The sequence below is a fragment of the Salvelinus sp. IW2-2015 genome, unplaced genomic scaffold (assembly GCF_002910315.2).
Source record: "Salvelinus sp. IW2-2015 unplaced genomic scaffold, ASM291031v2 Un_scaffold16469, whole genome shotgun sequence".
Taxonomy (NCBI): domain Eukaryota; kingdom Metazoa; phylum Chordata; class Actinopteri; order Salmoniformes; family Salmonidae; genus Salvelinus; species Salvelinus sp. IW2-2015.
This window is the reverse complement of record NW_019957601.1, coordinates 71222-215400: the sequence shown is the minus strand read 5'-3', so window position 1 is coordinate 215400 and position 144179 is coordinate 71222. Positions and strand designations below refer to the sequence as shown.

At 43.3% G+C, this 144179-nt stretch overlaps 8 protein-coding genes and 1 long non-coding RNA gene across 27 annotated transcripts in view; 7 read left to right on the top strand and 2 right to left on the bottom strand.

The window, feature by feature from the left end:
- The window catches only part of rptor (regulatory associated protein of MTOR, complex 1), a 21079-nt gene extending 2950 nt beyond the window's left edge, over positions 1–18129 (top strand). Inside the window, exons 2-11 of one of the 4 annotated variants that reach the window (XM_024146652.2) lie at positions 147–261; positions 764–888; positions 2635–2760; positions 5707–5757; positions 10873–10979; positions 12287–12414; positions 14352–14438; positions 14644–14760; positions 15046–15175; positions 15454–18129. In XM_024146652.2, the coding sequence (XP_024002420.1) occupies positions 840–888; positions 2635–2760; positions 5707–5757; positions 10873–10979; positions 12287–12414; positions 14352–14438; positions 14644–14760; positions 15046–15175; positions 15454–15522 (864 nt within the window). In that variant the 5' untranslated portion in view covers positions 147–261; positions 764–839 and the 3' untranslated portion in view covers positions 15523–18129. The remainder of the gene's footprint in view (positions 1–146; positions 262–763; positions 889–2634; positions 2761–5706; positions 5758–10872; positions 10980–12286; positions 12415–14351; positions 14439–14643; positions 14761–15045; positions 15176–15453) is intronic. The other 3 variants (XM_024146653.2, XM_024146654.2, XM_024146655.2) reach the window with 3 other exon arrangements.
- A 1817-nt stretch (positions 18130–19946) lies between these two features.
- pecam1b (platelet and endothelial cell adhesion molecule 1b) lies at positions 19947–33487 on the top strand. 12 transcript variants are annotated; one of them, XM_024146651.2, is made up of 17 exons: positions 19947–20182; positions 20306–20329; positions 21661–21945; positions 22150–22307; positions 22460–22583; positions 22856–23128; positions 23503–23784; positions 24515–24796; positions 24942–25217; positions 26664–26765; positions 26868–26898; positions 27339–27421; positions 30172–30222; positions 30354–30446; positions 31323–31379; positions 32190–32215; positions 33176–33487. In XM_024146651.2, the coding sequence occupies exons 1-17, from the start codon at positions 20107–20109 to the stop codon at positions 33284–33286; spliced, it is 2334 nt and encodes a 777-aa protein (XP_024002419.1). In that variant the 5' UTR covers positions 19947–20106; the 3' UTR covers positions 33287–33487. The 12 variants fall into 12 exon arrangements, 10 of the variants coding, with proteins under 10 accessions (XP_024002419.1, XP_024002409.1, XP_070298800.1 ...); XM_024146641.2 differs by having other exon boundaries at positions 20009–20182; positions 33179–33487; XR_011479557.1 differs by having other exon boundaries at positions 20011–20182; positions 27343–27421.
- Positions 33488–45298: 11811 nt separating this feature from the next.
- Positions 45299–60064, top strand: p4hb (prolyl 4-hydroxylase, beta polypeptide). The gene is made up of 11 exons (XM_024146640.2): positions 45299–45612; positions 47603–47809; positions 49653–49786; positions 50111–50248; positions 52078–52182; positions 52441–52566; positions 52829–53029; positions 53970–54090; positions 54997–55178; positions 56820–56936; positions 59469–60064. The coding sequence occupies exons 1-11, from the start codon at positions 45474–45476 to the stop codon at positions 59535–59537; spliced, it is 1539 nt and encodes a 512-aa protein (XP_024002408.1). The 5' UTR covers positions 45299–45473; the 3' UTR covers positions 59538–60064.
- A 1631-nt stretch (positions 60065–61695) lies between these two features.
- On the top strand, positions 61696–64118 carry ppp1r27b (protein phosphatase 1, regulatory subunit 27b). Its single transcript, XM_024146637.2, has 3 exons — positions 61696–62369; positions 62659–62809; positions 63309–64118. Exons 1-3 carry the CDS (start codon positions 62138–62140, stop codon positions 63436–63438), a joined length of 513 nt encoding a protein of 170 aa, XP_024002405.1. The 5' UTR covers positions 61696–62137; the 3' UTR covers positions 63439–64118.
- On the bottom strand, positions 63749–68436 carry anapc11 (APC11 anaphase promoting complex subunit 11 homolog (yeast)). Its single transcript, XM_024146638.2, has 3 exons — positions 68353–68436; positions 67579–67698; positions 63749–65857 (listed from the first exon to the last, which is right to left on the bottom strand). The coding sequence occupies exons 2-3, from the start codon at positions 67685–67687 to the stop codon at positions 65712–65714; spliced, it is 255 nt and encodes an 84-aa protein (XP_024002406.1). The 5' UTR covers positions 67688–67698; positions 68353–68436; the 3' UTR covers positions 63749–65711.
- A 30-nt stretch (positions 68437–68466) lies between these two features.
- LOC112080743 (THO complex subunit 4) lies at positions 68467–71398 on the top strand. The gene is made up of 6 exons (XM_024146636.2): positions 68467–68856; positions 70007–70171; positions 70288–70435; positions 70556–70625; positions 70751–70946; positions 71110–71398. The coding sequence occupies exons 1-6, from the start codon at positions 68623–68625 to the stop codon at positions 71122–71124; spliced, it is 828 nt and encodes a 275-aa protein (XP_024002404.1). The 5' UTR covers positions 68467–68622; the 3' UTR covers positions 71125–71398.
- Positions 71399–91608: 20210 nt separating this feature from the next.
- LOC112080742 (protein phosphatase 1 regulatory subunit 12C) lies at positions 91609–102905 on the bottom strand. Its single transcript, XM_070442698.1, is given in 21 exon segments — positions 91609–92875; positions 93334–93384; positions 93602–93652; positions 94022–94126; positions 94349–94388; positions 94482–94546; positions 95049–95158; positions 96592–96709; positions 96838–96925; positions 97916–98049; positions 98294–98358; positions 98455–98564; positions 99383–99396; positions 99398–99463; positions 99771–99845; positions 100222–100366; positions 100568–100727; positions 101022–101140; positions 101425–101555; positions 101666–101840; positions 102383–102905. Coding segments are annotated over 21 exon segments (2133 nt in total). The 5' UTR covers positions 102607–102905; the 3' UTR covers positions 91609–92788.
- A 319-nt stretch (positions 102906–103224) lies between these two features.
- On the top strand, positions 103225–130864 carry LOC112080741 (nicotinate-nucleotide pyrophosphorylase [carboxylating]). Of its 5 annotated transcripts, none has more exons than XM_024146631.2 (5): positions 103225–103356; positions 129075–129366; positions 129638–129948; positions 130223–130354; positions 130595–130864. In XM_024146631.2, the coding sequence occupies exons 2-5, from the start codon at positions 129114–129116 to the stop codon at positions 130808–130810; spliced, it is 912 nt and encodes a 303-aa protein (XP_024002399.1). In that variant the 5' UTR covers positions 103225–103356; positions 129075–129113; the 3' UTR covers positions 130811–130864. The 5 variants fall into 5 exon arrangements, with proteins under 5 accessions (XP_024002399.1, XP_024002398.1, XP_024002400.1 ...); XM_024146630.2 differs by lacking the exon at positions 103225–103356 and adding an exon at positions 112182–112370; XM_024146632.2 differs by lacking the exon at positions 103225–103356 and adding an exon at positions 118414–118645.
- Positions 130865–134938: 4074 nt separating this feature from the next.
- Positions 134939–136840, top strand: LOC112080740 (uncharacterized). The gene is made up of 3 exons (XR_002896221.1): positions 134939–135020; positions 135808–136497; positions 136795–136840. It is a non-coding gene; the product is annotated as an uncharacterized lncRNA (long non-coding RNA).
- Positions 136841–144179: the final 7339 nt, after the last annotated feature.

Sequence of the window (144179 nt, the reverse complement as noted above, 5' to 3'; positions counted from 1 at the left end):
CATGAATTGATGAAGCCAAATAATATATATAGATTGTATTGTTTGACCGTTTACGTTTGGTACATTTTTATTTATCTAAGACTGACTGTTTGATTCTTGTTTGGTGTCAGGTGACTGATAGTGCTCGGTGTCTCCTCCCCCTCTAGGCGTGACCCGTCTGGACGACCAGATCTTCATCAACCGTAACCCTGGCGTTCCCTCCGTGGTCAAGTTCCACCCCTTCAACCCCTGCATCGCCGTGGCAGACAAAGACAGCATCTGGTGAGAGACTGCCGTCTTGTTCGCAACGCCTCAGCTATATTTTGAAGCGTGTTATTGACTGTCTCATATGAGTCTGTCCCTGCACGTAATGCTCTACTTTGGCCAGAGACAAACAGCGCCTTCAGAAACTATTCACACAAGGAGCACTGCAGTATATGAGATATCGGAAGCCATTCGAGATGTGTCCATTGACTGTGTTTGTTTGCTGATCTGAGAGGACTGGATATGTGGGAACAAGCCATATGGTGTGGGGTATTTGTGTTCATCTCTGTGAAAAGAGTTTGAAAGTCATCAGAACCAGGTCATTCAGACACATGCTGTAGTGGCAGCCCTGAGAAAAGTCTGTCCCCTATCAGGGCCATGACACAGACCAGTGACGCACAAAGYGACATAGCTGGCAGTGCTACAGACACTTGGTTTGATGTATAGTGTTGGAAGGGACTGAAGTGCTGGAAGGGACTGAAGTGCTGGAAGGGACTGAAGTGTATGTGTTTTTCTGTAGTTTCTGGGACTGGGAGAAGGCGGAGAGGTTGGACTATTTCTACAACGGGAACCCTCGCTACACCCGCATCACAGCTATGGAGTACCTCAACGGACATGACTACTCCCTGCTGCTCACTGCTACAGGTCAGACACACACACACACACCTATTCACTGTACACACCTATTCACTGTACACACCTATTCACTGTACACACCTATTCACTGTACACACCTATTCACTGTACACACCTATTCACTGTACACACAGGCAGGTAGCCTAGCGGTTAAAGAGCGTTGGGCCAGTAACCGAAAAAGTTGCTGGTTCGAATCACCAAGCCGACTAGGTGAAGAATTTGCCGCCGTGTCCTTGAGCAAGGCACTTAACCCGAATTGCTCCTTTAAGTTGCTGTGGATAAAGTAGAATACAAATTCTCCCCCCTTCGATCATCTCACGAACACGCACATACACTCAGACTCAATCATCTTGTGCGTCACACAGACATATGCAAGACACACACACACACACACACGTAAAATAAAAACATTTTGAACAAACTCCCAGTCAGTCAATCACTTCAGCGTCACCCAATCGAACTAAATGCAGAAACTAAATGGACCCAAGTTGCCTCAATTCAAGGACACCATCAATTTGCAGTAAATAAATGTGCATGTTTTCTCTCTCCTAGACCTTGAAGCCTTAATAAGCCAGCCTCAAACGCCTACCTCACATCCTCAGACAGGAACGCGCACGCACACATTGTTCCCTGGGTGAAAAATGCACTCTTAAATAATTATAAAAGGAATTAAGTCGGCAGCATTATGTTGAATTGCTGTTCACTTTATTTCTCATGTGAAACCAYTTATCGCAGGGCTGTYTTAACATGCTTTGCGGCTCCAAAGTCATATACAGTCATGTGGTTTTGTCTGTCATTTTAAACATGGCCATTCATTCACCCTGGTTTGCGATCCTGTCTGAATACTTTCAAAATACATCCGTATTTGAAGTTCTTCCCTACCTTGACGTGAAGGATTGAGCACGATGAGTCATTACTTCTAGGAAGAACAGAGTGTACATTGAAACATGGCTACCTAGGCTAAGTGMCTCAAAACTGAACACTCTGGGATTCTTTCGCAATCTGTTCAGGAGGACTAGAGAAACAAGACCCTGTTAACACGGCCTTGAACTTAGTTTCAGTTTAGTCTGCGGTGCCTTTGTACAATGGGTGGCAGGGAGCATGGTATTTGTGAATGTGTGTGTGTAGGRTTGAAAGCAGTGGGAAGGTGCCAGGCTTGAAGGGGAGGCACAAGCGCATTGTATTGTACATATGAGTTTGTTAAGTTGAAGGAGGCTAGAGGCTGAAGAGACGAAGTCAAATTGCTTGAAAGTTGCTTTGTGTAGACCSAATGTAAGAACTTTTGTTCAGAGATTTGTTAAGAGATGCATGTTAAGYGATAGGATGCCTCCCGAACAGCAACCTATTCCCTATATAGTGCACCCATAGGGCTCTGGTCAAAAGTAGTGCACTATCTAGGGAATAAGGTGCCATTTGGGATACAGCCATAGACTGTGCTTCTGTTGTGTTCTTTCGGCACTCTTAGGTCACGGACGCGCTCGAGGCCATAGTGGTTAATGCAAATCCATGTGCACATGCTTCGTCTCTCATGGGCACAAAGGGAGGAAGTGTTTGCAAGTGTAAATATGGTGGTTGTTAGCGACCTCTAACCTTGTATGATAAAATCTAACATTTTTTTCTCTTTACTTTTCTTTCTCTGTCACCCCCCCTTCCTCTCTTTCTCCAACCATCCTCTCTCTCTCTTGCTCTCTCTCTTTCTCTCGCTCTTTTTTCTCTTTTTTTCTCTCTCTCTCTCTCTCTCCCCTCCTCCTCTAGATGACGGGGCGTTGCGTATCTGGAAGAACTTTGCGGACCAACGGAACCCCGAGATGGTGACGGCGTGGCAGGGCCTGTCCGACATGCTCCCCACCACCCGAGGTCAGCCCTCCTCCAGCGCCCACAGTAAAGACCACGTTATTTACCCCCCCTAGACCCCCTCCGTTTATCAGCCTAGACCCTCAGTGTACCGCCACATCCACCTCAGTTTTACCCCCCGTCCCACCACCACTGCCACACAATACAACCTTTACCCATTCCCATCCACCCCACTACCCCAAACCCTCAATCCACCTAGTCCTCGTGTCCACAATCATTCAAGTCCCCCCTCCTCCCCACCCGCTCAGAATTCAGACCCGCATCTCCCCACATCCCCTTTCCACTAATTCTCCAACCCCCTCATATTTCCCACTCTACATCTGCCAATCGCTTGTCTATGTTCCTCTCTGTATTTCTCTGACATGTGGCCATTCAGAYAATTATAGGRTATGCTTATGGATGGCAGGTGCAGGAAATTGGCTGCTTCATTCTGKATTCATTCATTTGTCAGGGACGATGTGCAATGTTTCATACTAATCTAGGAATTTATTTTGATGCAGATCACCAGTTTTGGTGCAGTATAGGCTTGAGTTAGAATTGCGTCAAATCAAAACAACGTTTATTGGTCACGTACACAGTTTAGCAGATGTCATAGCGGGTGCTGTGAAATGCTTATGGTTACTAGCTCCTAACAATGCAGCAAACTGTAAAGAAATGAAGCGCGTCGGTATGAATCTAATTAACAACCCCAAAAAGCGCTGTAACAGTAATCCAAACGCAATCTATACGTATGTACACCAGATGAATTTKCACCAGATATACGAAGAATGCTATGTACAGCAGTAGATATATTAAGAGTTGTCAGGAATCCAGTATATGAATAAGTATGCGGTGAGTATAAACAGTGTAACTAAAATGTACGGTAGTAGAAATATATAAGTGTGTGAGTACATACAGGTCAAGGATGAGCTGTTGTATGACATTCAATACATAGCTGAATCACATTCAATTATTATCTGTGGTGGGCGTGTAGGAGGAGGGCAGGCGAGCGCGCTAGCTGGTAGGACGTTAGCTCTGACAGCTCTGTGTAGAGTCATAGAATGAGACACGCTCCGGGGCGGCAGGTAGMCTAGTGGTTAGAGTGTTGGACTAGTAAGCGAAAGGTTGCYAGATCGAATCCCCGAGCTGACAAYGTAAAAATCTGTCGTTCTGCCCCTGAACAAGGCAGTTAACCCACTGTTCCTAGGCCGTCATTGAAAATAAGAATTTGTTCTTAACTGACTTGCCTAGTTAAATAAAGGTAAAATAAAAAATGAATTATATTCTTATGAGTGTATGTGTGTTCTGTGTGTCCCCCTTAACAAAGATGAGCAGCGTCCCTGCTCAGGCTACCTTCTGAGAGGCGACACACTTAACTAGCGTCACAGGGAGAGCTGTCAGGTATTCCGCAATCAGGATTTAGCAGGGTAACCGTCACTTTACCTTGGAGGTAGAGAAGGCTAGAGAAGGGTAGAGACGGGTAGAGACGGGTAGAGAGGGGTAGGGAGGGTCTGCACAGCTCAAGCTTGCGTTGATACAGCTAGCGCCGTTCAAATGAACAGATGCCATCGTGAGATCATCGTTGGCACCGATTTGTAACTGCTTCAGAAGCACAAACACAGACCTTCCAAATCTCCCCCATCTCCATAACACAGGCTCTCCCCTCCATCCAGTAACTTGTGTCGGGTGCTATTCCTCGTCATTTTGCCTCCTTCCATTAAGATCTTCTAACTCTGGCTTGCTACTTTCCTGCTACGTTGACTTTATGTTGGTTTTATGTTTCATCTTCCTCTAGCAGAACAAGGCTGCCAGCTCCRCCACAATGTAATAGTTGTATTGGTGTTAATTGTCACTATGCTATATGCAGTTAGTCCTGTTGTATCGCAGTACACCCAGGGACACACACACATTCATGTGCGAAACATGCTCTTTCCATGATATAGACTGACCAGGTGAATCCAGGTGACAGCTATGATCCCTTATTGATGTCATTTGTTAAATCCACTTCAACCAGTGTAGATGAAGGGGAGGAGACCGGTTAAAGGATTTTTAAGCCTTGAGACAAATGAGACATGGATTGTGTATGTGCGCCATTCAGAGGGTGAATGGGCAAGACAAAAAATGTAAGTGCTTTTGAATGGGGTAGTAGGTGGCAGGCGCACTGGTTTGTGTGTCAAGAACTGCAACGCTGCCGGGTTTTTCATGCTTAACAGTTTCCCGTGTGTTTCAAGAAGGGTCCACCACCCAAAGGACATCCAGCCAACTTGACACAACTGTAGGAAGCATTGGAGTCAACATGGGCCAGCATCCCTGTGGAACGCTTTTGACACCTTGTAGAGTCCATGCCGCTACGAATTGAGGCAGTTCTGAGGGCAAAAGGGAGTGAAACTCAATATTATGAGGCTGTTCTTAACGTTTTGTACACTCAGTGTACATACATACACACTCATTCACACTCGCATACGTGAACACCAACCACACGTGCATTCAACAAGGTACACACACACACACTCATCTTCCCTGTGGTACAGGGGATTTAGACTCTTCTGCCCTCCAGGCTTTTGGATAAGATATGATCTGCATCCCAAATGGCACCCTATTCCCTATATAGTGCACTACTTTTGGCCAAGGCCGTAGGGTGCATATATGATTTAAGATGGAGTGTAACTATCTGGAGCCTGTTTTAAATGCACAGCCAGTAGTTGAGTAGTGGAATATCTCTGTTTTTGATCCGGGCGTGTCAGTGGTGTTCATTTGGAAGATGTCATGCTGGGGAAACTGTGGCCTTGTTCTTCCGCTGCTCATTGTGTCTGTCGGTCTCCGTCTGTCAGACTCGCACAAACTAATACACAGAGAGTGAGTGTGTGTGTGTCTGTGCATGTGGGGGTCCTTGCTAACGGTGTGACGTGCTGGGGCTGATGTGCTTCTGACTCTCCTTCCCCCCTCCCTGGCGCCTCCCCATCTACCTCCTCCTTTCTGCTCCTCCCCTTGCAGGTCTGGCCAGGCGGGTCTCCATCTATCTTGACAGGAGTAAGGGACAGGGAGGTGAGTGCTGCCGTCGTCTTTCCCTCTCGCCTGACTCAGTGTGCTGTACAAACTCCAGCAGTCTGCCCCTGCACTACTTCTTCCTCCTGTAACCTGACCCGTCCATCCCTCCATTCGACGAGCCCCCCCCCCCCAGGCCTCCCTTTCTTCAGTATCCCTCTCTCCACTGGCCAAAGCTGGTATCGTGTATTCCTACCAGTGGTCATGTACAAAACAGACATGAAGGGTGACAAACTCTGCCCAGACGACTGTCTAGTTTGAACTGTAATCTTTCACACACAGATATAGCGTGATTGTCATTTTAGTTTTCAGGAATTGTTTACATTTTTTTTTACCCTTATGAATAATAATCACAAAAAACGTTCGTGTAGACGTAGTTAGAGCAATGCTTCAACTCCAGCGTGAACGTCCCTTTTCTGGTTCTATCGGCTCAGTATCGTTGCAGGGTTGGAATTGCAGGAGTTCCAGTGGGAGTCGTGTACTAATCGGGGAACCCCCATTAGTCTTACAACTGTCAACACGGCACCCCCATATGGGTTATAACATATTATATTTAGGGCATCCTCAATCATCTAATTAGAGGATCATGTGTATAATTAGAGGCCTGCTGGTAATGTGGGATGTTGATAGTAGAACTAATGGACCTCCTTCCTCTAGCCCTGAGGCCAGTACCCATGATTAGTTCATGGGTACTGGCCTCAGTATCCATGATTAGTTCCTTACAGTACCCATGATTAGTTCCCTCCACAGCCAAGCAAGGGGCCTTAAAACTGTCTTCATCCAGACTTGGGTTTTTCCCCTGCAGCTGAATTGGCATGCAAAGTGTGTCGGAGTGAAGACTATAGAGATTGGGAAGGAGGGTAGAGAGATGGATGGGACAGGGAGAGAAAGAGAGGAGAGAAAGTGAGGGGTTGACCGAGAGCGGAGGAAAGTGAGAGAGGGGGAAAGCGATGGGTGAGAGATGGGAGAGCCTGCCTGCCTGTTTGGGTGCTGTTTATTTTCTATCTGTTGTGGAGCAGCGCCGTCTCCCTCTCAGCCCTCATTATACCCTATGGAGTTATCATTAGTGTTTGTTTAGCATTCCGGAGAGGGAGACCCACATTGACTTCCCGTCCACACAGACAGAGCGCAGACCTAATTAAGTTCTCATGCAGATGTCGTTTATAACATCTTGCGCTCTCCCCCCTTTCTCATTCTCTRTCTCGTCTATCTCTCCTCTCATTCTACTGCAGCTTGAGGAAGTTTTTCATTTCTTTTGACGAGACTGGGGAAGTTTGAGTGAAAGTAGGGCAGTCCTACTCCACATACACTGGATGGCTGGAGGCTTGTTAAAAAGGCCTCTGGGAGGTAGTGGCTGGGAGATGCAGGACTAAAAGAGGATAAGTACACAGAGAGTGGAACAGAGGGGGGCGGACAGACAGACGAAGAGAGGGACAAACAGAGACTGAATATGAGAGAAGGCTCAGATGTCTCAGCGACTCTGAACCCAACCCAAATATCTGTGCCAAAGTTTTTAGTAATCACTGATCTAACACTCAGAGTCCCTTAGCCTGTAATACAGGTTAAATACAGGCTCCACTCTAGAGCTTTTTTCTCTCGTCTGCTCACAGGTTAACTAGCCTAGCGTCATAAACTACCGGTGTCAGTGTCCATCAAATCAACCCCATCCATGGTGACGGCCTCATCGTTAGTTACAGGCTTGTGCAGCGTAGTCCTAGTTAATTCCATCACCTGGGTCCTGGAGGACACTTTCAAAGCAAACACGATTAAGGGAATAAAAGAGAGAGAGGAGGGAAGTTGAAGTCGGCGCGCAGTCTTTAATAACCTGCGGCGTGTGAGAGCCAGTCCATCAACAGGTGATTAATGGTGTGGAATGAGAATGCAGAGGCAGTGCTYGTCCCCTAGAGAGAAATAACAAGTGATGGAAATATAACGTGACACTGAGGGATATATAAGGAGAGAGAAGGGGGTTAGGGATGAGAGCCAGGGGCAGAGGTGAGTAGTGGAATGGGGCTATCGTAGCCACTGGAGACCGCTAACGCTAGCTTATGCAAARGCTAGCTATAGGGCTAACCTCAACTAGCACATATATGCACCAGCAACACCCACGCACAGGCAGCCCCGAATATCCATTCAGTTATACATTATGCTAATGCTAACTAAATCATTAGCCGCTTTTGTAGTCGTTATTAAGGAGAACAATGGGCCTCCAGATGGGAGGGAATTTGAGATGGAGGGAGAGAGGGATAGTGTGAGAATGAGGGAGAGAGGTAGAGTATATATTCGAGGAGGTATTCCCCTGTGTATAAGAAGAACCCTGAGAATCCGATTGTGACGAGGCAGCAATGCCTAGGCTGCACTCCTTCATCCACTCCCTCAGTCACACATCTCCATACATAATGTCGCTATTGATTTCTGTGTGGACTTCTCAAATRCCTGCCTCACTGGTTAGGCTGCCATAGGGAACTGGGATTGATTCTCTCATTTTAGYGAAGTTGACTAGTAGCATATAGAGTCTGTGTATGAARTCAATGCGTTGACCCTGATGTGACCTAAAGCAAGGGAAATCTTTCAACGCCTGAGAAATGTTTTTGAGTGGAGTTGGTTARGGTTGAACTGTATGGAGGGAGTGAAGAAAAGAGAGGTGATGGAGTGAGTGGAGGAAAACCTGAGGTGGTGAAGGAGTGGGAGTATAAAAAAGATGGGATGGAAAGAGAGAAAGCAAGCGAGATGGGGTGGACCGTTTTGTTCTCTTATTCTCCTGGCATTGGGTTCAGTCAGTGTGTTGACTTGTAAGCAGGGGTTGGAACCGGTTCAGAGAACAAAACCGAAAACTGGAAAGAATTATGTTTTTTGAGGAACGTAAACAGAACCGGTAATGAAAGTTATCTCTAGTGTTCGGGAACATAACTATTATTTTAAAAGCATGAGAGCCGGTTATTAACGTTCTCTTTTTTTTGTCCCACAAAAAGCGACATTCAAAGCACTCACTCTGTCACACAGACACTTCTCCTTCCAGTGTCTGCCTGCCAGCTATTTTTCTAGGTTAGGTTGCGAGGCTGGTTGGATGTACTACAAAATTCTCTGAAATTACGTTTGGAGGTGGCTTATGGTAGAGGAATTAACATTAAATTATCTGGCAACAGCTCTGGTGGACATTCCTGCAGTCAGCATGCCAATTGCGCGCTCCCTCAAAACTGCACATTTTAAAGTGGCCTTTTATTGTCCCCAGGACAAGGTGCACCTGTGTAATGATCATGCTGTTTAATCAGCTTCTTGATATGCCACACCTGTCAGGTAGATGGATTATCTTGGCAAAAGAGAAATGCTCATTAACAGGGAGGTAAATAAATTTGTGCACAAAATMTGAGAYAAATAAGCTTTTTGTGCATATGGAAAATMAATGGGATCGTTTATTTCAGCTCATGAAACATGGGACCAACACTACACGTTTAGTTTATATTTTTATTCAGTGTATATATAAACCGGTACTGGTTCGAACCGGTTCAGAACTTTATTATGCTGGTCGGAACATTGGAATGGAACTAAAACAAAATTGTGCTTCTGTRCAGAACAAAATGTTTGGGGTTTCCAACCCTTGCTTGTATTCATTGACTTTAGTACTATCTGCCTGGAATAGTAAGAATAAACAAGGTCAGGGTTTCTCTGCTGCACTCTCTTCCTCTCTCTTCATCAACCAGAGATTTCTCACTAACACAGAGCTCCGGACTTCAAAGGAATGCCTCCTCTTCCTCTGTCTCTGAATGGGGCCAGTCGTTCTGTGTGTGTGCTTGTGTGTGAGTGTGTGCACGCGTGTGTTTGTGTGTGTGTGTGTGTACGCACACGTGTGCTTAACGGGGGACTCACAGAAGTTTGTGAGGGTCCCAGCTCTGTGGGTGACTGAGTACACTCTGTGAAGTGTTCCCCCACGCGTCTGCATGTGAGCCTGAGCTAGCTAACAGCCCACGTAGCTGTGACGCCAGAGCTAGCCACACTGGGGCTTTGAGGGATCTGGACCAGACTGATAGAACAGGGTTGGGATTGTTGATGATGGGGAAGAGGAAAGGAGATCATATGTAGGAGGTGGAAAAGTAGGAAGAGAAGCTGTGTGCGATTCACTTAGAGAAAGTGTGTGTGTTTACAGTGTGTGTTGCAAAGCCTGTAGCCGCTTTTTCAGAGTTATCCCTTGTTCCTCTCCACAACTGTCTATCACACAGCACAAGTACAACACTCTGGGAAGCAGTCTCCCTCTGCCAGTCTTTGCCTGTTTGTCAAGGTTAGGCTACGCCCCCGGCCCTCTGCCGGGTGTCACACACTCAGTAGCAGCATATGGAGGTGCTGAGGGCTCCTCTCGTCCTCCTCTCTCTCTCTGGGTGTGAGAACCTGTCACTGCTGCCTGCCAGTAGCAACATCTGGTGGAGGAGTTGGTCCTATTTGATTTATTTTGACCCCCTTTATTTCCCCCTACCCAATTTCCATCTTGTCTCATCACTGCAAGTCCCCAACGGGCTCGGGAGGCYAAGGTGGAGTCACGCGTCCTCRGAAACCTGACCTGCCAACCCGCGCTTCTTAAAACCCGCCCGCTTGACCCCGAAAGCCAGCCGCACCAGTGTGTCGGAGGAAACACCGTTCACCTGATGACCAGGCACCCGGCCCGCCACAAGGAGACAGTAGAGTGCGATGAGCAAAGTAAAGCCCGCCCCTAATCCGGCGCTGGGCCAATTGTGCACCGCCCTAGAGGAGTGGGTCTTAACCCCAGCCTGTTGTGAATCACAGGGTTGGCAACCGTCTGAAAGGCTTTTTTGTCCACTTCCAAATCGACCCCTAGCCCCCTAATCTTAGGGTTGGATAGGTATTAGTGATATCCTGATGGCTGGTGTCAGACAGTGACCTTTCATTTGACCCACAGTTGACTCAGATGGTGTGTTTCCTGTTTACATCCGCCAGTCTGAGAACTCTTGGCAGATGCCATCAGAACCCGTGCTCAGCTGGTAGATCATGCGTCAAACTCCCAGGCATTAACAGCTGGGTCGTTGTCAATGGTAACCATTGGTTTCCGCCTGTGTGTGCTCCCTTGTATCTTTCTGTCTGTGTTACTAACCAGTGTCCTCTTAGGTGCAGGCATGGTGGTGGACTGGGAGCAGGAGACGGGGCTGCTGATGACGTCTGGAGACGTGAGGGTCATCAGGATCTGGGACACGGAGAGGGAGATGAAGGTRCAGGTGGAGAGAAACACACTGAACATAAATAACCTGTTTATTTATTTATGACGTTGTTTTGAAATGTCACAGTTGCCTATTGCACATCCATGATTTCTCAGGTGACAAATCTCAAATCCAATAGGTACATTAAGAGCGTTATGACACTCTGGAACTGTGGATACTTCCCCCTGCTTTCTTGCATATCGYTTTACAGTGGCTTCAGAAAGTATTCACACCCCTTGACTTTTTCCACATTTTGTTGTGTTACAGCCTGAATTTAAAATGTATTAAATTGAGATTTTGTGTCACTGGCCAATCTCAAAGTGGAATTTTGTTTTTATACAAATGTATAAAAAATGAAAAGTTGAAATGTCTTGAGTAATTATTTAACCCCTTTCTTATGGCAAGCCTAAATACGCTCAGGAGGAAAAATGTGCTTAAAAAATCACATAATAAGTTGCATGGACTCACTCTGTGCGCAATGATAGTGTTTTACATGATTTTTMAATGACTACCTWATCTCTATACCCCACACATACAATTATCAGTCTAGCAGTGAATTTCAAACACAGATTCAACCACAAAGACCAGGGAAGTTTTCCAATGCCTCGCAAAGGGCACCTATTGGTCGATGGGTAAAAAATWGAAAGCAGACATCGAGTATCCTACTTTGGATGGTGTATCAATACACCCAGTCACTGCAAAGATACATGTGTCCTTCCAAACTGGAGAGGAAGGAAACCACTCGGGGATTTCACCATGAGTCCAATGGTGACTTTAAAACAGTTACAGGGTTTAATGGCTCTGATAGGAGAAAACTGAGGATTGATCAGTAACATTGTAGTTACTCCKCAATACTAACCTAAATGACAGCGTGAAAAGAAGGAAGCCTGTACAGAATAATGGGTGAGGAAAAAAATCTATTTAATCAATTTTGAATTCAGGCTGTAACATAACAAAATGTGGAATAAGTGCAGGATTATGAATACTTTCTGAAGGCACTGTATGCATCCTGGTATTCAGCACCTGGCTCAACATTATCGGTTGTATTTCCATTCAACCTGTTAACCCTTTATTTGACAGACAGTAGTATGGGAAGTATGCGAGCCCTACCCTGTCTCTGGCTGTATTGACGGCAGAACCCAGACGACATTCTCCATCAGTCAGCTGTAGACGTGATTGATCGAGTTGTTAGCCAGTTACTCAAAGTTTAATGAGCGCCGTGACAACCACAACGTTCGTTATGTCACGGCAACGATTATGTAATTAAAAAACATTTTTAATTCTTCCAACATTGCTTGAACTAATTGTGTGTGTGTGTCTACCAGGACATCCCAACGGGGGCAGACAGCTGTGTGACTAGCCTATCATGTGACTCACAGCGGTCCCTCATCGCAGCGGGGCTGGGCGACGGCTCGGTCCGCCTCTATGACAGGAGGATGGGCGCCAACGAGTGGTGAGTGGTCGAGCGCACTCACACAAACGCAGACACAAACTTTTAATGCTGCCTCCARACCTTGATTTTCATAAGGCTTCAACAATGAGAATCATCCCTGCACGCACATGGACCTCATCACATTATTCTGTCTAAAATGTGACTGGAGGTAAACGTGAATGGGCTTCTAATCTTCCTAATTCATTACTAATCATAGGGTTGCTTATTCCCAGTYGCACAAAGAGAAGCTGTGTGTCTTAATGTTTTATGAAGGCCTCATTAGCATCGGATATATTTTATGCAGGAGTGCTTTTTTAAATTCCCTTAGTTATCATCAGACACACTAAAATCGTATGAGCAAAGCAAAATAGGTAAAGTTGTTAATAATTTTTTTCTTAGTCATCTCAWWMACACTTACTGGACAGTTTTAGGTACATCAATCTAGTACCGGGTCGGACTCCACTTTGCCTCCAAAACAACCTAAATTCTTCGGGGCATTCTCCAAGGTGTCGGAAAAGCTCCACACGCAGATTGAGTTGTGCATTCCGAGATGCCGTTCTGCACACCACTGTTGTACTGCGCCATTATTTGTCTTTGTGGTCTGCCTGTTAGCTTGTCATTCTCCTTCGACCTCTCTCATCGACAAGCTGTTTTTGCCCATAGGACTGCCTCTGACTGGATGTTTTTTGTTTGTCGCCCATTGTCGATAAACCCTAGACACTGTCGTGGGTGCAAAACCCAGTGTGGTTGTGGTTGTTCTGAGATACTGAATCCGGCGCGCCTGGCACCAAGATCATGCCACGCTCAAAGTTGCTTAGGTCACTCGTTTTGCCCATTCGAACAGTAACTGAATGTCTCGATGTCTGTCTGCCTGCTTTATATAGCAAGCCAAGGCCACGTGACTGACTGTCTGTAGGAGCGATCCATTTTTGTGAACGGGGTGTTGTACCTATTAAACTGGCTGTTTATTTTATGACTCATATCACTGTACATCATTTCATTGATGAGTTGTTCATAAAGTGAGTTTTGCTGTATTCTCACCTGTGGAGCTCCCAGCTCTCCTGCCACATCCTGTGTACACACGGTCATGTGCATGTTCAAATGCACCCCCCCCCCCCCCCCCCACAGCCAAACATTATTTTAGTTCCCCCCAAAAAAGAAAACAGGGCAATTAAMGCATAGTGTCCCATAAATCTTTAATGTTAATTTAAGAGCTTCCCCTCAGGCACTGAGACTGTAGCACCCGTTCCATATGTGCTCTCCTTTTAAACCAGTAGGGGGCTAAGCAAACACACGCATTGCATACACACTCAGGCGCACACACACAATCATGCACACTCTTACACAGAGTTTGTCACTATTTTTGCCAAGGGAACAGGGATAGGTTTTGGTCCTCACTTTGGCGTTCTGTTTGCTTCTTACTGCTGGCCCAGGGTCAGATTTTGTTTTCTACTTCTTAAAGCTAAGATTTGGGGTTAGGTCATCTGGAYCATAGATCTGTGCTTAGGTGCAACTTTCCTCCTCAGTCTTCAATCACAGTGCCTCAGTCACTCAAGGATGCTGTTACCATGGAGATGGGCTGTCCAATAGTGCTTATACCCATGTACTGAGGGCGACACCCAATGGCCATATACACACACTACAGCCTTGCTTACTGTTTGGGGTTTTAGGCTGGGTTTCTGTATAGTACTTTGTGTGACATCTGATGTAAAAAGGGCTTCATAAATATATTTGATTGATTGATAACATAGACTCCGTTCAACACCAAGACACTGCTTTAAATTCTCAAACACCGGCCACTTTTACACTGTGCGGCGTCTTGCATGTTGATTACTGTGTGGGAGTCCATCCACCCACGCCGCATACTTTTCACATCTGCCTCTGTCTCTCCCGTGAACAGCAACGTGGTTGTAGGTGGACTAAAGTTGATGACGCTTTTCTTCTGTGTCTCCCCACAGTCGTGTGATGACGTACCGGGAACACTCGTCCTGGGTGGTCAAGGCCCACCTGCAGAAGCAGACGGACGGCAAAATCATTAGTGTCAGGTAGTGATTTGAACGGTTGATTGATTGGATTATTTCTGTGACGGTCAGGTGTCCAGATATGGTGGTACTACTATTCTTGACTCTCTCACACGCTCTAGTTCCCTCGCTGTCTGTGGCTCGGTCCAAGACCAGCGGCCCTACTTCCTGTAGATCTAAATGGATGTGATGTCATGTAATGTTTGGACTCCTTCGTCCTCCTCCCCAGTGTCGATGGAGACGTGCGGTTCTTCGAGCTGCGGTCGCCGGACTCTGTGAACGTGCTGCAGACGGTGAAGGGGTTAACGGCGCTGGACATCCATCCGCAGGCCAACCTGTTCGCCTGGTGAGTTCACAGGTTTTACGGCACGCGGCAGGAAGGGCCTTTATAATTGGTCTAAACCATAGAGTTCGATAGAGGACTCTAGGTGGATYTAAACCGTTTTAGCCCTCTATCAAACTCTATGGTCTAAACTCACTTTGAGGAATTAAATGTGGTCAATATTATATCAACGGGTGAAAGGTCGGGGACAGTCTGACGATTTCAACGTTTGCTACATTTGGTATAGCAGCTATGAAACTAATTTCTCACTCTTTCCTTCATTCTCTCGTTCTCTCCATCCTCTCCCAGTGGATCGATGAACCAGTTCATAGCAGTGTACAACTCCAACGGTGACGTGATCAGCAACATCAAGTATTATGACGGTTTCATGGGCCAAAGGATCGGGGCTATCAGCTGTTTGGCCTTCCATCCCTACTGGGTACTATGGCATTCTTACTCTCTTCATTCATAGTCTGAATCCCAACTGGATAACGTAACATGGGAACTACAGTTTGGGTGAATAATGCATTAAAGTGAATAAGTTGGAATTGCGTGGGTACAAGGAGTTATCCCTATGTCTCTTAAACTATACTCTGCAGAGCCTACTAAACTGTACATGTAGTTTCATCACACCTAATTACACGGAATGGTTTGGAAAAGGAATGTTTTTACACCTTTCTTTATGAGTATTCTTTCTCTCTCCCTATTTCCTAACAGCCTCACCTGGCGGTGGGCAGCAACGACTACTACATGTCCATCTACTCAGCGGAGAAGAGGCTCAGATAACCCCCCCCCCCCCCCCGAACTTTACCTTTGACCACTGACCTCTCTCCCCTCGGAGCCAGGATGTAAATGACTTCTAATGTACATATGCAATTGTTACCACCCCTGAATGTTCTATAGTGATGGCTGCTGACAAACTCATGTTTATGATGTTGACTTATATTATTATTCTTGATCGTTTCATTCATATTCTTTATTATGAAGCTATTGATTGTAGACTTGGCAGTGCTGAGGAGCGTGTATATTTAATTGCGTGTATACAGAGATGAATATTAGGTCTATTTTAAAGGTTCCAGCCTTGTCTGGGGGGAGACGGGCGGTGTCGCTACCTGAATGAACTCGGAATGACCTCTATGCATCGGGGTCAAGAGGTTATCGAGAGATAGACAATTCCCTCTCTCACACACGACTCTGGACCTGAAGGCGTGGCTCACGGACACCCGCACGACCCTTATTGAAGCCCCTCCCCCCTGCTGTAGCTAGTAGACTTTCTCTCACAAGATGGTGGACTACGGGGCACATCTGGTGTGTGAGAAAGTGAAATGTAGAACACAGAGCACAGATGAGCCCAAAGTTGGCCCACAGCCTTGGACACAAACCGATGCCCACTAGAATTTTTATTTTACCTTTATTTAACTAGGCAAGTCAGTTAAGAACAAATTCTTATTTTCAATGACGGCCTAGGAACAGTGGGTTAACTGCCTGTTCAGGGGCAGAACGACAGATTTGTACCTTGTCAGCTCAGGGATTTGAACTTGCAACCTTTCGGTTACTAGTCCAACGCTCTACCCACTAGGCTACCCTGCCGCCCCATGCTATACATGTACATACTAACCAGACCTCCTTGCATCCATGCACCCTCACCCCGTTGTGCTAAACTCACCAACCTTTGCCATTCATCTCCATTATCCTATGCCCAAGGGCTGACCCCATGTCCTTAGCGCAATGGTTGACTACTGCTCAGCTCTAATCCCAAGACTGATGCTACCTGTCTGCCCTACCTGCAAAGCAATAATGAATTAGCTTGGAGCTCTCTACAGCCTCCAAGCTTCTGCTGCTCCAGACCCCCCGTCCCCCCCACTCATCGGCTGAACCATAACCCGCCTGAGGAGCCCCAGCACTGGGAGACATGGAGCAGTTTGCTGGGGTCCTGAAGTATCAGTTCCAGAGTTCTGGCTGAGGCCCGCTTGGCCCATGCCCATCCCCAGTCTTTCCTACAGACCCCAGCCAGAAGCACTCCGAGGCTGGACAAGAAGAAACAGTGCCCACTGCATCCCCAGGGGTGGGGTTCTGCTGCTACTTTTCTGCATCCTCGCACACAGGCTTATGGGGACTGTATGAACTGTGTATGGACTGTCCCCAGAATCACACACACCAGCCCTAGGCAGCCCTTTCCCCTGTGTGCCAACTACCAACCTCCACCCTGCTATCTGCTACACATTTTGGAGAACAGTCTGTGGCAATTTTCTTCTATCTTTGTTTGTTTTTTTCTTTTAACCTTGATTTTATTTGCCAGCCGTGTTTGGTTTCTTTAGCAGAAAGGGAGTTTCAAGAAGATTGGGATAGAGAAGTTGGGTCAAAAAACAGGAGTGACTTCAGACCTCACTTTGTGTAATACAGTGCACTGGTAAATACACAGTAACGCTCCATAGCACTTCTTCAGTTCAGTGTCCTTGTTGTCAAAAGCCACAGCTCTCCTGTCAACCTCCAACACTAGCTCAGGTACCTCATGAGCCACGATATACCACATAATACCGCGGCGTCTCTGCATGGTAGACTCACAGAGGTCTGACGTTACTCTTGATATGACGAACTAAGATGGTCAAAATAAGTTCTGTGAGTCCTGAGGTGCCTTTTTTTTAAAACAAGGGTTACCCCTCTGGTCAACACTGGCTCCAAGTGCGGTATCGCCATTAATGTGCCTCCATTAGGGGTCACTTTTTTGGTTTGCTCTGTATTACCTTCCTGTTTTTCTTTGAAACATTTTTTATTTTTTGCATACTTTTGTAATTTTATATTTTTTAATTTGCTGGTATTTGTTTGCCTTGGCCCTCAGTGAGATGGAGAGATGGGAGAGGACTGTTTCTCCCCCTTTCACAGATTCTCTTACCCACACGGTGTCTCCTCATACAGTACTCCCCCCATGGACGCTACCCTCACCTTTTTGCCTCTAAAGTCCTCAGCTTGGCTATCACCCTAGAAAGGAATGGACAATAATGCTTTGCCTGTGGACTGAACCGGTCACAGTAACCGGTAACACATGCCATGCATTCAGTATAAGTGGCTGCACTCGCGGTCATAACCAAGCCCCCCACTACGCTCAGTTGCTCCCCCTCTAGGGTACGGAGGAGGTACTGCAGCCTTCACTGCTATCACTGACACCTACAGCAAAACCCCACAACGCTGTCTGTCAGCCATGCTCAGAATCACATCTCTAGTTACCCTGCTTTGAGTTTTAACATTTTAGATATGGAAACAAATGAAACTTTGAAGATGTAAAAGGAGAAATGAAGGCAATCAGGTGTTTCTCTGTGACGGTAGACTGCTTTGCTGACTGGTTTATAAGACAGGAGTTGAAGTCAGTCAAATAAACCAAATACACAACACAAATCCTGGTGATTTTTATTATTTGGTTTGTATATTCATGTTTGTGTTAATGTTCATGCTCTCATTCTACATGTATTGTGTAAAACAAATGTGTCTGCTATTGCGTCACAATATTCATGTCGTCATTACCATATCGGTTGAGCTGGAATGTTTTATTTAAATAAATATAACACTATCAGGCATATTATCCTTCTCACCAGACCGCTTCAAAYAAATCCCCTGAGGAGTGAGTGTCTGTGATGTGAAAATCAGTCCTGATATGAATTTCATAGCAAAGAGATGATTCAAACATTTTTCATAGACTTAATTAAGCCTGAGATTTGAGGTGCTGCTTGCTACATTTTGTTTTAGTTTTTCATTCTGAATCTTTGTTCTTTGTTTGGTATTTCATGAATATTCTGGATAAAATACGATCCGGGGCTGTATTCAATCCGTATCGCCGAAGTTCAGTGTTACAGCGTGATTGAAATGATATGGCAGTGTTTCTACTCACCATAAATGCTGCATATCCTCGGCTCAATGGGAAATGACCTTTTACAATTCTATTGTGCAWTCTGTAACACTTCAGCGAGACWGATTGAATAGAGGTCTTAACTTTGTTAACTGTTMCTCTGTTTGCCGTGACATTGGTTTGTCTATGGTTAAAGGTCAAGAAAGCCTTGGTATAAAGAGAGACCGTTTAATTGATAACAACCAATGATACTTGCCAACTAGCAGTCCCTTATCGGAGTTTAGACATGCAATAGAATCCTACTCGTCTGGAAGTAGAGATAAGTGTGCCTTAGCTCCTGCCCTGGCTCCAGTTAAGATAAGTCCAGTCTCTCACAGTCTTGTGCAATTGGATCTCAGGCCAAAAAAATTAAGTGAATTTAAAAGTAATCCAAGAAGAAATCTAGTTTTTCTAAAGTATCTGTAATCTGATTACAATATTTTTGCTGGTAGTGTAACAGGTTAGTTTGTTTTGTAATCAGATTAAATGTAAGTGATTACGTGTAATCAGTTAGTCCCCAAKCCTGCTTAAGGGGGTATAAAGAGGTTGCTGGTTCTTGAGCGAAAAAATACATGGACACCTTTCTGTTTTCTCKATGACATTCAAGTCAGCATTGAAAAAAGTGCAAGTTTGAGTCTGACCACAAGTCAGAGACCACTATGATGACACCAAATGCGTTTGATGTATCTTTTTTGTCTTCTAATGCCTCTTAAGGGGACATGAATCCAAAGTAATCAGATTACGTTACTGAGTTATTGTAATCCAAAAGTTAACAGATTACATTTAGAAAGTAACTTACCCTGCCCTTAAGAAATTTACCAGATGCTCTTAACCAGAGTGCATACATTTTCATATTTATAATTTTTTATTTCATATTGGTACAGAGGTAAGAGTGGTATATCATAGTAAAACTGTTTTATTTTGTTCTAGTAAATTCATCCAATAAGGTATATGTCCGGCGGTAGGTAGCTCAGTAGTAGTTAAAACAAACAAAATCATAACTAGGAGCTTAAGTTAACAGTAGTTTGACAGCTTTGAAGSGCATGCTGTGATTTACGACAGTGTAAACCCTCAAGAAACAGGGTCTCCTAAGCACAGAAGCAAGGGTGCCCCTCTCCATGTTGCCCCATAGTACCTGCAGAGGCCCAGACACTGGGGGGGGGGGGGGCAGGCAAAGGTTAGCTCCTGCTTACTGCACCCTAAGCATGCTGAACAGTGTCTATGACTACGCACACGGCCCAGAAAGAGAACATTCCAAAACAGCAAAACGCCAGCAGCTCACATCCTGAGGAAACAACAGTCACTTCCTGGCAAATTAAGCCAAGTCGAGGGCTCTGCTCGCTGTGATAACCAGCGGCCAGGCGTCCCACTCTGTGGCCAAGGTAGAGCACCTCCCATGTCCTCTCCCTCCTCCCCTCCCACCTCTGCCCCCCAGTCAATCCTCAGCCTCCAGTCACTCCAGTCGCATCAGCCCAGGACAGCCACCACCAATGTGGGAGCTCCAGCAGCCCTCAGTCAGGATGGTCACCCGACTACTACTGCTAACCTCCGTACTCCTCTCCACCTGTAAGGAAGCTTGATAATAATCTACCTCTGGGAGGGTTTTGGGTTGGGTGGGGAAATAAGGAAGTATGGATTTTCTTTACATTGATGTACTGTTTGTTTTTTTCCCCCTCCTGTTCCGTCCAGGCCAAGTGGCGGAATCGCAGGCATGTAAGTATTAAAGGGTTCTTTAGGAGATTCTTAAAATAGGATAGTCAAGAGTGCAGTGAATGCAGTTTTCAAAAAAGGGGAACTCTTGAGTGTGTTTCAGGTTTTTCTTTTGGAGTGGTATGTTATTCAGCTGTTGTTTTGTTTCTCCTATCAGTGAAAATGTGTGTATTTGTAGATAGTGTGCTTTGGGACTGGACATTCTTGCTTCTATACTTCTTTCTAACGCTATGGACCTGTTTTACTAAGACATATCTTATACTGAGAGGTGACCGATATACCCTAATCGTAGTATTAACACAGGTACAACTCTATTGACACACTGGAAATACCATAACTGGGAGTCCTATGAGAATGGTGCCTGGATCTTGTCTTATCAGTGTTTTCACTCTTTTAGAGTCCGAGGTTGTGGAAGGCTTTGGGAACTCACTTGTTAGCAGTGTCACACGCCTCCTCCTGTTAGGATAAGGGAAAAAGCCAAGCACTGGGCAGAGAAATGAGTTCAGCTAGCCATTGGTAGAGATGGACGCCTTATCCTGACCATGCCGAGATTAGCKATTCTGGGCTTGGAATAGCAGAATACCTCTATTCTAAGCAGGGACGTTGACTCAATGGCTTTACCAAGACTAGTCAATGGTCACACAGCCTTTCCATGGGGTTCCGCTATGGCTCGTGCCCTGGTTGGAACTGCCCACTACCCTCTGCCCTCCTATCAGTGGTTTTCCCCTCGGTCGCGCCGGGCCCTGCTGAGTGACATTGGGTGGGGACGGCGGTGTCTKAAATAACGATGGGTCCCCTGAGAGGGTGTCTGTTTGCCTGTTTGTTTAACAAAATGCCTTTCCTTCCTCTGGTTGGCGGGGGCCTGTTTACTGGGACGTCCCCCTCGGGACAGGAGCCACCCGGACTGTGGGTCTCAACCTGACAGACTGTCTGCACTAGACCCCACTGGGAGGCCCCTTATCTAGAGAATCACTCTGTGGAGGACAAATGTGGGAAAACAGTTTGCTATCAGCATGCTCTGAATCAAAAGACTTCTTGTGGTGTTTTTGTTGAGGGTCTGTGTTTATGTCCAATTCATTGGTGTGGGTGATTTKATCTCCTGAGTATCTTGGAGCTGGAAGATGACTAGCTATATAGCACTCTGATTTATTGCACTGTTCTCTTACTATGGAGATATATTTTTTTGCCTTATTGAACAGATTCATGCCACTACAAGGTTGTGAATTCACTAAATAATGTGCTTTGGTACAAGATCACACAGGCTTGTTTTCTAGGACTTTTGTTACACAGAACGTTTGATCAGTCAGAGCATTGACCTTGAGTTCTTTCTCCAGTGTTCACAGGTGTCACCCTGACTCTCGAGCCCAGCAACGACGTCTCCCAGGGTACCAACGTGACGGTACGCTGCCAGGCCGTGGTCAGCAGCTCTGGGTTCCTGAACCGTAAATACACCATCTACAAGGACAACGCCGAGGTGCACACGGAGAGCATCACCACCGCAGAGGACCTAATCTACTCTCTGCGCATGGCCAGAGTGGCCAACACTGGGAAGTACAAATGCAAGGTGAACATACAGGACAAGGAGCTAAGCAGCAAGTCTGAGAAACTGACTGTGACAGGTTAGTACTCTGTCAACTCCTCTCTGTTGTGGACTGAAAAACTTGCAAGTTAAGCATTTCACTCTACTGTTTTACACCTGCCGCATGTGACAAAGCYACTTTGTATCCTGCATGAATGTAGTCTCTTGTAACTCTGTCTACGGCATGTGATTTTTATCTGTGTGTGTTTCCTGCGTGCTTTCACTCGTACTCGTGTCCGTCCAGGCCTGCAGACGCCAGTCCTCAGCGTCGACAAGCGTGTGTTCAGCGAGGGAGAGGAGGTGACCGTTAGGTGTAAGGCCCCTGAGGAGTCCGGCACTATCGTCTTCTACTTCTACAAGGATTCCAAAGAGCTCTATGAGGAGATGGGCAACGCCAACCAGGTGCGTTAATATTGAGTGTGCTTTGCTTATTTAAAAAAAAAAAAAAAAAAAATGTTTCACAAACATCAATACTTCAAGTAGCAAGCACACACGTTTACTTTTAGGAAATGTCCTTTTCTAGTTAACGTTGTTGTATTATTATGACCAACCAGGTGGAGACTAGGCTGCGATTCAACAACGCTGGCGACCACAGGCTACACTGTGACTACAGGGTCATACTGCTGCCAGACTCGGTCCCGTCCACTGCCAGCAACAATGTGGTGGTCACTGTAAAAGGTGAGTGGAGCATAAAAACAGACCACGACGGTGAACATCTCGGGTCGGTTTCCAAGACACAGGTTAGACCTAGTCTTSGACTGAAGCGCACATTCAGTGGAGATTTTCAGTTGAAATACCTTTTTAGTCAAGGACCCTACTGTTGTTCTCAATCTCAATGAATCTCTAATCATTTTAACCATGTCTGAAAACTTCATAGAAATTGCCTGGGGAAAAGTCTCTTAGTTTCAACCTTCAGCTTCCAGACCAATTTTCCTCGTTTTGTTCTCCAGAGCTGTTCATCACACCTGTAATCTCTGTCCGACCACACGGATCAATGATCATCGAAGGGGACATTCTGGACATCTCCTGCAGTGTCAGTGGTAACCTCCAGAACAGCTCCGGGCTCAAAGTCTACCTGAACAAGGGACAGAATCTGCTGAGTACTGGTCAAAGTAAAGCCAACCACAGCATAAGAGCCCTGGCCGAGCACTCTGGGGAGTTTCAGTGCACTTTGGAGATGGGAAATGTAGTCAAGCAAGTGACGGAAAACGTGACGATTACAGGTGAGTGAATGGGTTTACAAGGAATTTGAAATGTAGAATGTGGTGTTAGCTGTTGAAAAAAGCTGATTTAAAAAAAAAGCTATTATCTGTTCTATCAGTTTATAACCAAGTCGCAGCTAGGGTTAAAAAATTCTGGTGAATTTTTCTTAAATTCCTAGGTTTTTCAGAAATCCTGGTTGGAAGACTCCTGGAATCAGGAGCGAATAAACAGGAAATCCAGAATCCTCCAACCAGGATTTCTGAAAAACCTGGCAACCCTATTCACATCTATTACCTTATCAATGTTCATCACAACATTCCTCGTGAATGTTCTTACATGTACTCAGCCATCCAAGAGTGTTGATTAATCCATGTTTTTTTAATCCACCCAACAGAACTGTTTTCCCAGCCAGTTCTGACCATGTATCCGACAGAGGTCTTTGAAAGGGAGAAATTCACGTTAACCTGCAGGAGTACCAACTACTCCTCTGACAGAATCAGAGCTTCGGATGTGAAGTACTCCATTTACAAGGACAATTACACACTGACGCCGGGCAGCTTCAATGGGATATATGTTGTCCCCGGGGTGGTACGGAACTCGAGTGGGATTTATTCATGTAAAGCAGATGCCAGGATGATCTCCAAGTACAGTGCAAAGCTGCCTGTCCATGCAAAAGGTACTACTACAGCCTATAAGGCTTTAATGTGTGACCCAAAGMAAGTCAATCTCACTTGTCTTTGGTCGGTCCCTGGATGGGAGACCAGATGCTGCTGGAAGTGGTTTTGGAAGGCCAGTAGGAGGCACCCTTTCCTCTGGTCTAAAAAAAATACTATTCCAATGCCCCAGGGCAGTGATTGGGGACATTGCCCTGTGTAGGATGCGATCTTTTGGATGGAATGTTAAACGGGTGTCCTGACTCTCTGTGGTCACTAAAGATCCCATGGCACTTATCGTAAGAGTTGGGGTGTTAACCCCGGTGTCCTGGCTAAAATCCCAATCTGGCCCTCATACCATCATGGACACCTAATCACCTAATCACCCCCCTCCTCTCCCCTGTAACTATTCCCCAGGTCGTTGCTGTAAATGAGAATGTGTGCTCAGTCAACTTACCTGGTAAAATAAGGATATGCATAAGGATATACTGATAATATGTATGGATGCAGTATCTGTCACAACAATATGATATTAAAGGGGAACTCCAATCAAAAATGATAATGTGGGAAATTGTTCTTTAGGTGAAATTTCAATTTTTCAATCTTGACTCAACCTTTACAACCTTTGAGTCGAAGTTTAGTCYTACGTGTAGCTGCTAAGRAATGTTGGTGATGTCATTGGAAGGTAACCTCTCCACATTAACAGTCCATTTTMTAATTTCCGRCACTTTCCTTGTTCTATTCATTCCCCAGTTCTTGTCAGTAAACCGACGTTAACGGCCATTGGCAGAGTGGTTGTGGGAAAGCCCTTCCAGGTYCGCTGTCACTCAGACCGAGGCAGCCTACCCATCGASTACACCTTGTGGAAGAAGTATTCTGAGGTTAACTCGACCACCGTGCAGCAGCCGCACCATCAGGCCATCTTCCCRATCACCGTCCAGCACTACAGCGACATGCAGGACTATAAATGCGAGGCGCGGAACAACCCCAAAATTGACACGGTGGTCAGCAACAAACTCAACACCACAGTCATAGGTGAGCCTGTTGAAGTGTAGAATGGTATACAACATAATGCACGTCCATGCTTCATTGGATTGTAGCATTATTGGACCTTTATTATTTAATCATCAGAAATACCTTTGTGTCGTTACACCACCTAACACTATTCACCCTCTCCCAGTGCCTCTGTRCAATCCAGGACTCAGCGTCGTCCCAGATCTGTTGGAGGTCACAGAGGGAAATGAGATGTACCTGATCTGTGGGGTGGAAGGTTCCCCGCCCGTCACCTTTAAGTGGTACCYACGTGGGAACGTCCAGCCGCTTTTCATCGCCAACTCAACCCAATCCAGCGAGTCCCTCCAGATCAAAGGAGTGGGGAATGAGCACAGTGGCACCTACTACTGCGAGGCTATCAACTACGCTAACATGGTCCGGAGTCAGCCAGTCACCGTAGATGGTGAGAGTTATGCATACACACACACACACACTCTCTGAGAAGATAGACACACACACACATCTACAGTGATGTGCAAGGCCCTGCTGTACTTATCACAATAGGTTGAGAGACAGACAAACACCACACTCCACCATAGAGTCCACACACTCCACCATAGAGTCCACACACTCCACCAATAGAGTCCACACACTCCACCATAGAGTCACACACATCCACATAGTCCACCACACTATAGAGTCCCACACACACTCCACCATAGAGTCCACACACTCCACCATAGAGTCCACACACTTCCACCACTCACACGTCCACACACTCCACCCTAGAGTCCACACACTCCACCATAGAGTCCCCCACACACTACCACCAATAGAGTCCACACACTCCACCCACAGAGTCCACACACTCCACCACAGAGTCCACACACTCCACCACAGAGTTCACACACATGTATTTACTGCTCTTACTGGATGAAGAAGTCTAGATTAATTTGCGTTCACAGTACCACTTGTGTAAAATCTAAAGACCCTCTTTGGACCAGCAGCGCACAGTTTTGCTCTTCTCACAACTGTTCAGGGGCTGCTTCAGTGAAGCTGACAAGTTTACTTTACTTATTTATTATTTACTTATTTACTTATTTTACTTATCACAATAGGTTGAGAGACAGACAAACACCACTCCACCATAGAGTCCACACACACCATCCACACTAGAGTCCACACACTCCACCATAGAGTCCACACACTCCACCATAGAGTCCACAACACTCCACATAGAGTCCACAACGTAGTCTGATCTGATCCCTCCACCCCCAGTGCCTGCCAGCAAGGTTATCTGACCTCACTATTAACGAACCCCAACGAGCTCCTTTGCTGTGGCTGTTGATGATCATGAGCCACACTAAATACCCCGCCGCTAAGCTAACCTTGGCTAACCGTAGCCACTCTGCCCTCTATGTCCTGTGGTGTGGTTAGCGCCGACGGCTAACGCGATAGCACAGTCAATCCGGATGCTAGTGGCGACGCACTAGGCTCCCATGGGTTGTGACTCCTCAGCAAGACGTGGCTAGCACTCATTAGCCAGAGCAATTAGACCCGGCCTGCTTCCCCCCATAGTGGCACTACGGCAGCTACAGTGGCAAGGCAGAGGATGGGGAGGAGAGGGGAAATGAAGGGAACACTTAAGTTCAGACCCCAAGAGGAGGAAGCAGATGACTCTGAACTTTAAGATTGACTTTCTCTCTCTCTTTCAACCATCCTTCTCTGTCCCCTCCACTCTGTCCTCATCTCCACCCACCCTAACTTTCTTTTAACCTTTACCCTTTTCCTCTCACAAACACCCTGCCTACCTCCCCCCTCTCCCTTCATCTCTCTTCCCTCTCCCTGCATCTCTCTCCCTACCTCCCACTCTTGCTCCCTTCCTCTCTCTCCCTCTCTCTCTCTACAGTGAAGATGGCAATGTGGAAGAAAGGTTTGATCGTGGCCTGCTGTCTGCTAGTGGTGGCTGTCCTAGTCCTCGCCTGCGTGCTGCGCTACAATTCCAAGAGAGGTAGAGAGACCTACAGTCCCCCAGCAACACAGGCCTTTGCTGGTGTCTGACTATGTATGAACAGCCTCTTCTCTCTCTCATCCCCTTCTCTTTATTGTATAGGTAAAAGAGAGAACGCAGCTGAACTGTCAGTGTGAGTTGGCTTGCCTATTTCCTAAGTCGTTTTCTGTGATAGTGGCTATCTAGGATGATAGCATTAGCTGGCGCCAATGGTTTTTGGTCAGTGCTTAGCACCATGCTGCCACGTACAGCACGGCCAATGGGCCTTAAAGGGATAGTTCACTCCAAAATGAAAYGTTTGTCAGATGTTTTCAGATCTTGAAAGTGGTCTATTGACAAGATTTATCCATGTCCTGTGGTATCTGTTATGTAGATCCTGCCGTATGCCTCAATCCCAAATAAATGTGAACGAGAAGCACTATTTAATTTTAGGTGTGAGCTGAAAACATTTAACAAACTTTGATTTCATAATGAATTAACTCTCCCTTTAATAAGCTTTAAGGGTCCTAGAATTATGAAATMATCTCTTGTTGTGTCACTGCCAACGTTGACTTTATGTTCACCATTTCTCAGAAAGCCTTCGAGCCCTAAATCAGATGACTCTCTAACAGTGAGTCTTACCCACAGCACTATGGAGGTTTATAACCCGCCCGAAGGTAGCCCGTTTTCCTACTCTCTCCTGTGTGTTTCCGTCTTGACCTATCGTCATGCTTCGAACCATAACCGACATTCAACTGCCCACGTCTGTCTCATCCCCCATTCGTGTGTTCCATTTCATGCTAGCCGTTAGCATGCTAGCTGCTTGTAGCATGTTGGTGTCAGAAGTTGTCATCCTAACGTCAGTCTATACCATGACACCCATACTGTGTGCATGTAAGGGTCTCTGAGGGGACCTTAGGTGACTTCTTAACTCTCTGCATCTCCTCTCCTCATATTTTCCTGTTAGAGGAACAGAAATGCATCGTCTTACCGTCCAGCTGTAGACATCCTGTGCAACTTAGAATTCATGAGAGAGGACATGGCAGAGAAGCTTGCTGTGTGTGTGTGTGTTTAGACAGGAAAAGTAGCTTAGTTCCTTATACAAATCGATGCAGGTCTTAACAATTGATGTTTTACTTCAGCAAACATTCCTCATTAGATGTGCAGATTCTGCAGGGGTTTGCAGGATGTAGCTGGCTACAGGGCAGCTGTGTTCAGTAGTGATTGTGTCAGGTGTTGAGTGTTTGTTGAGAGTGGCCATATCATCTTATTACAGACGCAGCGCCACCCTTTGACGGCATGGAGGGGAGAGCGACCAATGGGACGCGAGATAGTGTGGCATCACTTCCTGCTGGCATCAGCAACAGGAGCAGCTACAGTCTCCCAGCAACAGTGTAGAGAAACCCCACAGAGGGAGGGACTTTTTTGGTTTGAAAAAAAAAAGAACATTTTGCACCACTTGGTTGAATAAAGGGATATATGGGATGAAAACCAAGGATAACAATTGGAACAATGGCTCAAACAAACAAAATCCCCACTGACATTTTAGAGAGGGAAGAATGGCCAAAAATGTCTTCCTTTTGAGAAAATATGACTTATTTGTTATGTGTTGTAGATGTAATATCAGAGGGTACAGGTGTAGTGGACTCAAGATGGCTGACACCAAGGGGCTTGTTGCCAACATCAGTCCCAGTGACAGACAGCTGAACTGGCCCTATTGCTCCCTCTCCTCTCCTGCTGCTGTCTGGAAGAGCTGTACTTTCCTGTCATTATCAACATACTGTCTTTGTCCTGTGTTCTCACCTCACTGTGTCTGTCTGCCTYTCTGACTGCATGTCTATCGAATGATGGAACTAGCCCATTTGTCTAATAGTCTGTTTGTCCAAAAACAATGTGTGCATGTCTAAATGCATAGACCTGACGCTGTATATACAGTACACTAGACAATCATCAATAGAAATGTGTGTATATATTTTTGGTTTGGTTAATTGATTGATTTTGAAGAAGCACTTCTAGAATAAAACATTTTTTTTTTTAGCAATGTGTCAATACTGTGCATTTTGTTTTCAGAGATACCATGAGCTACCAATGAATGTCTATAATGTGTAGCTACACTGAGTGTACCAAATATTACCACCTGCTCTTTCCATGACATAGACTGACCAGGTGAATCATGATGAAAGCTATGATCCACTTCAAATCAGTGTAGATGAAGGGGAGGGGACAGGTTAAAGAAGGAAGCCTAAGCCTTGAGACAACGGAGACATGGGTTGTGCATGCGTGCCATTCAGAGGGTGACTGGGCAAGACAAAAGATTGAAGCGCCTTTGAACAGGGTATGGTAGCAGGTGCCAAGTGCACCGGTTTGAGTCAAGGACTGCAGCGCTGCTGGGTTTATCACGCTCAACAGTTTCCTGTGTGTATCAAGAATGTTCCACCTTCCGAAGGACATCCAACCAACTTGACAGAACTGTGGGAAGTATTGGAGTCAACATGGGCCAGCATCCCTGTGGAACGCTTTCGACACCTTGTAGAGTCCAAGCCCCGGATGAATTGAGGCTGTTCTGAGGGCAAAATGGGGGAATGCAACTCAATATTAGGAAGCTGTTCTTAATGTTTTGTGCACTTAGCCAGTATATGTAGGCCATATTAGGTGCTTTGTCAACCATCTTAATATGTTGGCTAAAGTACTTTAAGACCCTTAAAGGAGTTTACTAGCTAAGGCTGCCTTGAAGGAATACTGAAACAATAGCGTTTGTGTGGAATTTCCTATGTTGGCACCAACCATTTATAAAACGGCGTTTGTTAAATAGTGGACTTGGGGGCAGACTGTTTGTTTCAGACCAGTCGAGTTTGAATGCAGGCAGCAGGTGGAGGAAATGAATCGCTTAGGCCCACTCTGAGGTTCAATAGAATCTGAGATTGCATTAACGAATGGGAAGTTGTAATGGGATGTTGTTTTTGCAGGGAGCTATTGTGTTCCTGTTGTTTACCAAACAGTAGCCAGTGTGCGTAAGGTACCGGAACAGCTCTGTGGAAATCAAAATGGAGGCCTGATATCCACTCCTTCGTTTGTCACAGAATGTTCTCTTGCGGTGTTCTAATCGCTCAGCAGCCTGTTAAAGGCTCCAATCAATTCTAGAAAACATTTATGGGGGAATTCTAATTCATTCAAGCGTTAGAATAATATTGAACTTGTGAAACAATAGACATAACTGTCTACTAAATGTTTTACCTCGCCTCAGAACTTTCCGGTTGGCGGTTTTAATTTAATAGCACCCTAAGTCTCAATTTCCTGTTACACCTAACAGTCATTTGACTTGGCTGGGCAGTAACTTCACTGGGAATCTTGGATCATTAGATCTCCTAGCTTGTGTCAGGGAGCATTGCTTTATGTCTGTGTGCATCTATGTGTTTGTGTCTTGTAGTTGGAGTGGATGCTGCTGTAAGTGTCTGGAGCGAGAGGCCGGTAGACCCAGGTGAGACCAACAGAGTACCTGGGTTATAACCTAAGTTGCATATAGAGTTCAAGCATGTGTTGTCTAAAGTCTGCCTCTTGTCTTGGGCTGTTTTGTGTGATGGAATTTATGTGTATCTTGTCCTGGTGCAGGCAGTGACGGGGAGAGCAGTGTAGCATCTAATAATGAGCCTGATGTGGAGTACACTGAAGTGGTACACCGTCAACCTGTGGACCCTGCCAGAGGTGACCACACACACTCTCTCAAACACTCACACACACCTGTTTTTCACTCGGGCTACCTCTCCCCCTTATTCCCTTTATCTTGCTCCCCTTTTCTACAACAGCTATCCCTCTCCCTCTCATAGCTCTCTCTCTACCTCTTCCCGCTCTCATTCTGTCTCTTTACTTATATCGAATCATCACAAGAGGGCTTGCTTTGCCGTCATTATTTCAGCTTATAAGACTCGGCGCCACTTCCTGGGGGGGTCTAATTGGCCACAATTAAGTCGTCTCCATAGTAACCTGTGTGATAACCATGGTGACCAGGCTTCCAGAAACATCTTCTGGTGAATAAACAGGAAGGGCTGAACTAATTGCCGGGTTACTCTCTATGGTACCAACCCCCCTTGATTAGAATACTCTGTTGGCCCCCATGGGTTTGCTATGGCAGTTGGTTGGGCTTATCCTTAAGCAGGGGCGCGACTTTGGTTTTAGAAGTGGGGGGGACATACTATTTATTTTATTATTATCCAGTTGGATAAACAGTCCAAACAGCCTGCTCGGAGGCGTCCGCATGGCCCTAAAGCACACCGTTGCCTCATTTTTGTATCACATACCAATGATAAAACCGATGGGGAAATAATGCAATTTTAGTATGTGGGGGTGACATGCCCCCGTCCCCCATCCCCAGTGAAAGTTGCGCCCATGTCCTTAAGTATCCAGTACAATGATTTGCCAGGAGATGGAGCATCTGCTAAGAGACGAGAGCAAGTAAATGTGTAACGGTTGTAATGCAGTGATATGTGATGATGATTATCTAATGTGTGTGTGCCCATGAGCAATGTTTAAGTAGTACAATTGTGAAACATTGTTACATTATTTTGTTTCTATCTTTTGCAGTTCCCCTGAGAAAAGGCACAGAAACGGTGTACAGTGAAGTCCAGAACTCCCCAACAGGTGAGTGCATCACACTGTAAATGTGGATTACATTTATAAAGTGCTTTGAACTAGGTCTCAAAACACTTGACATTTCATGGGGGTAACTCACCTCATCCACCAGCAGTGAGTAAAAGGAGGTGGAAGGTGAGGTGTTCATTACTGTATCCAGAACTGCTGGAACAGCCAGGTCTGTATGAAGGTGACCATTTCCTCTTGCTGCTAGCYGGAAGTTCCTGTTTTTAGAACGCAATCCAAGTTGAATTTGTCAGTGAAGCAGCCCATGTGGAAATGTACCTTTGTCAACACAAATTGAACATAAAACACGTAACATACATTTGTTTGTAACTTTCTCATCTCAGGTGAATTGGTGGGTGTTTGCGATAAGGGTGGGTGTTTAGGAAGAGGGCAGGGACCGCGCTTGTTGCTTTTTTGGCTTAGTTATACCCCTGCTGTGATAAAACAATGGGCTCTGCTTCAAGGGAACCAATGAGTCAGCAACTAGGCCTGGGCGTCATAACTGTCAAATGAGTCATCATGATGAATACATTCAGAGAATGATTATTATTCAATGCCCTCAGAATGTGGTCTAATGAACGAGGGAAAGGGAGGGTGATATGCACATCCTGAACTTGAGAATACTGATGCTGGGCTAAGAAATGGTACACATAAAGGAATGAGAGGCCCTATAACACACTGGGGAGTAGTAGTCCCTCATTCCTTTATCAAATGAAGGAGTACACACACAGAGACACAGGTTATACACTATGTCATCTCTGTAATGGACTAGAGGTTGTCCTTCTTCCCTGATCCTGTGTCTTGTGTTCCCAGGTGCACCTGGTGACCATTATGACTATGTAAGTACAGCTTGAGTCTCAGTGTCTTACATTTTACTGTCTGTGACTGTGAAAACAAACGCACACGGCAAACATACTCCGTAACCACAACTGACCTTTCCTCCAGCCCACAAAAAGGGTGAGGAGTGACAGAATCAAGGCCACAGGTCGCACCTTCTCCTCCTTCCCTCTCCCAACCAGCCCCAGTCACTCTGTGGGCTGAGGCTCTTGGGTAGTAGTAATTRCACTGTGCAGGAGAGAGAAGCTGCGGTCAGAGTTTCCAGGCAAGAACAAAGGGATTTTGGGCTGGGGCTTCCTTCCCTATCGCCCAGTGAGATCAGCAGCCAAAGGCCCAGTCAAATTATACCTCCATGCACAGCTCAACCTCAACCACCACACTGTCCTCCTCTGGCTACTCACCAAGACACATCAGTGATTTACAGACAGCCCATTACAATCCACACTGTTTGCCCTTACTTGGAGCTGAGGGACTAAGGCCGGGTTATCTGTTTTGAAGGGGAATTTGACATAATGAGTCAGGATATGACATGATGGTCTACACTTAAGACACTTAATTCACTCCTTGATGGTAAAAGAGGAGCAGCCAAGATTGTGGTGAGGTGGTTTTTAGTGATAAAGGAATTTCATTACGTGTTTTTGAATGTGTGCCGCTACCCCTGGAMAAATATCGTTTCGTATTCTGTGAAGCCTTGGTGAAATACAGTGTAGTGTTCTGTGAGGACCACTTTCAACAGTTGATGGATTTTTCGCCTGTCTTGAGAGAATCAGATTGTGTTCCAATGTGAGGGTGTAGAGTTGCGCTGTAACCGTTTTGATTTGGGTTGCGTTATGGTGTGGACTTTTCTGTGTGTGATGGTGTTGAGGTTAGTTACGTGTGTTGACTTTCATTGTGACAGTGTTTAACATAATTGACACTGTTGTGCAGTGTGTCAATATTCAGTGGGATCTCTGTTGTCTCAGCAGGGTTCAGTGGAGTACGCCGATCTCAACGGTGACCAACCGGAGGTCAACCAGGCCCTGCTGGAGGTCAATCACCAGGACCACCATGACCTCCCAGTGCCTGTGGAGTAAAGGTTACCTCTGATCCTATCACCACAAACTAAATTATCCCCACCTTTGCCCCCGAGTGTAACCACAGTCCTTATTTCAATATTGTTKTTGTAGTCTGTACATTTTCCCAATAAGGAAAATTGTTGACTCATGTAAGCTGTAGGTATTTTGCATAATTTTATAGCCAAATAAAATCACAAGTCCTAATTAGGATTTACTGTATAGTTCTGTCATACCTTCTAGACTCTTATCTTTGTTTACCTTTTCATCATGTCTCATGACCATAGAGGGTGCTCCAGAGTTCAGTTAGCCTGGCCCCCTCCCTCCAACACAGTTCCTTTTGATCTCCTAAATGGACAGCATGACCGTTCCGCTCTGTCATGATGGCAAAAAAAATCCCCCTTTTAGACTTCCGTTGCAGGGCAGTGTGAGTGGACTGATAACCTCCCTACTGTCACTAGACTGGGTCCACACCCAAACCAGGGCATTCTCCAGTAGGGCCATCCCTGAATCACACTATGGAAATAACTATGGAAAAAAAGAGTGAATGTAAACAGAGGACCTGCCTGTCTCCAGCTGCTCAGCCTGATGGCATATGGCATCTGTGATGTCACATCCTGCCAGGCTGTGTCCAAGTGTGTCGAAAGTTAGCGGGAGAAAAGTGTCAGGCTTGAAGTGATTCAGGCATGCAATATTGCACATAGTTTTAAATGACCTTCTTACTGCAGTTACTGTTTTTGTAAGATCACACACAAAATGGTCCAAGTGAAGTCAAGGTAATGTTAAAAACATTTTTTAAAGATCCATCTTTCTAAACTTTGAGAATCGTATATTGAGTTATTACCGTTTGTTAAGCAATACGTTATATTAATAGACAATGGTTACAATCGTCCTGTAAATTACAACGTAATTGTAACCAATATCTAGTATAGTGGTTTATCATTATTGTAATATTCAGTTTGGCCAGMAGAGCGCAGCATCCTCTTAAAAATACAGTGACGTTTGTACAAGAATGTTTCTGTTGCCTTTATACTTCACACAGACATTCGCTGTGGAGAGTTATTGGTGTGTGGATTCCGCCATCTTGTGACTAAAAGTCGTATGTGTCAGATAGTTTCTAATCATAAGAGCTWTAAGGGCCCATATCTCCAATTCTCAACTTAGTAGTGCTGATCTAGGGTGTCCATAATGTTATTCAAAAAGGTAAAACTGATCCTAGGTCAGCCAGCACTCCTACTCTGAGACGCGTTTTAAATACAGTCCCTGATTCTGTTGTTTTATTTTGGAGACGAGAATCCTATTCCTATCYTATAAAAACGCTTAAAGAAACCTAAAAGTTACAAAATGCAAATAGTTTGGTGTTTTTTGTGAAACTATAATATATGTAGGCCTATGTCATCTTAAACTCAGAGCACTTGCAGAGTAACTCTGTCTTAGAAACAGATAAACACKATTTTCACACCTTAAAAACACGTTCAAACAACTGTGACGTCTTTGTAGCGCTCCTTCCGCTGAGTGTTGCTTCCTCGAGTACGGTGCATAACGTCTTTCCTGCGTTGTTTACGAACATGTCAGCTAACACCGAGACACTCTCGTAATCATCTCTCGTAGTCTTGACAACAGGACCTTCCGTCAATTATCTATCTAAATTGTAATTTCCTCTCTTTGATAACCTCAAGGCCATTGGGAAACTGCAATGGCAGCATTGGCATGGCAACCACAAATGAAACCCTCTTCGTTCTAAGGGTCCATTTACATAATGGCCCCAGTTCTCTCTCTCTGTCATCGTGGTCAGAAGCCTGTTAAAGACTAATTAAAGGACATTACCGGAATGGCCATAACATCGCTTGAGTGCTTCGATAGTTGACCTGTGTTAATGGAATCATGACGCTGCGATTTTGGATGAATACATTTGGTTCATTTGTGCGCACCATTTTTCACATCTAGAGTGGGAAGTAGAATAATGTTTTGCTGGATCAGACAAGATGAGAGTAGCCTATAATATGATAATTMAACTGTTATGTAGCCAAATATCATTGTTTTATAGCTCAAACATATAGCATCGTTGGCCTAATGAAATGGCAGGGGAACAGTTAGTGCTCAAACACCCTTCTATTTGCATAGCATTTGCATATTGACTTACAGATAAAAGGAAACAATAGATAATCATCCTGCCACCCTTCACACCAAATGCTATTGTTTCTGCCCTGCAGGCACTGTGAGTGTTGCTAATACTGGCGTGTGGTGAATGGGCGTGGAGAGAAACCTGTGTATTTGTTTTGTCTATCTGTCATTCCAGAGTAGCCTACTTTAGTACTTGCAGTGTTTTTGCATTAGTGGAAGGAGATTGGACTGACTGTGAGAACAGGGCGGGAAAAGAATGAACTCCAATGACCGTAGTTGAGATGATGTGGACAAACCAAGTGTGAGCAGAGCAGATGTCAAATCAGTTTGTCAGCCAATCGCGTGACAGATTAGATGACTGTGAGAAGAGCTGGCGCCCGTTAATGCGATGTCACCTACTAGTGTTTGCACATAAGCAGAAAAGTTGTGAATTTGTGTTGTGTCGGTCTTTGTTTGGAAGGAAAACACATCTAAGTAAACWGCATTATGGTGCCAAACGTTTAAGAATTCTATCATCTGAAATGAAGCAAGGGAATGCAATTAATCGCCCTATCGTGCGCTGTAACTAATAGACAGGTGTGAATTACCTCTTAGATCCATGCACGTTATTTCTTTGAAAAGTCGGTGAAAATGAAGTATTGTCATCTGGGTTCAAAATAAAATTGTGGGCAATAGCAATGAGTACAAGAACTAAAACATTGGCTGAAACCTGTCTGAAAGAAGTTCCCTGTCTGCCCTTGCCCACAGGGCTGAGCAAGAATACCAGTTTGTCAGTGGTATGCTGGCAGTTAGATTGTTTGCATGTCCTTATCTGGTCTATTTGCATTTATTCAGCTCAACTGTTAAAATGGACTTTGTGTACGCTTTATTTTCCCTAAGCCATCTTTATGAAATATATACTGAAAATGCTCAGTTTGACTGACTCGGTTGTAGAGTATGTATGTCATCGGTGTTTCAGTATTGACCAATACTGTGACTAGCTTTCAGTGCACTCAAGGACAATACAAAGCCAATGGCTGCAGAGGTTTTSTTAGTAATCACCAGCACACTGTTACAATCATGCCTTAAAGATCACAAGACAATCCTTGTCTATTGGGAAATAGCCTGGTTATTCAACTTGCTCAGTGCAGCGTCAGCGTAGTGATAACCCTGAATTGGAAGAAGTCATTATGATGTGTGCTGATGGCCTCTGATTTGGGATGACCTGGCTCCTGTGACCTGACCGTCGCAGACTTTGTACTTCCTAAACACGTCACCCAACACTTACTCATGCCAGGTAGTTATTATGGCCAGCAATGTTGTAATTAATTCAACTCAACACTGTCAGTTTAGCGAATGAATAGAAGTCAATTTCGTGAATTTAAAATAATCATATAAAATGTTCTAATTCATACATGGTGTTTCCATTCAGTAGCCCTGTAATTTGATGTTATACAATAAAATATAAAATCAGGTAATAAATAATTTCGTTTTATATTGTTTACATTTACGGTAAGCTAGCACAGAACCTTTTACACAATATTTGCTACCGTCATTGTAAACCTATTTCTTAGACTTCAAATCCAAGGTTATTTGTTGTCTACACAGATTTGCAGATGGTATAGCAGGTGCAGCGAAATGCTTGTGTTTCTAGCTCCAACAGTGCAGTAATACCTAGCAATAAAAACAAAACAATACAATATAATCCCCCCAAAAATTATTTTGGGGGAAATTAAGAAACGAACAATGTCAGAGACCAGAATATAAATATACTGTGTATATATAATGGTGTGTATAGACAATATGGACAGTATATGAATAGAGAATTGACACTGTATAGCTTCTTACTTTCTTGTTCTTATTTCCTATTTTGTGTTTTTGTTCTACCTTATGTTATCTTTAGTGCTACATTTATATTGATTACTGCATTGTTGGGTTTAGAGCTTGCAAAAAAGGCATTTCACTGTACTTGTGCATGTGACATTCAAACTTGAAACTTGAAAAGGTGTGTACAGCAGTAGTAATATAGGTTGTGTGTTCCGAGATGTGTGTCCCTCGTCCATAGTAGGCTATTAGAAATGAAATGTTTTATTTAACTTCTTTTTATTTTAGGACGGCAGGTAGCCTAGTGGTTAGAGCGTTGGGCCAGTAACCGAAAGGTTGCTAGATCGAATCCCCGAGCTGACAAGGTAAAACGTCTGTCGTTTGGCCCCTGAACAAGGCAGTTAACCCACTGTTCCTAGGCCGTCATTGAAAATAAGTAGAAGAAGAAAATAAACTTTGGTATCAATATTTCCTGTGATAGGTGAAATGTACTATATGACAAGTATGGTGTGTTCCTTGACCTCTCTTATCAAAGGGACAACTTTTATTTATTTTTAATTCCTCACCTTTGATTTTCTACAAATACACTACTCTACACTGAGCCTTTTTATAAAATGATTTCTGAGATTGCAGAACACGTTGGAAGGGATCTTAGTCCTTTCCTCCATACAGAATCTTTCTAGATCCTTGATATCCTTTGTCAGCGTGTTTGGACCGCCCTCTTCAATTCAAACCACAGGAGACTGAGATTGCCATTGCAAAATATGGAATTTCTGGTAAATTTACCATATATGTGATGTGTGCTTGGGGTTATTGTCTTGCTGGAAGACCCACTTGCGGCCAGGTTTCAGGGGCCAGGAGCTGATCTACGCTACTATGCCCATCCAATGGGGCGCTGGCAAAGACCTCACCTCGTGCCTGCTCACCAATGGTCATCAATGGGGAGAACAGAATTAGGTAGGTTTAGAATGACCTGTTCAAACTTCAACATAGTATATGTTTGTGTGTCAGATATCACCTATCCCTAACTGCCATTGGTAATAGAACATTGACTGTATGTGTTCACAGAAACATGTATGGAGCCAGCACATGGAGACTTGCAAGATGATGTGACGAGGTCCAGACTGACAGACGGGCTTGATACTGATGTCTCCGAATGGAGAGAGACCTGGCACTCGGCATACACATTTTACTAGACAAAACTTTCATGTATTGTCTTTTTTATTATAGAATGGAATGGGGAGGAAGAAACCCTGTTATTCTGCATCAGGATCAGGGAATTACTGATGTATAGGGGACACACCACACAGGAAGGTATGACCTCTATGTTTGCCAAAGTAGCCCCATTACCACCAGACAAAATGCCTATAGGCACATTATTTGTATTGGCTGGGAATGACAATGAAAGGTACACATTGTTCTATTAGCAGAACACTGGTATTATGGTATTATGTAAAGCAGGTGTCAAACTCATTCCATGGAGGGCCGAGMGTCTGCGGGTTTTCGCTCCACCCTTGTACTTTATTGATGAATTAAGGTTGCTAATTAGTAAGGAACTCCTCTCAACTGGTTGTCTAAGTCTTAATTGAAAGGAAAAAACTAAAACCCGCAGACACTCGGCCCTCTGTGGAATGAGTTTGACACCCCTGATGTAAAAGGTTGTTTATTTTACTATCTTTGAAAGTTATCAAAACACTTTGTTTAGAGTATCTACATAAATTCCGCAATTGCATTCTTCTCATATTACTCTGTAAGCTACTGACCTATTCAAAGCTCCTTCCGGCATCTCATCATACATCTGCCTGTAGTTAGTTATTGAATTCAACCTGCAGGAGGTTTGTTTGTTGTGACTGAGTGGGGGAAGAACCGCTGCGGGCAAGGTTCTGACAGATGGGTGAGTCTTGGTGGTACCAAAGACACACCCACATCAAACCACACCCCCAAGCCAACTCATGTTTGGCATCTGTCATGGCCAGGGATGTTGCTGGAAAATGTTATTCTGAACAATTCTAAATAAATGATATTTAATACCACAAATATACCATGAAAACGGTAGAATGACAAACTAAATACATGATGGTTTCTTCCTTGTCTTCTCTCTGGTGGTGGCGCGAATGATGAATAACTGTAGGCATGTGTGCAGAGGTCCTTCGGTCGGAAGCTTMACGACTTTGAGCAGGCCAAATCCAACGTAATAAGAACAGCCACAGACATAAAAATATACCAGGGGTTGCTAGAATGGCTGTCCTCAAAACAGTTTGTTATGGACTTAGGGCACTTGTACGATGCACTTTAACCCTACTGTCAAGAGTGCTACAGAAACAAACTGATACACCGCATGAACCTTATCACACCAACAAGATCTAGGATCCAAATCCACCGCGTGTGGGCCTCCCGAGTGTGCCTGGCTGTGTCACAGCCGGCCGTGACCGGGAGACCTATGAGGCGGCTCACAATTGGCCCATAATCGTCCAGGTTAGGGGAGGGTTTGGCCGGCCGGGATTTCCTTTTCCAATCGCGCTCTAGCGACTCCTTGGGGTGGGCCGGGTGCCTGCAAGCTGACCTCAGTCGCCAGCTGGATGGTGTTTCCTCCGACACATTGTTGCGGCTGGTGTGTCAAGAAGCAATGCGGCTTGGCAGGGTTGTGTTTCGGAGGACGCATTGGCTCTTGCATGGCTCTCTCCCGAGTCCATAGGGGAGTTGCAGTGATGGGACAAGACTGTAACTACCAATTGGATATCACAAAATTGGGGAGAAAAAGGTGTAAAAGTACAACAAAAATTTAAAATAAAATCACTGTGTGTCTTCCTTGATGTTCATAAAACTCCACGGACCCTAAGCCGCGGGAAGTAGTTTGGGGGTGCTGCGTCATCACTGCAGATGGCTATATCAGTTCGCTAATACAGGAATATTGAAGGCCCAGTGCACAACTTTTGTGAGAAAAAAAAAATATCATATAGATTTTTTTCAGGGTGTACTGCAGCACCACTACTTCCCGCAGCTATGCATGGACCCCCTCTTGCCAGTGGAACCCAGAACAATATGTGACCACATGGTTAGGGTGCTGTCCTTTCAGCACTGCAATTTGAAGGGTGCTCAAATCGCTTAAAATAACCCTCAAGATCTGTCTGTTGTCTACTCATCACTTATTATTATTAGAAATAGAAGATTATCACTTCTCACAATGGTGCTCATTTAGTGAAGTTAGATKAAAGCTGAATCAATGTCTCGCAAGATCACACAWTGARTAATAAGTATTTGACATAACAGAACTGAATATAATAGCATATACTGTTACATYGTAGGCCTATAATATGTTACACCAAAAACAACACAGTTATTTCTAATCTGAAGCTGAATTGTCACGTTTTTCCTCGCGGCCAAAACTCAACAGCGCGCTACTATGCAGGATAAATGCTTTGATTGAAACACAATAGGCCTACAAGAAACACTTATAGTTCAACACTATCTGCTTACATTTGCTTATAAAACAGTAAATCAAATGCACATTCCCATGAAACTGATTGAGATCAAATGATTGGCATGCAGTTTGGACATTTCACCGGTAAAACGGGAAGAATTATCCTTCACGATTGACAGTGATGATGGCCTATTTTTAAATTAGGTATGCCTAACTTGGTGTTTGAGGGTATTAAAAACAGAACATTTTATTGAGATAATACGCCTGTGTGTGGGCATAGGCAGACATTGCAATTGGAGGATGCATTTTAAGCCTATTCTACAATGATATTCATTAGGCCACATCTGTTGATACAAACTTTGAGGAATTATTTCTCTCATTCACCTAAAAGGAAATGCACTACACCACTGGTCATGGCCACCAGGATTTCTTGAATCAGCATGTGCAGTTCCCCTTTAACAAGGGTCCCAGGACCAGTGGAAGCAAAATAGCACAATAACATCAAAAATCCACAACCATATTTTACAGTAGGTAACTTGAACCTCATTGAAAACCTGTGGTTTGAATTTAAGCACAGATTAAGGATATCAAGGATATGGAAAAATGATGAATGGAGGAATGGTSTAAGGGTGTTTTTACACTTGGTCTCTTTCAGCCAATTTTTGTGTACTCTGTGTGGTTTGCATAATTTTTTTGTACAGCGTAAACACACCAACAGAACTCAGAGCCCCTGAAGCGAACCATTCTGGTTCCCTTTTTTAGGGCAATGTCAACACAAAGCTAGCCAGGTTCGCTTGTCATTATTCGCGCACCACACACTAGACTACTGCAACACCGTTTCCCCTGCCATAACCCAGGTTCGCCGAAACAACGTGTGCTGTTTTTGGATATTGAGTAGCGATTGTTAAGGATGCGCAGAAATGTCAAAATATGTGTGGGAGTTTTTAGTTCAGATTATTTGTTTGAAATATGTGATCTTTAGGCTGAGAGCTTGATATGCTCTTTATTCGATGGTGGGGTTTCAAAAGTGTGAGAAGATGACAACATATTTGGTGAGAATCACAAGATAGAGTACAAAATGGCTCTTAAAGGGCCAAATCAAATCAAATGTATTTATATAGCCCTTCTTACATCAACTGATATCTCAAAGTGCTGTACAGAAACCCAGCCTAAAACCCCAAACAGCAAGCAATGCAGGTGTAGAAGCACGGTGGCTAGGAAAAACTCCCTAGAAAGGSCAAAACCTAGGAAGAAACCTGGAGAGGAACCAGGCTGAGGGGTGGCCAGTCCTCTTCTGGCTGTGCCGGGTGGAGATTATAACAGAACATGGCCAAGATGTTCAAATGTTCAGCATGGTCAAATAATAATAATTACAGTAGTTGTCGAGGGTGCAGCAAGTCAGCACCTCAGAAGTAAATGTCAGTTGGCTTTTCATAGCCGATCATTAAGAGTATCTCTACCGCTCCTGCTGTCTCTAGAGTTGAAAACAGCAGGTCTGGGACAGATAGCACGTCCGGCCAGTAGCCTACATTGGGTGTATTCTGTTACCGATAATATTTACTTTAATACTATCTTCTGATTACAATTATTATGTCTCATCTTTTAACAAAATGCTTTTTATTTGTTTTAAGTAGGCATATCTAGCTGTCCGATAACACGTTCTGATGGAATGGCTTGTCCTGCACTTTGTAAAAACCCAGAGTACATTGAGTAAATGTTGGAAAAAGATCTTGGTTCCATTCTAAAGGTAGAAATGTGAATGCAAAGAGGACTCTGACCACAAAATAGGTGAACTGGCAAGTGTTGAGTCCTCATTCAAAGACATTTGTTGTTTAGCTTCTTTTTTTTTTCTTCCTAGAGTTCACTTTAAAGAGCACTATGTATGTGAAAACACTCTTCTCTCRCAACGTCTTCTCCAATCTCAAACATTTTAGAAAAAGGCTGTGTCATTATCCTCACAAGGGGAGGATAACGAGTATTGAAAACAGATGGTTCAATAACTTTGACACTTACATTTTTGAGAATTTTGTTTGACTTGTTAAACAAAACCTTTCTCAGACCAATTATGTTAGTATAAAATAATATAATTTCCCCAATATTTTTAGCATAAATATACACTCACCGGKCAGTTTATTAGGTACACCACCCCGTTCACGCAAATGGATATTTTACAGACAGTGAGTCACGTGGCCATAGCTTGATATATAAAACAGGCATCAAGGCATTGTTKCAGTTCAATTGAACATTAGAATGGACAAAACAAGTGCCCTAAGTGAATTTGATCGTCGGTGCCAGGTGCGCCGGTTCCAGTATCTCAGAAACGGCTGCCCTCCTGTGCTTTTCTCGCACGACAGTGTCTAYGMTTTACCGAGAATGGTGCCACAAACCAAAAAAATATCCAGTCATTGGCAGTCCTCTGGGCGAAAACAGTTTGTTGATGAGAGAGGTCGTAGGAGAATGACAAGGATCGAGTAAGCTAACAGGRGGGCCACAAACAGACAWATAACAGTGCAGTACAACAGTGGTGTGGCATCTCAGAACGCACAACTTGTCAATCCTTGTCACGGATGGGCTATTTCAGCAGACGACCACACCGGGTTCCACTCCTGTCAGCTGAAAACAAGTTGGAAGCGGCTCCAATGGGCACGCGATCACCAACACTGGACAATTTGAGGAGTGGAAAAACATTGACTGGAACATGACAGTSCGTTCAGTTTACTTGAGTGTCCTGSAGTCCCCAGACCTTAACCCAATACAGCATCTTTGGGATGAGATGGAACAGGCTGTTCGCAGAATGAATGTTCCTCTGTCCAATCTGCAGCAACTGCYTGATGCCATCGTGTCAGCATGGACCAACATCCCCGTGGAACGTTTCTGACACCTTGTAGAATCCACTGAATAATGCAGGCTGTTCTAGTGGCAAAGGGGGGGTCAGACCCAGTACTAGATGTGTGTACCTAATAAACAGGTGACTGTTAAATATGTACAATATTGGTAAGGGGATACCTAGTCAGTTGTACAACTGAATGCATTCAACTGAAATGTGTCTTCCGCATTTAACCCAACCCCTCTGAATCAGAGTATTTTTAGTGTTAGATTTCAAAACCATCTGGACATAAAGCCATAGAAAAGTAGATCTGTATGTGAATTAGTAACCAAAGCAGTAATCTGAAAAAATGTTTCCAGTAGGACCAAGGGCAGGAATATATTTTTTAAAGTGTACCATTGATAAGAAAGGTCAAGGAACCCACCGCACTTGTCTGTAGACCTGAGGCTCTTATGGATAGGAAGGTACTGAAAATTTGACATCACAGGAAATATTCATGTAAAATCAGTTATATTAACAATTGCAATTCTAATGGGTGTACGATGAAGTAGGGAGGTCAGTGACCTAACATCAAGGGGTTAGATGTATATGTCATATGAAATGGAAGCTATTGAAAATGAAATCTTTACATGAATTAATAACCACAGCTGTAATATGATAAATATTTGTCAAAATCAAAGGGGAGGAACTTTGAAAAAATAAAAGGTGCCAAGGAACCCACCACACTTGTCTGTAGACSTATAGCTCATATGGACAGTGAGCTATTGAAATGTAGACCTATCACAAGCAATATTCAGGTAAAATAATTTTAAAATTGAATTGTTGTGGGGGAAAACTAAGTCGGTTTAAGATCTCTCGATCATTTGAGACAATTAAGTGTTTCTGGAAACACCAGGTTTGGCTGATTGCAGTTTTAAGACGGACCCTTAAAGGCACTGCATGGTCAACCTGACATCTGCATTGGCGTGCAGCATTTAAGGGGATACAGCCTCTGTAGAGTTCAGGGCATTCTTAAAGCCAATTTATGCTTGATCTGAAAAATGTGGTCAGGGGCTCCATATGGAGGGTGAGACGCAATTTGGAGCCTCCAGAGGCATGCAGACGCCAAATTGAGCTACAACTTTCCCCTCCCACACGTTTTAACAATGCCAAGGGATCCATATAGCTCTGCAATGACATGATTGGTTGACTGTAGGTGGGGGCGGGAGGTCCTGTATAGAGACAAACTCACTTCCTTGACTACTTCCTTCACAACAGCTCCATGCTGCTCTGCAAAGCGCAAGAAGTATGAATGTCCCGACTACTGTAGAGACAGTATCAGAAGTATGAATGTCCCGACTTTTGCAGAAGCCATATCACCGTAAATGCTGCACGTCCAATGCAGATGTCGGATTGACCATGTAGCGCCTTTAATATTCCCCCATTGGAGGAAAAAAGTAAGAGCGCGAGGTACAATCTTCATTTGATTCTATATATTACCCTAATCATCCAAGAACCTTATGTCGAAGAGGTATTGACGAACTCCGATTATCAAACCATGCAAACTAAAAACAAATTTACTGCAGTCTTTAATAACCGGCAAGGTATCATTCATCATTACATCTGCCATCTCCCTGCATATTATACTGTTACATCACCTTTTCTGCATTAAACCTACGCCTTCATTCTAAGGAATTTTTGTTATTTATGTCAACAATTCTCAAATATAAGCAAGAATGCGACTGGAAAGAATTTCAATCGATTTCAATACACATCCAATGACAAAGTGGATTCACTTCCAGGTACCTTCAGCTGTGGTCCAGTCACAATTCAACACGAGCAGCTTTCAAGCTGATAAATGCGCCTGCGCACTACGGCTGACCCTTCTGGTTCCTGCACGTAATGCCACGACGTTAGTAGCGGTAGACACAAAAATACAAGCTTCAGTTCTAACTAAGAAGAGAACATACATACGTACACCACTTTAAGTCGGTAGCTCATTCACTTGTAGCTACGAACACATTTTCTGTTAGAAACCACAGTTGACAGCAACTATGTTTAAGTTTTTCCTACTCTGCACACTGGTGGTGGCAAGCCGGGCTGATATCGGCGAAGAAGATGGTGTTCTGGTGCTGAAGAAAAGTAATTTCGAGGAGGCTTTGAAAGCTCACCCAAACATCCTAGTTGAATTCTGTAAGTAAACTACTTGATCATATAAAGGCTTAGACAACCTAACTTGTTCACGCAGCTGTACTAGCATGCTAGCTAGCTGCGTTCGCTTGCCGCTGTGTTATAAGCTTCACTTCAGCTAACGCAAAGATATGTGCAATGGCATACCAACGTCAGCTAGCTAGCTTTCTTGATAGCTAACAAGTGTACGTTAACTTGGTTACTATGGTTTTACTTGGCATACGTTCGTTATTCAAATTGGTCGCTAACTGGCTAACGTTAGGCCTGTGTCATARATTATCTGTTGATTACACACACTGCTGGCCATTGTATTGCAAGTAGTAACGTTGTATATTTTTTAAAGGAATCTAAGCCAATGTCCTTCCCAGCTAGTTTGTTAACTCTAACGTTAACACATTTGGATGAACCTTGTTTGTACAGAACTTTGTTACATTTAGCTAACTAACTAGTATACCTGGCACAGTCAACTTGAGTATTCAGTGCATCCCCATCTAGCCGTCTCAGGACTGATAAGTAAACAACTAAATGACAGTCACGTTCGTCTGTGACCACTTGTTGGTGCAAGTACCTGATTCTTTACCAGCCTTGGTGGCTTCATGGATCTAGAAGTTGATAAACGTGACCAACTTATTCTTGTTTGTTTAGCCTAGCTTGTGCTTCTGTGTAGTCTCGAAACAATACTTAATGCACGATTAAGAATTCTCTAGGTATGTGCAACAGTGCTGTCAAAGCAGCTGTTGAGTGATGATCTCATTATTCAGTCGTGTGAATACATCGGGCAGACTCATTTAGTTGAGAGGGACGTCTGATTTTGATTCATTCACCACTTGAGTTTCGATTGCTAGATATCGTTTCCTGGTCATGCACACTTTCTACCCCGGTTTCAGTTAGGAGCTGTTTTGATGTAAGTTTACTAACATTCACATAAGTTGCTGCTGTGGTTGTGCAACACATTTGTTAAATGCTTATTAACTTGTGAACTTGGTGGTTTCCACTTTTTCTTGCGTGTAGTGGGGTTTTGATTTAACCAGCAGGCCAGTCCTGCTACAGCTGTCAAGCTCTGAGGTATTCTGCACTTTTATCTGACAAACTTGCAGACCAATCGGAGAACTCCACGACTCTGACATTCCAATGAGTGAAGGGGGGAGGGCTAAATACTTTTTGCTCACGGACAGGGGGGACCTGGAAGGTTGAATGAGATGCTAGGTTGACGTGTACTTCAAAGTTCAATCATCTGTTCAACTTTTGTTTAACTCTCCTGGCTGATGGAACTTGTGGGGGTTTCTCCACTGAAACTAAGAAACATTGCAATGAAAACACACCAACTCATTTTTATTGAAGTTTTGAAAGAATGATAAATATAATATTTAGTTAAAAAGGAATTGCTGTAGGACTCTTAAAATTTGAGTAAATATCCTTTGGACTTTGAACTTACAACCAAGCTTAATAGACTTTGTCAAGCTTATGGTGATAAATTGACATCTCAAGGCACATTAATCACACAATCAATGGGTTAAGTTTGTTCAAACTTTCATGTGGTTTTTCAGTGTTCATGCATTCAGAACCTTAGCATACCATTCTATGTCCTTCATGAATCAGATTAGAAATCCACATATTTCCTCAGGCAACATTTTCACTATCTTAGTTAGAGCCCAAGGCTACTCTTTCCAGTGATCTCATTGAAAACTAACTTGCCAGAGGAGTTTTTTCCCCACACCCTCTAAATAGCCAACTGTAAGTAAATGTTTTTCTCAGTTAACTGGCAATTCTAAAGATCCAAGTCTCCCTCCATACAAACATTGTACCAATATTAGTGTTTATTTAGTAATTAGAAATCATCCCTTCGGCCCAAACGTAGCAACACTCACATGTTAACGTAGTATATCAACAGAGTCACTACAGTATTTACATCTACTTCATCCGTCAGTSAAAATCTCTCAGCTCTGAAGCTTTGTGGTCTAATTGTATTTCTACGATTTCCTTCTTGTTCTAGATGCCCCGTGGTGCGGCCACTGCAAGGCCCTGGTCCCGGAGTATGCCAAAGCTGCCAGCATGCTGAAGGCAGAGGGCTCAGAGATCCGCCTGGCCAAGGTGGACGCCACAGAGGAGGCAGACCTGGCCCAGGAGTACGGTGTCCGCGGGTACCCTACCATCAAGTTCTTCAAGGGGGGAGACAAGGAGTCGCCCAAAGAGTACTCTGGTGAGTTGTGGAGTGATMTATGTTACAGCTAGGGCTAGTACAGCTATCGTATAACTGAACTAAAGAAAGTACTGATCAGAATCGTCGTACCCCGTTAACTTCAGGAGAAGGGGGATTCAACTTTATATTTAAGTAGATGTAGTTTACCCAATAGCAGTTCATTTTTACATGAAGTGGGTAAAGTTTGATAATTTTATGAGCAGAATGTCACGGGCGGGATGAGAAGCTTTATTTCCAAAAGTTCCAAGTGGTCAAAACCTAATGTTTTTCAGACTTGTTAGGAGGGGGGTTACCAAAGCTGTTTTTTCATTGGGTATGTTCTAGCTCATTTTCCTATTATGTATTGGTCTATAAGCTACGTTTATTTGTTTTTTACAAAAATGTATATTATGACAGCCGTGTCTTTGCATGACAATTAATCGTTACAACATATACTGCGCTTGACATGATCGTGGACTGAGTCTATAGGCAGAACTGGGCTATTTCTGTGTACTTGGTTAGCCGTTACAAATTTATCCCAGTTTTTCACTTTCTCAAGTCAATTGGACAAGGCTCTACCCTGAATTCCRTCAGATTTTGAAATAACCAATTATATAAAATAAGATTGTCAACTGGCAAATTTTTCTGTTGTGAATTATTGTGCTGATCTCAATGACTAAATCTAGAACAACCTAATTACTCAATGCATAAGTACCTCAGGGACTGGGACAACTATTACCAACAAAGTGATAAGCTGTCTCGTGTAGTGCAGTAGTCTGGTTATGATCATCAGTCATAGATTCTGTGTATGATCAGATAATTATTTTCTGACGGATGGGTTAGACACTAAGTAATGCCTTTTCTTATGCTGGTAATGTGACTCCTATAAGCCAAGTGTGTGTTAGCCAATGGCCCGTTCACTCTGCCCAATATAACTGTGACTAAATGAAGGGGCCCCTCCCTTCTCCACACATTCTATCCATGCTCTCGCTCCCTCCCATCCCCCCAGCCGGGCAATGTGCAGTTCCTCATGTTTGCTCACTGTGACTGGCTGTGTTTTTTGTTTTTTTTAGCGGGGGTGTGTGGGACAGCCCTAACTTCCAGCACTCGCTCTCTCTGGGCATAAAGCGGTGTACTCGTAAGGCCGCAGACAGCAGTGTCCCTTCTCCAGCTGTGTCTGTCTGTCTGGCCTGGCTACAGCGTCGCTCAGTGGTGTTGCTCCACTGTTGCGTCATTGGCTATCTTTGTAATTACATGCAGTTTAATCATGAGTCAGTCCACTTAATTGGGACATGTTGGTTCTTAGAGAGCTTAAGTCTTCTCTGTTGGTGCAAACAAATCACGGAGTAATGTAGCTACTTTTTTCGTTAGTCTGCCAGTAACAAGGCTGGTGTGACCAGATAAGAAATACTTAATTAAATGAGAGGTCTTTCACTGTCCTTTGTCCCTCATAACGACCATTCAAGTAGAATAATGGCAGCAATACTTGTAGCTGTGTTTACTCAAGTACACCATAGTCGTGGCAGAATAAATTTGCTTTTCCACCTGTTCACCCTGAAGCATTGTTTGATGCATCGTACCATTAGTCTCTATTCAGCCAGCCCTGGTCATGTGACCTGGGCCCAGTTCCAATACTTCAAAAAGCGTCCTTGCGTCCACCCTTGCCGTCATCTCTGATCTGTACATGATTAGAATACATGAAGGCAGGCTTGCCTTTCTGTTGTCTTGTTTCCTATGGCCAACCTTGTCTGCTCAGTGAATACATTACAGTACAACAAACAAAGGAAGTAGGGAATCAGTCTCATACATTATTGTTTGAACGCGGCCAGAGTGACATACCAGAACTGTTGTTCCCTTCCTGCAGCTGGCAGACAGGCTGATGACATCGTCAACTGGCTGAAGAAGCGTACTGGACCAGCCGCCACCACCCTGGGGGAGGTCGCCGAGGTGGAGTCCATGATCGCCGACAACGAGGTAGCAGTCATCGGCTTCTTCAAGGTGAGCTGATGACCTCTGACCTACTACTCAGACCTAGCTGCGCGAGGTCACTGTGATGCTACAAAGCCAATCTGTAGTGATTCTTTGCAGGAAAGTTTGTGCCTATTAAGCCCRATTTCCCACTAGACAGCTAGTTTGACATTTTCAGTACTGATCAATAGTTTTGGCTAATTTTCTAAAGAAATACATGCAAATCATTCTCTCACAGTTCAAATTAATTATCAAGGCATAGATGGGCATGTTTTAATCGATAATTTCCTACATTATTGAGTCCTATGGTTCATGAATGATGGCGTCTAAGCTAAGCGTCTCTCTGTCCTGCAGGACGCCGAMTCTGAGGGWGCCAAGGCTTTCCTGAAGGCTGCGGAGGCCGTCGATGACGTTCCGTTCGGCATCACCTCCAACGACYCCGTCTTCTCCAAGTACGAGGTGTCCAAGGATGGAGTCGTCCTCTTCAAGAAGGTACGGAGCGAGTACTTTGATTCCGTATGATTTAATCACCCCAAGTGTTTTCATCTCTTTCAAAATTACTACCCTGATCATGGTGTAACCCCTTCTGTCCATCGGACTCTGTAGACTGTTTACTGCCTGGAAGCTTTATCTTAGCAGTGAATGCCTAACTGTTTTTGCAGTCTCCCATTTGCTATCTAGCTGTGAATGTTGGCAGGTTTTACCAGTTATTTGTATTTAACTAGATTATAAATACATTATGAATGACCTGGTCATCAGATTTGATTATATCGTGAGCGTAACCCATACAGCAATCTGGACAACTTAAAGCAGGGTAGCTGCAGACAGGTTTGATTCTTTTGGGATGTCAGCTAGGTAACGGGAACCCACAACCCCATAGCTACAGCAGTATCCGGTCTTGGCCTGCTAATATTAGCCTGTAGACCTGCTCTGGGAATGTGTCTGACTGTCATTCTGCCTGCGTTTGTGCTCAATGCTGCATTCTTCCTTTCAGACGATGAGATCATCAATCTAGACATGGCTAGATCACTGACGGGTTAGTGGCAGCCACTGTGTTAAGTCGTAGGATTTCCATGCTAGTCTCATTGGCTGGTGTCTGTGAATGAAGAACAAGTAGAGCGCAGCTCTTTACAGTTCAGAAAAAGGGGCAAGCTATCTTCTTTGATATAGGCCTCGTGCGATTCTACCTTCATACTCAAGTCTCGACTCTGTCTGAGGAGTTAGCTCATTTGAACCGGCATTTCCCTGGTAATGGCAAGATGAGGGATTCCTCTTCATTCAGGCCAACTGGTCATTAAATTTGGCTCTGACATGTAATGGTCTTACCCTCTCCCCTCCCTCAAATGACAATGATTCTTAAAAGGACCAGATGTGGTAATTGGATATCCATATTTCAAAGCCAAGCCACATCTTGTCAGCTTAGAGTAAACTGTGGGTCACAGCCCACATGGACATTCCATGATATGTTATGCGACATGTTATGACCACATTCCTGCCTTTRCATAGATATCAGATGTTATGTCAAATACAGTCTTCCGTCCACCTGTTAAGTCATCACTGGTCAACAAGGAAAGCAGCCAGCTGCTAGTGGGGGTTTGTGTTGAGTAGTTGTAAACATGGTCTGAAAGTCTTCCACTATGAGGCATAGTGCTGAATATCAAACTTCAGAAATAATGCACTGATGTTTATGGGAGAAAATGTGGGTAAGATCTCAAGTTAGGATTTGGCTCCTATTCGGCAGAAGTACGATTCCATCTGACATTTAAAAACASATGCCACCCATAAACCTTTGGAATTTCATCGCTGGACCAGACCAGACTTGTCAGTCAACCTGTTTCCGTCTCTCTCAATCTGCTTTGAATTTTAAATCATTGCCCTTTAGTGGGCAGGGAGGGCACAGCTCAACGGCAGGCCTTTACATGTTGCGATTCAATAGATATCTGCCTGTCATTTTAAAGGCGTAACCCTCCATCTCTAATCCATCCCCCACTCATCAGTCATCATACTACCCCACTATTGTCTGCTTAATGTGTGTGATCCAACCCTGACACACACTCCTGTGGTCTCCCAACTGTCCCTATGTGTACCAGTAAGGGCTGCTGTTCTTAACACTCAATAAAACCCCATTTAGCCTAACGTTGATTTGATTTTCGTCAGCTGGGGTTACCAAAGGGATTTAAATGAGCTTGTTTGATACATCTATGTTTGGGTTGTGGGGAGTTCACAGGCAGAGTATAATAAAAATGTGACTAAACTGGGAAGTTGGTGGCGTATTAACGGGTTCGGCTACCAACTGTTTCCATCGCTTTTCTCCTTTACAGTTCGATGAGGGTCGTAACACCTTTGACGGAGAGCTGAGCAAGGCTGACCTGCTAGCCTTCATCAAGGCCAACCAGCTGCCCCTGGTCATCGAGTTCACCGAGCAGGTAATGGCCGTTCTTTATACTGCTGATAGTCAAACAGGCGTGCTGTCTCAAATATACACACTCTCACACAGAAAATACACCTTTTTCCAGAATAACTTTCTCCTCTGTCACACTAAGCTACAAAATCGTTCTCATCCCCCACCAAGCCCCTATGACGGCTATCACGAGGCCCTTCAGTGCCGTTACCGCAACTTTAATACAAGCGTTWATATCCTGAGCGTTGTTCCCCGCGTTCATAACGTCGTGTTTTCTCCGCAGACCGCCCCCAAGATCTTCGGAGGAGAAATCAAGTCTCACATCCTCATGTTCGTGCCCAAGACTGCCGCCGACTTCGYCGACAAAATGGCCGAGTTCAAGAAAGCATCAGAGGGATTCAAGGGCAAGGTGGGTGGACCAGACTGAACCGAGTCAAAGTGACGACCTTCATTCATTGTACCCCCATCTCCAGTAAAGGCTTGTTTTTCCTGATCTATTTGTGAGGCAGAGTTATTTTTCATCCAGCGCTTTGAAAGTAATTTACTGCATGTGTGGTACTGCGTCTCGGTATGTACCACTGAGACTGTGCTGGAGTGTACGTCGCATACCTACCTAGACTAAAAGCCAGATACTTGAGCCTCGTATTTCATCCTCTTTCTCTCCTCCCCAGATCCTGTTCATCTTCATCGACAGCGAGGTGGACGACAACCAGCGCATCCTGGAGTTCTTCGGGCTGAAGAAGGAGGAGTGCCCTGCCATCCGCCTCATCACCCTGGAGGACGAGATGACCAAGTACAGGCCCAAGAGCGAGGCCATCACCGCCGACAACATCATCGCCTTCTGCACACTCTTCACCGAGGGAAAACTCAAGGTGTGTTGGCCTAATAATGTCTGCAGACAATCCAAGTGTACATGCTCTGTGTGTGGTTATGTTGAAACATAGTGTTACTCAGATTACAGGGTTAAGCTGTTACTGGGGTTTCTAGGACTTTGGGCTGCCCCTGACTGCTGATAAGTTCAGTACAATAGGCCACAGCCCAGCCTAGACGGTGAGAACAGCCGTGCCCTACTGTAGACATTGATGAACCAGTCTCTATTACTGTTATGGCACTACAGTGCAGTCATCATGCCTCGATGGCTGGGCGTCAATGGCAGTGGATTGAAAGTGCAGATGTAGGCTAACATGCTGTGCCAGAAAGTGTTGCAAATTTCAATTCTTATGTCATAAGGTTTAATGCAATGTGGGCCTGCATCACGAACGTGAACATACAAGTAATGGTAGCCTGGTTCCTCTCTAGGTTTCTTCCTATGTTTTGGCCTTTCTAGGGAATTTTTCCTAGCCGCCGTGCTTCTACACCTGCATTGATTGCTGTTTCGGGTTTTAGGCTGCGTTTCTGTACAGCACTTCGAGATATTAGCTGATGTACGAAGGGCTATATAAAATAAACTTGATTTGATTTGAAGTATTGGTTAGACTCCATATTTATTTTAGTGATGTGAGGGAGTATGTGCACTGTGCAGGTTTTGCATCATTCCCATTCTATAGGAGATTGCCTCATGACTTAGGAATCATGTTTCTGTAACATTCAGCAGAGAAACAACCCAAAATTCAAGTGTTGCTTAGTTTGGAACTAACATAATTTGGCTCATTCTTGGTTTTGCAAAAATCATGTAATCCATCGTAAATCTCTCCTCGTGTGTGTCGCCCCCCACAGCCCCACCTCATGAGCCAGGACATCCCTGAAGACTGGGACAAGAACCCCGTCAGAGTCCTGGTCGGCAAGAACTTTGAGGAGGTCGNCCCCCCACAGCCCCACCTCATGAGCCAGGACATCCCTGAAGACTGGGACAAGAACCCCGTCAGAGTCCTGGTCGGCAAGAACTTTGAGGAGGTCGTCTTCGACCCCAAAAAGAACGTCTTCGTTGAGTTTTGTAAGTACTACCCCCCCCTCTCGTCAATACCATATGTAAGCCCCAGGTGGTCGACAGGCTCACTTTTCAGGGGTCAATGGCCCTGATATATTATGAGGTACTCTCTTTTGATTACACCGTCCACGTGGAGGGAGGGAGGTGGGAAGCTATCCTGAGTATGAAACCGGAGTCTTTCTCCTAGCCCTGGCGATGCACCTTTGRGCTAAGCCCCAGCAGATGTACAAGAGACAGGGACCGAAGATCATTCCATCAGCCCTCCACACGAATCGATGCGTAACCCAAGACTGAGTAAGGAAACATTGGGATACATTTTTTTTTTATAGCTCACGAAGACTAAACTTGCCTCCACTGTTGTGGTGAGCCAGAGTGAGGAGTTTTCTATCCCTGGGCTTTAATGTGTCGCTTACAGTCACTGACTGGGGGGGTGGGGAGTCAGATTCTCGTACGGCTGTGGAGGGTATTTCCTAGCCGGTTGAGGAGTGGGGGCGTTTAGCTGGGGGTGCACGTGCCATGCTCTTTGCATGTTTGAAGTGTCCCAGTGTTTGGGTTGCCGGGGCAGGATGGCATTGTAGGGAGACACAGCTGTCGTAAACCTAACTGCCAGCCTCAGAAACTACAGCCCACAGGCTTGAATTAATGGCCAGCTGGCAAGCCATTCTCCTATTCCAGTCACTTTCCGTTATATAAATGATCCCATACAGCTGTGCATTGTTTTCCATGCATGCGTATCTGTGCATCAGTGAGTAGTTATATCCATGCTGATACATTGTCATGATACAAATGGAAGGCAAAGTAACATCATGCAATACAATAACCAGCCTACGCATTCAGGTGATGATCAATGAGCTTGTATGGGACAGGAAAATGCTCTTATCCCTGATTGCTCCTCTGCTCTTCCCACTGCAGATGCACCCTGGTGCGGCCACTGCAAACAGCTTGACCCCATCTGGACCAAACTGGGAGAGGAGTACCAGGACAGAGCCGATATCGTCGTGGCCAAGATGGACTCCACAGCCAATGAGATCGAGACAGTCAAAGTACACAGCTTCCCCACGCTCAAGTTCTTCCCTGCAGGCGACGAGCACACGGTCAGTCTACTGAAACGATGTGGAATGTCTGCCAGTGTTAGCAGCCATTTGTAACTGTTGGCAGTTGACTGCCAAATGTATCATTACAACGTTTTCATTGACATGGTCCTCGGCTGGACAGTTCCTCTGTCCCACACTAGGGGATGGAGATTGAGTTGAGATGGAGGGGCTCTGCTGTATACCCAAATGTGATGAGGTTATTGCGTCACTATTCAAGTCGTCCATACAACCCCATTTTGGAATGGCCAAGGTCTACAGGTCTAATTCCACTTTTGGGATAACATGACAACCAATCTTTTTAATTGGCTCATTTCCCCCAACATAGCCAGTGATAAATTGCCCAGCATTTGAGCACAGGTCTCATTTTTGAAAAACAAGCCCTCGCAAGAGAGGGAACTAATCCCCTCGTCAGTTAGTAGCACCACCCATTCTGGGCTTTGGCTCTTTCGGTTAACACCTGAGAAGCATGTCTTTTGGCCACCCATCCACACTACTGAAATACCATTTTTCATTTCACAGCATTACAGGTGGGTGTGCGGTTATTATGATCAGGTTAAGTAGCTGTCACACTCACCAGGAGGGTTGATTTAGCAGCGCCAGCCGCACATGCAGAAACCCAAGCCTGCTGGCCCTCTGAGTGACCCGGCCATTGTGGTGGTGTTTACGACTTCCACCAAACCCAACCCCTCTCTTTATGGCTGCCCGATAATGCTCTCTCCCTCTTGGGATCCTCTTGAGACCCTCACCCCAGCTCTTAAAGAGCAGGTTGTCATTTATTGTCATTAGTCTTGTCTTGGAGACAGAGCTGAGCATTTCCCCTTAGATAGGCCAGCTGCAATGTCAAAATTGGCTTTATTAAAAAAAAGCTTTTTTATTTATTTTAAGGTTAAGCAATAGTTTTAGTTAGGGTTAAGATTTTACCACTCCAGAACAAGATTCAAGATGAAATGCAAACCTGCTCTTAAAGACCACCCTGGCCCTCAATCCCCCCAAGAGGCATGCCAGCCACCCTACTGAACTATAGCCCATAGCAGTCAACTACAGAAAGCCTCCTGGAAGAGATTAGGAGCTGTGTGTTGGGATTCCCCTCGCAAAGAGCCCTGGGGTTAACCCCTGACCCTGAGCCATTCCTCCTTGTGACAGAGCCAGAGATGGCTAGGGACGGAGGCAGCTGTCTGTTGGCTCGCTATACTCTGTATTAACTGACTGGCTGAGACTACGTGGGTCGGGAGGCAGAGCTCTGTGACTGTCCTCAAGACCGATCTCAAGGGCATCCCTATAGTAACTGGTTCTATAAACGAGAAAGGCTATAAACAACACCTTTGGCCTTCTCTCATCCATTAATAGTTGTATATCTCCTCTTGACTGCTCATTGGCACAGATCTGAAGATGGCTAGAGGCCTCAAAGGTTATTGGCTCCAGATTCAAATTTGCATGTGTTGTTGAAGGACAATACAGGCTGATTTTAATAATTAGACATTCAGTATTTCTTTGACAAATGGACCACTGGGATTTCTTGGTTTTATAGCTCCAATTTTGCCACATTTGATAGTTGGTGATGCATGGAAAAGCAAAGGAAAATGATCCATTTGTATTTAAATCCCTGTAGAAATTTGATGCATGTGACTTTCTTCCATGCAGGTGGTCGACTACAATGGTGAGAGGACACTGGAGGGCTTCACCAAGTTCCTGGAGAGCGGAGGCAAGGATGGCGGAGCACCGGCTGGAGAGGAAGGGGAGGAGGATGAGGGGATTGATGTAAGTACACATCTGGGATTGGTATGAGGTTTGTCTTCATCCTTAAGCAGACACTATAATTATGTTTGCGAGACAGATTGCATTAAACCGCAAGGCATTTCTATGACGTGAAACCGGAATCGTGCAAACCGTTTCAAGGCCCAGTTTTGATCTGAAAACACCTACCTTTTTCACAATGACTTATTTTTTACACGGTCATATGCTGAGTACACTCTGAAATGTGAATGTTGCTCAAGGCCGCTTTCAAGCTGTCAAAAAAATGATGCGTTTGAATTACAGCCAACCCTTATCCAGTAAGAGCAATGCGTTAGTGGACGGGGCAGGAGAATACAGCGATGTTGGAGAAGGTTTAACTTTTGGTGCAACGCATCCTGATCAATTGAGTTTTCCCCAGAAACTGGCCCAAGAGTTGTGCAAGCAAGGCCTCTTATCATACTAGGTGCCTTTTGGGGGGATATTCAGTATCCTGTAGGTCACCCAGAATAGACCCACAGGACCACCTCTCCTGAAGATTTGGGTAACTTGTAACCCTAGAATTGGGGTCACATGCCTACGTACCTATTTTTAACTTGATTAAAAAGTGAACGCAACCTGTCCTCCCTGCAAGTAAAGCCTACTCTTTGCCTTAGGACAATGCAGAAACAATTGTAATGGCTATGTACATGGTGTTATTTGTCAGTGTTTAAGTCTGGTGTCTTTCCCCATCTCACTTCACTGACTCAACCACTTTCCAATCCAACCTGGAGGAAACTGGGTCTAGTAGAGATGATGTAGGTCAGGCTGACTAAGACTTCCATGAACTCCGTCTTCAAGCACAGCAGGCAGCCAGACAGACGTGCTCATTACATGACCCGTTAAGGCAGAGACAGTCGTTAGTCCAGCAGCCCATGTCTGTCATCAATGAAAGAGATGACAAACCTTAACCACTCAAAATCCTGACCCCAGTTTGTAATAAATTCTCTAACTAATAGAATGTACAGCAGGCTATTCCCGGGTGTATGAAATAATGCACGAAACAGTAAGACATTTTGAGAAATTGAATTATGTTCCTTATGATGTCGTCATCCAAGACTTCTTGCACAAGGGAATGATGGGATTTTTCTCTCCCCATTTCGAAGCCAAATGACAAGAGCCGGTAATCTCTCTCTAATGCTCTAAAAAATAAAAATAAATGTTTTTAAATCCTGGTGTCTTTATGAAATGCGGCTGGGGTTTCGCTTCTTCCCTGGCACCTAGCCGGGTGCTAAGACCAGGGCCTGCATCCAAAACATACTGGCGATCCAGCTCAAACTAGTTGAAGGCCCTCATCCCACTACCACACCCCCTTCTCAGAAGTCTAATTGCAGACCATGCCCCGACTGCGGTCGCTAATGCCCACTGCAGCTGTCGCTGCTGTTTACCAGGCACTCCCTTGGGACCAGGCCCCCTGTCCGAAAGTGCAAGTCAACATCCCCAACCCCACCTTACTCACCCCCACATCCTCAGTCAACTGTATCCCTCCCCCGGCAGCCGTGATGGAATGGCATCTTTGCAAGACTGTCATTTCCTATTTTATTGGTCGCATACACATTTAGCAGATGTTATTGCAGGTGTAGTGAAAGGGCTTGTGTTCCTAGCTCCAACAGTACAGTAATATCTAACAATACACACATCTAACAAGTAAAATAATGGATTTAAGAAATATATAAATATTAGGATGAGCAATGTGAGTCTGGCGTGTTTGTGTGATGCATAAACAATATGGACAGTATTGCAGTGCAGTCGGAAAGAATTCAGACCTCTTGACTTTTCCACATTTTGTCAGGTCATTGCCTTATTCTAAAATAAATAAAAGCATCCCCCTATAATGACAAAGCATAAATAGGTTTTTAGATGTGTTTGCAAATGTATTAAAAATAAAACCGACCTTAGACCTTTAACTCGGTACTTTGTTGAAAAAAAAAAAAATGTAATCCATTTTAGAATAAGGCTGTAACAATATATGGATTAAGTAAAGGGGTTTGAATACTTTCTGAATGCACTGTATAGATGGATGGATATCTGTAGATAGTATATGTACAGCAGTAGTTAAATAGGATAGTCCTTGACTACAATACTGTATATACATATGAAGTTGGTAAAACAGTATGTAAACATTATTCATTACGTACTGTTTGGGTTACCATGCCGCATTTGTTCATGCGGTCTGCCAGAAGTGATGTATGGGCATGGAGGGCCTTTCAGTTAAATCCTCAGTGCCCCACGTGTCCAGTCCTTAGGTTGTTTTCATATGTACATGTTTCCCCATAGATGAACATATGTTTCGCCAGAGCACGTTTTTCCCAACAACAGTTCAAGCTTGTCATGTTGCCCATTATTTTAAATTGAGCATATGTGGTTGGGTCAGGGGAGACACAAAATGAGCTGCGTAGTATCCTCCCACCACATGTGTTCATTATAGCTTCCAAGCTTTCTACTCCCAAGAACTCCAGACTCAGAGAGCAGCGTCCTCCAGGCAGGTGTTAAAGACCCTCTCCTCTCTCCTCCTCCTAGGATATGGAAGACCTGGACGAACAGGACAGTGATTCCGACGGCGACGGCGACGACCATGACGAGTTATAAGACCCGGCGAAGGAGAGAGGAGAGACGAACCCCCACCCCTTWTACCAACCAACCACCATCACTTCCACCACTGTTCTGTGAACACTAATACTTCTCCTTCAACTGCTCCTCAGTCAGTCTGCAGATGTGTGCAGGACCCTCGGCCAGCCCCCCTCCTGAAGCCACCTCGACAACCCCTTTCTCCCTCCCGCTGGACCAGGTGGACTCGTCTTTCCCCGTGTCWTGGGAACTCAACAGAGCTGAACGGCACCTCATGGTCTTAACGGCTTTTTACATTACCAACGTTCCTCATCAATCAAACGATGGAGTTGTTATTGCCTTGTATATTTGAACCAAAATGTTAAAAACCGCATTAAGATACTGTGCTTGACATATCCAGTTGGATCCACAAATTGGGTTATGTACCTGTCATTTTTTTTRRCGAATTACTTTCCCCCAGTCTGCTGCAGTGTGAGTGGTGCAGTTTTGTGGTGTAGCCGGTTTGGGGGTGGGGGCTGCTCATGTTCTTGTTCCTCTGCTAGTCTTTCTGAGGGCCAGAGGTGTTATATGGTGGGATGTATGGACTCTCTCAGGGGACTTGGGGCCATCCTATTGTCTTTTTGTAAAGAGTAACAAAATAAAGAAGCAACGTGTTCTATGTAGCAATATATGCATCTGTAACTGAGACCAATCTTGAGGGTCACTGTATTTCTCTCTCTCCATTCCCTCTGTCTACAAATCATGTTTTTCAGTTCAGTTTCCTTCATTTCAGCATGGCTACTGACTTATTATTTTTTTTTAAAGAAAGAAAAAAAGATACACTTTGGAAATAGCTTGTTTTATTTAATTGTATTTTCATTCAATATATATTTTTTAAATAATCTGTGTACCAGTAATTCCCAGGTGAAGTTTAAGCTGGGGTAGAGTTGGCCATCTGACTCTGTTAGACCTGGGATTAGTGGGGAGGCCTGGGATGGTTTCTGTTTGTCACTGTGTTCATAGCCTGGACCCAGATCTGTTTGTGCTGTCTCGCCAACTCCTATGGTCTTGACCAGATGGCACAAATAGATCTGAGACCGGGCTACTGTGTTTATGCCGTCAGATTCCACATGGTTACTGAAGGAGCAGAGGTGGTCACTTAAAAGGAACTGTGCTTTGGGACTCAGAGCGGTCTCTGGCCTGGTTATCTTTGGGGAGGGGGGAACAGTGCAACAGCCCTACCCCACCGTACCTCTACTGCCCCCATCCCTCTGGCTTCGGCTCTACCTGACACTCTTGTCCCCATGGAGGTGTTAGTGTGTGTGTGCACGCGGTGATGTGTGTAAGCGTGCTTGTGATCGAGTGAATGCTTTTTTTCTTTTCTTTTTTTACATCCAGGGACAAGGTTGTGAATGTTTTTGATGTTTGGCTGGGATGGGAGGGTTGAGTAGGGCAGACCGGGATGAGTGTTGTGACGTTCAACAGCAGCTGTTCAAGGGGGAAATGATTTAGAAACAAACGCATTCCATCACATTGAATTTGACGTGGAAAAGTGTAAACTGGTGGCCAAATAAATAAAAAATATGAAAAAATTACTGTTGCCTTTTATTCTTACACTTTTCGGCACATCTTTGTTTCAATATATCAATAATGTGGAGTTTTAAAGGAATATTACTGATGCTATTAAGATGGCGCCGACAGGTAGGGCAGCTGTGCTTCTAGCTCCCAAAAACATTTCGCTACACCTGTAATGTGTATGTAACCAATAAAAATGTATTTGAAATAGGCTGTAACTTGGGAACAATGTTTTCTAATGGTTAAAACACATGGACAGTAAGTACTTCTGTCCGTAACTATGACTCAATGAAGAAAAAGTGCCAATTTTTAAGTCCTGCTTACTGGTCTCTTGCAGTAAATTTCCCACGACAACCAAACTAAAGCCATATTGACTGATTACCTTTCTGTAATGTAAACGGTATGCATAGAATATGACTGATTAATTTGCCTATTTCTAAAACGCCTTATCAAGGTTATTTTCAAAAGCACAGTCATGACACTTGACCCCCTCTTGGCCCGATGCCTAGCATTGGCTTCTATGTCCTATTTACGAGACGGTTCTCCCCCTTCTGTGGTGCGTGACCAGTGGCTGTCATGCATCTTGAATGATGCGCTTCTGGGAGCTGGAGGGGTCAAGTTCAAAAGCAGGGGGGGAAGAGTGGGTCTAATAGGCTGTGGGTGAAAACAGAAGCTGTGGTTATTGCTACGGTCATGGCTGGCGATATGAGTTGCGTCCAGTGCTTGTGACAGGATGGTTGAAGGGACCCACCTCCTAGGGTCACTCATCCAGTTCTAGAACTTGACCTGTCAGGTGACGGAACCTAAAATAGCCCTGCAGAGAGTATATAGAGGTCTATACGCAGGCCCTGGATTTCAGAACAGGACTTGCCCCGCTGTCTGAAACATACAGGACACTGCACCACGAGAGACGTTGACAGAAGAGGAAAGGCCTTTTTTTTTGAAGGACATATCTTAATTCAATAATTTCACTGCCTTTTGCTTTATCATTTTACCATTGAAAAAGGCTTGAAGATTTTCAACAGATTTTTCTTTTTCTTTGTGCAAGCCTGAACACTTTCATAAGGATGAAGTACTACCAGGASCCAGTCTGCCAGTCCATGGGCATCAAGGCTTATGGCCCTAAGGAATCCAGCAGCTCTTCTTGCACCCACTCTTCTCCACAGATCAAACCAGTCCGCAGCGTCCACTTCCCCAACGACATTGTGTTCCAGGACTACGTCCGGCAGGGCGAGCTGGACAGGATCGGACTCTTCATCAGAAAGAGGAGGGTCAGCTTGGAAACCATCTACCACTCTGGTGAGTCACATGAAATCAGAACAACATGGAAACCATTTTAATCCATTCAAGAGCTTGAAGCATCAGAAGTATCTTCAGACTCTGGTTAGATTTCAACTGGGCGTAACAGTTCCAAAGACTTGATCATTTATAAGCCCTCTAGTATTGATGCAATGACTTGTCTCTGTGGAACATGCAGTAATGGAATAATGCCTCAGTATAAACTGATAATTGAGTGTTCCCTTCATTGTCCCTAAAATGAACCTGTACTGATGCTATTTGCCATCCATTCCCATTGACTGCTCTGCAGGTATGGCAGCGATCCATGAGGCTGTCCTCTCTGGGAACCTGGAGTGTGTGAAGCTGCTGGTGAAGCACGGAGCAGACATCCACCAGAGAGACGAGGAGGGCTGGACACCTCTCCACATGGCCTGCAGRGACGGATTCCCTGACATTGCCAAGTGAGTCAACGCACCTAGCATACCCACAACGTCTACAGTCACTAGCTTTAGTTTTTTTATCCACACACATTAAGCGAGGTCAGTGGTCTCGCACAAGTGGGACTTCAGCCGATGTACTATTAACATCAACTTGAAGCCTTGAATGCTCTGACTAACTCGTATTTACGCTGCTGGCCATACCATGTCAATGCAGCATCCCTGAAGTTCAGGAATTCAATGCACTTCAGGATAGGTGAAGATTCCGATTTTTACGTCACTAGGACACAGCTCACACCGCGGGTTTACAGTGTCAAGTGCTTACAAGCAAGACTAACCAAAACACGCATTGGCTGAATTTTGAGTAGCCCTCATACGCCAATAGCAGTAAGCTACACTGAGGATCCGCCGCTTTCCTCTAACCCTTTGAAGAATCTCACGTTTAACTATCTCAGCGCGGCACATACCATTTGGATACTTTCTTTACTGAATGAATGCTTCCCCCCCCTGCTTCTCCCACTAGGTACCTGCTTTCTATTGGCGCCGACCCTCAGGCGGAAAACGAGTGTGGGGAGACACCTGCCGATCTCATCGACCCAGAGTGCACGGGGATTCGGGAGCTGCAAGGGCTGCTTGGGGTGGAGGACGACTGAGCTCTCCTCCTCCTCTAACCTTAAAACTCCACTGAATCTTCAGTCTCCTTCCTCGCCCAGGCCTCCCGGTTGCCCCTCGACAATGGAATTAAATGGACAGATCGGTAGAACATTGTCATTCTGTGCCCTCCCTCCCTTGTAGAGGTCCTGGAGACATATATCTGGTCTGGTGGGAGGAAGGCGGCCAGCCAACAGTAGATGGTTGCCTTTGAGAGTGAACTGAACTGCTGCTGGAAAGGGGCTCCTCTCAGGCAATCTCAGCAGGCATCGCTTTGTAATGCTGTTTGTTTGCAGGTGCAGAAGTTTGAGCTTTTGTACTTTTTTTATACAGGGTGAACGCAGCACTGAAATGAATTAGATAGCAGTCTGGTAATGAGCTTTTCGAAGTACTTTATATAGTTGATGTGTGAAAGCTTTTTTGGAAGTTGTGAAACATGGATCTGTCGTTGTCCTCTGACTCATAGGGCCATTCTGAAATGGGGCCTACTGCCCACCGCAGTAAACCAATGTGATAGGTCAACTCTACCCACTGACAGCATTTATAGTTCAAGATTTGTAATTTACATCATACAACTTTTACATTTGAAAAACAAAGACCCTGCATATGTACCACATGAATATGTACCCTGCATATACTGTATTTACTCTAACACTTTATCTCTATACATTTGCAAACACCACTGGAATGGCTAATTGTGTGTTTACAATTGCTTTTACAATCATTTATAACTGAAACCGTGTGCAATCAATTGTGGTTACACCGCTTTATAAATAATTGCCTTTTTATAAATTTTTTCCATACAAAAACAACTTAGTGGTGGTCTGTTTGTCTTTATCAACTACTGGTATAAGAACTTGACAAAACTGTTTGAAGGGAAAGAAAAGTTATTCTTTTGACTTTAATTTCAAACTACAGTAACCAATCTTGGTTCCAATTAACCTTGGTGGACTGAGAAGCACTTCTAACATTGAAGCAAGGAACAGTTCCCGGTAGGCCGGGGATCAAGTTAATGATTGTTAATTGGACCAGCTCTCTGCAGGAGGTGATTATCCATGCCTCTGCACAATGAGTACTGTACAGTATTGGCTGAGGTGCTGGTTTCTGATGGATTTAGAGAGACAAGTAGAATTTGGGAAAGGGCGGGTGAGGAAATCTAAAGCCAGGTCAGGATTGTGCTTTAGCTACAAGAAAATACCCCATCGGTATTAAGAGTGGAAGTTTCCTGTACACCACATATTTAGCATCAAACTATCATACCCCGAATGTATTAGTGGACTATATGTAGCTGATCCTGTAGAGTGGTTTGAGAGAAGTTGCTATGTACTTCAGGTGGGGCTCTACTTTTGGTTTGTTCTGACTGGTCCTGACTGTCAAAACAATAGGGCATATACACAGTCAACAAAACATTAGACACGCCTTACTAATCTTGAGTTGCAACCCCTTTTGCCCTCAGAAATGCCTAGATTTGTCAGGCATGGACTCTACAAGGTGTCAAGTGTTCCACGGGGATGCTGGCCCACYTAGACTCCAATGCTTCCCACAGTCGTGTCAAGTTGGCTAGATGTCCTTTGGGTGGTGGACCATTCTTGATACACACGGGAAACTGTTAAGCATGAAAAACCCAGCAGCGTTGCAGTTCTTGACACACAAACCAGTGCGCCTGGTACCTACTACCCCATTCAAAAGCACTTACATTTTTTTGTCTTGCCCATTCACCCTCTGAAGGGCACACACAATCCATGTCTCATTTGTCTCAAGGCTTAAAAATCCTTTAACCGGTCTCCTCCCCTTCATCTACACTGATTGAAGTGGATTTAACTTGTGACATCAATAAGGGATCATAGCTTTCACCTGGATTCACCTGGTCAGTCTGTCATGGAAAGAGCAGATGTTCCTAACGTTTTGTACACCGTGTAAATCTCAGGGACTATCGATACCAATTCAATGAATTTGCATTGATGAATCATTGGTCAGCTTGTTAGAGGTGAATTACTCTCATACAATGTAAATAACTTTGAGAAAACTGCTATATAAAATAAAAAATATTGGTACAGTAGTAGGTCAAGATTAAATCCTAATCACATTTCTTCTTCACATGTATTGTTATTCACACACCCCTCCACATAATACAAACAATGACAGCCTCAGAGAAAAACAAAGTAGCTGGAAATGTACAACAAAAAAACAGAAGCATATTTATTAGAATCCTCRGATTGTGACGCATCAGTCTCAGTCTTTGAAAGGCATTCAAGTGGACATTCTCCGGATGAGCTCATTCTTTGAACTTCCACTCCTGCCGACACATGGGGCACTGCTGCTGGACCTGCTGGGAGTTGAGCCATTTGAGGATGCAGTGCATGTGGAAGCAGTGGGAGCACTGGCCCCAGACCAACGGGCAGTCATCTCCAGGAACCTTACCTGGAAAGTAGACATTATGTTGCTGAAAAGTCTCCCCTCAACAGAGGATAAGTGTCCATATAGTCACAATGTTGAACACGTCGTGATATCAAAAAGGACAATTTATGCATAACCGTCAAGATATGAATGCATCGATAGACATACAGTGCATTCAGGAAGTATTCAGACCCCTTGACTTTTTCCACTTTGTTACATTACAGCCTTATTCTAAAATGTATTTTTTTTTCTTCATCAATCGACACACAATACCCCATAATGACAAAGCAAAAACAGGTTATACATTTTTGCTAATTTATAAAAAATGTAAAACGAAATACCACATCAACATAACTATTCAGACCCTTTACTCAGTACTTTGTTGAAGCACTTTTGGCGGTGATTACAGCCCTGAGTCTTCTTGGGTATGACACTACAAGCTTGGCACACCTGTATTTGGGGAGTTTCTCCCATTCTTCTCTGCAGATCCTGTCAAGCTCTGTCAGGTTGGATGGGGAGCGTTGCTGCACAGCTATTTTCAGGTCTCTCCAGAGATGTTRGATCGGGATCAAGTCTGGGTTCTGGCTGTGCCACTCAAGGACATTCAGAGACTTGTCCCGAAGCCACTCCTGCGTTCTTGGCTGTGTGCTTAGTATTGTTGTCCTGTTGGAAGGTGAACCTTCACCCCAGTCTGAGTTCCTGAGCACTCTGGAGCAGGTTTTCATCAAGGATCTCTCTCTACTTTGCTACGTTAATCTTTGCCTCAATCCTGACTAGTCTCCCAGTGCCTGCCGCTGAAAAACATCCCCATAGTACGATGCTGCCAGCACCATGCTTCACCGTAGTGCCAGGTTTCCTCCAGATGTGACGCTTGGCATTCAGGCTAAAGAGTTCAATCTTGGTTTCATCATACCGGAGAATCTTGTTTCTCATGGTCAGAGTCCTTTAGGTGCCTTTGGGCAAACTCCAAGAGGGCTGTCATTTGCCTTTTACTGAGGAGTGGCTCCCGTCTGCCCACTCTACCATAAAGGCCTGATTGGTGGAATGCTGCAGATGGTTGTCCATCTGGAAGGTTCTCCTATCGCCACAGAGGAACTCTAGAGCTCTGTCAGAGTGACCATCGGGTTCTTGGTCACCTCCTTGACCATGGCCCTTTTCTCCCGATTGCTCAGTTCGGCCGGGCGGCCAGCTCTAGGAAGAGTCTTGGTGGTTCCAAACTTCTTCCATTTAAGAATGATGGAGGCCACTTTGTTCTTGTGGACCTTCAATGCTGCAGACATTTTTTGGTACCCTTCCCCTGATCTGTGCCTCGACACAATCCTGTCTCAGAGCTCTACAGACAACTCCTTCGACCTCATGGCTTGGGCACAACTGTGGGACCTTATATAGACAGGTGTGTGCCTTTCCAATTCATGTCCAATCAATTTAATTTATGGACACCTGAGCTCAATTTCCAGTCTCATAGCAAAGCGTCTGAATACCTGTTTTCACTTTGTCAATATGGGGTATTATGTGTAGATTACTGAGGATTTAAAAAATGTTTTTATCCATTTTAGAATAAGGCTGTAACGTAACAAAATATGGGAAAAGTCATGGAGACCGGAAACGTTCCCGAATGCACTGTACATGCACTAAGAAACATATTGAGTTTGTGCATACATTCATTTCAGAGAGTTAGTAACATGTTGATGAGACGTGGAATAACTCAGTAGTTAGTTAGTAAGCAGCGTTATATAGAAACTCACAGTCTGGGCAGCAGCCATTAAAAGACATTCTGCAGATCCCACAGTTCTCATCATTGGCCATCCACAGCCAGGATGCCACGCCGTTCCACTGCTTGATTTTAACCTTCATCTCCCGTGAACCTGATGGGCACACGTTGTATGAATGTTCAAAGTGGCTAGCCTAGCTAACTACTAACGTTAGACCTCTTAACGTTAGCTTAGTAGCTAGCTACCGTTACAGTAACCAGACAGCTAGCTAGCTGTACACAGTAGTTTAATTTAATGTTTGCTCGTCTAGAAAGCTGGTGCAACACATGATGTTACTTCGCTGTTGACATTTGGAATAACTAGCTTGTAAGTAACATGGCAAATGTATTAAGGTTTTAAAATGAAGACAAAACATGTCCTGAGAGTTCCGACACATTTAACGTTACATCCTCGAATCGGGGAAAAACATCGCCACCCATGCCTGTGGAGGACAAAAAGAGGTACAATACTGCCATCCAGAGCGATGTTTATTTAACTAGGCAAGTCAGTTAAGAACAAATTATTATTTACAATGACGGCCTAACCCGGACGACGCTAGGCCAATTGTGCGCAACCCTATGGGACTCCCAATCACGGCCGGTTGTGATACAGCCTGGAATCGAACCAGGGTATGTAGTGTCTCGTCTTTTCCATTGATTTATTTGCATTTGAGAACGAATTGAAATGGAAAAATCTAAAAATATTGTCAAAAATAAATATATGGTGGTCTCTTTTGACTATACACTGCCCCCCCAACCAGAAAGGTACCTTTATGATTGCAATGCTGGATAGAGGCACAATACAGCAGCAGAGAGGACGTTGGTGGTGAAAGACGCGCTAAATCGAACGGAAATGGTAGTAAGAATGCATTTACGTCACTTCCTACAATTATTTTTAAGCCCACTAACGTCACTTAAACTTTAGCTTTTCGCCATTGATTAGCACGGAGGAAAGCGGCTAGATTTTGCTACCAAAAAACGTAATTATTAAAGTTAATTTTCCAATTATTTGGTGATCTCTAACACGACAAGTGCCACCATGGCTGATAAGATGGATATGTCTTTGGATGACATTATTCAACAAAGTAAGAAAGGRGGAGGTGGCCGCGGAAATCGAGGAGGCCGCAGCCGAGGATCATCGGGTCGAGGTGGGAGTGGAGGCCGACCCGGTGGAGCTGTCTCTGGAGGCCGAACAGGCGGATCCGGGCCCATGAGGAGTCGACAGAACTTCAGCGGAGACAGAAGCGACAGCAGACCCACGCCATACAGCAGGGTAGGAACACGGAGGATCACAGAAAAAGGAGGAATGGCAGAGGCGACGACGACGAATGTTAAATAATTTAGCTGATCTTGTTAAATGTGCTGCGACACGTACCAGGTAGTTCACAAAGTTGCTGATGGATGTGGAATTATCATCGGGAAGTGCGCTATAGGGCACAACCCAAAGAAGAAACCACTGTTCACAAACGTTTATTCATTTGATAATGACTTACAAAGTCGTGTTTGGCTTCAGGTCAAACAGTTACTAGCCAGCACTATTGAATGTTACTCGCCATGTCCTAAGTTTCTGGGAGGGAACGTTAACTAGTTAGGTAACGTTAACGTGTTGTTCACACGTTGGCCACTTCAAAACGGAGCTGATCCGCAAAGCTAGCCTACACTTGTGTAGTTTGAATGCGACCTGGCCCAGATATTCACCTTTGGTCTACAAGCCGTGTACCTCGTGTTTTTTTTGGGGTAGTCCACAACTTCTTGATCCTATTTGTCGACTGGCGCATTGTTGGCCCTAAATTAAGTTCAAGATTTGTCTAATTATCAAGAATTGGACTGTTTTATGCAACGAAGCTAACAAAATGGCGACACTCAAAATGGATGTTKAGTCAACTGAGTTTTTTTTRTTCTTTGTTTCATATTTTGACCCAGACTGCAAAGCACAACACCCCAAAGAACTTTATTGAACTTTCCATGGTCGGTTAAGGGAGCATGTCAAAATGACTTTAACACGTTTTGAATCAAGGATTTTTCTTTGGATGGACTTTTTCTACACTTGGAGTTGAAGCAGAATCTGGATGCTGTCCTTGCCATCGCGCTCAAGTCAGTTTTTTTGCCTGRACTGCCATTCTAATTACCTACACATTCTTCAAACCACCTGTAGGGCAGGAYCCATTTTGAGTTTGAAGTCCTGCCATCTGTCCTACTAGCTTAGTTTTGGTTCTTTCCTATATTAATATAATTGTTTTTATTAAATCATGTGTGCTGTTACACTGACCATGAATCCACCATAGACCAATGTGTCTAATGGTAGTAATGAAGCAAGATTCCCCTGCCTGCCTAAGGAACTGACTCAAATGTGCTCAGTCTGATCAGCAGGAGCAGGGGAACCAGAAGTCAGCAGCTGCATTTTTCTCATTGTACCTTTACAGCCCAGAGAGCTGCCGGACAAATGGCAACACGACATGTTCGAAGGTGGCTTCAGCAGTAATGCTGCTGGTGGTGGTGGTGGGGGAGCAGGAGGTGGCGGTGTGGAGACTGGRGGCAAGCTCCTTGTCTCAAACCTTGACTTCGGTGTCTCTGACGCTGATATCCAGGTAATTTCTACAGTCAAATCGCTACAAAGATGTTGGCCTTTTCGCCAAACCGTTTTGACGTTAAACATGAATTGTACCGGTCATGTTTCTTAATGTGTTTGTTGTGTTTTTTCCAGGAGTTGTTTGCGGAATTCGGTACGTTAAAGAAAGCGGCTGTGCACTATGACCGGTCTGGCCGCAGCCAGGGAACCGCTGACGTCCACTTTGAGAGGAGGGCTGATGCACTCAAAGCCATGAAACAGTACAACAATGTACCACTCGATGGTGAGTTTTAATTTGAATTAGTTGATTGCTATTATTTTGAAGCTTGTTCGTCATGAAATGTAGTAATTGATGAACTCTTCTGAACAAAGATGCCTAATCTTGTTTTCCTTTTGCTCACAGGCCGCGCCATGAGCATTCAGCACGTCACGTCACAAATTCGAGACGATAACCAGAGACGACCATCACAGAGGTATGTGATTCTATAAGCTTTCTTTATTTTGTCATGTATGATATGTGATATATATATATATATATATATTTAAATCTAGTTAATACCAGTTGTAGCTCATTGATTGTCTTTGAATCTGTTTACAGTTCAAACGGAGGCAGTGGTGGATTCAACAGAGACAGAATTGGACGCCCCAATTTCTCAGACAGGCGGGGAGGTGGAGACAGGCGGGCCGGCAGAGGCTCCAGGGGCAGGGGTAGAGGCGGACGTGGTGGTGGAGGCAAACCGCAGCAGTTGTCTGCTGAAGAGCTGGATGCCCAGTTGGATGCTTACAATGCTAAGGTACATCTTATTTTTTTTAAATTTAACTAGGCAAGTCAGTTAAGAACAAATTCTTATTTACATTGACAACGGTATGAAAGTATAGAAATATAAATTATTCAATGCAAGTGGCTTGATCTTTAGCTGGAATACGGTCCTAATTTTCACTTGCTTTTTATTGCAGATGGAGACCAGTTAGAATTCCCAGAAGCACTCATTTGAATCCCTCATCATCCTGTCGGATCTGAAGCTTGTTATTGTGGACCTGAAATGGACCAGATCTTTTACACTTARTGTTCTTTGGCATCATTTTAATGTGTGGCTGGATCTTGCTTTATTCCCTTTTTAATATTATGAACACTTTTTGTACCGTTTTGGGACTATTGTAGGTTTGAGGGGGAGTATTATTATTTTTTTGGTCCTTTGCCTCCCCTTCTCCTTGTGCATAGTTGTAATAAACCTACAAAACAAACTGTTCGAGTGCATCTGCCTCTTGTTGAAGGTCTGTACAACACTATGGGCTGGTTTCCCACACATTAAGTTTAGTCATGGGCTAAAACTATTTTGGTGTAGATACTCCAAAGAGCTTATGTTAGTCCTGGACTAGGCTTTATCTGTGCCCAGGAAACCGGTCCTAAAAGCCTGAGGCACTATGGTCAATATGATGTCTGCATTGGCCGTGCATCATTTGTGGTGATAKAGCCTCTTCAGAATTCGGGGCATTCATACTACTTGTGCTTTGTGGAGTGAGTTGGTTTTTACAGGACCTTCCGCCCTCAACTGTCAAACAATCATGTCAATTAGGAGTTGTATGGAGCCKTCTGCATTGTTACAAAATTTGAGGRGGACTGATGTGGTGCGMAGCTTCATTTGGCTGCAGCGTGCCTCTGGAGGCTCCAATTATGTCACACCATCCACATGGTGCCTCCGACCACATTTTCACCTTAGGCATTAATTGGCTTTTAGACCTCYGTGTATTATGTAAAATGTGTGGAAATTATTGAATTTCCAATGGCTGTTCACTGTACTGCTATATCAAATGCTTGTAAAAAGCTAAAGCATTTTATAACATGCTCAACACTTGTGAGATTGTCAAACACAATGTGTAATGTGAATACCATTTCAAACTATTGTGGTTACTAAAATGTAAGGTATTACAGTAATCTTCAAACTAACATCACTGACCTGTTACATTAGTATTTGAAATGGTCAAAGAACTAGATGGACCAGTTGATTAGTATTCTGTTAGCAATGAAGAATGGGGATAATAAGTTGACCTAAAAATATATATATATAATTTTAACTARTCAAATGAAGTGTTAAATACACTAGCACTACTTGTTCAAGACTTCAAACTAGCCCCACCTAAAATCTATTCAGGGCGCGCGGCACCAGCAATTGCACGCCACCTGCATGGAGCGTGCGCGCCGCGGCATAGTTCCCGGAAACGAGTTGTATGGGGCGGCGCCGTTCCTTGTTCGCCATACTTGCACAGAGAAGAGCGACAGAAGCACTTATTCTACAAGCGCCTGGGGAAAAAACAGCAGGAAAACGGTAAAGACATGCTTTCACAACCTATACAATAGTTAACAATCAAGCATATGACGGTTCATTATGTTTTAGACTTAATTTGTATCTGGTGTCATTTCCTCCCAACTTTGCGAGCAATTTGCTGAGTTGTGCTAGCATGCCAACCACGGTAACGTTAGCCTGCCAACGTATCTACATACTTCACACCCTGGCTGCAGCAGTGCCCATTTGTAGCCAACGAAACATGAAATAAACCTTGGTCTACTGTTAAGTTCCACTGCAGCAGAGTAAAATATTATGTAAAAGCACGGTACATGTGTAGCATAGTTTAGTTTAATTGGGTGGCAGGTAGCTAGGGAGTCCAACACCCATGTTGCTAATTAGCCAGCTAGCAATCCTCGTGCAGCTTGGTGACTTGCGGCAGTGTCTAGCTAGCCGGTCAGAGACTAGTTAGCCAGTTGACACATTAGCTAGCTATTTGGCTGTCTGACGTTTGGTTACTTTGTCGCCTGAAACAGTGCTAAATTCGACGATTAGGCAACCTTTGTTCTTAAATAGTTTAACACATGTTTAGCTAATTATTTAGCTATTCGTTGGGATTCTCACAAGTCGGCACCTGTCCCTGTCAGTAACTACAGTAACCGGACAGTCTTTCTTTGCAGCAAGCTAACGCTAAAGCTCAAGCTATCTAGCCACCTACAGACAACAAAAGAATGGAAATTAGATTTCTTTGTTAGCTGTTTCCCTTCCAGGAAGTAATTCAGGTGCATAACGCGATGTTGATAAGATAACAATTGTATTTACGTACTATATTGATCTGTAGTGCACACTGCATACCCAGTTTCATTGCAACACAAATTATAATTTTACAGCTGGTGGCTGTGTAGAGTATTGTCAGTGATTGCACAGGGGAAGGAGACTGTTCTGCACCTGTGCAGAGCACAATACATTTTGTTCACAAGTTTGAATAAATTATTAGTCATTATTTAAATTATAATCAATTTCAAATTCTAGTTGGTGAATGTGATGAAGGAAATTCATTAACGTAGTTAGATTTGTGTCTTCTGTCGACCTGAATTTTAAGTACCACATCCTGTCTGCTTGGAAAGATTTGACATCTTCCTCTCAGACTGGGCGGGGTGTAGTGGACCCTTCAGACTAGAAGCCATGGTAACATTGATTGAGCCCTGTACGATGGAACATCACGGCTCATTAAATGGAGCATCCATAAAGTTAGCATTTACTTGGAAATTGCTTTAAATTCTCATTATTTGTCAATTAATAATCAATCCTTGACAAACAATCTCTCGTACACTACTGTTCAACAGTTTGGGGTCACTTAGAAATGTCTTTGTTTTCTACATAATTCTTTTTTTTGTCCATTAAAATAGCATTAAAAAACAACAGATTTTTAATGGATTATCTACATAGGCATACAGAGTCCCATTATCAGCAACCATCACTCCTATGTTCCAATGGCACGTTGTGCTAGCTAATCCAAGGTTATCATTTTAAAAGGTTAATTGATCATTAGAAAACCCTTTGCAATTATGTTAGCACAGCTGAAAACTGTTGTCCTGATTTAAAGAAGCAATAAAACTGTCCTTTAGACTAGTTGAGTATCTGGAGCATCAGCGTTTGTGGGTTCGATTACAGGCTCAAAATGGCCAGAAACAAAGATCTTTCTTCTGAAACTCGTCAGTCTATTCTTGTTCTGAGAAATGGAGGCTATTGCCAAGAAGATGCTGTGTACTACTCCCTTCACAGAACAGCGCAAACTGTCTCTAACCAGAATAGAAAAGGGAGTGGGAGGCCCCGGTGCGCAACCGAGCAAGAGGACTAGTACATTAGTGTCTAGTTTGAGAAACAGACCCCTCACAAGTCCTCAACTTGCAGCTTCATCAAATAGTGTCCGCAAAACACCAGTCTCAACGTCAACAGTGAAGAGGCGACTCCGGGATGCTGGCCTTCTAGGCAGAGTTCCTCTGTCCAGTGTCTGTGTTCTTTTGCCCATCTTAATCTTTTCTTTTTATTGGCGGTAAGTATCTGGTGTGACCATAATTTGCTTCATGCAGTTCGACACATCTCCTTCGCGTAGAGTTGATCAGACTGTTGATTGTTGCCTGTGGAATGTTGTCCCACTCCTCTTCAATGGCTGTGTGAAGTTGCTGGATATTGGCAGGAGCTGGACACGCTGTCGTAAATGTCGATCCAGAGCATCCCAAACATGCTCAATGGGTGACATGTCTGGTAAATATGCAGGCCATGGAAGAACTGGGATATATTTCAGCTTCCAGAAATTGTGTACAGATCATTCCTACATGGGGCTATGCATTATCATGCTGAAACATGAGGTGATGGCAGCAGATGAATGGCACGACAATGGGCCTCAGGATCTCGTCACGGTATCTCTGTGCATTCAAATTGCCATCGATAAAATGCAATTGTGTTCGTTGTCCGTGGCTTATGCCTGCCCACCATGGGGCACTCTGTTCACAACATTGACATCAGCAAACTGCTCGCCCACACAACGCCACCTGTCCGGTACAGTTGAAACCGGGATTCATCCTTGAAGAGCACACTTCGATGGCCACTGGCACGCTAGAGAAGGTGAGCGTTTTCCCACTGAAGCCGGTCACGACGCTGTACTGCAGTCCGGTCAAGACCTTGGTGAGGACGACGAGCACGCAGATGAGCTTCCCTGAGATGGTTTCTGACAGTTAATGCAGAAATTCTTTGCTTGTGCAAACCCACCGTTTTATTAGCTGTCCGGGTGGCTCGTCTCGGACCATTCCGCAGGCGAAGAAGCCGGATGTGGAAGTCCTGGGCTGGCGTGGTTACACGTGGTCTGCGTTTGTGAGGCCGGTTGGACGTACTGCCAAACAACGTTGGGGGCGGCTTATGATAATTTAATGTCTATTTCTCTTATCTGGCAACAGCTCTGTTGAACGTTCCTGTAGTCAGCATGCCAATTGCACACTCCCTCAACTTGAGACATCTGTGTTGTGACAACACTGCACATTTTAGGTGCCTTTTATTGCCCCCAGCACAATGAGAGATGTTTTGTGAACAGTTGTTTCCCAGGCAAACTAGCCTTTTGTGAAATAGGCTACAGTTTTCATGTTACAAACTCTGACAGTAATCTAACATCAAATAGATCGTTATTATAGATGCGTGGAAAGGCTTTTTTTATACAAAAGTAGAATGCATTCGTCCAATTAGTTGGAGTGTTTGCTGTCAAGGTTCCACGCTGTCTTCAAGATAAGATGACACGCCTTTCATATTAGGCCTGAATCATACTTGCAGACTCGGGCGGTTTGTCTTGCTGTCGTACCGGCCCATTAGCCACTTTGGCTCTTGTATATGGGCGGTGGTAAAGTACTGGCATTAGGTCAATGGTGGAACTACGACGCTGTCACACGGAGGGTGGGCTTCTGTGAAACTCTTGAGGCCAGCTCACATAAACACATTAGAAACAACTCTAAATTCAGCACAAGGTTTCCGTTAGGAAAATGTGTGCCTGACGTTTGACCGGCAGCATTTTTATTTACTGGACCCATATGCATCGGGTGCGTAACCTAATTAGGGCGTCCACCCACGGTGCTCAGTAAGACACAAATCCCGTTTAGGTTATGGTAATTCATTTCAACAGAAAATGCAAGTCGAGAATGCAACGATGTTACCTAATTCCGATGCCCGCATATACTTTTCCTCAGCCAATAAGATGAGTAARGAACAGCAAAATCACTAGCCTATGTTAATTTACTATCCCCCATAGTGTAAAAGTTGACCTATTCTATTGTTCAGCTTGTTGAGAAAGAAACAGCCTATTCCAATAAGACTCTGGGACAGTTGTGCGACGATAGATCCCAAATTCATACAACCAGTAGCCCTAGGCTACATAAAACAAACGTTAAAAAGCCATGAGTCTGTTGCAACCGATAAGAACATTTATCCTTAAAAATTTGATCAACTATTATTTCTTAAGATTTTTCAGCGCACAAGGCAGTAGGCTACGCGTGAATGTTCGTTCCATAGTGCAATTAGCGGGTAAACAGCATTGTCAAAAGCAAGCAGTTAAATGTGACAGAGATGAAAATATCCGTTAGAAATGTGAAAGAGGGGAGATCTAATATGCAACAACTAGCATGGGTTGCTAATATAACAATGAGTTGATATACAATAATTGCCTTTACGGATATGGTCTGATTTTGACTAGGCTACTTTGAAGCATGGTAAGATATTTAGTAAAACGTTCAGGACTCCAAAAAGGAAGTATATGTTTTCAAAATGCATACTGCCTCCAGCTGATTGCAAAGTGGTGTGTGAAGCCCTGATGAAGCCTGCCTTCTATTGCTTATGCATTTGCTGTTTGAGATGCTGTATCGGCAGCTCTCTCGCTGTCTTGCAGATTTTCCACTTAAAGGCTCTGTAGCTGTATGCTGTGCGAGTGTGATAAATGAGATGCATAACAAATATACACACACGGAAATGTAATTCAGCTAAATTATGTAAATGAACCTATAGACCGATAAGCATGACCAGTCAAATGTATTTAAAATGACTGGTATTTCCATCAATGAATAGGCTAAAAAGCATTATTTCGCAATGGGATTCTATTTCCTCCTTCAGGATAATTGGCCAGTGCCAATTGTATTCATTGGCTTTTCGAGAGAGAAAAAATGTATCTCCCAAAAGCCGGGAAACCCCGACACAGCAGTACTTATTTATTTCCGATTTATTTTTCTTTTGTTTTATGATGTACTTTTTGTCCTTATGTCTTTGTTCCTCTGTAGATTGGCTTTAGTGAGTGATTTGTTATCTAATACTTGTACTATGCACTGTACACCATACAAAACTCCAAAACGAACTGCATCATTCTTTCTCCCTGCTTCATTTTCTTCCAAATCAAAGTCCCACACCATGCTGCTAGTCAGATTTTTAAGTCTTACACTCTTTGATTAACAAGGATACAGATGTGCATTTAACTCTTATGACTAAATGCCAACATTGAAATACTTTCCCTCCCCAAGCCCCAGCAAAGAATGATAGATCACCAACATCAAGTGGAAAATAACTTTATTAGTCTAAAAACACATGGACGTTGATGGAACTGAAGCTCCATTCCGAGCGCTGGCGCTGCAGTAGTAGTGGCAGACACAGACAGAGGATTCATGATTAGGCTATTGTGGGAGAGAACGCCTTATTGGGAATGTTGGACGCTTCTTGGCATAAACACAGCTCTTCCTGCTTTTGTGAGCCCCTCCAGTTGTCGTGACTCGAGTATATTGAGGAGAGGCCTCTCATTCCAATTATAACCCCTAGATGGGGATGATGCATCTGGAGTGTATTTTATTGGCCATCTTGTTTGTTGTGAATGCTATTAGGCTTGCTGTCAAACGGTTTTAGTTAGCATCAAATTAAGTCGGCATGAGTTCAAAGGACAGAGATGGGCAGGTTGAATTTTGAGAAGCAATTTCAAGAACAGTTTCATTCAGATTTTACGTGAGGAAAGCCCCACAAATTAAGCCTGGAGGTTGGCCCAGATCCAAACATAAGTTTTGTCATTACAATGACCTTAGGAGTTGGCCATTACAGATCTGGGGCAAACAGGCAACAACAACATCTAAGGACCATGTTCATTGATCGCATTGATCTAAAGAATGTAACCTACATGTGGTCTATTTTAGGGGCATGTGAATTCTGTATGTCAACATCGTTTTGACCACATCTGTCAGTGTAGTTGAACTTACTTGATACAGTGACGTCTTCCTTTCATTCTTTAACACATGACAGGCAGTGTAAGTCGATTGGTGTGAGCTTGTCAGGCTAAGAGGCCCCTGGAGACCAATGGTTGTGAGAGACTGACTGTGTTTGATTGGTCTTTATTTATCCCTCAATGCTAAGGAACACAGCCCCTGCTCCTCTGACCTCAATCTTGTGTGTTTTAGGGGCCCATGTACACATGACCTCATTCGATGGTGATGGTCTCCCACCAGTGCTGACGCTGTTTCAGTGTGCCCAGATTTTTCACATTTGACCCAGGATTAAGTCATTGGTAGTAAAAGAGGACTTCTCACTCAATGACCAACACTTTTTTTTAGTTCTGCACCTTTTTTGGTTCTTCTGATCAGGGAACCTTTCTGCATTTTAGTTCCTTATTTGTTGCCTTATGTGATGTCATAGCAGCATTTCATAGTAATTGATGAGATGCTGTCATCCTTTTATTTGATTAGAATATTCTACATCCTCTGAGAAGAAGCCACATGGGAGGAGTAGCGATTAGTGGAACTATTTATTTGCCAATAATCTTGGTCGTAACATTCCTCCTCTCTCTCCCTCTCTTCTTCCTCTTCCCCGCTCTCTCTCTCTCTCTCGCCACAGACATGGCTGAGGACGATTTGACTCCGGAGCAGCTAGCAGCCATCGCTGCGGAAAACGATGTGGGCGAGACGGTCAACTACAAGCCCCCGGCCCAGAAGACCCTGCAGGAGATCCAGGAGCTGGACCAGGATGACGAGAGCCTCCGGAAGTACAAGGAGGTTCTGCTAGGAGCCGGCGCTGCTGCTGTCGCTGGTGAGTGTGTGTGTGTGTGTCATTTCTCTCTCAATACGTGTGTGTGTGTTTGTATGCGTGTCTGCCTGGCGCCTGCTTAGTATCTTTACGGGTCAATAAGACATTGCTTAGCTCTGGGAAAAGGCTATAGGTAATGCCCAGGGACTGTTTATCTCAGAATAAACTAATGTTTCTTTAATGTTGGGGCCCTTCCAAATAATGGATAGCTGTCCTGATTTCAGCTCTCATCTGGGGCAGACCGTTGGACAGCTGGTTATTACTGATAGTATACATGCAGTCCTCGTTCCTAAATGTTGCTTCTAAGAAAGAATGATCTGACACCAGGACTGGTTTTCATAGCTGATTTTGAAAAGGCTTTTGATAAAGTACGACTGGAGTTTATATATAAATGCCTAGAATATTTCAATTTTGGGGAATCTCTTATAAAATGGGTTAAAATTATGTATAGTAACCCTAGGTGTAAAATAGTAAATAATGGCTASATCTCAGAAAGTTTTAAACTATCTAGAGGAGTTAAACAAGGTTGTCCACTATCGGCATATCTATTTATTATTGCCATTGACATGTTAGCTGTTAAAATTAGATCAAACATTAATATTAAGGGATTAGAAATCCGTGGCTTAAAAACTAAGGTGTCATTGTACGCTGATGATTCATGTTTTCTTTTAAAACCACAACTGAGTCTCTCCACGGCCCTCTTAGAGGATCTAGATACCTTGCTATCCTCTCTGGATTAAACCAAATTATGATAAATGTACCATATTACGTATTGGATCACTAAAAAAATACACATTTTATATTGCCATGTAGTTTACAATTAAATGGTCTGACGGAGATGTGGACATACGTATAAAAATCCCAAAGAAAGAAATGATCTCACTCCAATAAATTTTTATAGAAAGTTAGCAAAAATAGATAAGATCTTGCTACCATGGAAAGGAAAATACCTGTCTATTTGTGGAAAAATCACCCTGATTAACTCTTTAGTCATATCACAGTTTACCTATTTGCTTATGGTTTTGCCTACACCTAGTGACCTGCTTTTTAAATTATATGAACAAAAATATTCAATTTTTTTGGAACGGCAAGCCAGATAAAATTAAAAGGGCCTATTTATATAACGAATATGAATTCGGAGGGCAGAATTTATTAATATTAAGCATTAGACCTCTCACTAAAGGCATCAGTCATACAAAAGTTATACTTAAATCCAAACTGGTTCTCTAGTAATTGGTACGAATGTCTCATCCTATGTTCAAGAAGGGCCTTTTTCCCTTTATTCAGATTACACCTGCTCACTTTCGGTTGTTTGAAAAGGAAATAATCTCCAAAATATCCTATTTTTTAAACAAGCCTTAGAAGTTGGTTGCAATTTCAGTTTAATCCACCTGAAAGGACGGAACAAATAGTACAACAAATATTGTGGTTAAATTCAAATATAGTAATTGATAAAAAAACTGTATTTATCGAAGAATTTTTTAAAAATGTATAATTTTTGTGAATGATGTCATAAATAGGACTGGTAGAGTTATGCACACATGCAGCTAACACAGACATATGGAAATGTCTGCTCTACCCAAAATTACAACCAATAATTGCAGCATTACCACAAAAATGGAAGAGGCAAGTAGAAGGGGAAAGTAAGGAACTTGTATGTCGGCCCTATATTAAAGAACAGAAATGGTTAAAGAAAGTGTGATAAATAAAACACATATACCAATTTAATTTAAGGACCAAAAAACTGACAGCGGTGCATATAAATTGCAAAATAGTTGGGAGAGATTTTCGATGTACCATTCCATGGCATGGTTTTGAATGATACGCAAACAACGCCGGATTCAAAACTTCGAATTTTTCAATTTAAATTACTGTCAAAATTCTTGCAACTAATAGAATGTTATATATGGGGATACAATCTTCCAGCTCTGCAGATTCTGCTGTGAGGAGCAGAGTCATTAGATCATTTATTTTGGTATTGTCCATATGTAGCTCGTTTTTGGTCACAGGTCCAGGAATGGCTGAAGAATTGCAACATTTGCCTAGAACTAACGCTACAGATAGCAATACTGGGGGATTTGAAAAGCCATAGTCAATCATCAATAATATATAATTATTTTAGGGATTTTTTTTAAATTTTATTTACAATCTGTAGAAGCTATGAGAATAGGAAGGTTCAAATCTTTTGTGAAGCATCACACACAGTTGAAAAATATATGGCAAATAAAAATCCGAAATGGATGATGTTGGAAGATAGATGGGAGGTTGAGTGGAACTGAAGGGTGGACTAATAACAAGATAAACATTGTAGGGCATACGGGATATGTGAAATGTGTATAGGTGCGGAGCTTTTGTGAATAGACAGTTACAAGTGGAAATAAAACTGGATGGACAACAGAAATAGAGGAGGACTAAGAACAAACAAGAGAGAACTATTATAAAGTAGACTGTGTCTGTAAAATGGGTATAAGATGTAAATTGAAGGTAAAAGCAGAAATGTTTATCAGTTTACTCCAATTGGGGATCGTGGTAGGGTTGCGGGAATAATAATAAAGGTATATTCTTTAAAAAAGTATATATGTCTATATGGTATGTGTATGTATATATGTGTATATGTATGCTTGCGTGTATGGATATATATATTTACCCCAAATAATGGGGATTGGAATGATGCAGACAATTACATTGGAAGCAATATTCTTTCCGCAATATTAAGCTGATCCACCCTAAAAAATTAAAAAGAATGATCTGACTAGAAGTCTTGGTCTGTACAATCGATTAAAAGTTGTAATGTTTAAATGGAAGCCTAGGTAGGCCAGAAGTTCACATATATCCCTACTTGGATGTATTTAGTTCAGTTGTCATTCAGACACAATGCAGAATTATATAAAAATACATTTAAGTGATGTCTTTGTGCTAAATGTCAGATTATAAAATATGTTTGTGTGTATTTTCACACCGAATGACCTATAAGTTTAAGGTCTGAAACAACCATTTACAAACATTACATATCAGCAAACCAATGGTTAAGTAGTAGGTGGTAACTGTGTCAAGGTTGCTGTGGGTCAGTTACGTGATCCATATGGATGTTCTTTGTCTGGTCTTGTTACAGATCCAGTGTTCCCAACGTCCAGGTGACACGGTTGACACTGATGTGTGAGACTGCCCGAACCCACTGACCCTGACCTGCAAGGTGAGCTATAATACTGTAGTACTTTGTTTCTGTAATCCCCAGAAATGGACATCTTATCGTACGCGCGTCTCAAAACATGGGGGAATGGTTCCGAGTGTGTAACTAACTGACGTTGACAAACTGATCTGTTAGCCTGTGTTCTAAGAAAAGACCTGCTACTGTCACCTGATTCTCTTGAGGTGAGCAAGAAGACCTTGTGCTGCTGAACAGAATGACCTGAGTCATCCTGAATGACGCATGCCAGTGCCAGTAAAGATGCGTGCATCATACTCGTTCGTGTATGTACTTGTAGTGATGACTGGTCAGTCATAAACTAACACAGAGAAAGGTTCCTGGGGAACAGTATAACACAGCACTCGTGTCAGCGGTAACATGCACTAAACTGTGAATGAATAGGAATAAATTGGGTGTCTTTTGAACATTTCAAAGCTTCCCCATGGTCTTCTCTAGTAAGCGCACGTCTTGAACTCAATCATACGTATGGGCTAGAAAACTTGTAGTAGGCAGCGCATTCATCGTGGGGGAATAAGAGGAAATACTGTATTGCTTCTGTTCCCCAGTCCAGTGTGTTACACTGCTAGATGTTGAGGGAGAGTGCTGCAGCAACGCTAGAAGGCAGCATTAATACCCCTGATTAAGTGTGCTAATGAGGCAGTGCCACCGCTGGGCTGAGATAATGACCCCGCTGAGGTGTCAGAGCTGCTAGGACTCTACATGACTGTTAAAGACATCCTGCTTTCACACTCCACACTGGCGGCCTTGTGGATGGCAGTCCCTGCTGCATGCCCTAGTTAGTGTGTGTGTGTGTTGGAGAACACTTACTGTTTTTTTCCCCTCGTTGTCTTTCTAACAGGAGATCTGGAGGCTTTAAGAAGCAGTCCTTTATCCTGAAGGAGGGAGTGGAGTACAGATAAGATCAGCTTCAAGTGAGAGCACAGCCAAATAAAGGAAGCACCAACATAAAGTGTCTTAATAGGGCGTTGGGCACCACGAGGCAGAACAGCTTCAATGCACCTTGGCATAGATTCTACAAATGTCTGGAATCTCTGTTGGAGGGATGCGACACCAATCTTCCACGAGAAATTCCTCATTTTATGTTTTGTTGATGGTGAGGAAAACGCTGTCTCAGGCGCCGCGCCTGAATCTCCATAAGTGTTCAATTGGTTTGAGATCTGGTGACTGAGACGCCATGGCATATGTTTACATTGTTTTCATGCTCATCAAACCATTCAGTGACCACTGTGCCTGTGGATGGGGTGGCATTGTCATCCTATAGCCAAAATAATCGCCCGCCAGCATTTTTATGCAAGACTCGAAGCATGATGGATGTTAATTTCTTATTGACCAGGCGCCACACCTGTGTGGAAGCACCTGCTTTCAATATACTTTATATCCCTCATTTACTGAAGTGCTTCATTATTTTGTCAGTTACCTGACAATATGTAAGTATTGCACAAAACAATAAATTGAACTACATTGATTCTCTTTTTGTTATATTTGATTGAATTGACCTGAAATATAACGAAGAGAATCAATGTAGTTAATTTACGTGAATGAAAGCTCTTTGTATGAAGACCCCATCAGTTAATGCAGAAGACACATTTCAGTTGAATGCATTATTGTTCCACTGCCAGGTATCGTCCTTTACTTTCCCATAAAAGGTGGTGGCTATACTTTTCTCCCCCTGAAATCAACACTCAGATTGTGCTGTTAATGAACTTGCTTACCTGTAGGTATTGTTTTTTCTCTCCAGATTTCATGGTTCCATAGTCTTTAAATGGCCTGTTTCTGTCAGATGAGCTTGCGATAAGCTAGATTGATTTTCCATGCCACTAACAATGTCTCGTTCTCTGTAGGTGACAAGGAGATTGTTTCGGGACTCAAGTATGTCCAGCAGACCACAGGAAAGGAGTGAGAAGTGAGTGCTTGCTGCTTCCTATCCCTCTTGTTTTGTTCCTCCTGACCTCCGTCTCACCGACAGGCCTTCCTCCCATACTAACTGTGGAAAATTATTGCCTAGACTCAAGCGAATGTTGACATCAACATTGAAGTTTCCCACCACCATCAGTTTCTGCAGATTTCTCTGTTTGGGAATGTTACTAGGTGATACATTGTCATGGTTTCCAAATGTTGGTCTTAACAGAATTGAAGAGATAAGTGAGGAATCAGTTTAATGAATTAGTTCAATGAAGAGCTGTAAACACTTAAGTCCTGTGGAGACTCCATTGTTTAATGACGGTTGACAGACAGCCCCGGCCCACACACTGCCTTCCTTTTTAATCTGCCAGAGAAACAGGCAGAAGGCCAGGGACTGAAATTGAGATATTGTTTGAAACCGGATGCACAAGTCAAGGCTGAAAAACAGACTCAACACTGTCAATAGGGATATTATTGAGAAATAGTTTTGAGGCTTTCATCTACATTTTTCTGGCAGAAAAAGGCAGAGGGGCAGGGTGTGAAATATGTTTGTTTGGAAACTGGATGCAAGTTGAGGCACAAAACAGCCTTGTATCAATTGCTTTATTAGTGAGTCGTGTTTGTGAGGCTTATTGAGAAATCGATAGATTAAAAATAAATTAGAGCAGGCCTCCTGAGTGGCACAGCGGTCTATGGCACTGCTAAGCAGTGCTTGAGGCGTCACTAGGACCCGGGTTCAATCCAGGCTATGTCATAGACGGTGGTGCGAATTGCCAGTGTTGTTGGGAAGGGTTTGGCCGACTGGGATTCTTATCCCATTGCGCTCTAGTGACTCTTCCCTTATCCATTGCGCTCTAGTGACTCCTTGTGGTGGCCCGGCACCTGCAAGCTGACTTTAGTCCCCAGCTGGACGTGTGTCCTCCGCACATTGGTGCGGCTGGCTTCCAGGTTAAGCGAGCTGTGTCAAGAAGCAGTGGCGGATTGGCAGGGTTGTGTTTTCGGAGGATGCGTGGCTCTCGACCTTCACTCTCCCGAGTCCGTAGGGGAGTTGCAGCGATGGGGCAAAACTGTAACTACAATTGGATATCACGAAATTGGGGAGAAAGGGGTAAAAGTACAAAAAAATGCAATAAACTGGAGCAAAACAGTCATTAGTCATGTTTTTCATTAGAGCTAGTATAGTAGTTACTAGTTACTCCTTGTTTCATTCACTTTTTCTGTTTAGTGCCTAATGAACACCACCCTGTATTTTTTGTCCTCCCTGGTGAGTCAAACAGCCTTCTTTTCTCTCTGTCTCTGTAGTTGCAAGTCAGACTACATGGTGGGGAGCTATGGGCGAGGCCGAACGAGTACGACTTCCTGACCCGCTGGAGGAGGCTCCTAAAGGCATGCTGGCCCGCGGCACTACAACATCAAGTCCAAGTTCACCGACGACGATAAGCACGACACCTTTCCTGGGAGTGGAACCTCAACATCAAGAAAGACTGGAAAGACTAAGAAAGAGGCCTTCAAAACACAACCCCCACAACCATGTCCCCATTTCTCCATGAGTTTATGTTCTTCTACTTCATTCCATCCTCATGTCTTCAATCTTCATTCCGACCCTTCCTCTTCATTCGCCCCTTCATCCTCTCTCGTCTCCCACGTTTCTCCCCATTTATCCGTCTGCATTAGTAGCAGCAGCAGAAGCAACGGCCCCTCTGTCCGTCATCCCCCCTCTGCTTTCATTGGTTGCACAAAGTCCACCATAATTGATTCACTGTCCTCAACCTGCCATCCATGCAACCTTAAAGGCCAGTGCAGTCAATAATGAGATTTTGCCGTGTTTTGTATATACATATATCTCCACACTATGGTTTGGAATAATATTGTTAAAATTATGATAATGCCCTTTCAGTGTTGGCGCTGTTTGAAAAGACTGCCTTGGTGGGATGAGTTTTGGCCCTGGTGACTTCACCAGTCAGTAAATTTGTTAAAGACCAATAAAAATAGTTCCAAACCTTCTGCCAATAACAGCTAGTTTTCCCTTCCCACATGAGGCCACTCCCAGACAGTCCTAGCCAAATTCTTGCTTGAGAAATTGCTCTCTGCTAAGAAGCTATTTTTGTTTATTTTTGACCATTGTTTTCAATTAAAATCACAGTAAGGTACTTAATTGTTACCCAGAAATGAATAGATATATAAAACGGCTGCATTGGACCTTTTTAAGTTCTTATAGCTGTACTGTGCAGGATCTATCCTCCAACCCACCTCATGGTTTGTCCTGCTTGAAGAGATTAAACCCCCCTTTGCTCCCTAAATGGTCTTCCTGTCAGTAAGAAGTACATGTGGAAAAGCAAGTGTACAATCAACTTATAATTTTGCCTTTTTTTTTATATATATATAATTGTATGAATACTAGTATACTGTGGCTTTGTTCATGTCACTGTTGATATTAATCAGCTTTTATGGTCATTCCTTCCCCGCCATCTTGTTCTGCCCCCTTTTAGCATTCCTTTGCTTGCCTCCTTGCTATTTTTTTTTTTTTTACCAAGACCTGCCTTGTTAAAGATATTCTCCTGAACTTTTGTATTCTTTTTTGCCAGTAGTTCTGATAGTAGCACCCACGAGCCAAAAGTAGTCCCCAAAAATTGCACGTGTCACAAATGTGCAGATATGTGCACCACGTCATTGCTCTCTCTCTCTCTCGCTCTACTGTGTGTGCGTCTTGCTAGCCGTCACTGGTGAGGGGCTGAAGGTCATTGGCTGAAACTTGAATTATTAAGGGGCTTGCCCAAGTGTGGGTAAATATAGGGAAAACAGTTCTGGAGCATGTCTTTTAAGCATACAGTGAATTAATAATGAGCTGCTTTACTTCAGCTCCTCCCACCCCCCTTAAATGTATTAACCCTTTCCTCTTACATGGGGATTGGGGCCAAGGTAACCTAATGTAGCAGGTGTATAAAAATAATAAACACCTCAAACTAGATCCCCTACATAAGGGGTATTCAACTCTTACCCTACGAGGTCCGCAGCCTGCTGGTTGTCTGTGGAGGAGGCGTTAAGGTGGCGTGTCGCCTTGTTAACGTCCAAAAGGAGAAGTCCATTTCCCCTGAAAAACTGGAAGTTCCTGTTTTGGGGACTCGGCAGAGGCTAGGGCCAAGGAAGTGAAAGGTATTATAACATTGGATAAAAAAGGGCGTAAGCCCCAGTGTTGCCTTATACTGAAATATCAAAATAATCAGTTTACTATTGCGCAGTTATCATGGTGGTGCACTAACAGATGGTGCATGACTTGGGCTGTATGTTGTGTATTTCATGTGGTGCTTGCCATCGGGTAGACTCACTCAAGGGCATATTGTACTGTCAACTGTTCACCATCTTAATCTCTTTGCTAGTTGTGATTCTCCCTGTAAAGTTTACACACATGCTGCTCCTGGCTTGTTTTGTCTAAACTCAACCTCCGCTAGTAAACACAAGTTAACATGGTAGTTAGAATGAGAATAGAATACACCACCTAGAATTTACCGATGTGTTGTTTTCCTTGCCCACCCCAGCAGGCCACGTCATCATTATTGATAACACACTTGTGTTCCTTAGCCATGAGGCCTTATCGTCGACTTTGGTCGCGTGAAAAAGAAAGACCACGGTTTTGTATATTTMTTTTGCCTTAATGTACATCAAGTCCGATTTCCCTCCTCCCCCTCACTCACATTTTGTTACGACCCTTAGAGCCTGCTGTCGGAGGTCAAAGGTGATGACAAGTACCAGAGAAAGCACAGGAGTAGAGAATGACTCACCGTCTGCTGCTGGAGACATTGACGGTGTTTCAGCTCTCATTAGGAACAGGAGCTGGTAGGGTTAAGATGTACACCTCCACAGTCAGGCCCCAGCCTTTCCCCAATGACATATTGACGAAAAGAGACGTTGATGGAAAAATTGTAGCGTTTGCACAGAGTAGGATGTGCTAGCAGAAAATGCGTGATACTGTTTGAGTATGTTAAGAGGGAGGGATTTTGGATCAGAAAGTGGAATTGACATGTACTGTACCCTAAGCATATGGATGTAAAAGTGTTTCAGATATTGTGAATGATCTTATGCTTTCCCATACATTCCTTCACACATTGTACAGTTTCAATGAAGATGCTGGCATGCTGGTGGGGTTGTATAAATATTTGATCATTTGTGATTGCTCTTCTTGGACAATAAAGATGTTGCTGAACTTGGCCTGTTGTGTACAGAGTGTCTCTGGTTTTCAAAGTAGCTAAGTTGATTTGTAGGTAAAATAAGTGAAACCATTATTTCCAGTATTGATCTATTCAGCAATCACATTTGACAACTTCTCAAAAGATTTTTACTAGTCACATGATCTTTTTAGGCTAGTGGCCAATCTTCAAAAATAGGCTTAAGGTTTTGAGAGAACCCTACCTGAGGTATAACTAAGCACAACCAGGTCTAAGGTCTCRCATATATGGATGGTTGTATACAAAAATCTTAATGCAAAATTGGTTAAATTGAAAGATATGGTGACAGACACCCTTAACTCAAACAGTGCAGAATAATGCCTGGCTGGAGGGGGAGTGGGCCACCTAAGCTCATGTAACCCAAAATTGCAAGCTCTGATATTGCTCAAATTTGGTATACAAGTAATCAATTGTCTGCTCTTCATAGACAAATCAAGAGCAGTAGGATATCTTAAAGCATGTAGGAAATAGACCTGTAAGCACACAGATACAATATGGCGACATGTCATTCATGAATATTTATGATGAATAAACTTGTCATTCAGTTCTGTATGGTCCAGTCTGACAAAAATGTATAGTGGCCAGGCACTGAAAACTGAATTTATTTCCAGTCAAAGGTCCCTCTGTGAATTTTATATGTTTAGCCACTACTCTTGCAATTACYTTAGGGGGTCCCCCTAGATTTGACTCCAAATCCAATATGGCTGCCACATTACCATTAAATGGTAGTTTTATTACCATTATATGTACATGTATTAATAACATTTTTTGTGTGCTGTGCTTATGACCTGTACTCAAGACAATTTCTACGTACTTCAACTATGTTTGGAATCCAATATGCCCACCATATACAGTCAAACACCTTTATCTGGTTATATATATATATATATATTTAAAGGCAGCAGACTGCTTGTCATTCGAACACCAAGTATTCCAAGTCACGAGCCTCTTTGGGGATCAATGAGGCATCTGGGAGGCTCCAACTATAGGAAAGAGAATCTTGGACTAACAACCTCTCACTATCTCTACAACTTTCCCCCACTGTGGTATAACTTGCCCCTCCAGGATTGGGCTCTTAAGTCACCTCTTTACAGATCCGGTGCCAGGTTTGTTTCTTGGGGGGGGTTTAGTAATGAATATAGGCTACAAGATAGATAGGGTAATTCACCTATTATAAACCGTACTATGTGAATGGAGCCATACACACAGCTGTCTTACCAAAATGATGCAAACTAAATGCTGAAAGTAGTCACCTAGTTATTCATACATACAAATAAAAAGAGGGCCCAATTCTGACCTGAGTTAAGCGTGTGTAAATGGACCATAGCGGATGAAAAATATGAACACAACATGCAACAATTTTAATAAAAGGATATCAGTCATATAAGGAAATCAGTCAATTGAAATAAATGCAATAGGCAATAATCTATGGATTTCACATGACTTGGTCACAAATACCATTCAAAAAAGGTAGGGAGTATCAGTATCTGTGTGACCACATATCTCCATCACATAGAGTTGATCAGGCTATTGCTTGTAGCATGTGGAATGTTGTGGAATGATGTCCCACGCCTCTTCAATGGCTTTGTGAAGTTACTGGATATTGGCGGGAACTGGTACACGCTGTCGTTCACGTCAATCCAGAGCACCCCAAAACATGCTCACAGGGTGACATTTCTGATGAGTATGCAAGCCATTTCAGCTTCCAGGAATTGTGTAAAGATCCTTGCGACATGGCTCTGCGTTATCATGCTGAAACGTGAGGTGATGGTTGAGGATGAATGGCACATTTGTGCAGAAATTCTGACAGTTTGTGCAGTACCATGGTAGACCCAGGTACTGCACAAACTGTCAGAATTTCTGCACAAATTGTCAGAAACTGTCTCAGGGAAGCTCATCTGCGTGCTCGTCCTCACCAGGGTCTTGACATGACTGCGGTTCGGCGTCGTAACCGACTTGTGGGCCAATGCTCAGCTTCGATGGCCGCACGCTGGAGAAGTATACTCMTCATGGATGAATCCTGGTTTCAAATATACCGGGCAGGTGGCAGTCTGGGCTAGCAGTTTGCTCATGTCAACGTGGCGGTGGGGTTATGGAATAGGCAGGCATAAGCTACGAACAGAGAAAACAATTGCATTTTATTGATGGAAATTTGAATGCACAGAGATACCGTGACAAGATCCTGAGGTCCACTGTTGTGCCATTCATCCTCAACCATCACCTCATGTTTCGTACCATGGTAGACCCTCATACTTCAAGGCTAAAACCATGGTACATTTCCATGGTATAAGTGAAAGTACCATAGTAGTACCATGATATAAATGAAAGAACCGAAGGGTATTATAAGAAACTGTTTATTTGTTATTCATTATTTATTTCAAATGATCCCTTTAACAGTTACTTTAGTTAAGAACTTAGATTTGGTAGCACATTCAAGCAAAAAAAATTATAAAATTAAGCTCTATATGCTTTATTCCATGTGAAACTGTATAGTGGATATGTGACTACTTTATGAAAGTGGATACATTGATCTAGTGCAGGACTCTCCGACCAAGCTACCTGCCTGTAGGTTTTCCCCAGTTGTAACTAACCTGATTGAGCTTATCAACTAGCTAATTAGAATCAGGTGCGTTAGATTAGGGTTGGAGTGAAAACCTACAGGACAGTAGCTCTCTGGGAACAGGGTTGGAGAGCCTTGATCTAGTGGATAGGTTGTATGTTGTAAAATGATACACTTGCAAGTGTTGCAGAAAAAAGAGGAAACTCAGAACTCAGCTGTTTAGTCATTACTGATTGTGATGTAATTATTAATGTATCTTGGTTTTGACTTTTTCTTTTTACCTAGTAAGATTCCTCTTGAAAAGTTCAGTGCAGTCAAAAACTTGATTTTCCTGTGTTATATTTCCACACTAATGAGATTGGAATAATACCATGAAATTGCAAAAATGATAATGCCCTTTTAGTGTAAGAGCTGTTTGAAAAGACTTCAGCCTGTTTTGGTGGGATGGAGTTTTGGTCTGCCTGGTGACATCACCAGGTGTTTAAATTAGTTAATAAACCAATAAGAAAGAGAGATCTAAACATTTGGTTTTCAGTTGCCCCCTCCACACTCCCAGACAGTCCTAACAAAACTTTTGCTTGAGTATTGCTCTTTGCTAAGAAGCTGTTTCTTTACCATTTTAATTGAAAACAATCACAGTAAGGTACTTAATTGTTACCCAAAAATGATTTGATATTGAGATWAAAAAAAAGCTGCATTAGACCTTTAATGAAAAGCACAATATAAATAAAATGAGCATAGACTTCCACATGCAGTGCTTCCCTAAACATCTCCATTAGGTAAGGTGTTGATCATGAGTTGTATTCTCTTCACCACACAAGAACTGTGGGAGGGAGGGCGAGCTTAATTTACCATACTGTATTTTATTTTTGACATTGTGTAAATATTAATTACAAATATATATATATATATAGAAAGGCACATTGTCAAAATACAATTTGGCATGCATTTAAAAAAAACAACACAGTAAACATTCAAAAGACTTGACCCATCTTGCCTGTCTACTAACTAACAGGTCTCCATCACAGTATGAGCACCCAGCATCTCCGTCCTTTCCTAAATAAAAAGAGACCATTACTACTACATCACTGGAAGAGGAGAGGGGCCCTGTACATAAATATACACATAAATATACATTCAAAAAAAACTTAACATGCACATACAGTTTGGTCCAACTTTAACAGTAGTCAGCTCAAGTACAGTATTGACTCAGACTCGTCCTGAGAGACAAACCAATCACTTCACCTTTCCCCCAAACAACATGCCAAACAAGCCGTAAATGGGGTGTGTGTTTTTGGCACATTTTTGTGGAATATGCATGTCAAAACCTAATAACAGCCTTCTCCGCCTCTCCTCAGAACTGAAGCACCTGACGTTGGCATCGCCCCCCCAGTCCTGTTTAGGTGTCTAGTGGTATGTACTCTGAAGTAAGATCATGTTGTTATCGTAAGCACGCACTTTGCATGGTTATTAAAATAGATCTTAAAAACACATGTATCCTTAAACAAGGTAATGCAGAAGCAAAGCACAAAATATTTAGGTCAAWWWWWWWTTAACTTTTTAAGAATTTGAACAGGAACACAGTACAGTACCCTGTGAATCCATCGGTGGTGCAGTTCAGCTTGTTATACAGTAGATCGAGTAATGAGTGAAGCCAAACCAAAGGCGAATAATAACCCTGCAAAAACTATTCTTTCCAGTTATAAATCCAAAAACGTCATTGAACAAATGCATCGTTGGTCTTCTATCAGAGCAGAACGCAGTTTTTTTTAATGCTAGGTTTTGTTCCCAGTATGTGCCTTGTGAGTTGGGCAAGAGACAGGAACTTTGAACACTTTTCTCCATCTAGAGGTTTGGGAGATGAGGCTCATTTGGAAAGTTTGCTGATGACACGGATGAGAGCGGCATTCTCGTCCTTTAGCCTCTGGTTGTCTGCTCGGAGATCCACCAGCACCTGGAAATACACGATAACAAGGGAAGACAAACAATATCAGGGAAAATTGTTTTTTTTTCTCTTTATCATCATGATCGGTTGATGGAAATCTATTGGTTATTGTATGTTACAGATAATGCAATGTAGAACGAACGGTACAGAATAAAACCATATTCTCAGAACATTTTTACATAGTGTTTGGGGTAGATTCATTAGTGTTTGTGTAATTTGGAGTTGGTTTGAGTACTTATGTGGTTAATGTTTTTGATAGTTTATTCTTTGGGGTAGTATGTTGTTGTTTTTTAGGTTGTTTTGGGTTGTTGAATAGTTTGGGGTAGCTTATGGTTAGTGTTTTGGGTAGTTAGTTGGATCCCTAAGCACATAATCAATGCTAATAATTATGCAGGTTAATTCAAGTCTGAACAGACAAAATATGAGTTAAATAGGCTAGCCCCGGTGACGGAACAATTCCCTTATACCTTCAGCTCATCCTCCAGTTCCACTGCTTTTCTCTGGAGTGCTCTCTTCTCCTGCGAGTAAAACAGACACTGATGTTATAGCGAGTAAAACAGACACTGATGTTATAACTCACTCCCACATAGGTATGTAACCTTTACAGCTAATGACATTAGGTTATATTCCATTTGACCTCAATTGATCCAATAAATAAATAATTTCCTGAATTGGGAAGCGAAAAGTGAAATGGACCCTAAAACATGAACACAGACAGGTTAAGAGGGGACTCACAAATCTCTCCAGTTCCAACAGGGCCGGCCTCTCTGTGTTGCTCTCTTGACACTGCAATAGCGACACAGACACAGTTACAACAGGGCCAATGATTGACATGCACAGCTCAACACAGAAGCGGAGCAGTATAAATTCCAACACATTCTGTGTGCTATAATCTGGAATCCATCTTTGTGTTCCTACAATACTGTGTATTATTTGTCTTACACAACGTAACTTCTCTCCACATTGTCAGAGGCGGACACAGAACACCGCCAGGTCCCGCCACATGACCAGCGACAGCACTTCTAGGATCTGCCTCCCTGACAGAGTCCCAATACTCTTCGTCTCCCTCCTTCCCAATGCTATGTGAATCTAACATATTGAAATGGGATACCTTGAACCATGGTCATCAACATCCAGACAGGATCATATCCTCACCTGTCGGAGTCTCTCCAGCTCCACTTTGCTCTGGCTGAGCAGCAGCGCCGTCTCCTGCAGCTTGTCTCTGAGCAGGCTGTTCTCCTGCAGCACCGACCTGTACAGCTAGGGGGCGACATAAATACGGATTCGGTCATAGCCTAGCCTCTGCAGTTCTAAATACATTCAGTTGACGCGGTTTAAACTCCTATTACCCAGCTAGTCAGCTGCATCCATTCATTCCCCTCAGAGCATGTTATTCTCTCACTTATTAAAACCGTAGCTTCCATCTTTCAAGAGCCTGAAGAATGTGTGTATTTAAAAATCACTGGGAGTTGTCAACAATACCATTTTGTACTCTGGTGAAGAATCTCCCAACTGAGGCTCACTGCAAAGATAGACATAGAGTACATGATTTACGCAATGCAAAATAAGTTTAGTAATTCAGTATACTGTAGTATAGAAATGAAAAAACACTTACCTGGGTGAACTATGACGGTGGTTTTCATCCTGTTGGGCTTCATCCATTGCATCCAAATGTTCATTCTTGTAAAAAAAAAAAAAATAGATACAGTGTATAATGAACATTGTAACAAATACCACATTGACAATGGTAAGTTTGACATTGACCACTAATATTTTACCAGGCATTGTAATACAAGACCACTTTTGTGACAAACCATCAGATTCCAACATTTTGTGTGTGTGTGTGTGGGGGGGGTTCCTATATTTCAGGAAAAAATGCAGTCAAAATAGAGAAATGTAGCAATTACACAACTGAAAAAGGGGAAAAATAACATTTCAGGTGGGGTATGGAGTTCCTGTTCTYAGTATGAGGTTACAACATACTGTTGCATTTCCTCTTTGTCTTTGTAGGACATAACATTTATTTTGTACTTGTGGCATGTTGGAAGTGGACAAGAAAGAGTGATATTGGTTGATAGTCAAATTAAAGTTCAATCGGTTTATACAAAGAGGAAATGGTCAAAGACATCAATAGCTCTAGCACGAATACTAAGAATATGTATGAAGGGGTTCCTCTGCCTACCCCTAGTTGAACCACCCCGGTGGAGCGTCTCTCTCTCCTTCCCTTCCGTCGGTCCCTCACTCCTAGCCGCGGCTCTCCCTCGGACCCGACCCCCTTCACTGGGTCAGTGTCTACAATACAATAGGAACAGAATGACATTGATAGATCAAAGGCATTCAACAGCACGGCTCTAAACTCACTTTTTCCACCGGTGGCACAATTCTTCCTGTTGACGGCACCAGCACATGATATGGTCGCACCAATTTTTTGACGCTGCGTGCTGATAATGACCTGACCGGTGTCTCATAATGTGCCTGCATTCCATACAGAACCAGGCTAATAATGACTAGCCGTCTCTTACATTAGCATGCCCTTGCAGGGTTTGACATTCAGATGAATTTGCCAGTGGCACACTGGGCCAATGCCAACTGAAAGTTACTGGCCCGAATGAAAAGAATGCTGGCCAAGGAAAGCAGATGATGCGCGCCTCAATTAAAATGTTTAATTTGCAGGCTGCGTAAGTAGCCTATAGCAGGGCTCTCCAACCCTGTTCCTAGTGAGATACCGTTCTGTAGGTTTTCGCTCCAACACCAATCTAGCGCAACTGATTCTAATAATTAGCTGGTTGATAAGTTGAATCAGGAAAGTTACAACTGGGGTTGAAATGAAAACCTCCAGGAACAAGGTTGGAAAGCCCTGGCCTATAATGACCTACCCTCCATTAAAAAAATAATAATCTTTGAGCAATCTTAAAAAGGGTGTTATTGCTAGCGATTGTAGGGCCCGTTAAAATATATGTTTTAGTTTCCCTCAGGATTTCACTCGCAAAAATCACATTTTTGGGGTTGAAAAACTCCTCAAATTTGATGTTCTGTGTCCACAATAAATGCTTAAACCACATCGGGAGAACACTTCTGAGATCTGGGAACAATAAAAAACTAAATTAGAGGGTGTAGTTGCCCTTCAATTCAAGTGTGCGACTAGCAAGAGGCCATTGTGTTCGGCTAGCGGTGTTTTTGTACTGTACAATGTAGGCTACATGTGATGGCACAGTTTGATAAACAAATGCCTTGCAATTGTTACAAATCATCAAGATATCATTTGGCCAGGTATTTAATTGGAAAGGTTTATTGGGAAAGCCTTTAGGAATGTTCATTCAAACAGCGCATGACTCAATTTTGCTTTGCAAAGATTAAACCAAGACTTCGGACCAAACTTTATGAATACCTGGTCTGCATACCCATTGTTCCATACCTTTATAATAATTTTTAAAAAGCTGAAAATTGTGAACCAAAAAGTAACGTGAAAAAAACACTGGCACCCTAGCGTCCAATTAAAACTGTGTGTTGCACTGCCAAGTCAAACGGTCGCAAATACGTGTTTTGGTTGCAATTTTGAGCCCTTAACAGACACCAAGGCTAGAGGATGCATTTGATATTGCCAACTTGATGTTTTCATGACACTAAAATACTTTTTAACTAGGATTCATAATCCTGTCTTCCTGAATGGCATTACTATTAATAAATGAAAACGGCACATTTTTTCCCACCACAGTCCCACTCACCTCTCTCAGCAGGTGTTATGGTGACTATAGGGCTGACATGCAGGATGTTGCTAGGCGGTGGATCAGCTGGCTTGGCTACGCTCTTCTCTGCCTCCTTCAAGTCAGTGAGCGTCACACCCTGTCACAGGAAACAAGCAAAAAAAATCATGTTTATTATTTATGCTGAAAGGTGGTCAGTTAAGGTGACAAGATCCATTTGAAGTCCTCTGTAAGAGACGTAAAGAGATGGTTTATTGTGGCCAGTACCTGTGTGGAGCGGCGAGACTGGCGCATGAGGCGTGATCGTGCTTTCCTCTGAGACTCAGACTCCTCGTCTCTTACAGGGGCCTGGAACCTGAGGGGCAAACATCCACACAGCTCCATTAGAACCCGTAGATTCACAATGCTCCAAAAGAACACATAAATTCAGCTCTATTAGAACCCTTAGATTCAAAGCCGTAACCAGGGTTGGGGTTTTAGTGAGGATTTTTTTCTCGCATTTATATACAATTAAATAAACTTTAAAATGCTATTTGGAGAACAGTAAAAACGACCCCAGCCATTATCACCTTGGCTGCTGTAGGTTTATTCACCTCAGTCGCTCTACAAACACAAAGCCTATTAGCTATACACAACTGTAATGTTATACCCCTGAAAGTGGGGAATTATCAGAAATGATCCACACTAACAAGTAGCATCAGAAAATGTTCAGTTAGTTGTAATGATGAATTGCATAAAATAATCAACTCTATACATAGATATCCATTTTATCAAATGATGTAGCGTTCACATTTCTTTCCCAAGGCATTACTAATCAAGCTCCGCACAAACAGACATCAATGGAGCACACAGATGATCGTTTTATCACATTCACATGAATGATTAGCATATTAACTTACGATTCTGTATTAGCATCAGTGATGTAGTGGTAAAAAAGGTGGGTAATGGGTAAACTATAAACTCCAGAAACTATAAACTCCAGATCAAGACTAACAAGAGCGTTGGGTCAGTAACCGAAATGTCGCTGGTTCGAAGAACAGATCCACACAGCTCCATTAGAACCCTTGGATTCAGAATGCTCCAAAATAACACATCCACACAGCTCCATAAAAGCACATCCACTGAATTTACAGCAGAAGACACACACTCCTCTACTAAAACACATTGATAGTGCTTGAACAACTGCCGGTGTGTTGAGTCTTTCATTCATTAGCTCTCATCATCACTTCCTTCTTATGTGCCACACCCGGCCTCCTGCTACACCAACTATTCACGTATCTTTCCTATAGTTGTGCCAGGCCACGAAGCTTTAATGTGTGTTTACTGTGTGTCGTGTGGCTCTTACTTCCGTCTGTCTGGGTTGGTGTTGTTGGGACTATCAGCCAGGGGGTCTTTCCTCTGGGGGGTGGGCTGGACCCGGGCTGTACGACTGGCTCTGTCCTGGTCCCGCTCCTCCACATCCTTCTCCTCTGGAGTCTGCTGAACCACGGGCAAGACAGGACCACGTTGATACAGAGAAATAACAACATTTCTCTTGACAGTAATCGAGTCACTGTTGCTAGGCTGATGATTCACATTTTTCTTTGACGTTCAAATGGAAAGGAGTGAACATCAACAGCTAAGATAGGAAATAAGGAATAACTACGTGTGTAAAGCACGACAGGCCCAGGTAGACTACGCAACATCTACAGTACAGCTTAAGATGCATCGAGACATGTCTTACCTTTTCAGCAGGGCTGACGGTGGAGGTGACACTCCCTGTGTCTGGACTGGATAGAGTGGAGCCTTCTAGGAAAGACAGACAGGAGGTGTACTCTGGTCAGTGGGTAATCATGAATGGGTATTCAAAATGTCTGTGTGTGTGAGATCAGACATATTTTATACCAGGGCTGCTCTCTCTCTCCTCGCTGAGCTCCAGGCCTTCAGACCTCCTCTCTTTAGACTGGTCCTGCACGTTCATCTTCTCCCTACTGCTCATCCTGCACACGGAGGTCCTGAAACACACACACAGATGATTACTATCAGCATTTCACAGAAATAGGCGGCATTAAGATTCTTTACCCTTCTCCCAAAGTGTGCTCTCGTTCACTCCCCTCCGTGCATTGAAAAGCTTTGGATTGGTGCATACATGGGAGATAATGCTCGAAAAGTAGCCATGAAATTCATTGCAGGAACGCATCCAGTTCTGACACTGTCCAACAGAATCCCTGCTATTATTTATAAGGAAGATGCCTTTTTCATAGTCAGCCATCTTTGTAAAATAACAGTCAATGAAGAACTATCCAACTGAATCTCATCTACATTTCTAATGAAGACAAAACCATCATTCTGCATGAAAATAATATATATATATTTGATACTTGAGGCCAAGCCCACCACATTTACTCCAACTAAAGCCTAACTGCAAAATAAATACTACAGATCAGAAGAGGAAAAGAAACAGGAGAAAATAAGATGCAGTAATAATAAGGCATATCCTGACCTCCGTTGTTTGTTATCAGATGCAGTAATAATAAGGCATATCCTGACCTCCGTTGTATTGTTATAGATGCAGTAATAATAAGGCATATCCTGACCTCCGTTGTTTGTTATCAGATGCAGTAATAATAAGGCATATCCTGACCTCCGTTGTTTGTTATCAGATGCAGTAATAATAAGGCATATCCTGACCTCCGTTGTTTGTTATCAGATGCAGTAATAATAAGGCATATACTAACCTTCCGTCATTTGTTATCAGATGCAGTAATAATAAGGCATATCCTGACCTCCGTTGTTTGTTATCAGATGCAGTAGTAATAAGGCATATACTGACCTCCGTCGTTTGCTTATCAGCTTTTGCAGCAGTAGAGCCTGCAGGGTTCTGTCTGTCCATGATGGACTGCTCATTACGCCACTGTGAAGGGACACTCGGTCATCAGTGACAAAAATATGACCACTGTCATTAGATAACGCATATAATAATAATATTGCAAGGCAAATATAGTAGCAAGAGTCATGACAGCGTCACTCATCAGTAAGAGAAACATAGGAAGACTGCCTTTTGCAGAACAGCCCAATATTATATGGCAACAAGTCAAATTATACTATTCGGAAAATGTGTGAAATCTACAATGAATATTTCCCAATCAGGCAGTTTTGTATTGGCCATCTAGAGAAATATTTTGCACACATGAACAGTGACAAAAAAACGGAAGTCTCACGTTGGCTTGTTTCTGTGACAGCTCCTCCAGCAGTGACACAACACTCTCGTCAGCGACATCAAACGGAGTCTGACCCTGCGGGGTTGACGTTACAAAATGAAAATAGAGCACAAAGGAAGCAGCAAGACATTTTGTGGCATCACACTTCCTACCAAATGACGAAGCTATATTAGCCTAGCATTTCAAAAAGTATTAACAAATATTACAGAGACCTGGTATACAAGCAGTCGACAATATTTCCCAGTACATTGAGTGTCTTGAGGAGGACGGGCTCACTGTAATTAGCTGGAATAGAATAAATGGAACAGTAATCAAACATACTGAAATCACGTTCGTCTCCGTTCCATTAATTCCATTCCAGTCATTACAATGAGCTCGTCTTCCTATAGCTCCTCCCACCAGCCTCCACTGGTATACATGTGTATGGCTCTAGTCTGTCTGTCGGTCTCACCCCATTGCTGCAGGCCTCCATGTCGCAGAGCTGTTCAGCCAGTATCCTGCAGGCATCTCCCTGCCCCCAGTGTGACGCTGCGTGGAGAGGTGTCCAGCCATCACAGTCCATCTCTGACACGTCCAGACCACACTGGCATAGCAGTCTGAACCACAACAACACCAGAATGGCTTAGCACAGAGAGCAAAGCAGAAAGCCTATTCAATTCATTTTGTCTCTTTGTTTTTTAACAATGCACTGCTTTTCCATAAACTCAAGAGTTATTGAGCTTGTCAGAGTGGCTGTGAGGGAGAAACAAGAAAAATTGGGGTTTTGAGAGAATTGGGACACGGTCATGGACACTCACTTGATGGCTTCCAGGTAGCCCTTGGCTGCAGCCACATGCAGGGGAGTAGCCCCAGTTTTGGGGTGGCGTAGTTCTGAGGGAGGCCCCTCTGTCAGCCAGGCTCTGGCATCTTTCATGATCTGCTCCTCCTCCACCCGCTTAGCTGCCTCTACGTCCACACCTGAGACAAGAGACGGGAATGAAATGTATAATCAACAACTGAACAAGAATGTTGAAAATGTGGTAGTCATTAAGCTTTTTCCTGTCTCAACTCCATTGAAAAAGGGGGAGCCTTATTCTTGTTTAGCTCGATATGGAACGTGGCAGCATCCCAAGCCAAAAATTGGCTAAGAGTGTGCCCTGGCTTCCCTTCCTTCTCAGTACCTAAGTAAGTCTTTATAAATCAGACACCACAACACGTATCACCCTGAATCTCTCCTTTGTTTCCTCCCTGTGTTGGTAGTACAGTACTTGCCTTGTCTCACTGTGTATTGGTGCAGGAGCGACTCAGTGGCCTCGTCTTCAGCTATATCTAGGGGGACGTCGCCATCGCAGTTCACAGCAGTGAGAGACGCACCCTGCTGTAAAAGGAAACTGATATAGAAAGAGAGTTTGAAACCATCCACAAGAGAGAAACAGGCCACATAACCAAGAGTAAACAAAAAGCAGTTGGCCAGCTTCACAGGCCCTGCTGTACCAGACAACAATACAGCATTGTTGAATGGAGAAACATTGGCACAGGGAGGCTAAGGCTACAAAACCAGGTTAACTCAATTGCAACGACTGCCCAACACTATAACAGAGGAATGTAGAACGCTTTCATAGGTAGCCCCTATTCTATTGCCTGATGTTGAAGTGATATAGTGTACTGTACATACTCAGTGATCTCCAGGTTCCCACAGGTGGCTGCCACATGCAGCGGAGTCCAGCCCTCACTGTCCACCTGGTTTATGTTGGCACCCTGAGCCAGGAGAAAGACCATCACCTCCATGCTCCCATCTATACAAGCCTACAGTGAATGAGGAGAGAGGATGATGATATTCATAGCTCCAGTATGACTATAGGTTGTAGAGTCAATACACAGACACTAGATTCTACTCATTTACCACAAGTCCTTACCTGGTGAAGAGCTGTGATTCCGTCAGCATTGGCACAATTCACAACCTCTCCCTGATAGTCTCCATTTTTGCCTTCCGTCTCTCTTTCCTCTTTCAGCATCTCCTGGGCCTCATCTGTGTCACCACTGGCACAAGCTGCCAGGAACTCTGCAGCAGTATCAAACCGCACTCGCCTCCTATAGTTGAGGTCATCATTTAGTGACATTATTCAGGATATTAAAGTTAATATTTTACCAGCACTCCATGGCAGCTACTCAAACCTCATTATTTGCATACATGAAAGGCAGATCATATTCCCCTCCTCCAAATAGTCTATGTTATACCCAGTGGTTGTCAACAACAGTGGTGGTCTGTAACTAACTAGATATGTAGTTAGCTAACTTAACTATGTTGCTGGCTGACTAGTTAACTGCCTGCTAGCTTTCCAAAATGACTAGCCAGACAATGTGGGTGTGTTAGCTACATATCCTGTCGAATACTGTAGAGAACTGTTCTAAATCTACTACTAGACAGTAGACAAGCACATACGAATGTGCCATTGTTGTGATTACAGACATAGCTAGTTAGCGAGATAAACATTCAAGTCTCAGCAAAGCTAGCTAGCAAGTGCCTAGCCCACGCACAGCATTCCTGAATAGCATCCGGTATAGTACTACCTAGCTAGCGAGAATCTTGCTAGCTGGTTAGCTAGTAATACATCATTCTGACAATACAGTACCTTCGTTTGGGTAGAATACTATGGGCTTCCCCGGTGGTCAATCCGCTTCCCTCCACATCCCGAGAATGGTCATTTGAAACGGCGTTGTTCACGGCCTCCGAGCCGCCTGCATCCTCGACATTGCCCCGCCACCTTCGCCTGGGCACAGCCGGTTCTCTGTCGGTGCTTGAACCGGACCAGCGCTTCAATTGTTCCTGCCGTTTATCCTTTGCTGTGTCCCCCATTATTATCCGACGAGGACTTTATTCAATAAAATATATATTCCATAGAAAAAACACACCCTCCATGTGTATAGTTTCACTTCCTTATTCAAAACACTGGGTGTGAAGCCAAAGATGGTGCATAAATGAAGATGTCCCACTCAGGCCGTTAACCATTGAAAAAAATTGTTACAGTTCCGGTCTGCTTAAGGAGCGGCTCTCCCATAGATGGGTTAGCTGACAACGAAAACGATGCGCACGCTTCAATCGAGGCAAAAGTCTGTGTGTTGTTGTGATTCTGGATGGCCAGATAGCAACAATGACAAGAAGCTGCCATGTTGGGGAATCGTAGGTGGCTCATTTCAGCTAGTTTAATCTTGTTATTGATACCATGTATTGTGTTGGGGTGTTTAGACTGATGCAATGTCTATGCTAATGTGACAAAAATTGACTAGCTAATTAACGAACAATGTAACTATGTATTTGAGAGACAAGTGCTCATTGTGCAAATGTATTTATGTTTTCAATAAACATTGGAGACAAAATATAGTTTACATGTTGTCAACAATCTAAGCCAACCCTGTCTGTTTTGCCCAATAGTCCGCTACAGTGGGCGGGTCATAATACCTATAAAACCTAGCGGTAAAACATGGAAATAACTCCATACACTTTTCACGTTGGGAATTTTACAAACACTTTAAATTAAGTGTGTGTTTGGTGTAGGCTTACCTTGCTGTGACGTTTTGACAGCCGTTTAAATCTCTCTCAGACAAGGTGAGTTTTATCAATATATTTGCCTCAATTTACTCTCACATTCGAAACGCTAATTACCAACATAGAAGACCTCAGCAAGCGCAATCAGAGACCTGTATCCAATCCAAGATGATTCCATGTGCTGTATTTAAATTAATTGAATAAAGTGTAGAAATTATTCTGTCCCCTTTCTCTGTCTTAGTTAGCGACTGACTACACTTTAACTAGCTAGTTAGCAAAGCAGTAGATTAGAAGATATGTTTGTATTACTTTGCCTAGATAATTGTTCAGCTAGCAGAGCAGTAGATCATAAAATAATTTTGTATTACTTAGCCTAGATAATTGTTTGTACAGTATGTCGACTGTGGTGTCTATTTCAGACCTTATGGCATTTTTAAAGGATAAGCATAAGAGCATTAAAAAGGCAGAAGACCACTATAAACTTGGCCATGAGGAGAAGTACAGCCAGAGTGACGGGCAATTTACCGGTTTGGTCAGGGCCATGAGGGATAGTTTATCCTGTGTCAGTGAGTTAAAAAATACAATGTTTTATACTGCTGTCAACATTCTACAGGGAAGAGCTACTTTATCAATTATACAGTGCATTCGGAAAGTATTCAGACCTCTAGACTTTTCCCACATTTTGTAACATTACAGCCATATTCTAAAATGAATTTAATCAATGTTTTTCATCATCAATCTACACACTACCCCATAATGACAAAGTGAAAACAGTTTTTTAGACATTTTGGCACATTTATAAAACAGAAACCTTATTTACATAAGTATTCAGACCCTTTGCTAAGAGACTAGAAATGTATCTCGGGTGCATCCTGTTCCATTGATCATCCTTGAAATGTTTCTACAACTTGATTAGAGTTCACCTGTGGTAAATTCAATTGATTGTACATGATTTGGAAAGGTACACGCCTGTCTATATAAGGTCCCACAGTTGCCAGTGCATGTCCTAGAGCTGGCCGCCCCGGCCAAACTGAGCAATCTGGGGAGAAGGGCCTTGGTCAGGGAGGTGAGCAAGAACCCAATGGTCACTCTGACAAAGCTCCAGAGTTCCTCTGTGGTGATGGGAGAACCTTCCAGAAGGACCATCATCTCTGCAGCACTCCACCAATCAGGCCTTTATGGTAGTGGCCAGACTGAAGCCACTCCTCAGTAAAAGGCATATGACAGCCCGCTTGGAGTTTGCCAAAAGGCACCTAAAGACTCTGACCACAAGAAACAAGATTCTCTAGTCTGATGAAACCAAGATTGGACTCTTTAGCCTGAATGCCAAGCGTCACGTCTGGAGGAAACCTGGCAGCATCCCTAGGGTGAAGCATGGTGGTGGCAGGATCATGCTGTGGGGATGGTTTTCAGCGGCAGGGACTGTGAGACTAGTCAGGATCGAGGGAAAGATGAACGGAGCAAAGTACAGAGATTGTTGATGAAAACCTGCTCCAGAGCGCTCAGGACCTCAGACTGAAGAAACAGTTGAATCAATTTTATAGTAAGGCTATAACGTAACAAAATGTGGGAAAAAATCAAGGGCTCTGAATCCGTTCCGAATGCACTGTATAATCATTCATCAGATATGATATATTTTAGTTTCATAACCAATCTTGAAAGGCTTTACTTATTCGGAGTGGTACATGCATTGTCTTGATTTATAGGATCCTTCCCACTATTTGATTGATGTGTCAAGTGTTATCAATTAAATGTTTAATGAAAAACTGCACTTGTCATGTTAAAATGACAGTTAAATATTCTACAGCTGTAATGTCATCAATCAAATCAAACTTTACTCATGAACATCCACAATGGATCAAATTTAATGGTGAAAAAACTATTGGAACCATTTCCCTGTTTGACCACTAGGTTTTATGGGTATTATGACAACTCCACTGTGTCCCACAGTGGACCTGTCATTGTACCCATAAAACCATTGTGGATTTGAGAAACACTTCAAAAAATGGCTGTGTTTCGTGTAGACTTACACTGGCGTGATGTTTTGAAAACGGTGCAAATCTCTCTTGGACAAGGTGACTTTTATCAATATATACACATGTATTTTCCCGCCAAAAATGAAATGCTAATCTGAAATCATACAGAACTACAAATGTCTGTCTCAAGCTTCACATCTCACCAGGTCCATGATGATCTGAATCTCTGGATTAACTGCTAAATTTAGTAAATCATAAATTGGTTCAAGTTATTTAAATGGACAATTCTGTGAACTGTCTTCTTGGGAAAGTTTTTCATTAAAAAATGCCTGTTATCTAGCTAGGTAGCTCATGGTTGGTTGGTTAATTAGTTAGCAACATTAGACTGCTATTCGCCATCTAGCCAGGCTATTTGCCTAGCCTTTTAAATGCATGAGAAATTCCTAAAAACAAGTTTCTTTCTTTGGCTTTTATAAACCAACAGTCTAGCATGGTAGCTAACTTGGGGAAGCTATGGCTAGGTGTTCTAGATAATCAAATACAAATGTATTTGTCACATACACGTGTTTAGCAGATGTTAATGCGAGTGTAGCGAAATGCTTGTGCTTTTAGTTCCGACAGTGCAGTAATATCTAACAATTCCCCAACAACTACCTAATACACAAATCTACAGGGGAGAATAAGAATATGTATATGGATGAGTGATGGCCGAGTGGCATAGGCAAGGTGCAATAGATGGTATAAAATATAGTATATACATGTGATATGAGTAATGTAAGATATGTAAACATTATTAAAGTGGCATTATTTAGAGTGCATTGTATAAAGTGACTAGTGATCCATTTATTAAAGTGGCCAGTGATTGGGTCTCAATGTAGGCAGCAGCCTCTCTGAGTTAGTGATTGCTGTTTAGCAGTCTGATGGCCTTGAGATAGAAGCTGTTCTTTAGTCTCTCGGTCCCAGCTTTGATGCACCTGTACTGACCTCGCCTTCTGGATGGTAGCGGTGTGAACAGGCAGTGGCTCGGGTGGTTGATGTCCTTAATTATCTTTTTGGCCTTCCTGTGACATCGGGTMCTGTAGGTGTCATGGGTAGGTAGTTTGCCTCGGTGATGCGTTGTGCAGACTGCACCACCCTCTGGAGAGCCTTGCAGTTGCCGTACCAGGCTGTGATACAGCCCGACAGACTGCTCTCGATTGTGCATCTGTAAACGTTTGTCAGGGTTTTGGGTGACAAGCCAAATTTCTTCAGCCTCCTGAGGTTGAAGAGGCACTTGCGCCTTCTTCACCACACTGTCTGTGTGGGTGGACCATTTCAGTTTGTCTGTGATGTGTATACCGAGGAACTTAACTTTCCATCTTCTCCACTGCTGTCCCTTTGATGCAGATAGGGGGCTGCTCCCTCTGCTGTTTCCTGAAGTCCACGATCATCTCCTTTGTTTTGTTGATGTTGTGTGAGACGTTGTTTTCCTGACACCACACTCCGAGTGCCCTCACCTCCTCCCTGTAGGCTGTCTCGTTGTTGTTGGTAATCAAGCCCACTACTGTTGTGTCGTCTGGAAACTTGATGATTGAGTTGGGGGCGTGCGTGGCCACACAGTCGTGGGTGAACAGGGAGTACAGGAGGGGGCTGAGCATCCACCCTTCGTGGGGGCCCCAGTGTTGAGGGTCAGCGAAGTGGGAGATGTTGTTTCCTACCTTCACCACCTGGGGCGGGACCGTCAAAGTCCAGGACCAATTTCACAGGGTGGGGTTGAGACCCAGGGCCTCAAGCTTGATGATGAGCTTGGAGGGTACTATGGTGTTGAAAGCTGAGCTGTAGTCAAATCAAATCAAATTTTATTAGTCACATACACATGGTTAGCAGATGTTAATGCGAGGGTAGCGAAATGCTTGTGCTTCTAGTTCCGACAATGCAGTAATAACCAACAAGTAATCTAACCTACAATTCCACAACTACTACCTATACACACACACAAGTGTAAAGGGATAAAGAATATGTACATAAAGATATATGAATGAGTGGTGGTACAGAACGGCATGGCAAGATGCAGTAGATGGTATAGAGTACGGTATATACATATGAGATGAGTACGTAGGGTATGTAAACATAAAGTGGCATAGTTTAAAGTGGCTAGGGTACATGTATTACATAAAGATGGCAAGATGCAGTAGATGATATAGAGTACAGTATATACATATGAGATGGGTAATGTAGGTATGTAAACATTATATTAAGTGGCATTGTTTAAAGTGGCTAGTGGTACATTTTTACAAATTTCCATCAATTCCCATTTTTAAAGTGGCTGGAGTTGAGTCAGTATGTTGGCAGCGGGCCGCTAAATGTTAGTGGTGGCTGTTTTAACAGTCTGATGGCCTTGAGATAGAAGCTGTTTTTCAGTCTCTCGGTCCCTGCTTTGATGCACCTGTACTGACCTCGCCTTCTGGATGATAGCGGGTGAACAGGCAGTGGCTTGGGGTGGTTGTTGTCCTTGATGATCTTTATGGCCTTCCTGTGACATCGGGTGGTGTAGGTGTCCTGGAGGGCAGGTAGTTTGCCCCGGTGATGCGTTCTGCAGACCTCACTACCCTCTGGAGAGCCTTACGGTTGTGGGCGGAGCAGTTGCCGTACCAGGCGGTGATACAGCCCGACAGGATGCTCTCGATTGTGCATCTGTAGAAGTTTGTGAGTGCTTTTGGTGACAAGCCGAATTTCTTCAGCTCCTGAGTTGAAGAGGCGCTACTGCGCCTTCTTCACAACGCTGTCTGTGTGGGTGGACCAATTCAGTTTGGTCCGTGATGTGTACACCGAGGAACTTAAAACTTTCCACCTTCTCCACTACTGACCCGTCAATGTGGATAGGGGGGTGCTCCCTCTGCTGTTTCCTGAAGTCCACAATCATCTCCTTTGTTTTGTTGACGTTGAGTGTGAGGTTATTTTCCTGACACCACACTCCGAGGGCCCTCACCTCCTCCTGTAGGCCGTCTCGTCGTTGTTGGTAATCAAGCCTACCACTGTAGTGTCATCCGCAAACTTGATGATTGAGTTGGAGGCGTGCATGGCCACGCAGTCGTGGGTGAACAGGGAGTACAGGAGAGGGCTCAGAACGCACCCTTGTGGGGGCCCAGTGTTGAGGATCAGCGGGGTGAGATGTTGTTACCTACCCTCACCACCTGGGGGCGCCCGTCAGGAAGTCCAGGACCCAGTTGCACAGGGCGGGGTCGAGACCCAGGGGTCTCGAGCTTGATGACGAGTTTGGAGGGTACTATGGTGTTAAATGCTGAGCTGTAATCGATAACAGCATTCTCACATGGGTATTCCTCTTGTCCAGATGGGTTAGGGCAGTGTGCAGTGTGGTTGCGATTGCGTCGTCTGTGGACCTATTGGGTCGGTAAGCAAATTGGAGTGGGTCTAGGGTGTCCGGTAGGGTGGAGGTGATATGGCCTTGACTAGTCTCTCAAAGCACTTCATGATGACGGAAGTGAGTGCTACGGGCGGTAGTCGTTTAGCTCAGTTACCTAGCTTTCTTGGGAACAGGAACAATGGTGGCCCTCTTGAAGCATGTGGGAACAGCAGACTGGGATAAGGATTGATTGAATATGTCCGTAACACACCAGCCAGCTGGTCTGCGCATGCTCTGAGGACGCGGGCTGGAATGCGTCTGGGCCTGCAGCCTTGCGAGGGTTAACACGTTTAAATGTTTACTCACCTCGGCTGCAGTGAAGGAGAGCCCGCAGGTTTTGGTAGGGGCCGTGTCAGTGGCACTGTATTGTCCTCAAAGCGGGCAAAAAAGTTTGTTTAGCCTGTCTGGGAGCAAGACATCCTGGTCCGCGACGGGGCTGGTTTTCTTTTTGAATCCGTGAATTGACTGTAGACCCTGCCACATACCTCTGTGTGTCTGAGCTGTTGAATTGCGACTCGATTTTGTCTCTGTACTGGGACTTAGCCTGTTTGATTGCCTTGCGGAGAGAATAGCTACACTGTTTGTATTCGGTCATGCTTCCGGTCACCTTGCCCTGGTTAAAAGCAGTGGTTCGCCGCTTTCAGTTTCACGCGAATGCTGCCGTCAATCCACGGTTTCTGGTTTGGGAATGTTTTAATCGTTGCTGTGGGTACGACATCGTCAATGCACTTCCTAATGAACTCGCTCAACCGAATCAGCATATTCGTCAATATTGTTGTTGGACGCAATGCGGAACATATTCCAATCCGCGTGATCGAAGCAGTCTTGAAGCGTGGATTCAGATTGGTCGGACCAGCGTTGAACAGACCTGAGCGCGGGAGCTTGTTTTAGTTTCTGTTTGTAGGCTGGAATCAACAAAATGGAGTCGTGGTCAGCTTTTCCGAAAGGGGGGCGGGGAGGGCTTATATGCGTCGCGGAAATTAGTATAACAATGATCTAGGGGTTTTTCCAGCCCTGTAGCACAATCGATATGCTGATAGAATTAGGGAGTTTGTTTTTAGATTAGCCTTGTTTAAAATCCCCAGCTACGATGAATGCAGCCTCAGGGTGTGTGGTTTTCCAGTTTACAAAGAGTCAGATAAAGTTCGTTCAGGGCCATCGATGTGTCTGCTTGGGGGGGAATATATACGGCTGTGATTATGATTGAAGAGAATTCCCTTGGTAGATAATGCGGTCGACATTGATTGTGAGGAGTTCTAGATCAGGTGAACAGAATGACTTGAGTTCCTGTGTGTTGTTATGATGATCACACCACGTCTCGTTAATCATAAGGCATACCCCCCGCCCTCTTCTTACCAGAAAGATGTTTGTTTCTGTCGGCGCGATGCATGAAGAAACCAGCTGGCTGCACCGACTCCGTTAGCGTCTCTTGAGTTAGCCATGTTTCCATGAAGCAGAGCACGTTGCAATCCTGATGTCTCTCTGGAATGCTACCCGTGCTCGGATTTCATCAACCTTATTGTCAAGAGACTGGACATTGGCGAGTAGTATGCTAGGGAGTGGAGCGCGATGTGCCCGTTCCGAAGCCTGACCACGAGACGCCTCGTTTGCCCCTTTTACGGCGTCGCACAGGGTCGCCGGCGGGATCAGATCCATTGTATTGGGTGGAGGCAAAACACTGGATCCTGTTTCGGGAAAGTCATATTCCTGGTAGGAACGATGATGAGTTGACGTTAATCGTATATTCAGTAGTTCCTCCCGACTGTATGTAATGAAACCTAAGATTACCTGGGGTACCGATGTAAGAAATAACACATAAAAAAACAAAATACTGCATATTTTCCAAGGAACGCGAAGCGAGGCGGCCATCTCTTTTTCGGCGCCGAAAAAGTCAATGAACAGCATTCTTACATAGGTATTCCTTTTGTCCAGATGGGATAGGGCAGTGAGCAGGCGATTGCGTCGTCTGTGGACCTGTTGGGACGGTATGCAAACTGAAGTGGGTCTAGGGTGGCCGGTAAGGTGGAGGTGATATGATCCTTGACTAGTAACTAGTAATGTTTTTGTCTGTGGGTGAGGGGTGGGTAGCCTACTTCAAGGACTACTTGACTTGTAGCTACCCTAGCTAGCTGAATTATTTTAGTCTGGCTTTGAGGTTTCAGAGATGGACAGATTCATCCTCTCGAGTCAAGTGTGTTTACTGCGGGAAAACATTGTTTGCTGTTACCCTCTGGACAGCAGATCATTAGTATGGGCAAGGTTATGTAACCTTATTTATGACTGAATGGTGTAAAAATGATTGTAACCATTTCCGTGTTTGACCGCTAGGTTTTATGGGTATTATGACTCATACTGTGCTAGACCAATGCATTATGGTGCGTTCAAGACAACTGGGAACTCTGAAAAATACAAGGTGAAATCATGACGTCAGTGATCTTCAGGTCAGAAAGTCTGAGCTCTAGAAAGAGGCCAGAGTTCTCGAGTTGGAATTCCGAGTTGGATGACTGTTCAAAATGATTTTTCCCAGGCAGAGCTAGTTTTCTTCTTTTTTTTTTCTCTCAAGTTCCCAGTTGTCTTGAACACACTGAAGTTGTAAGTCTGAGATTTCTGAGTTCCCAGTTGTTGGTAATGTATGGAACTGAGTCATGATCAAGGGCTGATGCTGATGCTATGTATTGGCCAATGAGAGGCTTTGAAAGCACCGGTCAGCAATAATGGCACTCCTCAGAAGAAGCAGGTTTGAATTAAATGGTTCAAGGACAAAATTACATTTATGTAGCTTAGATAATATAATTTTAAAGTGCATTAAGGTGTCTGTAATAGAATAAACGTGGCAAAACAAATGTAGACCTGAATGAATTTCTATAGCTTCCAAAATATTTTTTACAATGGTGGGGGAGTTCCAAGATGGTCTGGTCTGCTCAGCTAGTTAATTGACTATACATCATATGAAACAGAGAAAATGGAGCGAGTGAGATGTTTTGTTTGCTCTTCCATCTCTAGTGAAGCTACGGGATGTGGTCGAGAGCATCCCGTCTGCGCGCAGTGCTGCGCAAGAGTTGTCTGACATCATCATAAATTATCTCTGTTTATATTGTGCAGTGTTATGAGTTGTAGGTTTAAGGCAGCCCTGCATGCCTTTCACTTGTCAGAACTGCATATTGCACTACACTCAGGTGAATATGTCCAAAACCAAACCACCACTTTGCATTTAGGAAAGTGACATCTTTTGTGCTTTAGAATAACTTATAGTTCCAGAAGTAAGACTATCATAATGAATTTAGATTGCAACTTTTAAGGCTTTGGGACCAATAAGGGGGACTCTGAAATTAAATTGACATGTCGGTGAAGATCTTTGTCTGAATGAAAAGTATTCCAACATAATTTACTGATATATATATATTTTTTAAATTAACATTACTTTTTGTATTTTTTGTTGTTGGACTTTGACCTCCCAAACTTGAAATGTCTCTGAGAACTGTTGTGTTACTCAGATTGTCGGGTTCAACAGAAAAACAAGACTAATAGTTTTTTCAAAACTGTAACTCAATGTGACTGACTTTCACATTCTTCGCTTAGCTTGTAAACATTACAACATGAGCAAAGGAGCAAATTCCACTTTTCTGGTGTTGTCCTCTTTGAATGTCCTAAACAATCACTGAATCAAAGTTAAGAGGAACATTGTTACTTTTGTGGTGAGTAAACATTCCTCTGTAGCCCATTGTGTATCCATAATAATAATTTCATTTGGATATTTGATTTATTGTATTTGTATTGTTGAATAGTGTTTAAATACACAAAAATTGTAAACATTACTATAACATTTGTTGCGGTAGGTCCTGAGATACGTAAGAACTTGCACATAAGGGGGTATTTTGGATCAGAGCAAAATGTGATTGGAGATACAATAACTCAAAGGTTTGAGAACCACTGTTATACACAACCATCGCTGTGGACCAAATGTGATTACAATGGAGAATCTCTGCAGACAAAATTACTTTTTACTGTACAATAGACTTTTTGTATCAAAATAATTTTTGCAAGTCTCTAAAATTGTCTTCAGTTGATAAGCACATCATAGCTGCCATTTGAGGATACAAACAGGTGTTTGCAACAGGTGCAATAGGATGCAAACAGCTGTGGTTCAGAATAACCTAGCCCTTGATCATGGGGGGGGGGGGGGGATTTGTTAAGATCCCAGATGCTCGTTCTGAACCTTAATATGCAACGCTTTTGGTACTGTTTTGGAAGCATAAGGACCTTATCTTTCATATCAGTGAGAAATAATTTTCAAAAAACAAAAGGTTAAATTGATACACACCTTGATAGGGTTAGTGTTCCCACATGGCCATATATCAATGTTACAGACTAGGCGACCACCTGTGCTAATTGGCTATCTAGCATGCTCCGAACACCCAGTTGTGGAAAAAGTACTCAAGTACTTCTTGTACTTGAGTAAAAGTAAAGATACCTTTTTTAATAGAAAATTACTCAAAAGTGAGTCACCCAGTAAAATACTACTTCAGTAAAAGTATTTGGTTTTTAAATATACTTAAGTATCAAAAGTATAAATCATTGAAAATTCCTTATATTAAGCAAACCAGACAGCACCCATTTTTAAATATATTTATTTATGGATAGCCAGGGGCACACTTCAACACTCAGATATATAATTTACAAACGAAGCATTTGTGTTTAGTGAATCCGTCAGATCAGAGACAGTCGGGATGACCAGGGAGGTTCTCTTGATAAGTGTGTGAATTGGACCATTTTCCTGTCCTGCTAAGCATTCAAAATTAACTTTTGGGTGTCTGGGAAAATGTAAAAGTACATTTTCTAAAAGTTGTCAAAAATATAAATAGTAAAGTACAGATACTTAATTAAACTACTGAAGTAGCAATTTTAAAGTATTATTACTTAAGTACTTTACACAACTGCGAACACCTGTGTAAGCGTAACTCGGGAAGTGTAATTTCGTTGGATGGAAGTACCCTTGGCTGTATTGATCTGTGCAGAACTGCTACAGTAAATATATTTTTTTTATTTGAAGGATTCTTTCTCGCTGATGAAAGATAAGGGTCATATGTTTCGAAATCCGTATCGCAAGCGATGATTATTGACATTTCTAAAGGTTAAAGCACAGAGTCAGGATTGTAGTTCACGAGGCAGCCATGGGCAGAATGGCTGCCTAGAATGGCAGAAAGGCTGCCTAGCGTTTGAGAGCTAAGAGTAACCTAACCTTTAACCTACAAGTATTAGTCTGAACTTGGAAACTGACATTTCCGACTAACTAACTGGGGGTAGTTGATGGTGTTATTACAGATGACCAAAAATTAATCGCTAAACACTGTAGCAATTTTTACAGAAAATTGTATAGCTCTACGTACTGTCAGGAATCCGCTTTTCTTTTTTTTTTACTCACTGAATAATGTTCACTCTATCAGTGATATAGAATCTAACAGTGTGATGAACCCATCAAAGTTGAAGAGATTATAGTCTATCAAACATCTAAAGAACAATAAATCACCAGGTGTTGATGGAATTACATCAGAATTTTACAAATTGTTTTCTGAACAAGTAGCTCCCTTCCTATTTGAAGTCTTTTTAGAGAATATTAAAAACAATGTTCTCCCTCCTACAATGAGTCAGGGGTTAATAACACTGATACCTAAGCCTAAAAAAAAAGAAGTGCTGCTCATCGATAACTGGCGTCCAATTTGTCTTCTTAATAATGACTATAAGATATTAGCCTTACTACTTGCAAAAATAATTAAAGAAGTTCTGGATGCAATCATTGATGAAACACAGTCTGGCTTCATGTGGAACAGACATATTTCTAACAATGTCAGACTAGTATTAGACATACTTGACTACTCAGACCTAATAACTGAGGATAGCTTCATACACTGCTCAAAAAAATAAAGGGAACACTAAAATAACACATCCTAGATCTGAATGAATGAAATATTCTTATTAAATACTTTTTTCTTTACATAGTTGAATGTGCTGACAACAAAATCACACAAATGATCAATGGAAATCAAATTTATCAACCCATGGAGGTCTGGATTTGGAGTCACACTCAAAATTAAAGTGGAAAACCACACTACAGGCTGATCCAACTTATGAGTGTATGTCTCTAAATGGAGGCTCAGTAGTGTTGTGTGGCCTCCAGGTGCCTGTATGACTCCCTACAACGCCTGGCATGCTCCTGATGAGGTGGCGGATGGTCTCTGAGGGATTTCCTCCCAGACCTGGACTAAAGCATCCGCCAACTCCTGACAGTCTCAGTGTGAACCTGCTTTCATCTGTTGGTGGATGGAGCGAGACATGATGTCCCAGATGTGCTCAATTGGATTAGGTCTGGGGAACGAGTGGGCCAGTCCATAGCATCATGCTTCCTCTTGCAGGAACTGCTGACACACTCCAGCCACATGAGGTCTAGCATTGTTTTACATTAGGAGGAACCCAGGGCCAACGCACCAGCATATGATCACAAGGGGTCTGAGGATCTCATCTCGGTACTAATGGCAGTCAGGCTCCTCTGGCGAGCACATGAGGGCTGTGCGGCCCCCAAAGAAATGCCACCACACACTGACTGACCCACCGCAAACCGGTCATGCTGGAGGATTGTTGCAGGCAGCAGAACGTTCTCGCTACGGCGTCTCCAAGACTCTGTCACAGTCTGTCACTGTGCTCATGTCTCAGTGTGAACCTGCTTCATCTGTGAAGAGCACGAGGGCGCCAGTGGTGAATTTGACCATCTTGTGTTCTCTGGCAAGTGCCAAAACGTCCTGCCACGGTGTTTGGGCTGTTAAGCAAACCCCACCTGTGGACGTCGGGTCTCACCACCCTCATGGAGTCTGTTTTCTGACGTTTGAGCAGACAAATGCAACATTCTGTGGGCCTGCTGGAGGTCCTTTTGCAAGGAACTTCTGGCAGTCTCCGCCTGCTCCTCCTGCACATAAAGGCGAGGTAGCGGTCCTGCTGCTGGTTGTTGGCCTCCTCCACGTTCTCTGATGTACATGGCCTGTTCCTGGAGCGCTCCATGCTCTGGAACTACCTGACAGACACAGCAAACCTTCTGCACAGCTCGCATTGATGAGCTGCACTACTGAGCCTTGTGTGGGTTGTAGACTCCGTTTCATGCTACCACTAGAGTGAAGAGCAGCCAGCATTCCAAAGTGCAATACATCAGCCAGGAAGCATCGGAACTGAGAAGTGGTCTGTGGTCACCACCTGCAGAACCACTCCTTTATTGGGGGTGTCTTGCTAATTGCCTATAATTTCCACCTTTTGTCTATTCCATTTGCACAACAGCATGTGAAATTTATTGTCACAGTGTTGCTTCCTAAGTGGACAGTTTGATTTCACAGAAGTGTGATTTGACTTGCAGTTACATTGTGTTGTTTAAGTGTTCCCTTTATTTTTTTGAGCAGTGTATTATTTTTAGATTTTTATAAAGCATTTAACACAGTAGAGCATCAGTTTCTCTTCCACTCCCTTGAGACTTGGCTTTGGGGATTTTTTTCTGTAAGGCTATTAAGACTCTCTATGCAAATGGTAACAGCTCTATCAAATTGAAATATGGCACCTCACCTAGATTTGAGTTAGAGGAATTAGGCAAGGTTGTCCTCTATCTCCCCGTACCTGTTTTTATTAATCACCCAACTTCTTGCAAATTCTTTAAATAATAGTCCTGTACAAGGTATTTCCATAGCTGGTAAAGAAATTATTATAAGCCAGCTGGCTTCACTTTTTCTGAAAGACGCTATTCTAATTCCCATATCGATCAATGTGATACAATCCTTTTCCAAAGTGTCTGGTCTATCTTAACATTAATAAATGTGAACTCATAGCTGTCAAAGATTGTGTGACACCTTCCTATTATGGTATTCCAGTAAAATAATAACTTACATATTTAGGCATAACCATTACAAAGGATCAGAAGTCTAGAGGCTTACTAAATTTGAACCCTCTTATTAAAAATACCCAGAAGAAGCTAAATCAATGGCTACAGAGGGACTTATCTTTAAAAGGAAGAGTCCTAATAACCAAGGCCGACGGTATCTCTAGACTAACATATGGCGCTCTATCTTTATATCTTGACAGTAAAATAAGCAAGGAGATAGACCAGATGCTTTTCACCTTTCTGTGGAGAAACCGTACCCATTACATTAGGAAAAATGTTGTAATGAACACTTATGAAAATGGTGGACTGGATTTTCTGGACTTTACTACTTTAAATAATACTTTTAAGATCAATTGGATAAAACAATTCCTAAGACCCACTTCTATCTGGAATTGTATTCCTCGTGTCTTCTCTACTTTTGGTGGCCTTAACTTCATGTTGTTTTTCAATTATAATATTGACAAAATTCAAGTCAAACTTTCTGCTTTTTTTCTGCCTTATTGGAATGGATTTATTGACAATATCTGTTGGGAAAAAGTTTGGATGTTGCCACACACATACCTACTTGTTAACAAAATTTAAGGAAGTTTCCTTTAAAATTATTCATAAATATTATCCTGCCAACCACTATATGAAGACATTTAAGGAAAACAACTCAAATTGCTCCTTTTGTAATGACCACCCAGAAACAGTGTTGCATCTTTTTTGGCATTGTATTCATGTAAGAAAACTGTGGCAAGACATCAGTAGATTTATAATTGAACACATTTATGAAGATTTTACACTATTGTGGAGAGATGTACTGCTTGGATTCTTTACATAAGATAGAAATAAGCTGAAACAATTTTATGTAATTAATTTCATTATTCTTTTGGCCAATTTCATATACACAAATGTAAATTTACAAACAAAAAAACAAATTTTCTTACCCTACAAAAAGAAATTGAACTGTATTTTCAGACAGTTTAATACTCTACTAACAAAAAAGCTGTTAGAATTGTAAGTGTATGTATGGTCCTTATGTAATTGTAATGTGATATTGTACCCCCTAGCTCGATTGCCCATTGTATATAATCTATATATACTTGTGTTCCCTCATGTACTTTCTGTATTGATTTGTTGTTAATAAAAATAATTAAAAATAATAATAACTGGGGGTAGTTAATTGAACAGTACAGGACTTGGACCAGGAAGTGGGCGGGACAAAACAAACAGCAGGTATGTGCAACCAGTTAGCAAGTCGGACATTTTGGCGTTTCCTAGTTCCCACTAGCACGTGAATGCACCATTAGACTTTTCCATGTTCTTATTGCCCCTGATGATCCATTATGCAAATGCTTAACATTTCATATTTTGGCACTTGCAGGGCTCTACAGGGCGACCATTTTACTCGCGAACAGAAAGGTCATGAGCACGTACCGCCTACTTCCTGGGCCAAGCCCAGTACTGTTTATGAATGGGCTTTCAGTTTATATAATCACATTATTGAAAATTGGGTCATTTTTAAGAAATGGTAAATAATATTCGTGTTCATGGATTAATTTACCTTTAACCAATGCCTTTTATGAAGGTTTTCGAATATGAAGGGAAAAAAACGCTCAGAAGTAAATATAATTGTACATATCTTAAAGGACAACGTTTTCATGAATTTGATAGTCAAATATATTTTTGAACTAAACCAAGAGACCACAGCCTGTCTTTTCAAATGGGAACAATTGAGTTATTGTGGGCAGAAAAGCAATGACGTGTGGCGAGCTAGTGAGTTCCTATTGATGCGTTCTAGCATATATTTTTGCATATTTCCGTTAGGGAACGCCTACTCTGAACGCTGTGCAATTAAATTTGCCTTTGCACTCCTAAACGACGCAATTAAAAAATACTCTGTTCGTAACAGATTTTTAGTTTTGTGAACCGAACTATATTGAGATCAAATGTTTCATCGATGAAAGTTTGCAGAATGTCGGTAAAAATCCATCTCGTTCCATCTTCTCCCACTGCCGGCCACTGGGCTTCCTCTGAGTGGAAACGCAAAGCGGATGCTTCATATTGATACATCCGGTAAGATGTCTGTCTCGTTCTATGATATAAGTCCATTAAAAAAACAGTACGGACCTTGAACAAGAAAGTAAGCAGGACAACGCGCAGCTCAACGAGCCAATAGTAGCCGAGTTCAATTTTGCGTAGCTGAACGCGCCAATCATAGCCTAGTCAGAGGCTGGAACCGCGAGCCTTTGAGACGAGTAGCTACCGTGCGCCCGTTTTGGCTCGCGACTAAAGAAGAATGAAGAGCATCCAATTGCATTTTAGGCGACAATGTCAACCGGATCCCGAGGAGGCCAGTGATCTTGTCGATATTGATTTTGCCGAGCCACCAGCAACACAAGATTCGGCTAGCAGTAGCCTTAACACGGCCACCGGCTTTGCCCCGGTTTCGCCAACCACTGCCGGTGGGAAACAATACAAATACAACGCACACTGGGAGAAAGCTTTCCCGTGGTTGCATTTTGAAGGAAATGTTATGTTTTGCAAATATTGCAAGGCCGAACCACAACTTGCAGGCAAGCTTTCTTCGTTTGTGGTGGGGAATCCTCACCTGAAGAAGGACACTGTTAAAAAACACAACGCGTCGAAAAAGCACATTGAGTGCAGAGATAACCACATCATCAAGAGTACCAACGAATACCCGATGACAGTTCAGTCGGCTCTGAGGCAGGTGAGGATTTCGGAAGAAGATAGAAGATAATTATTAACTGGGTGGTTAGAGCCCTGAATACTGATTGGCTGACAGCCGTGGTATATCACACCATATATCACGGGTATGACAACACTTATTTTTACTGCTCTAGTTAAGTTGATAACCAGTTCATAATAGCAATAAGGCACCTCGGTGAGGTTGTGGTATATGGCCATATACCACACCCCTCGGCTCCCCGATGCGTCGTGAATAAGAACAGCCCTTAGCCTTGGTATATTGGCTATATACCACACCCCCTCGAGCATTATTGCTTAAATATAGTATGCTTGATCACTACATTTCGACCAATGAAATGGGAACTCGAAAAAAAAACAAGATCAAATCATGTCAGTTATCTTCAGGTCATAAAGTCGATGCCCGAGTTTCCGAGTTGGAATTACCGTGAAAAATATTTTTTTTACCAGTCGGGGCTTGTCCCCCCCCCCCCGACGTTGCATTTGTCAACCAATGGTTGCGTACAACATCATCGACTGACAGATTGCAACAACATATGTGGTTAGCGATACTTAAAATACCTGTCCGGCCGTGTTAAGATATGGCATGCGTAAGCAACGCCTGGGCAGAGGAACGCGTCCATATAGCTCGCCAGCTTTTGTCCTAAAAAACGGAAAGGAGTTACCTCTGTTTCGTTCAGCCATTCATAATGGGGAAGTGAATGGGGTTTCGGGATAAACGCCGAAAATAAGGTCTAGGAGTTCTTTACTTATTTGTTTTTGCGACTATCAGTCTGTTAGCATGACCTTATGAATTGTGAAGCCTTTGTGCTTGTTTTGATTACATAAAGGGTTCAAAGTACACAAGTGTTAGCTGATGAAGATTGTTATAGAACAAAACTAAAATATCCTAACCTGTGTTTACCACAGACCTTTGGTGTTTATCCCCCAAAATACTTAATTTTCCCTACATGGAACCTAAACCGGCTGCGCGCGTGCGCCATCGTGCATGAATTTATTTTGTCCCCCTACACCACATATGTCAGAGTCAAGGCCCGCGGGCCACATCCGGCCCGCGAGAAGGTTTTTTACGGCCCCTGGGATGATCTTGATTATTATTAAGAACCGGGCCGCAGACCGCAGCAAGCCGGCAGCCGCAGATCTTTTACACGCACCAATACTACATTTCCCACAATGCAACGGTGACCAAAACCAAACTGACTCTTGGGAGACGCAGATGCGGAAAGAAAATTTGAGCCACTTTCCCAGCTGCCAGACCATGAAAGAGAAGCTCTCTACCAGTGCGTCCCCGAGCGCACAGTTGGCTGATAAATAGGTATGCTTGCCGCTGACTTTCGACACCGATTTGCTGACTTTGAAGCACAAAAAGCAGGTTGGAACTGCTCGGTAACCCATTTGCTGTTGACGTGGAAAGCTCACCACCAAACCTCCAAATGGAGTTGATTGACCTCCAATGCAATGATGCACTGAGGGCAAAATATGCGGCAGTGGGTGCTGCGGAGTTGCCCGTTTCCTCCCCGACACAATGCCCCAGCTGCGCATCCAGGCTGCTCAAACGTTGTCTATGTTTGGCAGCACATACCTGTGGTGAACAACTGTTTTCTTTGATGAACCTGAACAAAACATCACACAGAAGTCGACTTACTGCTGAACACTCCACTCAATTCTGAGGATTTCCTCAGCTCAGAGCCTTACCCCGAACATTGATGAACTTGTGGAAAAGATGGGACACCACCAAGTATCACCCTCAACCCAAACAAGTGAACATTACTGTGCAATCACATATTTAGAGTTTTTACTCAGTTCAAGTTTAAAAGTTAAAGTTTAATATTTGTTTTCACTGCATGTTACTTCTCCTTAAACAAAGTGTTGTTTTTGATTAATAGATTTTTGCACTTTATTTTATTGTATTTCAATCCAATTATATTTTAAAAATATTTCAGTTGAGTGGATGATAGAAAATTGCATTATTGTTTTTTTTCTTGAATAAATTTAGCCCACTTTTGCTAAAATAGAAAAATATAGGCTACTGATGGTGCCTTGAATACCGGTTTCTTTCATTTAATGTTCATGTTATGGGGATTTTTATATAAAGGAAATTTGTCTTTTGTGTCTGTTGAAAATTAAAGATTACTGACAGAGCCATAAGAAAATATTGCTTTATTTATCTGATCATATTGGAATATATTTGTTAGGTTTTCAGTAGGTTCAATTAGGTTCACTAGACTATATGCGTCATTTAAAAAWTTTTCAATGAACATTCGAACAGTCCGGCCCTCGGCTTGTAGCTAAATTTTTTATTTGGCCCTCCGTCCATTTGACTTTGACACCCCTGCCCTACACCAAACGCGATCACGACACGCAGGTTAAAATATCAAAACAAACTCTGAACCAATGACATTAATTTGGGAACAGGTCGAAAAGCAGTAAACATGTATGGCAATTTAGCTAGTTAGCTTGTACTTGCTAGCTAATTTGTCCTATTTAGCTAGCTTGCTGTTGCTAGCTAATTTGTCCTGGGATATAAACAGTGAGTTGTTATTTTACCTGAAATGCACAAGGTCCTCTACTCTGACAATTAATCCACACATAAAACGGCCAACCGAATCGTTTCTAGTCACCTCTCCTCCTTCCAGGCCTCTTCATCTTTGAACTTATATGATGATATAAACAGTCGATTCTACTTTAAAAAATTCACCTTTCCAGATATAAGTCTCTCACTGTTGCCGCTCGTTATAGACCCCCCTCAGCCCCCAGCTGTGCCCTGGACACCATATGTGAATTGATTGCCACCCAACTATCTTCAGAGTTCGTACTGTTAGGTGACCTAAACTGGGATATGTTTAGCACCCTGGCCATCCTACAATCTAAGCTAGATGCCCTCAATCTCACACAAATGATCAAGGAACCTACCAAGTACAGCCCTAAATCTGTTAACACGGGCACCCTCATAGATATCATCCTGACCAACTTGCCCTCTAAATACACCTCTGCTGTCTTCAACCAGGATCTCAGCGATCACTGCCTCATTGGCTGCATCCGTAATGGGCCCGCGGTCAAACGACCGCCCCTCATCACTGTCAAACGTTCCCTAAAACACTTCAGCGAGCAGGACTTTCTAATTGACCTGGCCTGGGTATCCTGGAAGGATATTGACCTCATCCCGTCAGTAGAGGATGCTGACGGMYAYGWYKMRWCRTRKCCATCTTAAATAAGCATGCTAAGAACAGATATAGCCCTTGGTTTACTCCAGACTTGACTGCCCTTGACCAGCTCAAAAGCAGCCTGTGGCCTACTGCATTAGCATCGAATAGCCCCTGGGATATGCAACTTTTCAGGGAAGTCAGGAACCAATATACACAGTGTTACAGGAATCTGCATCCTGTAGCACTAATTCCAAAAAGTTTTGTCACACCTTAAAGTCCATGGAGAATAAGAGAACCTCCTCCCCACTGCACTGAGGCTAGGAAATGCTGTCACCACCGATAAACCTGCGATAATCGAATTTCATTAAGCATTTTTCTACGGCTGGCCATGCTTTCCACCTGGCTACCCCTACCCCGGCCAACAGCTCTGCCCCCCCCGCAGCAACTTGCCCAAGCCCCCCTCCCCCCAACACTACTCCTTCACCCAAATCCAGATGGCTGATGTTCTGAAAGAGCTGCAAAATCTGGAACCCTACAAATCAGCTGGGCTAGACAATCTGTATCCTCTCTTTCTAAATTTATCTGCCGAAATTGTTGCAACCCCTATTATTAGCCTGTTCAACCTCTTTCGTATCGTCTGAGATCCCTAAAGATTGGGAAACTGCCGCGGTCATCCCCCTCTTCAAAGGGGGAGACACTCTAGACCCAAACTGTTAGACATATATCCATCCTGCCCTGCCTTTCTAACGTCTTCGAAAGCCAAGTTAACAAATCAGATCACCGACCATTTCGAATCCCACCATACCTTCTCCACTATGCGATCTGGTTTCCGAGCTGGTCATGGGTGCACCTCAGCCATGCTCAAGGTCTTAAACGATATAACCGCCATAGATAAAAGACAGTACTGTGCAGCCGTTTTCATCGACCTGGCCAAGGCTTTCGCCTCTGTCAATCACCGCATTCTTATCGGCAGACTCAACAGCCTTGGTTTCTCAAATGACTGCCTCGCCTTGTTCACCAACCACTTCTCAGACAGAGTTCTGTGTGTCAAATCGGAGGGCCTAATGTCCGGACCTCTGGCAGTCTCTATGGGGGTGCCACAGGGTTCAATTCTCAGGCCGCCTCTTGCTGCTGGTGATTCTCTGATCCACCTCTACGCCGACGACACCGTTCTGTATACATCTGGCCCTTCCTTGGACACTGTGCTAACAAACCTCCAAACGAGCTTCAATGCCATAAAACCGTCCAGAGTAGCATCACTACTCTGGACGGTTCTGACTTAGAATATGTGGACAACTACAAATACCTAGGTGTCTGGTTAGACTGTAAACTCTCCTTCCAGACTCACATTAAGCATCTCCAATCCAAAATTAAATCTAGAATCGGCTTCCTATTTCCCAACAAAGCCACCTTCACTTATGCTGCCAAACATACCCTCGTAAAACTGACCATCCTACCGATCCTCGACTTCGGCGATGTCATTTACAAAATAGCCTCCAACACTACTCAGCAAACTGGATGTAGTTTATCACAGTGCCATCCGTTTTGTCACCAAACCCCCATATACTACCCAACACTGCGACCTGTATGCTCTCGTTGGCTGGCCCTCGCTACATATTTGTTGCCAAACCCACTGGCTCCAGGTCATCTAAGTCTTTGCTAGGTAAAGCCCAACCTTATCTCAGCTCACCGGTCACCATAGCAACACCCACCCGTAGCACGCGCTCCAGCAGGTATATTTCACTGGTCACCCCCAAAGCCAACACCTTCTTTGGCCGCCTTTCCTTCCAGTTCTCTGCTGCCAATGACTGGAACGAATTGCAAAAATCACTGAAGTTGGAGTCTTATCTCCCTGACTAACTTTAAGCATCAGCTGTCAGAGTACCTGTACACAGCCTATCTGTAAATAGCACACCCAACTACCTCATCCCCATATTGTTATTTTGTTGCTATTTTGCACCCCAGTATCTCTACTCGCACATCATCATCTGCACATCTATCACTCCAGTGTTAATGCTAAATTGTAATTATTTTGCCACTATTGGCCTATTTATTGCCTTACCTCCTAACCTTACTACATTTGCACACGCTGTACATAGATTTTTCTATTGTGTTATTGACTGCATGTTTGTTTATCCCATGTGTAACTGTTGTTTTTGTCGCACTGCTTTGCTTTATCTTGGCCAGGTCACAGTTGTAAATGAGAACTTGTTCTCAACTGGCCTACCTGGTTAAATAAAGGTGAAATTAAAAAAATACAAAAAATAAATAAATCCCATATTTGAAATATGATATGCCTACTTGTCTTTGAAAATTAATTTTATTAGGCTATACATTATTGCTGCCCTTCATGAGTCATACAAATAAGCATTTGATATTAAATGCTCCAGGAATCCAATATGATTTGAGATTTTAGTATTGTGCCTGGCAGAGATAAGGGGACTCAACTCCTAAATGCGTCATATTTTGTCTATATAGTCAGATGATGGGAAGGATCTACAACTAGTAGGCATAAACCACCCGAATATTGATATTCATTAGATTTTTTTGGAAGATTGGGTGATTTAGAGAAATTATTGTTATAACATTTTCAAACCACCAGCACTTGGGAAACATAGATCAGGGGTAGCCAACCCTTCTGGAGAGATAGCAGGATTTTCTTCCAGCCCTATTTTAAAGAGCGAGTTCACCTAAATTACAAAATGCTAAATGTTTGTGTCCTTACCTTGAAAGCATTCTATGGACAATGAGACTGGAATCTATGATTTGGTTAACCACTGCCATCAACCATTATTACAATTTGCTGTGCAGAGCCTTGGTGCACTGTTTCTAGCATTTGCCTGTCTCCCAATTTCATTTAATTACTGTCTGAATAAAGTGTCAAACCACCCAAAAAAGATGTACAATTTTTTTTTTTTTGCATTCTTAAAATTTCACCCCCCCCCCAGGTTTTCTATTAAAAAAATAAAACCTGGTCATAGGCCTAAGCCATGTCAAAATACGTAGAATTGCAGGAAATTAGCTTTAAAACAGTACCATCTAGGCCCTAGATGGTACTGTTTTAAAGCTAATTTCCTGCATCTAGGCCCTAGATGGTACTGTTTTAAAGCTAATTTCCTGCAATTCTACGTATTTTGACATGGCTTAGGCCTATGACCAGGGGTTGTGGCAATGAAATTCAAATAGCAAATCTCACTCCAAACTTTCTTCAAATGTTGGCAGCCCTGTAATGGGTAGGATTCTGTTTTCACGTGCAAAGGTGAGTGCTTTTGATAAAAACACTATCTGCCTTTTATGGAAAAGAGATGTATATTTCTGAACGATAGACCATGCTGCCTTGTTTATAACATGACCGGAGCACCGCAGATTACGGTTCGATTTGAGAAGAGCGCTCCTCCCTCACCACTTTTGCCCGTTCCCCACGCAGGCCATAGACCGGTGTACCTCGGTTCTGCTTAATCCTTAATCGAACACTGCCATTGCAAAGAGTGCTCTGTAAGCCACGCCCCAGTGGGCAGAGCTAGGCATGTTGCTTTGTTCACTGGGACACATTTTATTACCGAGATAGGCCTGTCGTTTTACAATGGGTCTGCGGTGTTTCTGTTTAGTTAATCTAATATTTCAGAACATGTGTATTGCAGTTAATTTTGTCTATGACTTAAGTAAAATATATTTGAGTAGCAAACAGGGAAACAAGTCCTAGACACTTCTCAATAGAATGTTCTCCCAAAAGGGGGCGCTGTTTAACAATTCTTTGGATTATCTAGTGACCACCAGTGCTCGGGAAATAAATAGCTTTTTCACAAGAGACCTGGTTGACATGAAATTTACATTGTTATAGACACACTTTGTACTTTTCACAACAAAAAAGTTGTTGATTTCATTGTATGTTTTGTACAGTCTGATTTGGACATTTTGTTCTCTGTTGTAGAGCAAGTAAAATAAAGACTTTATGTAAACTGGAATTGTGACTAATAGTTTACTAAAGGTTGAGATCTCTTGATATCAGAGATGTGCCTTACAGCGTCCACATGCTTCCCAGCCGAAACAGTTCGGAAGAGTTTGTGCGTAATATTATGATGGCATTTTGTGATGTTTTTTTTACATCGGATTTGTGTGTTCCCGAACAGCTGAAAAAACCCTCACCGAAGACTACACCCCTTTATCGGTGATAGGTCAACAATAAGGATTATTCAATAATGTCTTTGTCATTCAACAAGAGATTACTAGTTTTCATGCACATTTTTGCATTGAGAAATACTGCACCAAACATCTTAGATGTAAAATTGCGTGACTTTTTTGACTGAATTTATGACCGATTTTGAGTTTTTAGATTAATTCTGATGAAGTGTATACTGGCTACGGCATCTCAAAATGGACAATCTGTACTCTTGCAGGTTTTTTCTTGTTTTTCAAARTTAAGGGAGTATGCAAGCACACTCGTTCGGTTCAGCTAGGAGCCAGCCGAACTGGAGCATGCTGACGCCTTTACCCAGTCTTTTGGGGGGAGCGAAGGGAACGACTTACAGTAGTAGTGAGTGCATACATTTTCATACTGGTCCCCCATGAGAATCAGACCCACAACCCTGCAAGTGAGCCACACGCGACTGCACAGATGCTAGACCGTGCAATCACAGTTGACTTGAAGTATCAATATTACAAGTATTTATTTTATTGACAAGTTGTGTTGAACACAGTGTACATGTGTGTCCAGAGTCTCTCACTCGCTGCCTAATCACCTGGGGGCTAACACATCTTCGCCTACCAGCACCTAAGGAATTACAGTCCCTTTGGTTAACCCCAACAAAGGCGAAATACTAGGCCTACATGGCAACAAAAACACTTCCAATTGTTACATGACTGTTCAGAATCTGTAGAATATAAAGATCCACTGGGCTGAATTGTCATTCAATTATTAGCAATTTATTATAAACATTGACCCATCCATCACACAAGCGCACAAAGGTACACACCAACAGAATAATGGATGTTTATTCCGCTATTGCAACAGCCTGGCCCTGTCACGTTTTTGTAAACTGGGGGATAGGCTGGGAAAATATAACCATTCATGAAACAGATTTATAGATGGTCTAATACAGCTTTAGCTCTTGGGTTATGATAGGCAAGGTTCAAATGATTCTGCATTGCTTTCCCATGGAATTGACCTCAACCCTAGTAGTAATAATTTATTGATCCTAACTTGGATGATTGTGTATGTAATGTACAGAGACAGGGCAAGGTTCACAAAAGGTCTTATTGACAACAATGAAGACAACCATACTGATTCCATACTGTATTTATTTATCTTGCTCCTTTGCACCCCAGTATCTCTACTTGCACATTCATCTTCTGCACATCTACCATTCGTGTTTAATTGCTATATTGTAATTACTTCGCCACCATAGCATATTTATTGCCTTACCGCCCTTATCTTACCTCATTTGCACACACTGTATATAGACTTTTTTCCCCCCTACTGTATGTTTGTTTATTCCATGTGCAACTCTGTTGTATGTGTCGAACTGCTTTGCTTTATCTTGGCCAGGTTGCAGTTGTAAATGAGAACTTGTTCTCAACTAGCCTACCTGGTTAAATAAAGGTGAAATTAATTTGATGTTTTTTTTAAAACCAGGGCTGTCTTGTCAATGAGCAGAATTGACAAATCGGACTGTACAAAACATACAATCAAGACCGCTGTTGTTAATTCGTTGTCATTTGCATTTCATACACTTGACACATTGACCTCATTATACACCATGCATTTCAATAAGGAATCGCAACAGCCTGTTTTCCATCCAGTATTAGATCACGATCATATGTGACCAGCAGGCTCAGACAGTACCCATAGCTAGGCTATAGAGGGTACAAACACTTCAAGACCCTATGGTCAGATGGCTTTTCATAAAGATGCCATGATAAGTAAAGAAATCCACATTTGTGTGGGTGGGGTGTCAGTGACTTGAGGGGGAAACTGAAGCAGTGGAGGCAGCAACAGGCAGATCGAGGAGGGGGGGGGGGGGGGCAGGCACGTCCATGTGTCGGCCAGGGTGCCCTCAGCCGTTGTCCTGGGAGATGCAGAGAAATAGAAAAGAGGGGTTAGTGAGCGCATCCCTAAGATCTTACTTATTAGGTCATAGATCAAATTGACTGCAATGTACTTGACTCATATATTAGTATAACTACACAGAACCACCGCAGACCCATTGTAAAATGAGATTCTATCTCCATATGATATCTCCTTACTACAATGTGTCTAAGTGCACGAACAACATGCCTAGCTCCGCCCACTAGGGTGTGGCTTACAGAGCGCTCTTTGCAATCTGCACTCGTTACTTGTACTCCAGTTATATTACCACAGGAGCAGACTGGGATCAGAAATCGGCTGTGGCATTTCTAACACATCGGCCCCCTTGAGGCCACCACATCAGCATTCTTTGTTTGTGGTGAATCTTAACCTGAAGACGGACACTGTTACAAAGCAACAGGTCGAAAAGCACATTGAGAGCAGGGATTCATTCATACCAGAACTCAAGACATTTTGTAGGGTACAGTTTAAACTACAAACTTAACTATCATCAGTGGATAGCCAGATTTAAAGCACTGGAACTAACCCCTTTCTCCATTCTTAACAGAACAACTTTCCGGCGTCACGTTTTACCTCCCCTCTCAAGATGACGACTCTACATTATGACTTGTCACACACCCTCCCTCCCCACACGCTGTCCCGGCTGGCACGGGAGTGGCTGGCAGAGGACACACCGAACTTTGACCCTGCAGGGCTGTGTGTGGGGTCACATGAGGTCGAGGCCAGGTTGTTGTGTAAAACGCCGTGCAGCATGCTGGCAGGCATGCCTTTCTTCACTGCTGTCTTCACTGAGCTCAGCTGCACTGTGGAATGGGCACACAAAGAGGGAGCACAGCTGGGTAAGAGACCAACTATGAACCTGGTCAGAAGCATGCTAGAGGTTTAAGAGAATACACAGATCCCTCACAAATGTGATGACAACACACCAACTCTGATCACACTGCCAAATTCATTTGGAGAAGGTATGGTGGAAACAAGCTTTGAGTTTGGCATTCACAAAATTCCATTGGAATAGATTCCAACTGATTACAATCTAACCATTAGATACAGTTCACTCACATGATGATTGTAATTTTTAGGTAAACTCTACTTTGACCTCACCTCCACCAGGTCCAGATGCGGTGGCCCAGAGTGCTGTGGTCAGAGGCCCAGCAAGGTGTATCCTCCTCGGGGAGAGACCGGCCCTCAACTGCCTGGCCCGGGCCTCGGGGATAGCCACCCGCTGCTCCCAGCTACAGAGCATCGTCAGGGAGGCAGGCTGGCATGGCCATGTGGCTGGCACGCGTAAAACCACCCCTGGGTTCCGGCTGGTGGAGAAGTATGCCATGCTGGTGGGCGGCGTGTCCATGCACAGACAGGACCTGAGTGGAATGGTGATGCTGAAAGACAATCATATATGGGCATCAGGGAGTATCACACAGGTAGGCAAGGGTGGATGTCTCAAACTGTACAACATTTGACAGCAACCTATACTATGTTGTGGTTGTCGATTCCTCTGAAATGCTTTCACAAGTGCATGAAAATCAGAGTGCAAGAATACATGTAAGTCTTTCATATTCCAAGGTGTACCATTTAGATCTGGCCTTTTTCTAATATGAGAGCTGAAGTTTTCCCTCTGTGCATTTTGAATATAAATTAATTTTGCATTCTGATAGAGAACTGATTTGATGTAATACCTACCTGTGGGTCTTCCAGGCGGTGAGGGACGCCCGCTCGGTGTGTGGCTTCAGCAGTAAGATTGAGGTGGAGTGCGGCAGCCGGGAGGAGGGCAGTGAGGCGGCCATGGCAGGAGCCGACATCGTCATGCTGGACAACTTTAAGCCACAGGTGAGACTGACGAAGGACTTCCCAAAGGCATCAGGGAAGTAATGTAGAAGAGGTAGAGACGTACTGGAGGGCTTGTGATAAAGCAGATGACAAATGTCCGTTGGACATTCATGTACATTGGACTATCAATGTAATATTCTTCTTCCTCCTGTATGTCAGTGCTGTGGATTTTGTTCAATCTCTTCTTTCCTACACCGTCTCTTCCGGCCTCTATTCCTCCTCTGTCCCTTCCTCTCTCAGGATCTCCATGCGGCAGCTCAGCTTCTGAAGGAGGAGTTCCCTTCTGTGCTAATCGAGGCCAGTGGAGGGGTGACCCCAGACTCCCTGCCCCAGTATCTCTCCCCCCATGTGGACATCATCTCTCTGGGCTGCATAACCCAGGGCTGCCCCGTGGTAGACTTCTCCCTCAAGGTTCAAAAGCCTGTTGCCTTTCCAATTATTTTCCAATCAAAGTAACTGTGGCAAATCAGGATTTTTGTTAATAAAGTGAAAATAAAAAGCAACGGTCAATTTCCTGACTTTTCAATTTATTTTGCAACGCGGTGTGGTCAGCAAGTTTCAGTTTTGATTATGGTTAACGTGTACCATTTCCCTGATATGACGTGGGTGGCTAGGGCATAAAAGACAGGAGGGTTTCAGGAAATCAGTTCCATTTAGGAAGAGATTATCTGGCATTATAACCAGAGTTCTTTCAAGACACGTTGCTTGTTGGTAAATTAGATTTAAGTTAGCTATTTGTTGCTTTTTCTGATATTTGTAATTATTAAAGGAACAAACTATGACGTAACCATACATTTTGGCATATAGAACTGTACATTTATGTGAAGTTCGTGATGGCAAGAAAATCTGTCCATTTTAAACATTGCTTCAATCTGCTTTTGACTTCAGAAACTCAAAGTTGATTTTGGCTCCATAAATGTCGAAAGTGGTTTGTATTTAACTATGGTGAGGTGCTAAATAGGATGATACATTTGCAAACAGGAAGATATTTTGGGCTCAGTCTACCTAAAGGTGGTGCTTTCCTGGTTCCTAACCACCAGGAGTGGCATGACATGCAGGACCATAAAGGACAGCTGCATTTAATCCTTAAACTGATAGAAAAAAATGACAAATGACAGTAGCTTTTTTGATAGAAAAAAATTACATTATTTTTCTCCTCTATTGCAGCCAGCTTCATTACAGAAACACCAAGAATCTCCAATTGACTAGACCTAGAGGAAAGCGTGCTATGGTAATCTGAGACGGCTAGCAGTTGTAAAATGAACGGTTCAAAACTAAAGTACAGGACGTGTTATGTGATTGATACTGAAGGCTCTATTCAATCTGTATCGCTAAAGTGTTACAAATAGAGTAATTTCCTATTGTGACGACATCTGCAGCATTTACCATGAATGCAGTCTACGCCAACGCGGGAACAATGCTTTTAAATTTGACGTAACACTGAATTTACGCGATGGGGATTGAAATGACACTATCGGCTGAAAAGCCACGGATGACCGGCTGAAATGCCACATATGACCGGCTCGAGTGCCACTGTCAGATAAGTCATCTTCTGTCAAGTATACTTTCATTAATTTTCACACAAAGAAGATAGCATATTTTGTGCATTTGTCACAGTCATAATCAGTCATTTAATGTTAATGACAGGATATAACTTCATGCATCAAAGCATTTGGGCCAGAAGTAATTTGAGAAACCATGTCCCCAGGATTAGTGAAAAGAGAGAACACTTTCCCAGGGACATTGGAGAAAAGGAACAGGGTAAATTACAGACTAGGTCATGATACACCTCGTCACCATATTAACTGGCCCTAGCCTATTCAACAACTAGGGCCTATATTAAAATCACCCAGACTAGTCATTCAAAATAGCATGGTCCCTGGTTGTTACCCTAGCATTCAATACAACATGAAAGAGACAGTACAGACATATTTGTAAATCAGCTAGTATAAAAGGTCTTGGTCTTGACTATCTTTTTCATGCAGAACCTTATCGATCTCATCTCACAATTCCAACATCTACACCTGTGGTGAGGGAGAGGAGATGGACTGGGTATGGGCAGTCACCAGAAGTGTACACACACACACACACACACAGGGTGGAATGGACAGGACATGAAATGGCTTTTTCTGTTATAACAGATTGATCAAGAAATGGGAGTGACCTGCTGCCAGGAAGAGGAACACAATGAGGAAATGGACTGGGTATGATGACACATTTGTCTGCATCATTTCCAATCCCCCATATATACTGAAATATAAATGCAACCATTTCAAAGATTTTGCTGAGTTAAAGTTAATAGAAGGAAATCAGTCAATTGAAATACATTCATTAGGCCATAATCTATGGATTTCACGACTGGGCAGGGGCGCAGCCATATTTTTGTTCAGTATATATTTTGTACATATATATATGTACATATATATATATATAAATATATACAGTACCAGTCAAACGTTTGGACACACCTACTCATTCCAGGGTTTTTCTTTATTTTTACTATTTTCTACATTGTAGAAATAGTTTGTGGCTGTCCATGGTACTGGTGTGTGTGTGTGTGCGTGTAGAGAAATGCCAATGACATCCTCCTCTCTTGACAATGTCATACACTACAAGCTTTTAGTTTTTGTTGCCCTAGTCTACCTGGCTTACACTTGCTCGCTAGCCTAACTTCCTTTCATGGGCAACTATGCGACAGGCCAGCTAGTTAACATTAGCGTACTACATCTAGCCACGTATTGAACATCAATCCACTTGGGTCAGGGGCACAATGTATGAATTTATGGTTGGATCAGACTTACCATTATAATCATTGGCCAGTATGGATAATTAAGTAAAACCACAAGTCCAATTCCTCATCACCATCCATGGCTAATTTAGTAAAGGGAGGATTTTAGCCATCTAGTCACCGGAGGACAACGAGATGCAACAATTAAAGTTTTTTTCCCTGTAAATTARGTTCTGCTTTTGATGTGATTGGTGTGAAGCCAAATCCAAACTAGCTTCCTTTAACACTTTTTTTGGTTCACCAGGACCAGTCACCGTTGAGCTCACTGAGTTTAGCTCAGCGCTGATTGGTTATTATTTTATTTGTTTTTTTATCAAGGGACACAATGCTTGCTGGGTCCCTAGCATTCAATGATACGGGCAGCAACAATGTTAAACTCTTAAAAATGACCTCCAGCAGGCCACAAATGTCCATGTGTCTGCTCAAACGGTCAGAAACAGACTCCATGAGGGTGGTATGAGGGCCCGACATCTACAGGTGGGGGTTGTGCTTACAGCCCAACACCGTGCAGGACGTTTGGCATTTGCCAGAGAACACCAAGATTGGCAAATTCGCCACTGGCGCCCTGTGCTCTTCACAGATGAAAGCAGGTTCATACTGACCACATGAGCACATGTGACAGAGTCTGGAGACGCCGTGGAGAACGTTCTGCTGCCTGCAACATCCTCCAGCATGACCGGTTTGGCGGTGGGTCAGTCATGGTGTGGGGTGGCATTTCTTTGTGGGGCCGCACAGCCCTCCATGTGCTCGCCAGAGGTAGCCTGACTGCCACCGAGATGATATCCTCAGACCCCTTGTGAGACCATATGCTGACACATGCACATTTGTGACCTGCTGGGGGGTTTTTGCAGGGCTTCTGGCAGTGCTTCCTCCTTGCACAAAGGCGGAGGTAGCGGTCCTGCTGCTGGGTTGTTGCCCTCCTACGGCCTCCTCCACGTCTCCTGATGTACTGGCCTGTCTCCTGGTAGCGCCTCCATGCTCTGGCACCTACGCTGACAGACACAGCAAACCTTCTTGCCACAGCTCGCATTGATGTGCCATCCTGGATGAGCTGCACTACCTGAGCCACTTGTGGTGGTTGTAGACTCCTGTCTCATGCTACCACTAGGTGAAAGACCCGCCAGCATTCAAAAGTGGACCAATAACAAGTTCAGCCAGGAAGCATAGGAACTGAGAAGTGGTCTGTGGTCACCACCTGCAGAACCACTCCTTTATTGGGGGGCTTTTGCTAATTGCCTATAATTTCCACCTTTTGTCTATTCCATTTGCACAACAGCATGTGAAATGTATTGTCAATCAGTGTTGCTTCCTAAGTGGACAGTTTGATTTCACAGAAGTGTGATTGACTTGGAGTTACATTGTTGTTTAAGTGTTCCCTTTATTTTTTTGAGCAGTGTACATATATATATATATGTGTGTGTGTTTTTAGGTGAATTTTGTATATTTTTTGTTAGAATGTTTTTTTCTTGGTAATCATGAGTACGTACACACCACTGAAAATTCATTATCCTCATGATTGCTGTAATGAAAGAGTCTGCCCTGCCTTGTGCCTGTTTCTCTGGGGCCTGCTGATGTGATGAGCAAGGCACTCTCCTCAACCCAAGCGCTAGAAAAATGTGTTCTGATTGTATAACATTTCAAAGGAAAAACACGGCTTTGGAAGCTTTGTCTTCTTGTCCCCTTCGAAGAGAGGAGAGTCTGCATTTATTAATATGATTATTTGTACATAACCATGGGAATTAAGTTTCACTTTTAGTTCTTGTAAGTAGGCAGTATTTCCCTCATATGACGTGGCTGGCTTGTGTAAAGTCTGTGCTGGCTGGAGCATAAATACCTGTGCACTACAAGTTTGAGCAGGTGATCTCCTTATTGTCACTGGTAAGTAACATTTTTTACTGGCTTAGCTTGTTTCTTGCGTTATGCCAAATTATACAAATGTGATCTGTAAAGTTATGTTGCTTACAGTTGCTTACATTGCTTATGGATTCTAGACAATTAAATGGATATGGCTCAATAAAATTGTTTAACTTCAAAGAGTGTCTGGATAAGAGAGTCTGCTAAATGACTAACATTTTAAATGTAAAATGTTATATGCTCTACAGAGTGGTGCTAGAGAGGAGGATATACACAAACAAAATATGTATTTGGTTAGACAACTGACACAGACAACATTACTGTGTAACCAGAAAGGGAGTGGCACCATGAGCCATGACCATTCAAATCCAGGCTTCTATGAAATATGACCTATATTAATTACAATATGAGTGAAACATTCTTCCTTCCAATTAACAAAAAAAATATATAAAAAAATATTGAAAAGCAGTAGACCACTGATTGGCCAGCTCATTCTCCTCAGGAGGATGACATCATCCTCTATGATGAAAGCAATACTTTTTGAAACGTCTGTTTGAGGTGGGGTTTTTGAAGAGCTTTTTTTTTCTCTCCAATTTATGCTTTGGCCACAAATAGGAGGATAGGATGAGTCATAATTTAACTTGGGTATTAATTTGGGTATAATTTAACAGAATATTAACTTTTAAAAGTGAGATTTTCACTGGCCAGTTACTTTAATGTCTGCATCGTTGAGTTGTTTGAAAAAAAGGGGATAACAAAATAATACACTAGGTTAGGCCTCGATGAGAATGGCATTTTCTCTACATTGCAGCTTCAGTGGACAACATCAAGAAGCTCCTACAACACCTTGAAGAAAATAACACCATTTGCAGCTAAATCACGATGGTAATCTGTGGCAGTTCACCGTTGGAAAAAGATCAATTCAATATTCATGAATTTTCAGGGAGTTATTTCGATTTTCTGAATGTGCTTAAACTAATGTAAACTAATGTAAAAAACAACTCTTCAAGTGAAAATTATATAGTTGATGATGTATTGAGTTACACTAATGTTTATATGACTCTTCTCCTCTCCTTTTTGAGTGTCTCTCACTCACCTCTGGCCGAAAGGGAGCGAACAGGCTGTATGCTGCCTTACAACATACAAACCAAAACCGACAATTACAATTACACCAGTCGTGGGTTCAGTGACGCGGCCCATGTCCAGAACAGTCAGCTTTCTCTTCTCTTCCGTCTTCTCATTTAAATTACATACGTTTTGTGCACTTATTGCAAGAAATTGTATATCTATTCATAAAGTAGGCTATTACCTTGTATTTGTAAAATCAAGTAACATTCTACAATTTAATTTAATTGATAAGACGTCAAATGTTTCCTTTATATAAGTTATGTATGGAAACATTTGAGGGCTAAAGTCAATTACTAACTATTATGAATAATTTCCCCAGAATTATGAAGTGACAGATGGTGTTTCCCCTGCAGCAAAGGACAATGTGGATGGAGTAAGTTGTATACAATAATATGTCATACACATCTTTTCACCATGGCTCTGTCCACATCAGCATGCTTTCTCCATCTGAACATTTACAGTTTAAAGCCAACAAGAACTACACTCAACACTAGTTCAAAATGAACAGTAATATTCTTTACCTACCTTGAGTAGGCTATGTCGGACCAGATAAATCTGTCATATTAAAAGTAATACCATGTTCAAGTGAAGCAGATAGGGTGTACTTCAATCCACCAAACACAATATTTTATGAAGATTTTCAGATTTTGGATATTTTCTCATCTTTCAGGATTTTACAGATCTCATCAAAAACTTCCACCATCTGAACATGTATGGAGATGAAAAGATGGACTGGGTACGTGGCTGATTATTCTTCATTAGTGTACACATGCCACACACACACATGCCACACACACACACACACACACACACACACACACACACACACACACACACACACACACACACACACACACACACACACACACACACACACACACACACACACACACACACGCGCGCGCCAAAGGGTGTGGTTATGGAAACTATGTGACAAGCCGTTGTTGTCTTGTCTGTCTAAACAGGCTGATCAGGAAGTGGGAGTGACCTGTTGCCAGGAGGACGAGCACAATGTGGAAATGGACTGGGTATGTCACTGGTCCTCCTATGTCAAAAATGTCAGAGCTAAAGGGATTTATACTGTACATCACGTGTCTGCACATTTGTAGTACTCGCACTAACAGCTTTGGGGACAATCACTCACTTCTTCAAATATTTGAGCAAACATATGGTGCAAACACTGTCATCTGGGTGTCTTTACAGATCACCTCAAGAAATCCCAGCTTCTGCATCTGGAGAGAAAGAAACGATGAAGACAGCCTTTAAAATCTTCATTAGCTACCCATCTGTTGGGTGACTTGGTCATCAAAACATTGGCCTAGTTCACACTCCTGTTCTACAACGCATCTCACACACCAGCTGTGATACAATTTAAAGATCCTTTTAATGGGTTTGTCTCCACACAAACAAATTGGCAATAGTTGTGTAAAGAACAGTTGTATCACCTCAGTGTGAACTAGGCCACTGTAGCCTAAATATGGCATTGGTACCCTCTTAGGGTTTTGTAAATACTGTACAGTAGGATATATCCTTATACAATCTAGATTTACATGTAAATATGTTGAGTATCTATTTATTTTCTCACTCATCTGTCATTTGTTGGCCTCTAATATTCTGGTGAGTGGTATAGGTGTAGCCAAAGAGGTAAGGGTAGATGTACTTTTCTGAGGAGAATTATCTACACAAAAATACATCCAAGGACTAATGGGAAGAGTGAATGTTGTGGGGTAATATATACACTGAGTGTACAAAACATTAAGAACAGCTGTTTGTATCAAGAACTTCAACGCTGCTGGGTTTTTCTATGCAAAAAAATGTCCCTTGTGTATCAAGAATGGTCCACCGCCCCAAACGACATTCAGCCACACAACTGTTGGAAGCATTGGAGTCAACATGGGCTAGCATCTCTGTGGAATGCTTTCGACGCCTTGTAGAGTCCATGCCCCGATGAATTGACGGTGTTCTGAAGGAAAAAGGGGGGAACTCAGTATTAAGAATGTGACCCTAATGTTTTGTACACTCAGTGTATATATTACCCCACAACATTCACTCTTCCCATTAGTCCTTGGATGTATTTTTGTGGAGCTAATTCTCCTCAGAAAAGTACATCTGCTGTCTATTTGTTTGTCAATATTTATGTGTTCAGTGTCTTGTCTCCTTGTCAAATGAGTGTCTGTCAATTTAGTTGTATTTCTGTATCACATGAAGTTATCCTTTGAACAAGGAAAGGGTGGTGCCTAGTGAGGGTGGATGGGTAAAATAAATCAACACAAACTATGAAGTACTGATATTCATTGATTTGCATAAAATGACTGTAAATTACATTCTTATTGGCATTGATTTTTAGTTGATTTTATTTGACAATTTTCAACAATTTAACCACTGTGGTTCTCTTGGAAATACACGAAAACAAAATATACACAAGATTATAGCATATATAAAATACATCTCATCAGTAAGGAGGAAACAGTAAAAGGAATAAAATAGATGATCAAGTAGCATTCATTGATACAATTATACTTTCTTTTAGCATGTGCAGTTTTAAAGCATGTTGCCCATAAACTTTTAAGGTTTATCTTAAAACTAGCGTAGGATGGATTTTATATACACTACCGTTCAAAAGTTTGGGGCCGCTTAGAAATGTCCTTGTTTTCGTTGTACGAGATCTTCAGTTTCTTGGCAACTTCTCACATGGAATAGCATCCATTTCTCAGAATAAGAATAGACTGACGAGTTTCGGAAGAAAGTTATTTGTTTCTGGCCATTTTGAGCCTGTAATCTAACTCACAAATGCTGATGCTCCAGATACTCAACTAGTCTAAAGAAGGCCAGTTTTATTGCTTCTTTAATCAGAACAACAGTTTTCAGCTGTGCTAACATAATTGCAAACGGGTTTTCTAATGATCAATTAGCCTTTTAAAATGATAAACTTGGATTAGCTAACACAACGTGCCATTGGAACAAAGGAGTGATGGCTGCTGATAATGGGCCTCTGTACGCCTATGTCGATATTCCATTAAAAAATAACCAGTTTCCAGCTACAATAGTCATTTACAGATTTAACAATGTCGACACTGTATTTCAGATCAATTTGATGTTATTTTAATGGACAAAAATATTGCTTTTCTATCAAAAACAAGGACATTTCTAAGTGACCCCAAACTGTTGAACGGTAGTGTAGTTTGGTACACCATTCAGTTCCTCTGCACAAGTGTTAAGGAAATAACTTTTTTTTGGCAACAATGGCTCTGGTGTGATGACAGAGTCTCCAATGAAATTAAGATAACCACAGGTAACTGGGGGCAAGGCCATGAATAACTTTAAAAAACATAAAGTTTAATCTGCACCTCCCGGAAATCAACTGGAACCCCGTTCAGTTCCCTGAAATGATTAGGACCAATGTTCATCCTAGGGCTGAGATGAAGTATAATTAATCTGCAGGTTTGGGTAGGTTACTTTCTAAATGTAATCAGTTAGTTACTAGTTACCTGTCCTAAATTGTAATCAGCAACGTAACTTTTGGATTACCCAAACTCAGTAACGTAATCTCATTACTTTCCCATTAAGAGCCATTAGAATAATACAAAAATGGACACTACTGGTCAAAAGTTTTAGAACACCTACTCATTCAAGGGTTTTTCATTATGTCTTAATATTTTCTACATTATAGAATAATAGGGAAGACATCAAAACTATGAAATAACGCATATGGAATCATGTAGGCAAGGGCTGATTTCAAGGTTTTACTGTTAACCTATAAAGCGTTACATGGGCTTGCTCCTACCTATCTTTCCGAGTTGGTCCTGCCGTACATACCTACACGTACGCTACGGTCACAAGACGCAGGCCTCCTAATTGTCCCTAGAATTTCTAAGCAAACAGCGGGAGGCAGGGCTTTCTCCTATAGATCTCCATTTTTATGGAATAGTCTGCCTACCCATGTGAGAGACGCAGACTCGGTCTCAACCTTTAAGTCTTTACTGAAGACTTATCTCTTCAGTAGGTCATATGATTGAGTGTAGTCTGGCCCAGGATGTGAAGGTGAACGGAAAGGCTCTGGAAACCGAACCGCCCTTGCTGTCTCTGCCTGGCGGTTCCCCTCTCTCCACTGGGATTCTCTGCCCCTAACCCTATTACAGGGGCTGAGTCACTGCGCTTACTGGTGCTCTTTCAATGCCGTCCCCTAGGGAGGGGTGCTCACTTGAGTGGGTTGAGTTACTGACGTGATCTTCCTGTCTGGGGTTGGCGCCCCCCCTTGGTTTTGTGCTGCTGTTGGAGATCTTTGTGGGCTATACTCGGCCTTTGTCTCAGGATTGTCAGTTGGTGGTTGAAGATATCCCCTAGTGGTGTGGGGGCTGTGCTTTGCAGAAGTGGGTGGGGTTATATCCTTCCTGTTTGGTCCTGTCCGGGGTATCATCGGATGGGGCCACAGTGTCTCCTGACCCCTCCCTGTCTCAGCCTCCAGTATTTATGCTGAGTAGTTTATGTGTCGGGGGGCTAGGGTCAGTTGGTTATACCTGGAGTACTTCCCATCTTATCCAGTGTCCTGTGTGAATTTAAGTATGCTCTCTCTAATTCTCTCGTTCTCTCTTTCTTTCTCTCTCTCGGAGAACCTGAGCCTAGGACCATACGTCACGGCAAACCGGGCATGATGACTCCTTGCTGTCCCAGTCCACCTGGCCTTGCTGCTGTTCCAGTTTCACTTTCTGCCTGCTGTTATGGAACCCCTACCTTGTTCAACTCTTAATGATCGGCTATGAAAAGCCAACTGACTTTATTCCTGATTATTATTTGACCATGCTTGTCATTTATGAACATTTTGAAAATCTTGGCTCTCTCTAATTCTCTCCTTCTCTCTTTCTTTCTCTCTCGGAGGACCGGAGCCCTAGGACCATACGTCAGGACTACCGGGCATGATGACTCTTGCTGTCCCCAGTCCGCCTGGCCCTGCTGCTATTCAGTTTCAACTGTTCTGCTGCGGTTATGGAACCCCTACCTGTCCCAGACCTGCTGTTTTCAATTCTTAATTGATCGGCTATGAAAAGCAACTGACATTTATTCACTGATTATTTTGACCATGCTTGTCATTTATGAACATTTTGAAAATCTTGGCTCTCTCTAATTCTCTCCTTCTCTCTCTCTCTTCTCTCTCTCGGAGGACCTGAGCCCTGGGACCGTGCGTCGGGTGCCGGGCGTGATGGCTCCTGCTGTCCCCAGTCCACCTGGCCTTGCTGCTATTCCAGTTTCAGCTGTTCTGCCTGCGGTTATGGAACCGCCACCTGTCCCGGACCTGCTATTTTCAACTCTTGATGATCGGCTATTGAAAAGCCAACTGAAAATTATTCATGATTATTATTTGACCATGCTTGTCACTTATGAACATTTGAACATCTGGCATAGTTCTGTTATAATCTCCACCCAGCACAGCCAGAAGAGGACTGGCCACCTCAATAGCCTGGTTCCTCTCTAGGTTTCTTCTAGTGTTTGGCCTTTCTAGGGAGTTTTTCCTAGCCACCGTGCTTCTAACACCTGCATTGCTTGCTGTTTGGGGTTTTTAGGCTGGGTGTCTTTACAGCACTCGAGATATTAGCTGATGCACGAAGATCTATAATAATAAATTGATTTGTTATTTTGATGTTAACCAAAAGTGTTATAACGAATCAAAATGTAATATATGATCTTCATATAGCCACACTTGTGCCTTGATGACAGCTTTTCAACTTGGCATTCCTCAACAAACTTCACCTGGAATGCTTTTCCACCCTTCTGAAGGATTTCCACACATGCTGATAACTTGTTGGCTGCTTTTCTTCATTCTGCGTCGACTCATCCCAACCATCTCAATTTGGTTGAGGTCGGGGGATTGTGGAGGACAGGTCATCTGATCAGCAGACTCCATCACTCTCCTTCTTGGTCAAATAGCCCTTACACAGCCTGGAGGTGTGTTTTGGGTCATTGTCAAATCAAATGTATTTGTCACATGAGCCGCAGATTGGTCACATGCACACGCAGATTGGTTGAGGTAATTTGTACATGTAGGTAGGGGTGAGGGACTATATGCATTGACAACCATCGAGTAGTAGCAGTGTACAAAACAAATGGGGGGGGGGGGGGGGGTCATTTGTAAATAGTCTGGTGGCCATTTGATTAATTGTTCAGCAGTCTTATGGCTTGTTGGTAGCTGTTAAGAAGCCTTTTGGTCCTAGACTTTGCGCTCCGGTACCGCTTGCCATGCGGCAGCAGAGAAAACAGTCTATGACTTGGGCGACAGGAGTCTGACAATTTTATGGGCTTTCCTCTGACACCGCCTATTATATAGGTTCTGGATGGCAGGAAGCTTGGCCCCAGTGAAGGACTGGGCCGTACCCACTACCCTCTGTAGCGCCTTACGGTCAGATGCCGAGCAGTTGCCATACCAGGTGGTGATGCAACCAGTCAGGATGCTCTCGATGGTGCAGCTGTAGAACTTTGAGGATCTGGGGACCCATGCCAAATCTTTTCAGTCTCCTGAGGGGGAAAATGTTTTGTAGTGTCATCTTCACGACTGCCTTGATGTGGTTGGACCATAATAGTTCGTTGGTGATGTGGACACCAAGGAACTTGAAACTCAACCCATTCCACTACAGCCCCGTCGATGTTAATGGGAGCCTGTTCGGCCCACCTTTTCCTGTAGTCCACGATCAGCTCCTTTGACTTGCTCACATTGAGGGAGATGTTGTTGTTCTGACACCACACTGCCAGTTTTCTGACCTCCTCCCTATAGGCTGTCTCATTGTTGTCGGTGATCAGGCCTACCACTGTTGTGTCGTCAGCAAACTTAATGATGATGTTGGAGTTGTGTTTGGCCACGCAGTCGTGGGTGAACAGGGAGTACAGGAGGGGACTAAGTACACACCCCTGAGGGGCCCCCGTGTTGAGGATCAGCGTGGACGATGTGTTGTTGCCTACCTTTACCACCTGGGGGCGGCCCGTCAGGAAGTCCAGGATCCAGTTGCAGAGGGAGGTGTTTAGTCCCAGGGTCCTTAGCTTAGTAATGAGCTTCGTGGGCACTATGGTGTTGAACGCTGAGCTGTAGTCAATTAACAGCATTCTCACATAGCTTTTCCTTTTGTCCAGGTGGGAAAGGACAGTGTGGAGTGCGATTGAGATTGCGTCATCTGTGGATCTGTTGGGGCGGTATGCGAATTGGAGTGGTTCTAGGGTATCAGGGAGGATGCTGTTGATGTGAGCCATGACCAGCCTTTCAAAGCACTTCACAGCTACCGATGTGAGTGCTACGGGGCGGTAATCATTTAGGCCCGTTGAAAACAAATGATAGTCCCACTAAGCGTAAACCAGATGGGATGGCGTATCGCTGCAGAATGCTGTGGTAGGAGGATCGGCGTGGCAGATGTGAAGGCACAGCCATGCTGGTTAAGCATGCCTTGAATTCTAAATAAATCACAGACAGTGTCACCAGCAAAGCACCCCCACGAATCACACCTCCTCCTCCATGTTTCACAGTGGGAACCACACATGTGGAGATCTGTTCACCAAGTCTGCGTCTCACAAAGACACGGCGGTCTTTAATTTGAAAAAAATCAGACCAAAGGACAGATTTCCACCGGTCTAATGTTCATTGCTCATGTTTCTTGGCCCAAGCAAGTCTCTTCTTATTGGTGTCCTTTAGTAGTGGTTTCTTTGCACCAATTAGACCATGAAGCCCTGATTCACGCAGTCTCCTCTGAAAAGTTGATGTTGAAATGTGTCTGTTACTTGAACTCTGTGAAGCATTTATTTGAGCTGCAATTTCTGAGGCTGGTAACTCTGATGAACTTGTGTGCAGCAGAGGTAACTCTGGGTCTTCCTTTCCTGTGGCGGTCCTCATGAGAGCCAGTTTCATCATAGCGCTTGATGGTTTTGCGACTGCACTTGAAGAAACTTTCAAAGTGCTTGAAATGTTCCAGATTGACTGACCTTCATGTCTTAAAGTAATGATGGTCTGTCATTTCTCTTTGCTTGTTTGATCTGTTCTTGCCATAATATGGACTTGGTCTTTTACCAAATAGGGCTATC

Bases quoted from the DNA above. Each gene is read 5' to 3' on its own strand.
- anapc11 (XM_024146638.2), bottom strand. From the start codon at position 67,687: ATGAAGGTTAAAATCAAGCAGTGGAACGGCGTGGCATCCTGGCTGTGG. The intron at 65,858-67,578 runs GTGAGTTTCTAT...TCTACTTTCCAG, and splicing joins TAATGGCTGCTGCCCAGACT to GTAAGGTTCCTGGAGATGAC.
- LOC112080741 (XM_024146629.2), top strand. From the start codon at position 118,869: ATGAAGAGCATCCAATTGCATTTTAGGCGACAATGTCAACCGGATCCC. The intron at 129,367-129,637 runs GTAAGAGACCAA...CACCTCCACCAG, and splicing joins CAAAGAGGGAGCACAGCTGG to GTCCAGATGCGGTGGCCCAG. The intron at 130,355-130,594 runs GTGAGACTGACG...TTCCTCTCTCAG, and splicing joins TGGACAACTTTAAGCCACAG to GATCTCCATGCGGCAGCTCA.